This window comes from Dendronephthya gigantea, unplaced genomic scaffold (genome assembly GCF_004324835.1).
Source record: "Dendronephthya gigantea isolate DGI-Jeju-01 unplaced genomic scaffold, DenGig_1.0 000279F, whole genome shotgun sequence".
NCBI lineage: Eukaryota > Metazoa > Cnidaria > Anthozoa > Malacalcyonacea > Nephtheidae > Dendronephthya > Dendronephthya gigantea.
Window position 1 is genome coordinate 9,714 of NW_021163289.1, and position 144,179 is coordinate 153,892.

The 144,179-nt window shown below is 37.7% G+C and overlaps 2 protein-coding genes and 1 pseudogene across 2 annotated transcripts; 2 read left to right on the forward strand and 1 right to left on the reverse strand.

Moving 5' to 3' along the window:
* The first annotated feature begins 24,645 nt into the window (after positions 1-24,645).
* On the forward strand, positions 24,646-67,871 carry LOC114541304 (methylmalonyl-CoA mutase, mitochondrial-like). Its single transcript, XM_028561238.1, has 21 exons — positions 24,646-24,799; positions 36,043-36,159; positions 42,342-42,473; positions 43,504-43,610; positions 52,789-52,867; positions 55,808-55,912; positions 56,008-56,142; positions 56,217-56,334; positions 57,338-57,549; positions 58,760-58,936; positions 59,612-59,695; positions 59,782-59,887; positions 60,002-60,093; positions 61,215-61,259; positions 62,504-62,578; positions 62,994-63,044; positions 63,135-63,236; positions 64,074-64,214; positions 64,818-64,945; positions 65,617-65,705; positions 67,498-67,871. Exons 1-21 carry the CDS (start codon positions 24,749-24,751, stop codon positions 67,575-67,577), a joined length of 2,226 nt encoding a protein of 741 aa, XP_028417039.1. The 5' UTR covers positions 24,646-24,748; the 3' UTR covers positions 67,578-67,871.
* A 10,932-nt stretch (positions 67,872-78,803) lies between these two features.
* On the reverse strand, positions 78,804-113,535 carry LOC114541303 (transmembrane prolyl 4-hydroxylase-like). The gene is made up of 10 exons (XM_028561237.1): positions 113,287-113,535; positions 111,895-111,976; positions 109,275-109,450; positions 101,585-101,643; positions 95,367-95,401; positions 92,330-92,513; positions 91,168-91,225; positions 90,774-90,883; positions 80,173-80,263; positions 78,804-79,634 (listed from the first exon to the last, which is right to left on the reverse strand). Exons 1-10 carry the CDS (start codon positions 113,509-113,511, stop codon positions 79,059-79,061), a joined length of 1,596 nt encoding a protein of 531 aa, XP_028417038.1. The 5' UTR covers positions 113,512-113,535; the 3' UTR covers positions 78,804-79,058.
* A 2,044-nt stretch (positions 113,536-115,579) lies between these two features.
* LOC114541305 lies at positions 115,580-118,292 on the forward strand (annotated as a pseudogene).
* The last annotated feature ends 25,887 nt before the right edge of the window (positions 118,293-144,179 follow it).

Here is a 144,179-nt window from a genome sequence, read left to right on the forward strand (position 1 = left end):
TTTGCACACAAACTCTCCATGACTTTTGGCACAACACATTCCTTTCTTGCAATCTCTATCTTTCCTGCAGCGGGAAAGGAAGTTTCCTTTCCTGACGATCTTTCTACAACTTCCAAAGACGCATTCGGAACCTTTACAGCAAACATGATCGCGTCGACATTTCGCTCCAAACTTCTTGCATTTATGACAAGTGCCGTAGTGGCGATGACAGTAGTTCGCTGTTCCACAATGCCGATCTCTTGTACAACTCTGAGGAAACAAATGCCATATTTTGTACTGTTCTAACTTTTAGCTATCGCATGCTAATACAATATACAATTGTAGACGAACAAAACGAGCATATTTATATTGTAGAACGTTGTAGAATGTTATATACTGTCATTTAATGATATATTATTAACCCATGCTGACGAATCTGCACATGAAATAAAAAAATGTGAAAAACGACGAATAGTAACCTTATTTTAGACTTGCCGCTTCAATCGCTTCCAGCTTTGTCTGCGCTGAAAAAATCGCCTCGAAACAACATGTAACTCAATCTTACCTGTTTTGTGTCGGGTTTAACGTCGTGCTTGAGTTATGTTCGAGAGGATAGACATTCCATAGCCAACTGAACACAACGCCATCAGCTAAGTTGACCAGCAATAAAAGTGGTATCACTGTAGCTGCAAAGATATTCATGTTTCTGTCTGATGCCGTATATCTGAGTAGAAAAAGTTAAGTGTTCTCAGTGCTGTTCTTAAAGTGTGGGCTCTAAGTAAATAATCTTTTCTCTGTGGGAATGAGTATTTAACGTAAGTCGTTATCAGTCAGTAAATAGATTAATGGTTGCAATAGCCAATCAAAATCAATCAACACTTATTATATTTGACACTTAAACATAAGGAGGCGTGCACAATTAATTTCAGGGAGGGATTCCCGCCTACTGTGTTTAGCTATAAGCAAATTTAATTAATATCGAAGTTCGTTTGTTTTACTACGAAAATGTAGGGGTGAAAATGTCTATTAGAGTAAACGTAACAATTCATCAACATCTCTTGTCAACAGTGTACTGAAACATTTACTGACATATCTCTTAGCAGGAATGAAAACACTCAATATTAGATTATTAGGATATATTGTTGCTACTTTCAGATTCAGATATATATTCCTAGCCAGACGCAACAATAGATTACTAGTTTGCCCCGCCTTACCAATCAGCGTCACTTAAGAACTCTCACAGAAATTTGTTTGTCAAAAAAAAATAATCAATTCCGAAGGTTAGTTCCCAGACTACACTATTGCCTGTAGTGTAATATACTCTTAATTTCTATTCTTTGATCCTTTATAACACTTAAAATTTAGAGTAAAATGGGGCTATCGTGATGTGTTGAAACATGAAACATAAATACCCAGTGTCGTCATGCTGTGAAATGCATTAGAGTTCTAAATGTTTTGTCAAAAATAAAATGTTAATATTAACCGAAGAATGCAAACTTGGTAAATGGCAGAGGAAATATCAGATATGCGGTCCGTTCTTATACACTGTGATTAGGCGTCAGTGCATAGTCATCAGTCCAAAAGTCAATCGGAAAATGACCTACTATATATGTTTTATAAGTAAATGGATATTTAAATTGCACTATGATACAATTGAATCAATGATAAGATCAATTAATCAAGTTTGGTTAAACACAACGGCTGCACGAATCTTCTTTGAAAACATGTATAGCGTGTCCTTTAATTACAGCACTACACAACATTTTAACGGAGTTAAATGGTGGCCTTCCACTCAGCAATTGAAAATTTGCAAAGGAACGTTTTTAGATGTTTCAAGTATGTATAGGACATCAATGCTGCGATGGATAATTGGCGCAGGATACGCACACACAAACTACATACTACACACAAAACATTGGTTAAAAACCTTATGTTACAAATTGTCCGAGGATTAGCAAAAACATTTCTGAATCTTTTCAATACGTGGATCGAATTACTCTAATTCCTTGGCAGTAAACATGCCTCATATACGCAATAATGATTTGGACATTTGATATCAGACTTAAACCGTATACGGTATATCGTATGGTCTGCATAATTTGATTTGTGATCAGATGTTTTCGATGGAAGGACACAAAGAAACATTGTTGCATTGACTAGTTAAACCGTAGGCATGCATGTTATGTATAAATAGAAGTCAGAGCTTTATGTTCAGTGTTTTGATGTTTTCATGTACTATTCTGTCTGTTCATTAAACAAGAAAGAGTGAGGCTCACTATCCCGCTGTGTAGCTATTCTGCAGAGGAAGAGACATTCTATAGAGAATGAAAGCTTTCACAAACTGTCTATTAGTATTCACTTTGTTTGGATTAAACACTTTAGCGTTGTTCCAGCACGATGTCATTTAGTACACAGCTTGAACACTAGCAAGCCAACCATTGGTCAAAAAAACGATTGTGGCTGCACGGTGAAAACACAAACTGAAGGCTTTACTGTTAATGGTTTCATTATTTGTGTACTTACCTGTAGTGTTCCATTAGCATGCCGCGTTCTGACTCTACACCTTGAAAAGTTTAATAGAAAAGTTTAACAAGAAGCATGCGCAATCGGTAAATCAGGGGCCAAGGGAGCGAAGGTTAATTTCCAGTAGCAGAGAAATGTTTCTCTGTCGAAATACTCTGCATAATCTATTGAACATGCGACTTGATAAGTAATTAGTTCTACCTCATTGCTTTTAATTCAAAAGAAAAATGTATAGATACTTCTCTAGCGAAACTTACCTCTGCGAGTTACTATATCTTAAGATCATCAGGCGTTGGAGGCAAATTGTCATAAAAATTGAGCTGATCATTATTAGGGCCATTACGGCCATTCATTTGGAGTAAATCAGTCGAGAATATTATAAGTTAACCGAGTCATGGTAATGCATGATAAAAGTAGGGGGCACATTGTCTTGTATATTGTCGGCTTGTAAGATCATTATACTTTTTATCTGGACGTGACGTTAGAATATTACGAGTGAAATAATTTCTTATACACCCCTAACAATCTGTGAATGTGGAGGATTACGTATTATCACGAAGTTCGGTATCCTATGCATTAATTCGCTTACAACAATTTTAAATTTAAATGCACGGAAATTACTCTTGGAGATCAAATAGCAATCATTCGTTGTGCATGCATGGTAGCGGCTGCACACACTTTTATTAATAGAGGTATCATCCCGGTTATAAGAATTTAGTTCCAGAAGTCCTAAGATGAACGTCATGTTTTTGTGCAACGTATGCAGCACAAACTGAACCTCTCTATCAAATTCTTAGAAAGAATACAGACATCATGCATTTGGAAAAATATCAGGCACATTAAGAATTAGTCATTTGGTCGTAAACTTTATTAAAAAAACTTCCAGAATGTATCAATCATATTGGACATGCCTACCCAAGCAAAGTTGGCGATTAAAAAAATTAAGTATAAATTAGAATATATACCATTGTGGTAAATATAGCACAGCGATAATTTATATCGTCGCAGGAGGTAGTTATTTTCGGTGAGAAATAATCCATCATATAAACGAAATGTATAAATGATTATTTAACAAATTTATGAACCTCCAATATTAATAATATAGAGATGAACATGGGGAAATGAATGAGCTAGTTTTTAGCTAACTTGTGTATAGCTATTTAAATATATTTTATAATTTGGACATTTTGTTTTTAAGAAAGCATTTCATTTATTAGGTCATTATATACAGCATGCAGATATTTACACCCACCAGCAACGGATTTTAGGTTTCATCTATAGTGCTTCAAAATCATTATGTATTCAGTTAGATCGACTGCTATTTTATCATACTCGTCACATCTTGATGGCTGGTAGCTACATGAACTGAATTTTTTAATATTTCCCGTTTGTTCGTTAAGGTTTTGTTTTCGTTTAGTCAAAACAAAGAAATCTCATTCTCCGTGGGTTGTCACATGCAATAAATTTATCTCGAGCTCTTGTCAAAATATATTGTGCCACCTTCCGGTGAATACAAAACCAAGTTTCTTGTTTCGAGCTGAAACGAAATCACCCTTGGTGTGCTTTTGGGCATGACAACAACAGCTATTTAATGTTATTATTATTATAATTGGCTTAAAAGTATTTGCCAGAGCTTTTGAGGCGTATTTGCGTAATGCGTGGGACGAATTTGGCTCGACCTAAGCATAAGGCCGGGCTGCTTTCCACTTTCCACAAAATTGGTCAACAAATGCTGATATGGGGTGAATAATGTATTCCGAACGGAATGTTGAGAGAATATCGCTAGAATTTTTTATAAGCATGGTTATTTTGCTAGTATCTGGAAATTATTAAGGGCCCTAACAGACTGCAAAAGCTATCACTTAGGCCGAGCGGGGCGGGGGTGGGCTTTAAAAAAGGCGGGGTTTTGTCCCCACAGTTATATAGTTAAAAAGATAACGCAGTTCGAACGTGAAAAGAGAACAACGTTGTCTTTTGGCAGAAATTACCACGAAGTTATTTTATCGATGGAGGTAAATGAGTCAAAGGATACGTCAGAACCAGCTGAGAAAAAAAGAGACGCCTCTCATTAATTCTATTGGTCGCCGATTGGCTGAAAATCGTCTTTATAGAGCAAGTATGATGCCATGTGAGCGTTATAACAAACACGAGAATGCACTCAACCGCAGTTACCACAACGTCAAATTACATTATCACAACCAACAGCCCCAGACCCAAAACTCCACCCAACAGTAAAAACCGAAAGCAGAAAGTCATTTGGTTCAATCCTCCCTTCAGCAAAGACGTGAAAGCAAACGTGGCCCATGATTTCCTGAAATCGATTGACAAACATTTCCCTGAATATCGCGACTTCACAAAATCTTTAATCGAAACCAGCGATCAAAGTACAGTAAAGGTCAGTTCTATATATAACTCTATATATATGGAAGCCTCGCTCCAGTTCAAAGTGTGAAGCCAAACATGGCGGGTCATGAAGGCTGCTTGGGTACCGATCAAGACCTCCATGAATGAGGTCCTTCACTTTTAGATTACGCAATGTACTAGAGCGAGCCTTCCATATATATCGAATTCACGGCTTCTGCATGAGCAACATCAGAAATATTATCTCAAACCACAACAATCGTGTGTTAGAAAAAAAAAGGAAGAGTCCAAGGAGAATTACTGCAATGGAAAAGATGAGTGTCCGCTAGCTGGAAAGTGTCTGACTAAAAGCCTCGTTTACAAAGCCGAAGTAACATCAACCGTGCATTAACGGAAGACAAGAAGACGAAAGAATATATTGCATAATACGATTTGCAAGAAGTTTCGGAACAATATACATTGTTTGATGGAAACATAACTCTCGAGGTATGCGTAGGAATTGAAACAAAGCTAAAGAGAATTCATAATTAAGTGGTCTCTTCTATTAAGTAGCGTTTAGACCTGGCGGAAAAAGTTGCAATCTTTGCTTGATGAAAAGCTTTTTATATTAAAATCAGACAAGGAGAGAGTGCTGAATAAGCGCTCTGATCTATCTTCCAAGTGTACACACCACTGACCTATATTAGATTCTAATGTAGGTCAGTGGTAGACACCGCTTTAAATAAAGCGCATAAATATTCTACAATTTACAAAAACTACTTAACTAGACTGACTAATGTTCGAGTTCCATTCAGACAAAGTAATGTCATTAGAAAACAGATTCCGTTGCACCCCTCGTGGAACTACATAATTTTCAGATGAATCAATAGATAAAAAGTTACTTTATCAGAATCCATTGTTCCCCAAGCGAAACAGGTGCACAATTGGGAAAACAATCCCTCCAAAGTTTGCTAATTTCGCGTTTCGAAATATTCGAACCGCCATTGTTTTAGTAGCAAATACGCATGCGCTTGTCAGGCAAACTCAAACTGCGCACGCGCATAAGTACGCACATGCTTCGAAGTGGAAACACGCTTAGTTATGCAAAACAATAATGGCTAAAGATATTTATAAAACTCGAATATCCTCATGTTTATAGGGGTAATGGTTCTCCTAGCTGCTTTATATCTGTCAAAAAAAAACGATATTTATGAACACATTAAAATTCCAAATATTTATGCTCAGAAAGAAAATTTCATTCAAGCTTTATTGATAGGGAAGAAAATCGAATATATTTGAGGGATGCGTTCGATTTCCAACGCCCCATCGTTCGAATTTGGGTATCAGAGTGCCCGTGTTCAGCTGCGTGGGAAGTAGCGCCAATTCGAAATGAATGAGGCTTATATTTAGAAGTATCGAGTCCACAGAAGCGGAATGTCTTTCTAAGAAGATTGGTAAACTCATCACACATTCACACGAGACTTACATTACGTAGAAAACTCTTGTTGGATCCGGTAGATCGGACAGGCGATGAGTATAACCAAATGCAGATACATAAGTGTAAAGATGATGTAAAGTCCGTTCTGCGCATATACACCGCGCATAACAATGTTTGTTTACGTTTGTTATATATAAATATTTACTTGACGTATGTGTCGTTTTAATTTTCTTATTTTCTTTTCGTTCTCGCTCAACCGGCTGTGATGAATATGCTTATTTTATATGATATTTTGAAGAAAATATTATTATATTTTGAAGAAGATATAAAGCGAAGCTTGTAAATAAACCGTCACTTAAAACTGTCTTTATATATTTGTAATTGTAGGACAAGCGAGAAAGTAGCGTTTGTAGCGACGTTTTTAGGTCATTTTATAAACAAAACTGTATATATAATTATTGGAACTGGGTATATGTTTAATATCTGCTAAGGAAAAAAGTACACCACTGCAAAAAATTGCTTTAATTAACCCAAATTGTAAATATTACCTCAATCAACTTATTGTAACAATGGAAAAATGTTTGATTTTTATTGTTATGGCATAGATCAAAACTGTCATGAAAGTTAGGTAAAAGTAAAATAGTTGTTATTGCCAAGTAGAATGTTATGTTAGATTGTTTGTTATGTGAAATAGTTGTTATTTCCAAGTGGAATGTTATGTTAAATTTGTTTGTGAAGTAAAAGATTGTTTTTGCCAACATAATGTAGGAACGGACGATGGACCTAACAAGATAACGCAGAAATGCTCCCTTGTGGGCGAAAGAAAACGGAACTGCAAATTGTGCCAAAAGGGAGTCACCAGTTGTTATAAATAGAGAGCTAAATTGTATGAGCGGCAAATTGTGATTGTGAGCAGATTGTGAGTAGATTGTCAATAGATTATGAACTGATCGTGAATAGATTGTTGTTAGAACCGAGAATTGAATGTAATGTGATAGAGAATTAAACGTAAATAAACGAAAATACGAAAGATACAGTCCCTTGAATTAGGAACCAGCGTGTGCGAGCTTCCCTGAACGCGATTGTGGGCAAAGTTCGCGAAACCTGGTCCTTCGAGCCGGATTTAAGATGAGCACAGAGCTGACAAAGAAGCGACAAGTGCGTGGCGGCCATAGGGCGCACGGGAAAAGGCTGCTGACAACAGCAAAAGAGCTAATCATCGGGTAGGACAACCAGAACGGCGACGAGACGATAGCGAAAACACTCGACAAACTCGATGAAGTGATACTAAACCTCGTGAGCGAAGAAAAATCGGATGACACGACAAAGATAGAGACGGAGATCGAAGAAGCAGAAGCCCTAAGATCAGAGGTACAGACAATTATTCTTAAAATTGAACACGCTTTGAATAGGAGTTCTACTGACTCGTCCAGCACCGCAACGGCTAGTCCGAAGGTTTCTAGTAGCGTAGCAGTCACAAAACAAGTATACGATTGCCCAGACTCGAAGTGCCTAAGTTCACGGGTAAAGTGCGTGAATGGTAAGAATTTTGGGATGGGTTTTCGAGTGCTATACATGAAAACGGTAATCTAAGCGAGGTAGATAAGTTTTCGTACTTATACGCGGACTGCTGTTAGAACCTGCGCGCTCCACGATCCAAGGTTTCGCTCTGACGGCAGAAAACTACAGCGCGGCGGTCGAAAAAAACGTTATGGGAAAACAACCCTGATCCAACGTGCCTACGTGAACGAACTTTTAAACATTGAACCACTGTATAGCGAACGAGATGACTGTTACAAAACTGCGAAGATTGTACGATTTTGTAGAGAGCAAATTTAGATCGTTAGAAGCCCTGAAAGTCGATCAGGGTTCGTATACCAAATTTGTTGTGCCTTCGCTGTTAGAGAAATTGCCAGATTCGTTGAGAATAACAATGACGAGGGGGGAAGAACACCACGAATGGGAAATGGAGCAATTTTTAAAGAGACTCGGCGACGAGACTGAGTTAAGAGAGGAGTACCAGCGAAAGCCAGCATGCATGGAAGAACCACGACAACGCAAGAATGAACGATGGAACACAATGTTGGCCGGTAAAGCGTCGAACTGTGCGTTTTGTAACAGCCCTGGGCACCGTCATGAAGACTGCACGAAGATAAAAGATACTAAGGAACGTAAGAAATTATTATTAAAATTTGGTAGATGTTTTAATTGTTTAAGGAAGGGACATTTAGCAAAGGGAGTGTAGATATCCAGCCAAGTGTAGTGCATGTAAGGGCGATCATTACAAGGCATTATGTGATGTCAAACAAGAAGAAAACAGCCCCACAGATGACGACAGTAAGAACCAAATAGTCAATACTCATGTTGTAACAGGCACAACAGTTGTCCTACAGACGGCACAAGGGCATGCTCTAGGTAAATGTAGGCGTAGGGTGTGCGTTTTATTTGACACGGGTAGCCATAAGTCCTTTATTACTGTGCGTGCTGCTGGGTCGCTTGGATTACAAACCCTTCGAAGGGAATGGGTATAGCTATAAACACCTTTGGCCAACAAGCAATAGGATCTAATCTCAGAGATATAGTGCATGTCGATTTAGCTCCTGTGGGGGGGAGGTGAAATTTCAAGTTTGGAGGCAATTGTAGTGCCTCGCACACCCAAAATGAACACATGGAAATTGCCCGAAATGATTACCCACATTTGGCAAATATATGGTTTTCGGACGTTTGTCAGACAGAAGAAAGACTAGAATTAGATATTTTGATATGTACAGATTATTTGTGACGGTTTCAGACAGGCAGATATGTACGAGGTAATGTAGATGAGCCAGTGACTTTAGAGACTGAGTTAGGGTGGGTAGGAAGTGGTCCTTTAAAGTGTAGTCAGACAGTGGATGGCGTCCAAGAGGTAGGTGTGAATTTTGTTGCTAAGTGTGACGTACAGACAGACCAACTAGATGAAAACGTATAAAACGCATGTGGGATTTGGAGACCCTTGGGGTGGTTGAAGCCAACGAAATTCACGAAGAATTTGTTGAAAATATTACTTTTAATGAGTCTCGCTATTCAGTCAAACTCCAGTGGCCAACTGCCACGAAGAACTGCCGAGTAATTACGAACTTAGTTTGGCGCGGTTAAAATCACAAATGCTCAAACTTAGAAAAGAGCCAGAAATACTAGAGGAGTATGATTCGGTTATTACGGAATATACCACCTGGAAAAACTATGACACCTGGAAAAACTACGTCTGACAGGGAGTCAGATACTAACGAACAACTAGACATTCCGCACGAATCCGCACGAAACTGCAAAGATTTCAGAATAGAGCGGCAAGAGTAATCACTGGGGCCACTTACGATATTCCATCAGTTGATCTACTTAGAAGTTTAAATTGGAAACCTCTTGAATCTAGGCGAAACTACCTAAAATCCATCTTTATTTACAAAATTCTTAATGGCCACACCGCTCCCAATCTTAAAGAAGTCTTTCGTCCTGATAGTGATAGAGACATTTCATACAATCTCAGGAATAGAGAAACTGATTTAGCATGAGACCTGATCCTAAGAGAGTCGCTGATTTACTAAACGCACCTCAGCCAAATAATGCGCATGAAACCAGAAGCCTTCTTGGTATGGCTAATTATTCTAGTAAATACATTAGAAATTTTGCAACCCTGACCTCTCCACTGCGTGAACTGACAAGAAAAGACGTTAGATTTGAGTGGACGCAAAAACACCAAACAGCATTTGAAAAGCTAAAGAACACACTCGCGACTGCGCCATGTATGGCATACTTCGACAAAACGAAGGAAACATTTGTAGTCGTTGACGCAAGCCCAGTAGGAGTCTCGGCGATTTTGTCCCAAAAAACAAAAAAAGGTGACATTAACAACCAGCAGATCATTGCGTATGCCAGCCGAGCGTTGACCGACACTGAGAAAAGATATTCTCAAACGGAAAAAGAAGCGTTAGCGATAATTTGGGCAGTTGAACACTTCCATCTATTTTTATTTGGTAGTGAATTCACATTAATAACAGACCATAAACCTTTAGAAATAATATATGGACAGCGTACAGCTAAAACATCCGCACGTATCGAAAGATGGGTACTTCGCCTCCAACCATTTGCGTTCAAGATAATATATAAATCAGGGCAAACAACCCAGCGGATTATCTTTCTCGTCATCCAACCAATGAAAGTAAGCGAAAACAAGAGAAGATGACAGAACCGTACATCAATTTCATAACTCAAAACAGTGTTCCTAAGGCAATGACCTTAAAGCTAGGAAATACTTGATGCAACTAATGCTGACGCGGCATTATTAGAACTGCGTGTTGCAATCAAAACCAAATGGGATTCCCCCGTAGTGAAACCATTCAAAACAGTGAAGAATGAATTGACAATCACCGCAGACGGCATAATATTGAGAGGAACGCGAATAGTTGTCCCTGCAACTTTGCAACAACGGGCAATAGACATTGCGCATGAGACGCACTTAGGCATTGAAAAAACGAAATCACTAATTCGCGAGAAAATATGGTTTCCGCAAATTGATAATCGAGTAAAAGACACAATCGAACAGTGTGTAGCATGCCAGGCTGCAGGTAGACCAAAACACCCAGAGCCTTTACGCATGACAGAAATGCCAGAATTACCATGGAGTGTCGTACACGTAGACTTTTATGGACCACTACCTACGTCTGAATATCTCTTAGTCGTAGTGGATAGATACTCAAGATTCCCAGAAGTGGAGATCGTTCATTCCACACGAGCTTCAACTGTAATTCTGAAACTGGACAAAATTTTCTCTGTCCATGAAATACCTGACACAATCATATGGACAATGGACCTCCGTTCAATGGAGACGAATATGCACGATGTATGAAAACCCTTGGCATTCAAACCAAGTTCTCAACCCCTTATTGGCCTCAAGGGAACGCCACGGTAGAAAGATTCATGCAACCGTTGGGAAAGGCATTAAGAACAGCAAAGGTAGAAGGACGACCATGGAAACAAGAATTATATCGTTTTCTCCTTCAATATCGGACAACCCCGCATTGTACCACAGGTGTACCACCATCAGAACTATTATTTAATCGAATTGTAAAAGGAAAGATCCCAGTGATAACGCGGAAGAAAGTCATTAATAGACACAAAGAAGCTCGAGACAACGAAAGAACAAGGAAGGAAGAAATAAAGAATACGCTGATCATAGAAGAAATGTAAAAAAGAGCGAGATACAAGTTGGTGATTATGTGTTAGTAAGACAGGAAAAGAAAAACAAACTAACAACGAATTTCAAACCAGAACCATACAAAGTCATTTCGAAGAATGATGTAGAAGTAACAGCTCAACAAAAGAATGGTCACAAAGTCACAAGAAATATATCGCATTTCAAGAAAATAATGAAACAAGAAGACGACACAGATGATGAATATATGGATGAGAGAATACCAGCAGAAATCCAACCAAGACCTAATTACCATCCTCATCGGAATGATGATAGTATAAGAAGATCATCTCGGAACAGACGACCGCCAGAGCGATACGGACTACAGTATCCTTCTGATATGATAAGATAATTAGTATGAACAGTATCATGAACAACTATATGATTCGTGATAGATTTATATATATATAGATACAATAATAACAAAGACATAATATTCAAATTGGGGATTTTGTTTAAAACAAGGGAAGTGATATAGTAATGTTAACAAGCATAAATCAAAGGACACGCCCACATGGGAATTAAGATTAGTCTAAATATAGCGATGAAAATAAATATCTAGAATACGATGTAGAAAAGAACATATTAACCACAAACTAAAGGGGCAATTTTTCTCACAAGTATTGACACCATTTTTGCGAACGTGGATTTGACAACGGTCAATTCAACGCCCAATATCTCGGAAAATGCCTGGGATCACCGGGATCATTCCAGCAGATTTGCAGCTTATATGATTGTCTTTCGAATCACCAAGAATGAAGAAAATCGAACCATGGGAATTCTAGATATTTCATTTTAAACATTGTAAACATTTTTACACCTAGGTCGGCCATTCGCGGGGAGTCGACCAAGTTCAAGCCTCAATATAAGATAGAATATAACATTTACCTCTGAGATTTTTGCAGAAACAGCTAGATCTTTACCTCTTCTGTTAGTGCACTTTAAAATTTACTCGAAAATTTAAATATCTATATTTTTTTCTATTTATTTCGCGATGAATGCAAAAATGTTAGCAAAAATTTTTCTGAAACGCGAGGAGAAAATAGAGCGATCTCATTGGTCGAGATCTCACGTGACAACTTGCTAATTGCTTGTCCGGCCTCCTCTGTTTTCATTCTGTCATTATGAAAACGGAGTTTATAAATGAAATTATAATGTCGTTTATCACATAATACATTCAGATTTATAGTGAAATACATTTGAGAATATTAAAGTTGTGTTTACCACAAAAGAATTACCTTTAAAGCTGTGCCGGATGAAATATTATCAAGTGTAAAATCTTCCGACTTCATTATACATGGTGAATTCGGTCGAAAATTTGTTTTTTTTAAACCGTGAAAAGTCCTGACCTCATTCGAGTTTCCCTCTAATATAGTAAAAATACATATATTTCATATTTATGAAGATATAAATTTGTAAATTTTATCAAAATTTTGCTAAATGACAGTTATCATTGACGTTTGAAAATACAAATTTTTGTCTCGACCAATCAAGAGCTTAGTAGTTTACACTGACGCATGCGCATAACGTAGAAGACCGTCCATGGCGTGAGGTCCATTACATAATGGCGGACGACTTTGATTTCGCATTTGCACATCGTGGGTGTAAATATCCGAGCCGAATTAGTACCCTCGCACGGTGCTTCGCACCGGCTCGGGGATAATACACGCAAGCAATAAGCTTAATATTCGCTACGCCAAATAACCCCTCTCCTGGTGTCATAACAAGTGTCATGAAATATTAATCCTTTGATGTTTGCTCATTAATAACAGACACTTCATTATCGGGTTGGGATAAAACGCGGATCCGGAATTGCGGATCCGGAATGCGGAATTGCGGATCCGGAATGCGGAATTGCGGATCCGGAATGCGGAATTGCGGAATGCTAGAATGTTAAATTTAATTTCAACATGTATAACAGAACTAAAGATATATAACAGAACTAAATTTCAATAGTGGAATAAACGTAGTCTTTCCAAATTAAGAAAATTATATGAACATGAGTGTTATATAGAGTTTTACGCCACCGAGAAAAATTGTATTTAAACACACGAAAAATCCGATATTTTTACGATATTTTTACGATATTTTTACGTACAATATCTTTACGTAAAAATCAAACCAATCAAAAAATCTGTTGTAAAAAGCTCCAGTTTTTAAATTTATTTTTATAATTTGTTCATATAATAAACAGAATATTACATGGTTGCTTGGAAATACAGATTTATTTCTACTGTTGAAAAGAATATTTCGCACTCGTTCGCTGCTCTCACTCCCGAGCAACATTCTCTAAATAAATTGCATATTTCCAAGCAACCATATAATATTCTTTATATAGTTACCGACGAAGTAATTGGCAATTCAGGACTACATCCTTAATTAATTCCCGTCTTTATAAAATTGCCGTTGATTCGACACAGCTAATCGGGATTCTATTTTTTTTCTGATACACCCTGTATAGTTTAAATCTGGAAACCAGTATCTCGAAGTATGCGCAGATGCTCCGGTCTAAGGTGTTGGGCAACATTATTGGGTATTTTTGCCATTTGTGGTACAAAATAAGGCTGCTTTTTCCTTACACAATCCAAATTCATATGGAAATAAACATTTCCTTCTCTAACTCTCATTTCCCCATTTGCTGAATCACGAAAACTTCTATTCATTCTTGAGATGACTGTAAGATCGTCATATTATTTCATAGTTCTTTCGTTTCGTCTCCTATGGGAATCTTTTGCACGTGCGGGAATTTGAGAACTTGCACGTGAAGGAATCCTTTAAAGTGCCGATTCCGCTTTCTGACGTCGGCATGTTACAGCAGTCAAGCAATTAATTAATTAAATGGAAATCAGATGTCTTCACAAAAAAAAGAGAGACCTAGCGCTGATATTTAAGGCAACAATGTAATCGCTGCGTTAAACAAAGTTATAGTAAAATAATAATACAAAAATGAAGTTAAGTTTACTAGTTATTAGACCTTAAACGAGAGATATTTGGTTATATAATATTTCATCCCTCAGGTAATTTGATAATAAACTCCAATTGAAAGGCGGTAACCCATGATCTTTTCGACCTTCTTATAAGTGTTGGAACTTTAAAACTCGCCGTTATACCCGACATATTATTTCATAGTTCTTTCGTTTCGTCTCGTATGGGATTGCACGTGCGGGAATTTAAGAATTTGAACGTGTAGGAATCCTTTAAAGTGCCGATTCCGCTTTCTGACGCCGGCATGTTACAGCAGTCAAGCAATTAATTAATTAAATGGAATCAGATGTCTTCGATCAGTCGGGTGCATTGTATTCGCTGAAAAATACCATGGTCGTATGGTATAAAACGAGTCCGGTGATTGCAAAAGTTTATTGTGAGGTATAATGTATTAACTAAAGTTCATGGTTCGCGAAACGCCCGTGATCTGGAGGTTGGGTGTCGCTATCAAGGTGTGTTTACAGGCGCTATTCGCGCAACATATGCTCATTAAACGTCATGTTATGCTAAACAGAGAAACTAATTCACAATACTGTAAGAATTTTCTCTTACAAGACAGTCCGGAACTATTTTACTGACAAGAAATACTGTCAAAAACATTTGCATAATAAGGTCCTGTCAGTGTTAGATATTTGTAAGTAGTCCATCATTGAAAACATGCTTTATCATCTATAACAATACATTCAATATGGAAATCACATAGAAAAGATTAGGTACTTTACACATACAGAGAGCATAAACATAATTACATAAATCAAAGAATATATTCATTTTTAACCGAATATAGCTTAGTGCAGCATTTTTTTGGGGATGTTGTAATAGGTGGAATATCATCACTTTCTACATTAATAACAACTGTAACTTTAGTATGCCTGTACTGATAACATACGGGGAATTACTATATTGCAAGGTAATATTAGAAATGTTTTCCAATCATAATTAAGCGTAGCATACCTTATTGTAATGGAATACGCTATATTTAACTAGGAAATGGTTGAAATGAAAACCAGGCCTCAAACTTAACAAAACACTCCTGCTAGTTAGTTAAATAAAAAGCAAATAAAAATTTGGTCTTGTATATACATGCATATCGTATGTTGTTCAAATATAATCATGTTCTAATATAAGCATGCAGCGATGCCGATCGACTTGTATATAATGAAAATACTACTAAAATCCACAATTAAACTTGACTTTTAAACTAAACTTTTAAAACTCACAACAGCGTATAAGAAAAATGCATTATAATTTGGTTTGGTTTTTAGTGCACAATACAACCATTGCGAGACGAAATTGTAATTTACGATTACTGGTATATACGGTTATGAAATGGTATTTAGGATTACTCACATACTAGTCTAGGACCTGTAAAGGAGTTTGTATGCATTTCATTTAGGACAGATTATCTCAACTGTCTTAGGGTAAAATGACCATGGCGGTCAACATGGCATATGTGCCAAAATGTGAATCCGGGATGAAAGTCCTGAAAATGACCACACCCAGAAACGGCATGGTCGACATAGCTCTAAATCCTGAATTATCCAAGCTACAGTCTTTCTGAATTGTTTATATGGTTCAGAATGGTTGCTTTTAGGGGTGGTCACTGGAGAGTGAAATTAGCCTAAGTTTCATATTTTACAAGAAAATGAATGTTTACTATTCCAGGTCAACTGCTAATTATGCATAAAATTACAGATTCACTTGGCAAAGTCTAATTTTCCCTATTTTCTAAAAATTTTTGCCATATGATGAAAAAACATGCTTTTCTAATATATTTATTATAAATTTCCTAGGAAATAACAATGTTTTGTTGCGATACGACATATTTCATTTCACTTACCCCCGCCATAACACGATTTCAGCCATATTTTGCAAATTTGATCGCCGTTTTTCGCCGTCCGTCGCAAGCACCATCCAAATACTGTACTTTAGCACGATTCTAGTGGACTAAAGAATTATTCAACCAATTTTCGATGGGTTTTGAAGTAGTGCCATGTAATATTTTTTCATTTTTGTGTCGCTTGACATTTCATCATCGTCGCCTTTCTGCACGATAAATGCCAGTTCTTGATCCCCAGCTGTATTTTTTTTCACAGCATCGATAAATAATTGATAGTACAATAGCAGCTATCCAAAATTTAAAAGCATTTGTCCCACTTGAAAGTAAAAAACCACCCCTCGTTTATCGGGAATGAGATTCAAATGCGAAAGATTCAAAATAATTTGAAAGTCTCGCGCAAACTCCACGACAAATGCTCGTGGGCAACATTGCAGGGGGGGGAATTTTCTCACGAATACATTTCTGGTTTATTTTATAAGCTTTGTGAAAGCAAGAACATGAAATTTAAACGCAGAGACTTGTTAATTTTTTTATGAGAAATATAAACAGCAAAAACGGACAAATTTTACTTGGGTTGTTGACTGATTGTGGGTGTGAACAAATGTATGCTTGATTTCGTCCCCCCCCGGAATGCTGTCCACGAGGGCTCGTCGCGGAGTTTGCGCGAGACTTTCAAATTATTTTGAATCTTTCAAACTTGAATTTCATTCCCGATAAACGAGGGGTGGTTTTTTACTTTCAAGTGGGACAAATGCTTTTAAATTTTGGATAGCTGCTATTGTACTATCAATTATTTATCGATGCTGTGAAAAAAAATACAGCTGGGGATCAAGAACTGGCATTTATCGTGTATAAAGGCGACGAGACATGGCAATGGCGACATAATTGATGAAATGTCAAGCGACACAAAAATGAAAAAATATTACATGGCACTACTTCAAAACCCATCGAAAATTGGTTGAATAATTCTTTAGTCCACTAGAATCGTGCTAAAGTACAGTATTTGGATGGTGCTTGCGACGGACGGCGAAAAACGGCGATCAAATTTGCAAAATATGGCTGAAATCGTGTTATGGCGGGGGGTAAGTGAAATGAAATATGTCGTATCGCAACAAAACATTGTTATTTCCTAGGAAATTTATAATAAATATATTAGAATAAGCATGTTTTTCATCATATGGCAAAAATTTTTAGAAAATAGGGAAAATTAGACTTTGCCAAGTGAATCTGTAATTTTATGCATAATTAGCAGTTGACCTGGAATAGTAAACATTCATTTCTTGTAAAATATGAAACTTAGGCTAATTTCACTCTCCAGTGACCACCCCTAAAAGCAACCATTCTGAACCATATAAACAATTCAGAAAGACTGTAGCTTGGATAATTCAGGATTTAGAGCTATGTCGACCATGCCGTTTCTGGGTGTGGTCATTTTCAGGACTTTCGTCCCGGATTCACATTTTGGCACATATGCCATATTGACCGCCATGGTCATTTTACCCTAAAACAGTTGAGATAATCTGTCCTAAATGAAATGCATACAAACTCCTTTACAGGTCCTAGACTATACAATTTCTAGTGCAAGAGCGTCGTTTCTCCGGCAAGCCCTCCATGGCATTATTCTTGCGCTAGAAAACTTACCCGTGACGGGCATATTCAAGCCTAAGAATGTAAATTTGTCCCATTCCCTCACCAGCTCACTCATTACGAGTGCCTAGGCCTGGGGACCCTAGGAGGCGGTTTAAAAGGAGAAAGGAACACACACACACAACCCAAGCCATACATCCATCCAAAGCGTTAATCAGCTTGAATGTGAGAGATCGATTTTATGTATTTATCAGTGCGAACAACTGTGGTGCGAATGCACATTCTCAACATATCAAATGTCCAAGTGCCACACGGGCCTGACTACATCACGGGCGTTCTTTGAGAAACCGCGCCCACGGTAACTTCGTAACGCGGATATGTTTGAATACCAGGGAGAACTTGATATAAAACGGTATTATAAACTAAGGGTTGTTAGGGATACTTGGGTTATTTAAAGCTCTGGGGCCGGTTGTTCAAAAGCAGGTAATCGCTAATCCAGGGTTAAAAGTTTAACCTCAGCTGATTTGCGTTGCACAAGTTAGCCCAGTTAGCGTTAACGCTAACCCTGGGTTAAAATTAATAAAAAAATAACCCTGCTAGCTAGGTGGTTTAACTTTTTAATCCTTGGTTAAGTTCGATTCAAAATGGAAGAATAAGAAGCAAAAACACGTAAACACGTGAATTAAATGTTCTTGATGAATTAAACACTTTTGAAAGGTTTTAGAACTGTTTCGGACAGCAAAGAATTTAAGATTGACTTCGTTCTGTTTCAGCTGATGTATTGATTTATTTTTCTTCGCTTCAATGCAATATATTATGTATACATACAACCGTACAAATTTTCCATCGTAATCGAAATATTTGTTTTGGATGCCATTGCATCAGGTATCTTAGCTGATCACTGTATTTTAATCTTCTGAATCAGTCGATTCTCTTGATTGGCAATGCGGGTAATGGTTTCTGAATTTAATAATCAAACATTGCCCGAAATTCTAAAATCGATTGTTTACAATTTGCTTGATTACTCTGGCGCCAGCGACGGAGTTGAAAATTCGCCTCGGTTTTGTTTTGCCTTTTTGTTTTTTTTTATTTTCGTCGTCGCAAATCTGTAATGGCGCAAAATATACTAGTATTTGAAATGTGTGTGACTGTATTTATCTACGTCCCAGTCTTTTCCCACAAGTTGCGCAATTCCTCCAAGAGGAACAAATAAACCGTTTTTTTGATGCTGTTCGATTAATTGGGGTAAGAATTATTATTAATATTATTTAATATTTAATACATGTAGATTCTGGTCCTATTTCATAATATCGCTGCTATTTCGCCGTTTAACAAGATGTGGTCGTTTACGGCGCGTTGACACTCGCAGTTAATTTGCACATGATTGAAGATTTAATATACAGGGGCGTACCGAGAGGTTTCCATTTGGGGGGTGGGGTGCTCCAAGATTTACCGACGAAATTCACAAAACAACTGCATGCGCATTCGTACGTATATATGGTGCGATACAATAATGGAATTATGCAAGTGGTGTAAAACTTGTCGTTTTTAGAAATCACGATACATGAGTTAAGCGAAGAAGATAGAGTCATGCGCATTTTTATTCCGCAATCTGCATGCTATAAAATAGCTAAGATGGCTGGATTTCCTGGAATGCCAAACATTAAATCTTATGAAAGTTGAATTACTTAAATATAACCACTTTCATTTTTATAATCTGTTAAAGAATAGATACTATTTTATCGGCTCTGCCCCTCGGCTTACGCTTGGATCGCCGATCAGCAAAGACACTGCATGTTATTTATAGTTGTTGTAGATGATCATGAAGGAACGAAGGACGATGCTTGTATGCATGCGACAATGCGGCAAATATTTATATTTTGTTTTATTGTCTTTTTGATTGTATTGTTATTCTTATGATTTTGTCTTTTAGTTTTTTTTCGTCCCGTGAGTATCCGATGGCCGTACGATGTTTGATGCCACGAATTCAAAAATTACCGAGCGCCCTAGTTTAAAAACCGACAACCGTATTAATTCGGGATCAATTTACCGACCATTTTAAAAAAGTGAGGGGGTGTCACCCCACCGCTCGGTACGCCAGTGTTAATATAAGCACGAGTTCCAAAGTGAAAGAAAAAGTGAACGTATCATGCGGTTTATTTAGATTTTTAGGCGTGTAGGCCAGGACTGCCAAGTCGGCGTGTAGGCCAGTAGGCGTGTAGGCCAGTAGGCGAGGACTATGCCAAGTAGGCCAGCAGGTGTGCTGGCCAGTAGGCGTGTAAGCCAGTAGGCGTGTAGGACTGCCAAGTAGGCCAGTAAGCCAAGACTGCCAAGTAGGCCAGTAGGTGCGTAGGCCAAAATGTAGGCTAAAATGTATGTTTAAAAAGGGGCGAAGGCTGTAGGTTCGTTAGATCAAAGGTGTTGCTTTGGTGGCAGGGTGTTCTATAGTTATTCCGAACCGACAAACAATGAAAGCAACGATTGAGCGATAAGCAAGAGACGTCATTAAACTCTAGAAAGAGAAATATGCCTCTGCGCTAAAAACGCACACAGTTCCACTACAACAGGAAACGTCCATCGTTTATGACGCCAAATATGTTGCACAGCGCCGTATTCCTTTACACGTCGAATGCAGTGTTCAATCCTACTCGTACTCGGCTCTCGGTACTAAGTTCTCGTTGAGGATTTCCTGCAACATCAGTCACTCGTCAAGGTGTAACAAAGGGGTATTAGGGAGTTTGAGCAAGGCAACGAAGTACGAAGACGAAGACAAACTTCACAGTTTTTTAACGTCTGCGCATCATTTTGCGCATACTCCGCTTAAGGTCAGCGGTGAGGGTTTAACGTCTTCGTCCTGTTGTCCTGGTTTAGGACGAATATTTTGGCAAAGTTCGTTGTGGTCAGAACGAAGTTTTCAAGGTAAAACATATTCAAGTCAAATCCTGAATCGTTCTTGTTTGAAATATAAATGTTGTTTGAGATTTTTAAACCGTAAAGAAGCATAAAATATTCGACTTCCAAAGCATCTTCTGAAAACATTGCTAAAATAGCCATCTCGTATTCAGCTTTGTTCATGTTTACAAATTTAGTACCGTGTTCGTAGTCGTATAACCTTGACAGAACTGCTCAATTCAAATATCCCGCTGCAGGAAGACTTAAGACGAAGACTACTATTCCCAATCTACCTCGGCCGAAACACGTCATCATCTTCGTACTTCGTTGCCTTGCTCAAACTCGCCATTATAGAGGGTAGCCTTTGTCGGCGAGAATATACAAAGGAGGTGCAACTCTTCCGCTGGTCCAATACGAGGCATTCATTGGGACTGTCCTCTCTCGTTGTGTCCTAGAAAGTCCGACTGAATGGAAACAATGGATCCACGGTTGTCCATAATTATTTCGGTCGAGAAGTTATGATAACGACAGTGCCCGCTATGAAAATGTTGTTGGGGTTCTGTTTCAGTGGGAATTTGGATTGGATGCATAGTTCCATCTATGAAAGCAACAGCCCCTGGCAATAGATTCCAGTTGTTAACCAATGCGAGCCACTGCTCAGGTGTACATTATGGGAAGGAGTGTCCGAATTTCTCTTTGTACTGTTGTTGAAAATACCACTAAGACGGGTAACTCCTGGGTATATCCGTAAGCATTCAATCATCATCACGATCCGGTTTCTCATATCTAACAATTACGGATATATTCATGTTGTCTTTGATTGCATCTCCTTGTTTGCATGTTTAATGCAGGGTCAACATCACGTAGAATTTGCAAAAATGACTCCATACTTTCTCCCGTTAATTAAGCTCCAGAACAGATGCTTACATCTCTCTAATTCGTTAAAGTGCATATGACATGATCACCATTTTTTCACCAAAAATTCGCAAAAATTAGGCAATTCGAATGACATGTATCATTTCCCGATCGGATAAATACTTCTAAAGATATTTTGCAAAATTGCGTTGCAAAATACCAGCTAGATGTGTCGTATACCGTTGTTCCAACACACCAGATGCATAAAATCAAATGTACAATGGAGATTTGCGCCAGTAAGGAGACGAAAGAAATGGATAGACTTCGTTAAATTCAAGCGCGCTGGATGGGAGCCACCACCAGCCATGTTTGCTCCAAGCTTGGGATTTTGCGTGGTTTAGAACAACGCATATATTCCCTCGACTGAAGAGAGACGAAATCCGGGTTAACCTGTATACAACGATACAAATTGCGGTCGAAAAACAGATGAACTTTTCTGCGAGATATGCAAGGGCATTTCGATGCGAAGTGGGAATGTTATAGTTTCTCATGCTTTTATTTATTTATCGAGAAATTATGTCGGTAATTCATTAGAGTTGGACATTCTAAATGCCCTTTTAATTTAGATTACGAAAGAAAGCGCATCCCATAGTGAGGAATCAGAACCATCTGTTACACCAGATTGGGACACTGGCGCAAAGTGCAAATTGATATTGTTTACATTGCTATATAGCTAGGCCTTGGGATTGTTTACATTGCTATATAGCCTTGGGACTTGAGGTTGTTTCCATGAACACTGGTTCTTATATCAGGATACATAGAAGTTGTCAAAAAATGAGACCACTGGGACAAAGTGTTGCCAGACTTGTGTAGGGCAAATTTGGAAAATTAAGAATACATTACCATCCTGTGTCCATAGTTATGATGTCTCACATGTTAGTGTTTTATTAATATTTATGTTGCATGTTTATTGATATAATATATAATAATGTTACATGTTGCTTCTTGATATATATTAATATATCTATTTTTCTACAAAGAGTAATAAAACTTACTGCTTTAACACTTTTTATTCCAGTGGCCTCATTTTTGGACAACTTCTATGTATTCCCCTGATAGGAGAACCAGTGTTCATGGAAACAACACCAAGTTCTAAGGCTATATAGCAATATAACCACATTCACAACCTGGTCAAATATATTGCAAGGTGTTGTTGTATTATCACGCTATATCATCTTAGATGCCTGTGGAAACATAGTATAGAAGCTAGTCAAGCTTGTATCCTCAGTGTTTTGAAAACTAACCTCTCGGTTCACTGCTGTTCGCAATATAGCCCCTTCGTTTCTTCAGGTTTTCTGAGGATATTTGTCGAAGAGCAGAAATTCTGTATTTTGAGTTGATTTTGTACCAAAATATAAAAACGAACTGGCTTTTAGTGGTGTTGATATAAAACGATGTCCAAAACGCGAAGTTGTAAATTCTGTCTTCGCGCCGTTATGAAGCCAAAATATTTCAAATTTTTTGCTCAAATTTCTTCTCGTATGTTTCTATGTTTGTGATTGTAAAATTGGCCTGAGCAGAAACGTGAACAAGGCAAAAAACGCAAAAAACTACGGTTCTGTAATAGAAATCTATATTAAACAAGACGCCTACTCAGGCGATCACTCGGGCTACAGTTATCTCGTAGTAACATGGCATGTTCGTGACACCCGCGCGAGAAACGATCCTAGGACGATTTCGATTGGTTCAAAGACTTCGTGCCGCCCACGCGTGATTTTTGTAAACTCGCGGCGCAAAAGAAAAAACCGAGCCCATTTTACAACTCGGTCTACCTACGGTAGCCCGAGTAATGATACGAGTAATGATACGAGTCTTTGAATCGGGTGGCGACCGAACACATCCGGCTTCACTTTTGCCTTCTGTAGATGCGTTATCCAGTCTTATTTCAGATGGCCTGGCCACTGGCCCTATAGTACGTCAGTTTCAGTCCTGCTATGTGCGCGGTCAACTAAATTCGAATTTTTTAACTTTATTTTTTTCTATTTTTGAGTTTTCAATGAAAGGTATAATACTAATGCTTTGTATTGAGATACTTTTATATTTCAATTAAATTAACAAAGAAACAATCGATATCTTACAAGGAAAGCTAAGGAGTGGCGGATTGTTGGCTTTTCAATGGTTTTGGCAAATCACAACATTTACTCACAGAATATGCTTCCCAAAAAACATTAATAAAACTTTTCTCAGTTTAATTAATCTATATAAGGCTTTCATTCATTTAAAAAATTGATAGGAAAGAAAATTATGCTGAAAAACGTACGAAGTTGAAATAATACTAATATATGATTATGAAATTTATAAACAAGTCTCAATGCACGTATAAAAGAAACCTTAAAAAGAACTCTATAGGAAAGCTGGCCAAAAAATAAAGGACAACTAGTGTTAAAGCATTTCGAAACTAAAAACGAAACAAGAAACACAATACATAAGGTGGCAGTATATGAAAATAGCTCAAAATTAAACAAATCTGAAATGCGTAGTTGAATTTATGGCAAAAAATACATATTTACTCACACGTACAGTCGGAAAATGCGGCACCCACATCAGGTAGATGCAGAGAAACAAATTCTCAATAAAATTAATCATTTTTTTCCATGCTTGTGCTCTCAAAATGATAATGAAACACGAAAATCTGAGGGTTTCGGGAACGTCACTCCCGGTGAAAAACAATGAGAAAATTTTAATGGCCGCCCGAGTTAGGAGACTGAAACTGACGTACTATAGCCACCGTGACTATAGCGCACAGAGATTATAAATAAGTGTTATTTATAATCTCTATGCTATAGCGCTTCAATTTCGCCATCTTTGGCTTCACTTTTGCACCCAAAGTTCTTACTCCAGATATATGTGGAGCCCTGGGTCCTGGGCCCTGTTGGGCCCTGTAGCCTGCAGCTTTGCAGCTTAGTAACCTGGCCGTCCATTGTCGACACAAGAAAATGGCCTCGACCACTGGCTTTGACTCAAAACAATCTTGAAATATGATAAACAAATTTTAATAGCTATACAAGGGTTAACTGGAAAGATGTTCTCATGTACGAAGTCACTTAGACGGTTGATTTCCCGACCACTTCGGGTAAGTTTTAGGAGTAAGTTTAAATAACATTTAGGAGCAATTTATAGCAGTGATCAACTCATTCAATTGTATGTGAACGCTGTACATAATATACATACATGTATAATAGATCATTAGAACAGTTTCAGCTTTAACGCATCAATTGATTATCTCTAGCTACAACTGATCATTAACAACTAACATTAGTCCTAAGGCCTGGTTGGAGTATAAAATCCAGTGTGGTGCCAGTGGTGGGTCTTAATTAGCAGCAGCTATAAAACACAGGTCACAGGTTGCAGGTCATGAATAAAGCCTGGTTCACACGAGTGAAGTAAATACAAGCATACCAGGGCCCGTTCAAATGAAGCCAACATCACACAACATGTTGGTGCAACAATGAGTTCATATGGATGCAACAACAGTATAATATTTATGACCTGCGATTCATGAAGTCCCTGTGTTTTGACCCACTCGGTTTAATATTAATTATTGCAGGGTTTGTTTTATCATTTTAATTAAAGCGATTATCAATTCTTGAAGACTTTAATTCTATTTGTAATAAAACATTACTGAATATTTTAATATAGAGAGTTAGAAACAAAGTTTATGACTTATTCTTCACAAAACAAAACACAGTTATCTTAAACATTAATTCTGGTACATATATTCTGGTTACTGTAGCTCTTTTGCTAACAAATTTCACATAATTACATATACAGTCATTCCCAAAGGGGTGGTCCCTATATATAACACAACTGTTGAGACATACAGTATCCGTCGCCTAGATATAAAATACTAACAACAAGCTACAAATCTCAATATTTAATCAATATAAGTATAAGTCGCCTTCGCAAGTCACATCACATTTTAAGCCCATCTCTCAAAATCACTACCCAAGCCCATGTAAATAATTTTCTACGATTGGTTAAAATTAATTGGATTAGTAATTACCTAACTACATCAAGGTCAAAGGTTAGTTGTATTAGTAACACATTAGTATATAATTCAATGAAAGTTTATATTGCCCCATTAGTTAGGACACACACCCCCCATGCATGTTTTCGCTAATAAGTGTATGTACAAAAAAGGAACTAATGTCTTAACTTTAACGTCCTAATATTCAATTCTCTCAGATGGTCACTCTAAATTAGCTATTTCCGTAATTTTCTCCTCTGCTTTCTTTGCCGCTTCTCGCTGTGGTCGGAATGGTCTGGCTTCAGGGTTGAGATTTTGATCTTCTGTAACCGGTGGTTGGTTACATGACAATTCCAAGGGATGTAGGTGTTGTACAGACCGGTCTAAATGCCTATTCGCTGTCTTCAACTGAACTCCTCTAACCAAGCCATATCTCCCGATAACCAACTCTTGCGTGATTCCAAGAGGCCATCTTCCACGGTTCTTTGTAATGACCACTTCCCCAACTGCTACCTGAAACTTTTTACGCTTGTTATTACGGTCTTCGTTCTCGTAAAGAAGTACCGGTAATGTACTCTTTGGTGCAGCGCTTCTATCATGCATCTTTGCATGCTTTCAGATACTAAGCTCTCTTTCTAAGATTCTCGATATCTTCACGCCAGGGTTCTGGTTCCGGTATAAGGTTGGAATGAAACGGGAAACAGGAATGACGACCAAGTAAAAAGTGGCAATTCGACGTCATCTTCGGGCCTGCGATTAATCTGTACTTTGACATCCAATTAATATGACTTCGCTCAACTCCTCCCAGCCGAGATTAGCTCCTTAACTGCCTAATTGTACATTGCTTGTTTGACGACCCAGATGAGGCGCTCAAACCGACCACCCCACCAGGGAGCTTGTGACAAATTGAACTGCCATTTGATTTCATAACCGTGTAGGTGGCCCTATATTTTCTCATCGGTTCTATTAAAGATAGCGGAGCGATTTTGCAGCTTTGATAAGGGTAGCACCATTATCCAAGTAGATCTTCTTTGGTCTTCCACGCCTGGTTACGAACCGCTTTAGGCTTGGTATGCCAGATTAGCCTTTGCTTGGCGGATAGAGCGCGCTTGTAATAAATTGGTCCCGCAAAGTCAACTATTACTTCAAATGCCGTCTCTCAGATGACTCAGTCTGGTGGTAGATTCCCAGGTGGTGGCACATGAAGAGCCGTTGATTGCATCCTCGGCACTATTTTTTGATCTTCTTGACAACACTTCTTATCTTGGGGACCCAGTAAATTTCCCTTACGGCTATCATGGTCAATCCTACGCCTCCATGCAGCGTTTTGCGATATACCTTCTCGATCAGCTTATGTGTAAACAGCTCATCTGTGGGTAGATATATTGGATATCGACGCTCGATTCTCCATCGACATTCGATTAGTTCTTTGTGATTTGGTTGTAGGTTAATAAGTTCTTTGCGATATTGCGGGGAGATAGGGTTGGGCTTGTTTTACCCGTTGTATCCAAGACGCTTTCGTCTCTTTGATTTCTTCCACTTCAAGTGAACCTTTTCTCTTCATGCGGTGTCTGCAGTTGTGTACGAACCGATGAACGCACGAAGCGATGTACCTTAGAGCTTTTGGTAGGCTGTACTTCTCCAACAGGTTGTTGAACACGTCTACACTAGGTTGGTATTGGGCCACATTGATCACTTCCTTGATGATCTTTCGCTTCCGTTTTGGAGTCAACCGATGGACCTGTCACGAAGTTCTCAGGCTACTTTGATCGGCGAGTCAGTCTGGTCCATCCAACCATTGCGGCATCACGTCTCCTCCACTGCTTGCCAAATCTGCAGGATTCTCTGAAGTTAGGACATGTCTCCACTGGATCCCGGGTTGCTGGTTGATCTTGCTCACCCGGTTGGACAAAAACTGCTAGTATTGTCCGTTTCCTAGAATCCAGTGGAGTGCGACCGTGCTGTCTAACCATGCATAAAGTCCTGGAGTGGGCAAGTAATCTAGAGCACTCTGCACGTTGCACAACAGGTTTGTCGCCAGATGCGCCGATATAAGTTCGAGGTGGGGTATGGCCAATCGATTTTTCGCTGCGACAAGATGCTGTGTGACACCACAAGACGCTGTGTGACACCAGAAGGTTGACAGACAACTGAGTAAACTGCAGCGCTAACACCTTTAGTACTCGCGTCGTCAAAGGCGTGTAACTCTAACTTTGAAACTGGATGAAATTTAGGTTCATTTTATGAATAGTTTGGCATCTTTGTCCGGTTAGCAGACAAAATAACGTGGCTAAATTCAAAGTGAGATATTTTAGAGTAGTCTGCTCTACTGAATCGAAGGTTGTCAAATAGCTAAGCAGTTTATTTACGTCCCAAATTCGAGAATACTTTGGCAAACAGGGTCTCAACTCAAATACACCTTTTAAGAATCTACAAACAAGAGGGTCTTTCCCAAATGAAATCCCTCTATCTGGTATAATAGTTGCTGAAAGTGCTGACCGGGCAGTGTTTATAGCACTGTATCCCGCTCCCGAATTGAAACGTTCAGTAAGGAATTCAATACCTTTGGCTGTCCCAGGGTTACGAAGCGGAAGTTTTTGTTGACTGCAGAATTTGTTCCATCGTAACAAATATGAGCTGTATTGCTTTGTCGTACCTGTACGCCATGAAGCCAAAATAATGTCTTGTGCAGCAAGTTTTGGTATACTAAATTTTCCCTGATAAGAGGCAGACCATCATTGATAACTTTTTGTACAGAGGATGAGTTTCTTCCGGGTGACTTGGTAGTTGTAATAAGGTCTTTGATGCTTTTAGATGTATTGGCGGCTTTTCCAACATCGCAAGTGCCTTTGGGTACCATGGTTGGGTCAGCCAGTTTGGCAGCACACACACACCCCTCGCTTTGTCTTCTCTTATTTTCTTCAGCACACTCCCTATAACGCTGAACGGGGGAAAGGCATAAAACATTTGGTCAGACCATGTAAAACTAAAGGCATCCACAAATGATGCCTGGGGGTCTGGTCGGTAAGAGACGTATTTGTCAAATTGTTTGTTAATCCTTGAGGCAAAGAAGTCAATGGTAGGCGAAAACTCTAGTTCTTTTAGGGAATGTTGCAGGTAATCTCTATTTAGCATCCATTCAGCCGCTTTTTCATTCCGTCTAGATTCAAAATCTGTAATAAAGTTATCTTTCCCAGCTATATGCGCTGAGCTGACCCATTTCCCCCGGGTAATGCACCATTCCCAAAGTTGTTTGACTAGAGTGTTACATTTTTCGGAATGGCTGGTGCCCATATTGTTAATTATACTAACTGAAGAAGTATTGTCTGTCATAATTCGGATGTGTGTATTTTGTTTGAAATTAGCGAACGTTTTTAAACCCAAGAATGCAGCTAGCATTTCCAAATAGTTGATATGCTCCTTGGCCTCAAAGAAAGACCAGAGTCCGCCTGTGCTAATGTTTTGATACTCTGCCCCCCAACCCTGACCGGAGGCATCTGTTGTAATAACAAGGGCTGGCATGTCCATTGAGATTGGTTTAAATGATTTTAAGACATTGTGAGACCATCAGGTCAATTCAGAGATAGCTTGATGGGATAATTTCATTTTGGCATCAAAATTACTATTATTAGAAGTTACAGCTGAACTCTTATCTCTTTCGAGATGGCGATAGTAAAGCGGGCCATACAGTTCCCCTGAAAAACTTGAAACTAATTTTCCCAAAATTTGAGCCACTTCTTTTATGTATTGTAATCTTCTTTGATGATTTTATGATAAGTGCTTCACAGTCTACTTTTAGAGCTGTGGCTTTGTCTCGTGTTAAGGTAACAGTTATTAATACAGAATCAATTTCAAATTTCAGGCACTAATTTTTCACTAATTTTTAAAAGAGTCACTAATTTTTGGCAAGGTAGGAAAATAGACTTTTCAGGATGTACTAGAAGGCCCAGTTTTGTAAACATATCCACTTTATCAACTATGTTAGTTCGGCATGCATCATGCAACGTTTTCCCTTTTAGGTAAAAGTCGTCTAGATGACCTGAAATAATATGCCCTTTTGTGTGCAATAAAGCCAATGGAGGTTTAAAGATTTTTGTAAATTTTCTAGGCCCGCTTGATAGGCCATTGGGTAAACAGGTAAATTGAAAAGTTTACCATTCCATTGGAACTTTAAGTATTTACGATCACTTTTCCTGATAGGTATAGAATAATATGCGTCTTTGAGATCGATACATGCCATGAAACAGTTTCTTTCAACAAGCTTTGTTATGGTAGTTAATGAATCAATTTTGAAATGGAAATATGATACACATTTGTTAAATTCTTTAAGATTTAATATCACTCTATGAGTGCCATCCTTTTTTGATCTAGGAAAAATGTTGGAAATAATTTCATCTGGCTCATGTGCCACTGGTTCTGATAGGATCTCTCTGTCAGAGGTGATACTAGTCCAGGTGGAAAAATAATTTGAAATACGCCCTGCTTTTGCATTGGCACAAAGTCTGGTTAAGCAATCCTTTAAAACAGGAACGAGTGATGCGGCTTCCCGCCTCGGTAAAAATCCGACTCGGAGCCAGCATTGTAATTTGACCCGCCCTGCCCTTGGCGCCAATTCCGTCTGTCGACGTTCTTTCTCGCCTGATATGTACTTTGCGAACGCTGTGACGGGCCTCGAGCTTTGCTGGTTTTGATTACCTGACCTACATTACTGGTCTCTTTGGCGTCTTTTAACCTTTTTGGTAGATCATCCCCAAAAAGGAACTTGCTTTGTTGGCCATGGTCCCCGCAAATGGGGGCATACTCCGGCTTCAAGACCGACTTTATTTTATACCTACGAAGACTTGCTAGCTCATGACAAGCGTGGCCAAGAAAAGCTACCGAATCGACTTGTTGAGTCAGTAGTTCCTTTATGTTAAGCTCGTTTGCCCTAGTGTTACTGAACGCTTGCGCCGTTTGTATGGAAATATGGGCTGCTTTTCTTATTGCCTCCTGTATGTGTGAGGTATTCAAACCCGCCCGTTGCTGGTAGTATGGCAGTTTCGACCATATTTCTGGGTTCACGGTCAGTGTACACACTGCTGGACAATTGGTCTTTTGTACTTGTTCTGAATCTCTTTCAGTTTTTCAGGGCCAAGCTTTTTATTCCATCGTTTCTCGACAATGGCAGCCAACTGTGGCTTGATTTCGTCACACGTTTGCTCTGAGTCGTCGAACAGTTCCCCTAGATTTTTAAGTTTCTCCTCAGTGGAGTCGTCGGCATTACCAGTGTTGTTGTTGTTGTCGACTAGCAACTCAGAAAGATTATCTCCATCATCGTCAGCATGAATGCTTATTTTATCCGTTTCAGGGTCAACCTTATCGCGAACAATTGTTCCCCGGTCGAACTTGCGAGCTTTTGACCTGCGACCGTCGTCGTGGTTATCGCTATCGTCGCTGTATTCCGAACCGGAATTATTTCGACCGTTTATTGCAGCTTTGCTGAGCCTGGGGGTCTTCAACGTCTGATTGTTGAAGAGGACTGTGTTTGCCCTGCGATTGTTGCTAAATGGCTCCCAGCACTTGAGACATTTTGCCCATAGCTTGGTTTATTTCTGCTAAAGTGTGGGCAATAGTGGGTGCTTCAGGTTGTTGTAGGTTCCCTGAAACGACCTCATGTTCATTCAATGGCCGCGAAGGCGAACTCGGCGGGTCGCCGTTTGTCGTCGTCATGATTGCTAAAGAAAACACCTAAAATGCAAATTTCTAAGCACTATACTTACACAACCGTTTTACAATTCTGTAATGTGACCAATTCCTGTGTCAGTACCACTTTTGCTTTGGAATAAAAGGGAATATTCAAGTTTCTTAGCGAAAATAAGATAATATCTGATCAACAATTTTGTGAACACTGATCAGCGAAACACGTGCGCGCTTCTCATGTGACTCCGTAGTGACGTGACTGATGATGTAGTAAAATTGATGACGGCCTTACACCGGCGTGGCATACTTTCTGTTAAGGTGGTAATCTTAACGGTCAAAAGAAATTCATCCTAGGGACAGTCTTTACAGCAACGCATAAATCATGGACGCTTTAAGAATGAATTCCTTTCCTGCACTATCCCCTTGACATTGTCCCACAGATTTTCAATAGGGTTAAGGTGTTTTGACTGTGCAGGCCAATCCATTTCTGTCACCCCCTCTTCCTGAAACCATTGTTTGACTATATCTTGGAAGGGTGGCAGGTTGCATTACATTATTGAAATATTGCTTGGAATTAGATAATTATCCAAAATGCCTATGAAGCTCTATCCTATATTCGCTTCTTTTTTATGAATTTGTATCTAAACAGTTCTTTTTGACCGCTAGTGTACAATAAAAGATTGATTGTTACGATTCCTGTTACATACGATAATAGCAACATTTGAGCAGTTCTTTTTGACCGCCAGTGTATTTCATGGTATTTAGTAATTAAAATAATTTACCATAACACTGACTATAGACGAGTAACTTAACTTCCAGAAAAAGGTAAGAATCTTGTCGTATTTTTGCCATTTTTCACAAAAATATGAGGGTAAACTTTGATTCTTTAAAAATTTACGGCTGTCGCGAGTTGCTATGACTGCAGTGTTTCCACGTGCAAAAAAATATTTCCATACTTTCCTCAAATTCTTTTTCTCACATACCATGTACCCTTCAAAGCCCCCAAACCACATAACATTTCTAACAATCATTAACTAATTTCGTTTAACCGAGGCGAGGGGTTGCTGCATGCATGTATTTCTAGTATGTAGCTACTATAGCGACGAAACAATCCATTCGACAATGACATAAGGAGAGCAGCCGTTATTGAAAAGGAACAGCGTTAATTTAAACGTATCTTTATCACAAATTGTTTTCGATCGACGATCGACAAGCTTTTCAGAGGCCTGTCCTAGACAAATCATGCCCTATTAACGAATCGACACAGTCTGTTTACGGATCGTAAACGAACACTTCATTCCATACCAATGGTACGGATCGACAAGCTTTAGAGTGGCCTGTATAGCTTGGCCCATCTTGTGCTTTTTACCAATGGAAAAAATCTCTTTACGGATGGTACACTAACAGTCTATTCGACACCAATGGTACGGATCGATAAGCTTTTCAGAGCCCTATCCTAGACACATCTTCCCTATTTACGAATCGACACAGTCTGTTTACGGATCGTAAACAAACAGTCCATTCGACACCATTGGTACGGATCGACAACCTTTTCAGAGGCCTTTCCTAGACACATCTCGCCCCATTTACGAATCGACACAGTCTGTTTACGGATCGTAAACTAACAGTCCATTCGATACCAATGGTGCGGATCGACAAGCTTTTCCGAGGCCTATCTTAGACACATCTTCCCTATTTACGAATCGACACAGTCTGTTTACGGATAGTAAACGAACAGTCCATTTGATACCAATGGTACGAATCGACAAGTTTTAGAGGGCCTGTAGCTTGGCACATCCTTTTTACCAATGGACAAAATCTGCTTACGGATCGCAAACCAACGGTCCATTCGACACCAATGGTACGGATCGACAAGCTTTAATGTGGCCTGTAAAGCATGGCACATCTTATCCGAATTACGAATTGACACAGCCTGTTTACAGATCGTAAACGAACAGTCCATTCGATACCAATGGTGCGGATCGACAAGCCTTTCCGAGGCCTATCGTAGACACATCTTCCCTATTTACGAATCGACACCGCCTGTTTACGGATCGTAAACCAACAGTCCATTCGACACCATTGGTACGCATCGACTAGCTTTACTGTGGCCTGTATCTTGGCATATCATGCCCAATTTACGAATCGACACAGTCTGTTTACGGATCGTAAACGAACAGTCCATTTGATACCAATGGTACGAATCGACAAGTTTTAGAGGGGCCTGTTGCTTGGCACTTCTCCTTTTTACCAATGGACAAAATCTGCTTACGGATCGTAAACCAACGGTCCATTCAACACCAATGGTCCGGGTCGACAAGCTTTACTGTGGCCTGTATAGCATGGCACATCTTACCCTAATTACGAATCGACACAGCTTGTTTACGGATGATAAACTAACAGTCCATTTGATACCAATGGTACGGTTCGACAAGTTTTAGAGGGGCCTGAAGCTTGGCCGCACATGTTATCCTTTTTACCAATGGACAAAATCTGTTTACGGATCGTAAACGAACAGTTCATTCGATACCAATGGTACGGATCGACAATCTCTTCATCGCCTTATCACACATCTTGCCCTATTTACAAATGGACACAGTCTGTTTGGGGATACAGCTGCAACCATCACAATCTTCCAGCTCCGCAACATTAGAGCTCCATCTATGGAGCGTAAACTTGGCATCATCAAAAATCTTAATCGCTTTGGTTTTCTTCTCTCTGGCAAGTTCCACTGTCTGTGCTCCACTCAATAGGTCATCAACATACATGCATCGCTTAAGCTCTGCCTCAATCTCTGGCATCTTGCTCTCTCAAGGTGTTGCCCAATCACTCCCCAGTAGAAACGGGGATGACGTCAGGCCGAACAGGTCGCTCGTTAATCTATAAATATGTGTCTCAGCCTCCTGTAAAACCCGAGGGCGTCCCTATCTTGTTGTTTGATCCGAATCTGCAGGAAAGCCTTCTCAATGTCTCAATTCAGGGCTACAGGAAAGGATCGATGACGGACAAGGACGTCCCACAGCTTGTTTTGGAGAGGTGGGCCCGGATAAAGGCATTTATTTAAGGATGGTGCGCTTTCGCCAGCCTGGCAAGGGCATGACTATACGAATCTTTCTACTTTGTCGAATCACTGGTTTATGGGGCAGTTAAAACTCTCGACCAGTTGCTGGATCTGGTGCTAGCTCAAGGATACTTTGATCTTTATGTTCTTCGATTACAACACGATTGTACTCGGTTGTTATCCCTTCACGGTTTAATTTCTTGGTTAGCTTGTTTAAGCGAAGGCTTTCTTCTTTATTAGATGGTAAGGGAGGATGGTTCCCTCGCCAAGGAAGCCCTGTCTCGTACCATCCCTCGGGGCTTCGCACTAGCTGCTCCTTAAACTCATTGTAAACAGATTCTTGATCATGTACCGACGTGTCAGTAAACCCAAGTACGTTAAGGTGACATAACTTCTCATAATCATGCTGTGAAGTCTGTGTCAACAACATTTGGCTGCGATCAAATTCTTTACCAGGGGAAATAATGAACCATCCCGGCTTTGTCAGTGGTCATCAACAGACAACAGTTCGCTCTTATTTACCTTGATTAAGTCTACATGCATTTTGAAATCACCGTCCCCAGATTCAATTCTCCCATATGTCTCAAGGCGTTCAACCTTCGTTTTCATAAGCATATCGATCTGCCTTGTTTTGATGTCAATTGATTTTTGATATGAGATTTTCCAGTCCCAACTTCTGAATCGAACTCCCAACTTCTGAATCCACCAGGATCCACCATCCTTGTAACAGTCATAAGCTGCTTCTCCTCTTTTGGTTGATCACAAATGGACGCATGAATGCCGTAGATCGCTTACAATTCTGACATTATAGTTTTCTCGCCCAGCTCGCTGCCTGGTGGGCTTCACCCATCACAATAGACACACCCACGATAATGAGGTGATTGAGAGTATAACGTAATACTCTCAATCACCTCATTATTTTCGATTTCAATTCTCTCAACTACCCGTTTGGAATTATCGGCAATACTTGCTAGCTCTTTTAATGCCTTTAGATGACACTCCGTTGATGATTGTTTGTCGAGAAAATCTTCTCTGTTTTGTTTTGATTAATCTAGAGTTGCCTCAGTAATTCCGCTTCGAGCGTTTGTTGTTTTTTCTTTAAACTCGCCATAAGATCGCACGTTCATGCTCTTGTTCGAGCGTATTTCGCTACATCCCGTCGGAGGTACCCCGTGTTGAGAAATATCCGTTGCCCAGATATAAACTACTAACAACAAGCTACAAATCTCAATATTTAATCAATATAAGTATAAGTCGCCTCACATTTTAAGCCCCTCTCTCAAAATCACTACCCAAGCGCATGTAAATAATGTTCTACGATTGGTTAGAATTTATTGGATTAGTGATTACGTAACTACATCAAGTTGAAAGGTTAGTCGCATTAGTAATATTGTAGTATGTATTTAACGAAAGTTTATATTAGTTCCGACACAACATTGCCATTCTTGCCATCTTGGTTACCAGAATGTGATCAATGTATTTAATACCGGTGTTCCAAATTGTTATGTACCTTGTGCTAAAGTTTCACTCAGCAACTACTGTGGGCTTGGCAGAGGATTTTCTCTTAACCAATATTTTAATGTGTCATTTTAATTTTTAATATTGGTAGGTTTTATTGCTTCGTCGGCGTCATTCAGCGCCTTTGAATCCAGAATGGATTACTTTGGCTACTAAGCAACTTAAAGGTGCTGACCCAGAGGAGCTGTTGACATGGAAAACTCCAGAGGTATGGAATATGTCAAAGCAAATTGGATTGCCTGCAAATAGTGGCCATTTAGGCATGTAGATATCTCATTTGGACTTCTTTATTACTAATATTAAAAACCACTAGCTAATTAATTGTTTATCTTCCACTTAATTACACCCCTTGTATAATTAACAGTAAATATTAATACCGTACATTTATTTAACTTTTTACTCCGGGCGTGAGCGACGGAGTTGAAAATTCGCCCTGGTTTTGTTTTGTTTTGTTTTTTATTTATTTTTTATTTTTTTTCGTCGTCGCAAGTGTGTTTTGGCGCGAAATATACTAGTATTTGAAATATGTATGTGACCGTATTTATCTACGTCACAGTTTTGTCTTCCAAGAGTTGTGGTGCACAGCCTTGGCTAATTTGATGCGCGATTTGATTTCGCTCGCATGACACGGCAATTACTCCAAGAAAAACAAATAAACCGTTCTTTTGATGCTGTTCGATTAAGTTTAGATTGAGTTGGGATCAGAAAATATTTAATTAATTTTCGCCCTTTAACAAGATGTGGTCGTGTATGGGCCCGTTGACACGTCGCAGTTTTCACAGGATTGAAGATTTGATATAACTATATAAGCACGAATTCCAAAGGCAAAGTGTAAAAACAAAGTTGTTACACGACCCCTATTCTTTGTATCCTTCAGCGGAATCGTCGGGACCGTAGGGGGAATAGCCCAGTAACATACATTACCGAACCGCAACAATGACTTCTTTGCCTTATAGAAATTATTAAAAATAGGTACGCAATGCGTACATGTGGGTAGCCTATAAAACGTTTGCAAAACATTGGCTGCGATAAAGCTATGGTTTGGCAAAAAATTTCAAGTTTGATTCAAACTACAGACTGCTACAGTGGCGAGTAAATATAAACTAATGCTTATAATTTTACTTTCTAATGCCATGCGCAATGGCAAAAATGATAGCTAGTTGAATTCAGTTATAACGAAATCTATTTTATTGCACAATATATGTTATATTTTTTATTGTAATAATTTAAATACATTTTTAGCGACAGAATAATAACATATATAAAAGAAAATTTACAAAAGATAGGAAATGCATAGTTTTTAAAAACATAATAGGTGGAGAAAACAAAAAAGAGAGTAAGGTTCAAGAATGGTGGCACAAATCGTCTGATAACATAAAGCTTAGTTTGGAAAGAGAGAAAGGTTTTAGACGTTTTCAAATTATTTCTTTTTGATGTCCCTTGATTATCAGCTAGCATATCGGTTGTTGTTCCAGTACGATTATAAGGCTTGTTTCCCAAAGTTTTTGTATAAATACATTTATCACCATTATAGCTGGAGATGACAGCATTATTTCATAGATTCAGCAGGAAGGTACAGGTGGTTTGCAATGTTGATTAACAACTTGAAAATAATGTTGCACTTTTTCATAATGATCCTCAACAAAAATGGTGCATTCTGAATAAGATTTATTTTGGATGATGACTATTGTATATACAAAATCGAGATCAGAGTATTTGTTACACACAGTGATTGAATCAATAATGTTTGCCAAAATGTTTGATGATATTGAAACGTGAATTATGAACATTCAACTAGGAAACTAGTTTAAATTATTGAGCCACTTTTTATGACAATACAAAACGTCTTATTTACGTTTACAAAAATTATTACATTTTATTTACAAAACGTATTACATTTTTTACCTAGTTTGAGTTTGAAGATCATCATTATGTTCCATATATAAAAGGCCAGTCCAGTGTTCGTATAACAGTTCCATATATAAAAGGCCAGTCCAGTGTTCGTATAACAATGCGGTTAGTCGAGCACATTTGCTTGATGGTAGTTGTTTTGAGTATCGACAAATCACAAGTGTCCCAACATGTTTAGGTATGCAATGTACCGTACAACAAATTTCCAAGTGAATATGTACGCTCTAATAATCCGATTGTGATCGAAATTCCTCGACCACAGTAGCAAAACGAGCGATTAAAATAGCAAATGTCACAAAAATACACAAACTTTAAAGTACTGACCTTCAAACACCTTCGCTTTAAAATTTGACAAACGTATTATCAACGTAGTTCCGACTGTTCCGTAAACTTCGGTTCGCTCCTCCGAAAACAACGAAATTTACCGGAAGTAGCAGAACGAACGCGTTCGTTATCTTTCGTATATCCGTCGATTGCCGAAGATGTGGCACCACACACACAGCCAGATCCGGACACTTTTTCGACTACATAGTGGTTAGCCGCGCATGCGCAGCGGCTACCCACAAAAACTGTGCCTCCGGCTCGTGCTGTTGCCTCTCACACTAACTTCAACTAATGACTAATCAGTATTCACCGCTTCCGAGTGTCAAGTGTCTAACAATTAAGCATTGTTCATTGTTTCACAATGTTTCCTTGTTTAGTTGTGCAACGCCCGCGTGCATAATTGCTAATAGCTATAACAAAGTGAACGTATCATGCGGTTTATATAACAAAGTGAACGTATCATGCGGTTTATTTAAATTTTTGAACAATTGAACTTCTCTACTTTTTAAAGTGCGATGTGCTTTTGAATGTCGCGATCGAACAACATTTAGGTTCGCAAGGCACCTAAATGAGTATGAACTGTATTGTTTATGGTCAGTGCAGAAGACTGGCACGTGCACGGCACACCGGAGTGAACGCCAGAACAGGCGTCTTGTTTAAGTTAAGTAAGGATTAATTCTACAGTACATGTAAGTGGTAGTTGTTGTTATGAAAGTTAATCCTAATTATGACTGTATTGTCGATACACACACTTTTGACACGGAACACTTTTGACTGGAAATTACGTGTTTCAAAATGCTGTTACACTGCTCCCTGGTTGCTATAGATTTTGTTATAGGTTTTGTATAAATTTTGAAGATAAAAAATATCCAATGGTTATATTAGAAATCTAAAAACCTGGGGCTGTTAGATTATTTTTATTTATATAATGTTTTCTTTGTTCGATCACGAGTTTTAGTCATTTATGTATAATTTTAGATTAATGAATATTTTAGACTGTGTTACCTTTGAATACAACTTTTTAAAATCCAATTGGTTACAATGATAAAAAATCCCCAAAACAGCCCAAATAATGTTTGCTGGTTGAGTCCTAATTCAAAGCATGTCTATATGGAAAACAAATTGTGATTACATCAGTGAGTATACAAACAGTAACTTAATTATCCCACAGATAAGATATTATTATATACTTAATGCATTCATGGAACACATATCATGTAGTAATCAATATTATAATACGAAAATTTAAGCCTTCCATTCAGTAGCCAGTGTCGTAAACATGTCAGGGTGAATGATGTGATAGAATATTTCTATTTGTTTACAGACAGTCAACAATGACTGATTATTCAACACAAATAAAGGCAATTTTATACAACCGGACTATTTCTCATTGGTGAAAATGACTCGTTCACGACAATTACGGTTAAATAGAAACTAGGGAGATTAATGAGCAATTATGATGAAGGGGGGAATACTAGATAGGACTCTGCGGCTCAGATCTTGAATAGCAGAATAATGTTGTTTATGACATGTTTGTCGTAGCGTAACAGGGTCAAACGTTTTTCTCTCGGAAATTGCGGAAAATGTTAAACTGGATGTTTTTTTCTTTAATGAAAAAAAGAAAGATAAGCCAACCTATTACAGTCGCGGCAATAGAAACTTTCCGAAAAATATCAGGGAACTCATTTGCTCAAATTTTTCAGCTGGCTTACGTCAATTATTTGAAACTCTTAACTCCCGGTTTCGAATTGACCAATTATATGCGTCTATTTATTTTATTATCAAATAGGATTAGAGATTCGTCAATTCGAAACCAGAAGTTAGGAGCTTTTCAAGTTTTTCAAATATTAGATGACCTCCGTAAGCCAACTGATAAATTTTAAAAACTGAATTACTCGATATTTTTCGGAACGCTTTCGGAACCTGTAAATTTTATTTAAAGGCAAACGGAAAGGTTTAATTTCAGCTAAACTTCGTAAATGCCCACCTACTGAAACTGAAACTTTTTGGTCAAAGCATGTGTATTTTAAACCATGGAGGCCTAAATCTAACGAGTATAAGACTAATGATAATAATAAAACTAATAAACGTACTATCCCAGGGTCTAGTTGTATAAAAGGCTAGTTAACTTTTAACTGTAGTTAGTGACAGAATTGGCCAATCAGAGTCGTATTTCTTAGTTAACTAGGATTTAACTATGCAGAATGTAGTTAAAGAGCTTTATACAACCCGCCCCCGGAGGGTAATGCCCCAACGATGATAGTGTCATAAATTCCTATCAGAATATCTTCATGGCTACCGATGGCTCGAAGAAAGAAGCGTGTTCCGCAAATTTGAAACCTGTCAATTTGTTTGAGAGAACAGATGGCGCTGAACAATAGCTACAATACTAATTATATTCCTGTTAATATTGCAAAAAACAATAAAAATTATTATTATTATGCTAATGATGATCATGATCATCATAATGATCATCATAGTTGCCATGACAACCATGATTTATTATTATCACAGTCTTTGAGACATTGTGCACAGAATGTGCTATTAGCTATACGAAAAGAAAAAAATTACTTCCGCGAGTAAATAGACCGATGCCGAACGTGCTATTGGTAAATTCCAACTCAATTGCAAATAAATTCAACGAATTAGAGATTCGAATGGCAAGCCATAATATAGCTACCGTATATGTTAGGTCTCAATGTTAGGGTTTTGAACCGGAAATATTGAATGGTGATAAGGAGACGGGAAAAAGGCATGAGATATGATGTATGATATAGGAGAACACAGGTGTGCGCGACTGCGTGTAGACGCTAGTTTTTTGTGAAAAAAAAGCTTTTCTTTGATTGTAAGACGAAGTCTGATATTTTTTAATAATTAAAAGAACTTTGGAGTGCATTTCTATATACCCTGTGCGTTGTATAGCCATTGGCATAAAAGAACAGCGGCAAGGGTAACATATACATTACCTTCGTCACAGAGACATGGTTACCCGAACAGTTGCCAGAAGAGGCTGTTACAGTAATTGTCATTAACAGACTACAACTAGAAGAGATTGACCTACAGTAATTGCCAGCTAGGGAAAGGGGCAATTTATATTAACGATACAGTCAGCCTTTCTCGCGATGACAAGTATGCCGCCATTTTGGGGGTACTTTTTTCAAAACCGTGAGCGCAATACCTCGTAACGGCGACTGTCTTTAATTTTTGGCTGAATTTATTCTTCAAATTGTTTGTTTATTGTAAAAAATTGCTTTTCATGTTGTCATAATTTTTTAAACCTATTTATGAAAATTGAAAGTCGTTGAACAACCAACAATAAGGGAAAATTATAGCTACTTGATTTAAATTTTACAAACATGTTCAACTTATATATATTGCTAACATTCTAAATTCCAAACGTAGCTATATAGCCACTTTTTCGTATACATAACTTGTAATTTCCATTGTAATTTGGCTGCTCCGAAATGGGAAATATCTTCATAATAATAAAAGTATAATAAACGGAAAAATAGCACACCTGGGCTTATTCATCGAAATTTGTCGTCCCCCCTATCAGAAATTTTCCTCCAATAGCTTACTACCATTAATTCTGTGGGCACAATTCCGATTCGGCAAGTCTAATCTTGAAGTTAACTTTAGCTTGTTAAAGGTGTCTTTGATGTTTGCGGTATTACAGTAAAGATATCTCGAATACCGTATTTACTCGAATGAGCGCTGCTTCCGATTGAGCGCTGCCTCCGATTGAGCGCCGCCCCCGAATGAGCGCCGCACTATTTTTTTTTCAAATTCGGCGCTTAATCGATGCACTGTCAGAACGCGACTCGCTGTCAATACGGGGACATTTGGGTACATCTAACTTTCAAATCCTTTTATTTAAAGTTCTTGTTACAATTCACAAATTATATTTTTTAAACAGCGCCGCCCTCGATTAAGCGCGGCATCTGAAGTTCTAAAAATTTAAAGAGCGCTGCGGCGCTCAAACGAGTAAATACGGTAGTAAGAGTATTATGTGATATTACCACGGTCGCTGTTTGTTATTTGTATATAACTAAAACTAGTATTTGTTCATTTTATATTATTGTTTGATAAAAAATTGCAAGTATAAATAGAGATTCTATCAATCTTTGGAACTCGTTGCATATTACATTTTTTTAGGGAATCAATATCAAACCGCTGTACACCAAAGAAGATACTGTTGGACAAAAAGATGAAATCCCTGGTCAATACCCTTACACACGAGGACCATATCCAACCATGTATGCCCAACGACCGTGGACCATCAGACAGGTACAAATGTACATTGTAAGCTGATATCGCACGTTGCAAGATACATCATAATCAGTGATAATTTCCTGTATATTTAGCGAAATTGCTATTTGAAATCAATATTTTTCATCATCCTCTTTTTAAACGAGGTCTTGCAAGCGATCAAAGCTTATTGTCTTACTCGTGCTGAGTTCGAGCATTTAAAAGCGATTGGGACGAGCATTCGTCACGATGTCGCCAGGGGATTAAGATCTAATTAAATTATTTTCTATTCTTGTTGAATTGAAGTCGTGGAATGTTTTACGATTTTATCGTGAGTTGAAATAAAAAATCCGCTTTTCTGAAATGTCTGATGACATTTTAAGTTCGAATAGTCCGAATTTGACCTCCGCATTCTTAATTGTAATGTTTTTCTTATACAGCTACAATCGTTGCAACTGTTTGCTGAGTTCGCACGCTGGCGCGACGCTGACGATCGATAATCCATCGTTTGACAATGCATGTTTATTCTTATTAATGATCTCAAAGATTGTCGAAGCTCTCCCTCCAGCAGAGAAGGTTCATTCGCGCGATACTACAGTGGCGTCTAACTAGATCTTGGCCGCTGCCGATCGGTAGGGATGGAGACGGTAAAGGCTCACACAGACAGACGCGAATTGGCAACGTGGCGCGAATTTTCAACGCTTTTTATTTTTCAAAATCAAATAATTCTGAAACAAATAAATTTTCAAATAAACGCGATCGTGTTAGGTCAGGGGATGCGAATGTTTTTTAAGACTTGCTGATTTTGACAATTTTTTCAGGAACTTCTGGACCTAAACCGTACTTCTCCATCCCGTTGTCACATGCACAGTCACACGCGATTCACTGCGGTGAATCCGCGGAGTGGAGAAAAATATACACGAACAATAATACAATAATACATTTAATGTTTCTGTCCACTAATTAGAATTCGGTCCACCAATTGTACATTGCAGAAAACCATTTTCAAATAAAATTGTTCGATTTTCAAATGAAACTAATATATCGGGTTATACATTTACTTTTGCAGTATTCTGGCTTCAGCACAGTGGAGGAGAGCAACAAATTTTACCGAGACAACCTAAAAGCCGGGCAGCAAGGGCTAAGCGTTGCTTTTGACCTTCCAACACACAGAGGGTGAGTTTAATTTGCATTATAATCATTTTGATATAAAAGTGAGCGATAAAAGATTTACACGACGTTTCGATGTCATCATAACATCATTCTCAAGTGAATTAAAACTAGAATAAACATGTCCTTGCTATGAGCTAAACAATATGCATTTGTCCTGAGCAAGGGCTAATCGACCATGACTGTGTACAATAAAAATGGATTATTAAAATTCTACAATACATCATTAAATACGTTATGAATAAAGGATAAAAGCTATGGTGTAATAATTAAAATAATTTAGATTTAGTAGAATCCGACTGTCTATTTAAGCTATAGCTTAGCTCTTTATGAAAAGCATTTCGAAAACCAGACAGTCAAACTTGTTTCTGCATTTTCGAAGAACCGAGAACCTCTCAAGCAAGTCATCCAAAATCTGTCCATGCGCTTCCTTGGCATGCCTTTCATCAATCGTGGTTTTATGCTCTTCAACGCGTTGATATAAGTGTCGGCACGTGTATCTGACATAACCAACGTCGCACTGGTCACACTTAAAACGATGCACAAAGCATTGTTGAGAAAATAACACCGGTTTTCTTTCACGTATCCTGAGTTGCTCACCAACTTTCTTACTGACGAAGACAGGTCTCAGGAACTTTCCTACTTTGTTAGATAGATCAGACAGCTGCCGCTTGACAACTGTTGCTGACTTCTGATCTTTGAAATTACAAGGTAGGCTAATGTTTATACTGTCACATTTATCAAACTTACCAGAAGGGACGCTGTCTTGTGAACCAGGAGCATTGTGTACAGCATCCGCTGTCATAAATTCCAAAATCACGGATTTTACCAACGCCTCGGGGTATTTCAGCTGTACAAACCGTTAAAAAATTCTGTCACATTCCTCTTAAAAGAATTCAAATGATGATGACAATCTCTTGGCACGATATAGCATGGTTTTGATCAGTCCGGTCTTGTATCGCTTGTCGACATAAATCTGGTAGTGTAGCAAAAGCCCCGTATCTTTAGGCTTTCGATAGACGCTGGTGGAAATGGAAGTATCTTTCTTTGTGATAAGCATACCAAGGAACGGGAGTTGACCATCCTTCTGAACCTCCATGGTAAATGCGATTGATGGGTTAGCGTCATTCAGCGTTTGATGGAATGTATTCCCTGTACCAATGTCGGTAGAATGGTTGAAAGTGTCGTCAAGGTAGCGACTATAATCTTCTGGCATTTTTCCATTTCTCTCTATAATGATCTCAATCCTTGCTCAGATTTGTATAACTGTATATTTTGTTTCTCTCTATATATATTACTTTTCATGTGCTCTGACTCTTCCTCGCTCTCATACACTCTCTATATTATTGTTTTTCATTAACTGTCAATCCGTTCTAATATTCTATTGTCCAAGCTTAATTATCTATAAATAACAGTTATGTATATTACATCACCCTTTTTTTTTTAAAACAATATTAACATTTAACAAAACATAATTGAATCATATACTGAATGTCTAAATCTATCAGGTTTTCCTACGACTCGGCTCGATCTTCGTGTCGATATTTGATCTTGATGTCCAACATTTGTTGCTGCTGGTAGTGTGATGGTATTGTTCCTCTTTTGATGACGTTCTCTCTCATTATCGTCATCACTGTCCGTATCATCCCTTGGCTTTGGTATGCGTTTAAACTGTGACACATTTCGTGTGATAACGTGTCCGTTCTTGCTTCTTGCTTTAACCTGTGAATGCGATCTGTGTGTGACTACGTATGGAACGTTGTTGTAGTTCGCAGTCAATTTGTTCTGCTTGTCCTGACAAACTAAGACATAGTCTCCTATCTTAATTTCACTCTCTTTTACGTTTCTTTTTTCATTCGCATATTCTTTGTTGTATCGCTGTCTCTCCATTTCATTCTTTTTAGCAATATTGTGTTTGTTAACAATGTTCCGCTTTTTAGTGCAAAGTTTCTGTGAAACTTTGCAGTATTGTGGTGAGTGGCGAAAATTCACATCAGACAGTCAGACAGTCAGTCAGTCATAGTGTAAACTCCGGGGGGCGGAGTGTTTTTATGCGTATAGTAGCTTTTTGTATATAATCAGTAATTTAAAGTTTTTAAATCAGTTTAACTTACTTTATTTATTAATTCTCTACATCCCTTTTGCTAAGTTCACCAAAATATTGAGGAATTTTGACGGTTACTGTAAATTTTAAAGCATTGCTTTTCCGCGGTTTGGGTTTTGTTTCAAAGGGATTTGCGCAGATTTACCCCCGGAACACCCGATTTTTTCCTATACGTCGCAACTGCGCATGTGCCGTCGAGCCTTCAACATTATTCACGATGTAAAGAAACGAGGAGCGACGAGCATTGCTTCAAAACATTCCGAGCGTAAAAATCGTGCAATTCTTTGAGAATCTACGCAATTTATCAACTTATGTTATGAATTACGAGCATTCAATTCGACACAAATATAATTTGGAAGGTTTATTCCATAAATAGAGCTAATAGGTTAGGAAGAAACGACGCTGTGTTGTTTATGTATTGATAGATCTCTTACACGAATGACGAATATATATTATGTCGATATATAGCAAGTCGATACCTGGTATTCTGCATACAGTACATAAATGATACTATACAAAACGGACATTTTGTGCAGTAATCAAATCATTTTGGCGGTATACAGTATTGATTATATGTATATTGTTTTGTATCGATTTAGCTACGCGTCGAAGTATCCACATCATAGACATAATATGCACCGCGGTTTATTTACATTATTTACAACGCAACTATTTTGGCTATTCTTATGAAATGACGATAAATTGTTGCCATCATATAAATGTAGTGAATGTATAGTCACAGTTGTTTGACGAAGAAAAGAGACTAAACTGAGAAAATCGCGTCCGGTTTACATGGGCAACTAAAATTATAATTTAATAGTGACAGTATCCGCGGCTAACGTAACTTGAGTACTTTGAATAATTTCCTTTTGATTAATGTTTAACCTAGTTCATTATATTTTTACTGGCATAAGTCAAAATGTTTATGTTGGGAAAACGTGTTGCTTAGGTATTACAGGGCATGAAAACTTTGCACTATCCTTGGATCCCTAGTTCAATTCTGGAAGCTTTCCTTTCACTGTACGGTTAAATAGTAATTCCGCTGGTGGAAATTTCGTGGAAGAGTGTGGTGTTGTCCTGTACTGTAACAAGAAACGATGTAGCTCTTGCTGCCAGGGTCTTCTTTCAATGTGAGCGGTTCTTAGCGTTTTTCCAAGGGGGTGCATGAATCTTTCCGCTTCTGCATTGCCCTGGGGCCATTTAGGTGTTGGATGGATATCTTTGATTCCAAGAGTTGTCAAATAACGATTATATTCTGCACTATTGAAAGGCGGTCCATTGTCTGTCTTGATAGTTGTTGGGATGCCATGACGGGCGAACATTTGATCTAATTTTGGTATGACCGCAGAAGCTTTGTCGAGCGTACTACTTCAACTTCGGGATATCTGGAATAGCGATCAATTGCGACCAGAAGGTATTCTCCTGAAGGAAATGGTCCGTAGAAATCAAATGTATCGTTTCCCATGGTCCCTTTGGCATTGTTGTCGTTGATATTGGCTCTTGTGGTGGTGCTTTACCCACTGCTGACAAGGAATGCACTTCTCGATTGTTGCTTGCACCATTTTATCAATATTCGGAAACCAAATCTTTTCTCGGATTAATGATTTCGTTTGGTAATGCCAAGATGAGTTTCGTGCGCAATGTCAATCGCACGTTGCTGTAGCGATTCTGGTATCACTATACGAGAACCACGAAGAACCACGCCCTTTGTTGTCACAGTAAGTTCGTCTTTTACTTGTTTATAAGGCTTGACTACCTCGTAGTGCCACTTGTTGAGCTTTATAGCTGCCCGAACTCCTCGTAAGGTTTTGTCCTTGTTCGTTGCTTCTTCGATTTCCTCTATCGTCAGTGCTTTCGGAACACTGGAGCGAGCAATAAAGTTTATGTGCTCCTCGTCATTTTCTGCTGTTTGTAGCTTTTTCCTGTTGGGTGGCGCGATAGATAATCAGCCGGATTGTTAGCTCCTGGCTTGTATCTTACTTGAAAAGCATAAGGTTGTAAGCGTAACACCCAACGTTCTATTCTTGCTGATTTTTGGAGTTTCTGTTGCCATAGATTACTTCTAGTGGTTTATGGTCTGTGATTAGAACGAATTCGTTTCCGTACAGGTATAGATGAAAATGTTCCACTCCCCAAATAATAGCCAGCGCCTCTCTCTCGGTTTGGGAGTATCTTTGTTCGACTTCTGTTAATGCTCTACTCGCATATGCCACTACTTTCTCGTCGTCTTTTCCTTTGTTTCTCTGCGAAAGGATTGCTGATATGCCGACTGGACTCGCATCAACCGTTACCAGTGTCTCTTTATTTTTGTCAAAATATGCCATGCACGATGCTGAAGCTAAGGTGGAAGTTAACGTGTTGTATGCGTTCTGATGAATGTCGGTCCACACGAAAGGTGTTTTTTCTTCGTTAATTGGCGCAATGGAGCTGTAATGGTTGCAAATTTCGGAATATACTTGGCACTGTAGTTTGCCATGCCGAGGAGACTTCTTACTTCAGAAATGGTTTTGGGTACCGGCGCGTTCTTTAAAGCTTCTACACGTTTGGGGTCAGGTTTGCTGCCGTCTTTGGAAAATACTTGTCCGAAAAATTCCAGTTTGTCATTCAAGAAGCTACACTTAGCTTGATTCAAGCGTAGTCCTTTGTCGGAGATTCGTTTTAGACATTTATTCAAGTTGTGTTGTGTTGTTCTCTGTGTTTTGCCATATACTAAAATGTCATCAGCTATATTCTTTACTCCGACTAATCCTTGCAATTGGGTTTGTAAAGTGTACTGGAAAATCTCAGCAGCTGCATTGGTGCCATAGTTCAGCCTTTTGTATCTGAAAAGACCGATGTGTGTACTGAATGTAGTAATGTAACGACTGTCCTCGTGTAGTTCTAGCTGATGATAGGCCTGTGTAAGGTCTAATTTGGAAAAACACGTTGCTCCATTTAACTCAAAGCTGATGTCCTCAACTGTTGGAATAGGGTGTCGTACCCGTTTTATAGCTTCGTTGGCAGCGCGCATATCGACGCATATACGAACGTCCCCGTTCTTTTTCGGTACTGCTACAATTGGCGATACCCAAGGTGTAGGTTGGTTTTCTGGTACCCGTTCAATAATATCGTCTTTCTCTAGTTGTTCTATCGCGTTCTGGACCTTCTGACGTATGTGATAGGGAATTCGGCGTTGTGGCTGTGCTCGGGGTGTTGTTGTTTTATCAACGTTTAATTTGATTTTCTCTTGCTTGAGTTTACCCAACCCGTGGAAAACTTTTGAATGTTTGTTTAGAATATTTTGGAGTTCACGATCTTTTGTTTCAGTTACTTTGTTAAGATGAAAACTTACCAGGCCAAGTTCCTCTGCCGTTGTTGCTGATATTAGATTTCCGCTGTCTGTCGTTTCTGCGACGTAAAAAGTTGCCACTGCAACTCGACGGCGAGTCTCAATAGCTTCCTCAAACTTGCCAATGAACTTTACTGGCTTGCTAGCAGTATACGCAAACGCTTTTGTGTTCGTTTTCTTTAATTCTATTCCTGGTATTTTCTCATATGTACCTCGGTCGATGACATTGATCGTTGCGCCTGTGTCTACGGTAGCTTTGAACGATCGTCCGCATACTTTAACATTGACTTTGGGGGTCTTGTCATTAGAAACTGTGTATAAATATTCGTTGTCAGAACTGTCCGTCTCGCTCTGAACTTCATTTAGTGGATTTAGTGGTCGTTTGTATTTCTGTTTCGGTTTCATTTCATGTTGAAAAGCTTTTGTCTGACGTTGCATCTTTCCTCGACACACTCGAGCAAAATGAGTTTGACATTTCCGACATTCTTTACCTTTAGCTGGGCATTGTCCTTCATGAGGATACGTACCACCGCAATTGTGACACGTTTTCGATGTTGTTTTCGATGATACTTTGTTAACACGATCTGTATTTGTGTCTTTTGATTCGATGTCTCGCGCTTGAAATGTACTCATCTCGGCACGGCGACCATCGATGAGTATAGACTTCAGATCGTATGTTGGGTCTCTTAATGCCTTTTTCGAATCCGTGAAGATGACCCAGCCGTAATAATTTGTTGTTCGATTTCAAAATCTGCGTTGTGGAAAGGCAAGTCTGTGCTAATGTCCGTAGTCGTGTATGGAATTGATCAAGGGTTTCGTTCGGTTCTTGTCTCGCTTGTCTAAAGCGGTAAACTGCGTATTGGCGATTTTCTTGCGGTTGGAAGTATTCGTGAAGCTTTGTTTTCGCGGCTTCGTAATCAGTTGCGTCTCCCGTATCAGGTATTTGTCTAAATATCTCGCGAACCCGTTTGCCAGTTTGATATAATAGCAATGCGCGTTTTCTTTTCGCATCCGTAATTCCACTAGCGAGGATGAACATCTCGAAATCTTGGATCCAAATGTTCCAACGCGTGCCTAAGCTTTCGCCAACATCGGCGTCTGGATTAAATTCTGGCAATGGTTGTAGTGAAACCGATTGCGTATTTACTGTGATATTTTCTTGTGGCCCGGCTTGTCCTTCAGCCATTCTCGTCGCCAATATAATGATCTCGCTCCTTGCTCCGATTTGTATAACTGTATGTTTTGTTTCTCTATATATATATATATTACTTTTCATGTGCTCTGACTTTCTCGCTCTCATACACTCTCTTATTATTGTCTTTCCTTAACTGTCAATCCGTTCTAATATTCTATTGTCCAAGCTTAATTATCTATAAATAGCAGTTATGTATATTACACTCTCCAATTTACCTTCGATTTTACACATAGCATTGGCCTGAAGTGGACCCAAGGGTGAGCCCATAGCTACACCATATACCTGCTGATAAAATTGACCATGGAACTGGAAGAGTTAGTCTTTGGTTGTAATGTTGGTTAATTGTTTCTTAATCAAGTTAAGATCGTATGTTTCATTAAACCAGTTGCCTTTAAATGCCTCTTGGACGATGTATTCAATGGTTTCATCTACGGGTACGTTGGTGAACAAGGCTGTTACATCGTACGATACCATGACGTCGGAAGCATGTACTTGCTTTTGATTAATCTGATCAGCAAACTTCAGTTTCTCGTCTAGCCATTTAGCGAGCTTGTAGTTATAGGTATTGGTTGCAGACAGAATAGGACGCATATCCGACACTTATATGAACGCGTTGAGGAGCATATAAAACCACGATTGTTGGAAGGCATGCCAAGGAAGCGCATGGACAGATTTTGGATGACTTGCTTGGGAGGTTCTCGGTTCTTCGAAAATGCAGAAACAAGTTTGACTGTCGAAATACTTGTTTCGAAATACTTTTCATTAAAGAACTAAAACCTGGCTTAAATGGACAGTCGGATTCTATTAAATCTAAATTATTTTGATTAGTCCTATGTTGTACATTATACATTATTACACCATAGCTTTTATCCTTTATTTATAACGTATGTATATATATATATTTAGTGATGTATTGACTATTGTAGAATTTTAATAATCCATTTTTATTGTACATAGTCATGGTCGATTAGCCCTTGCTCAGGACAAATGCATATTGTTTAGATCACAGCGTAAATAATAACATGTTTATTCTAGTTTTAATTCACTTGAGAATGAGGTTATGATGACATCGAAACGTCGTGTAAATCTTTTATCGCTCACTTTTATATTAAAATGTCTGAAAAGAAGTCATTTTATTTGATTATAATAATTAGTTATAATTTTCCATATGGTCCAAAATCTTTTGTTCAAAAGTTGATGGCAGTTTTCTATGTCTTGAAAATCTCCGATTAGGATGATGTTATACCGACTTCCCTATGCCGTTGAAGTTGTTTCTTTTATATTTATTTTAATTGGTATTCTAAAGTGATTGACTCCAAGATTGCCATTCTCGCCGGCTGGTTCACGCCATATAAACTCTTTAAGATACTAGAGCATGATTCGTTTTTAGTATTGTGGTGAGTGGCGAAAATTCACAAACTCCGTGGGGTGCTTTAGATTTGTTTTCCTAATGATTTATTGTACATATTCACAAATTAAAAGGTTATTTAAAGTATTTTAATTTTCGTACTTAAATATTCTTCAGGCTCTTTCCAAGTTCGCAAAAAATATCGAAAAATCTTTGTCGTTACTGGAAATTTTCCTCAAGTATGAGGTTGGGTCCGCTGTTTAAAAATCGAGAATTCACTTTGCTACTATTTCAGTACTACTGTGTTTTCCAGCTGATCTGGGTATAAAAATCAACCAATCAGAAGCCAGATCTTCGACAAAACTGAATTATCATTTCCTTTATTGCATATGACTTCGACACTCGAAAATATCAAGTTATTTTTTATATTTATGTGAAAACACGTTTATATTTTTCCCAACTGCATATTAGAATTTAAATTTTTCACCCTTCATACTATTAGCTCGAAAAATAAGGACAAATAACACCAGGCACATGATAACTCAGTTTTTGTCGAGACGCTTTATGACGTCAGCTGGTTCAGTATGAATATCTGTAATGGGATCAACAAAGGATTGCGAGTGATTGTCCGTTAGGTGCGTTTATACTATTAGCGGTAATGATATTGCTGACGCGATTATATCCTGGCAACTCACCTGAATAAACTGGCGATTCAACATATCGTATTATAGTTAAAACTGTTCAAAACAGACACAACAAATATGTTATAGGAGGGGAGTGGGGGAAGGGAATGTAGGCTCAGTAACATCATATGATGAAATTGTAGGAATTTTGTGTAACTATTAGAAGTGTTGTTTTTGATCCGTTGGCTGATTTCGCCAATTGTGATTGGCTGGAAAATCTTATCAGCACGCGGTCACGTTAAAGTACGATTTTTACGTGTGTTAACACGATATTTTCACCCTGTGTCGAATATGATTTTTCTTTGTGTTGAAGAACTCTATGTACGCCCATGTTTTTATACATATTAAATATAGAGTAAACTTGGTTTAGTGGAGTAATTTTTTTATTTCTTCATTCAATACTGTGCATTAATTATATACGCATATAATAAAAAAATATAAATAAATTTTGTTCGCCTTTTTTTCTTTTCGGCACAAAGTTTTAAAATCTTGGTGTAGACATTTACCTTGTCTTGCAACATTATAGGTATGATTCAGACAATCCCCGCGTATTTGGTGATGTTGGTATGGCGGGCGTTGCCATTGATTCTGTTGAAGACACAAAGGTAGATTTCAATTATTTATGTTAAGGCCCTATTATTATTTAGTATGCACCCGACTATTGTCTATTACAAATCCTACATTCTGATTGGCTATTCAACCATTGTCTATTCGTGATGGTGCACGCTTGGGAAAATTTCGCTCGCGCGACCGTATAAAATTGAATTATTTTTTGGTGTAATTGCGTTGTATCGATTATTTTCTCGAAATTAATATATCTAGGTACAGGGTGTGTACTAAAACAATTAGACAACTCGCCTTCGTTGACTTTTCGCTCATATAGACAACTCGGACTCGTTGTCCAATTGTTAAATGGTGCAATATTTCTTGCAAATTGCAATGCAATTCTACCTTTGAGAGATGCATATTTGGAAACAATGAAACTTTTGTGTTTATTATTCTTCATGCACTATCTATAAGTAGCAGATCTATAAGTTCAATGTTTCCCATTATTTAGTGACAAGATCACCAGATTTTGCATCTTTGCTATAATAACATCACCACTAAGAGAGTTAACAAAGAAAAACGTAGCTTTTAACTGGACATTAGGGAGCTTTAGCAGTACTACAAGTACGACTACGAGTACGAAATCCGTCATTCTCGCGCGTTGTTTGCTTACGCGATCAGCCAAAACTCGTAGTCGCCAAGCTTTTGAGTACGAAAATTTCCGAAAAACTCGTACTCAAAAGCCCGGTGACTACGAGTTTTGGCTGATGGTGTAAGCAAACAACGCGTGAGAATGACGAATCTCGTACTCGTAGTCGTACTCGTAGTCACTGCTAAAGCTCCCTATTGAAGTACCAGAAAGCATTCGAACAGCTTAAAAAACAATTAGCGAGTACACCAGTCATGACGTACTATGATACAAAGAAACGAAGTATTGTTATAGTGGATGGGTCACCACATGGAATAAGTGCAATATTAGCCAAAAAGAAAAGAACAGTCAGCAATACAAAATAATCTCGTATGCAAGCAGAGCTCAGCGGAGAAACGGTACTCACGAACTGACATAGAAGTACTTAGCTTAGTTTGGGGTATCGAACATTTTAGAATATTTTTACTGGGATCCGAATTCATGTCATAACGTCTCTAGCGTCCATAGTTTCCAAATTTTACTTCCAGAATTTACATGCTTCTGAAAACTCAAAATTCGCGTCGCGTTGCCGCATCGCGTCCGGTCTGTGTCGGCCTTAAAGCATTAGAATCAATATTCAACAATGCAAGTTCAAAACCCCCAGCACGGATCGGAAGGTGGATGATGCGTTTACAACCATTTACCCTTAGATTAATTTATCGCAAAGGTTCGCTGAATAAAGCCGATTATTTGAGCCGACACCCAGTTAGATTTAAGACAGAGCCCGCAGAGACTACTTTAGCCGAAAACTGTGTGAATTTCATAACAAACCGATCAGTGCCTAAGTCAATGACACTAGAAGAAATTAAAGAAGCAACAACAGCAGACCCATTACTAAGAAAAGTAAAGCAAAGTCTAAAAGAAGGAAAATAGGACGAGAAAGACGATGAACTGAAACCATTTAGGCTGTACGCAGATGAATTAACTCACAATTCATCAGAGGATATACTGCTGAAGAACACAAGGAATAGTTATTCCTTTTAAGTTACAAAATAAGGCTACTCAACTAGGTCACGTTGGTCATCAGGGAATCAAAAAAACAAAAAGGTTGCTGCGAGAAATGATATGGTATCCAAATATGGATCGCAACGTGAAAGAAATAATAGACAAATGTATTGTCCGTCAAGCGGTTGGAAATAGCAACAAGCCCAATGAAGATTACACTCACAGAAGATAGACCATGGACAACAGTGGCAATTGACTACTGTGGCCCAATACCCAGAACAGGACAATATTTACTGGTAGTAATTGATACATATTCCAAATTCCCCGAAGTGGAAATAGTTAATTCGACCGAAGCGAAAACTTGTATACCCAAGTTAGATAAAATTTTCGCCGCTCATGGAATCCCAAAGAAACTAAAATCTGACAACGGCCCACCATTTAAAGGTAAAGATTTCGGAAACTATACAAAAGCGTTAGGTATAGAATGGACAACCTGTACACCATGGTGGCCTCAAAGAAACGCGGTTGTGGAGAGATTTATGTAACCAATTGAAAAGCTTCTAAAAACAACTGAAGTCGAACTGGAGACAAGAGTTACAACGGTTTCTGTTGCAGTATCGCTCAACTCCTCTTCAGTCCACAGGAATTGCACCGTGCAAATTGCTTTCCAATAGACCAATCAGGTGATATTTACCTGAAATGCCTAATAGGAAAGTAGTTAACAAACATGCAGTAGCGAAGAGAAATTTGGAAAAGAAGAAACAAGAAAAAAAAGAACACTATGATAGGAAGAAAAGAGTGAAAGAGTCATGCATCAAGCAAGGTGACACAGTCATATGCAAGCGAGAAAAGAAACACAAGTTAACACCGACGTTTGATCCACTACATTATACAGTGAAAGAGCGAAAGCACAACACCATAGTTGCAAAACAGGGGAATTACCAATTACCAGGAACGTGTCATATTTCAAGAAAGTTATAACGGATGACAGCGATGACCAATGGAACAACAAAACGAAGTTAATCAAGAAGAAGGGGAACCAAGGAAAGAACAGCAGGAGTTACGAAAGTCATTAAGAACTAGAAAACCGGCAGAACGTTTCCAGCCTGGTTTTATTTCAATAGAAACATTTAACAAAGCAAGGAACTTGAACTCGAATAAGGACTTTTATCAATAGCCTTCATATTGTTATTGTTGACATTTTGTTTGTTTAAAGAAAAAGGAGAATAATGTAGTATATAGAAATCAGGAGATAACGACGTCATATGTAAATATGTAATTTGAAAAATATAACGAGTTTTCCTATTACACCCCTCCAATTTATGTTTGTCAAGGCGTTTAGTCGATTCGTCGTATCGTTTTTCAGGTCCTGTTTGATGGTATTCCTTTGGGAAAAATATCTGTTTCTATGACAATGAACGGCGCTGTACTACCAGTATTAGCTATGTATATCGTGGCTGCTGAGGAACAGGTCAGTGGTCGATCCCTAAATCGTTTAAAGGTATATCAAAACTTCAGGACCACGTAACTGTTTTGAATTTACCTCAGATTTTACAAAAAAATTAGGGAGTGGAGCAAAGTCAGTTGACGGGTACGATACAGAATGACATTTTGAAGGAGTTTATGGTCAGAAATACTTACATCTTTCCACCTGAGTCTTCGATGAAAATAATTGGAGATATATTTAAGTACACGTCGAAGGTACAATTGCCGTTACGTGTTGAACCTTCCTTATTCTCCGATCAAATTTCACTAATAACAACTGTTATTTTAAGAATATGCCTAAGTTCAACAGTATTTCCATTTCTGGTTATCATATGCAAGAAGCCGGGGCGGATGCTGTTCTAGAGATGGCCTTTACTGTTGCTGATGGATTGGAATATTGTCGGACAGGTATTGTGCAATTTGCATTTTAAATGTTTACAAATGAAAATGAATGATATGGGTATCACATCCTTGATCTATGCATTTGGCGCGAAATATACTAGTATTTGAAAAGTGCATGTGACCGTATTTATCTACGTCACAGTTTTGTGCACAGCTCGAAATCTTTGGCCAATTTTCCGATGCGCGATTTGATTTCGCTCGAATGATACCGCAATTCCTCCAAGAGGAACAAATCAGCAGTTTTTTTGATGCTGTTTGATTAAGGTTAGATTTATTTGGGGTAAAAATATATTTAATACAATACTAATACCGCTGCTATTTCGCCATTGATAATGATATCATGATGGTGAACAACATATGGTCGTGTACGGGTGCGTTGACACGTCGCAGTTTGCACAGGATTGAAGATTTAATATAAGCGCGAATTCCAAAGTCTAAGACAAAGTAAACATCATGCGGTTTTTTACATTTTTGAACAATTGAACTTCTATACTTTTTACAGTACGATGTGCTTTTGAATGTCGCGATCGAACAACATTTAGGTTCGCAAGGCACCTAAATGAGTATGAACTGTATTGTTTATGGTCAGTGTTATGGTCAGTGTAGAAGACTGGCACGTGCACGGCACACCGGAGTGAACGCCAGAACAGGCGTCTTGTTTAATTTGCAATGACAGGATGCACAGTATACGATTTACTTATGATTACGGCAGATTGCTGTATTGTCAGAAGACATGTTGTTGGAAAATTGTTTGTCCTCCTTGCTTGCTTTTTTCGGGGGCTTTTTAAGGAATTTTGAGTGGGGACATTGGCAAAAAAGGACCTCCTGCATGGCGCAATAAGGTAGAAATGTTAATCGTGGCCGAAGGGGGTACGCGCGGAAAATTTGAAATTATTTGTCAAGTACGTGTGAAACTCACCTTTACGCACCGTTTCATATTGGGTTTCATATGGCGTCCCCTATACTATAAAAGAACATACTTTTATTTTTATTTTTTTATTTCCTAAAGGGATTAAAGCTGGTCTTGACATTGATAAATTTGCTCCACGTCTATCGTTTTTCTGGGGGATTGGTATGAACTTTTACATGGAGATCGCTAAACTAAGAGCAGCAAGAAAACTCTGGGCACACCTTATCAAAAAACACTTTGATGCTAGGAATCCCAAGTCTTATTTATTGCGATGTCATTGTCAAACGTCAGGATGGTCTCTCACGGAACAAGTACGCACCACGATTGATGTATTTTACGGTTGTCACAATGCACCTCTATCCAACTTATTTGAGTATAAAAATCAACCAATCATATAAGTAAGATCCTCGACAAAACTGAATTATCATTTCCTTAATTTAATATGACTTCGGCACTTTATATTTCGGCATTTTATATTTTTATGCTGAAACACGTTTGCTTTTCCTTAGCCGTAAATTAGAACTTAAAGTCTTAGAATTTTCGCCCTTTATACTCTTGTTGAAGGAACGGTATTACCTCAGGCGCGTCCTATCTTAGTTTTGACGAGATGCCCCCTGACGTCATGATATCAGATATAAGCTATGGTTATAAACCACCAAAAATCGTACGTTGTTCAAATATAATCATGTTCAAATATAAGCAGCGATGCCGATCGACTTGTATAATTATAATGAAAACACTGCGAAAATCCACCATTAAACTTGACTTAACTTTGAAAACTCACAACAGCGAAAGAAGAAATGCATTACAATTAGGTTTGGCTTTTAGTGCACTCTGCAACCTTGCGAGAGGAAATTGTAACATGGTATTTACGATCACTCACGTACAATCCCCAGTGCAAGAGCGTCGAGTGTTCGGGGAAGCCCTCCATGGGTATATTTCGCGAAAAACACACTTGTGACCACAAATTATAACAAAACCGCCTAAAATATAGCCGATTATTCCGCTCCTTCGCTTACGCTGCAGTAAAAATACATTTCTATAGGGTTTCTGGACGCAATCCATATACGTAGTAATTGGAAATTTTAAATTAAAGATGTCTCGGGCACAAGTGATAAAAATAATAAAAACAAAACGTGCGTATTAATAGATTAAAAATGAGGTAAAACAATCACGAAAATTAAAAAAAAATTAAAACCCTGCATGGAGCATTGCTCACTTGATAAACACTGTCAACGTTTCTGACTATATAATTATTTGTTAGCAGTCACCTTGTAGTAGTTATTGAAATTTTTAAAATGCATAGTTTCAATAGTGCGATGTTTATTCTTGCGCTAGAAATCTGGTTGTATAAAGACACACAGTGAATTAACTGCGCTTTTCACCAACGTTTTGAGCCTTTTCAATGCTATATATACCAGAATTCTTTAATGCATCTCATTTAGGAAGTATTTTTATTGTTATCCCTGTTTGTTGTTGTTATATAAGGTTTCTTTTAATTATTGCGTTTTATCGTGACAGGTTCCATACAATAATGTTGTGCGCACAACAGTGGAAGCAATGGCAGCTGTCTTTGGTGGTACACAATCTCTTCATACCAACTCATTTGACGAAGCTCTGGCGCTACCTACACCATTCAGTGCTGGAATTGCACGGAACACCCAACTTATTTTGCAAGAGGAAACTGGCATTCCAAATGTGAGTTTTCAGGGTGCATGTTTAAGGCGATATTTAACAATCAAGCAAGATTCTATATAACTGTTGGAAGCCATCGCAAAGTTATATAGTAAGCTTCCTAAAGAGTCACTTATATTCTTATTTTGTTAACTTTAGAGTTTAGTTCAGGCCCTGTTACACGATGCAATTTTTTTGCAACTTGCAATACAACTCTACTCTTTAGAAATGTAAAATGCCAAAGTACGTGTTTTGCGTTGATATTTTTCCGATCCATATGGCATATCTTCATTGACTTTACTGATTACAAGCAGAATTCCAAGTTGCAAGAAAAATTTCACCTTAACACGCCCTTTGTTAAATTAGTTGCGACGTGATCGTGTGACACATATTTCACAAATTTCAACGCTTTTGTAATATTTTTTTTAACAATTGTACAGTTTTGCCAATCCTGTTCTTATATGATATTTGGTTCAATTTGTTTTTAATGCCCGCAGCAATCCCTACCTTGCAGGTAACCTAGTCTAATCCTATTTTGCATTCCCACAGGGCAAGCGCTTATTCTTTGCTTATTAGCACTTACTCTCAAAATGTTATTTTCTTTGAAAATTAATGATCCTGAGTGTAGCCAGGTAAATAAACGAGGTTGAACTGAAAAGTCATATCTTGCTTTCTATTCCTTTTTTTATCCCACTTCAGGTTATTGATCCATGGGCTGGTTCGTATCTTATGGAATGCTTGACTAATGACCTCTATGACGCTGCCGAAAAAATCATAGAGGAGGTTGGTAGGAACGAGTATTTCAACGTAACGTTTTCTTAGCTGGTCAAAAGTCTTGGTTGTGTGAGATCGTATGGTTTTTATTCAAGGTTGAGGATCTTGGAGGAATGGCAAAGGCTGTTGCAGAAGGAATGCCGAAGTTGAGGATTGAAGAATGCGCTGCTCGGCGACAAGCTCGGATTGACTCGGGAAGCGGTAAGATTCTTGCTTTTTTCAAGGGTAAGACAATGGTAAGACAATTCGGCGAATTTTTTAATTACTGGCATATCGGTATGCTAATTATTACATGTATATGATCTTGTCCCATAGAAACGATTGTTGGAGTCAATAAGTATAAACCAGAGGCAGAGGAAAAGATTGACGTTCTGGTAATTGACAATACGAAAGTTCGTGAAAGCCAGGTAACATGTCAAGCTCATGATTGATAATGATTTACATTGTGAATAATAATCATTAAGTGAATGATATAGTTGCAGAAAAAATATAATTATTTATGTTTAATTATTTCTTAAGACACACCTTATATGGAGCTAGAACCGCGGCAACTTTTTGAGTTTATTTTTTCAAACAGTGCATGACATCATTACACTTTGCATTGTTCTTTCCCTCACTTGTCCCGCTGTGTCATTGTCAAATGTTTTGTGTTTGATGTTTGTTATTAATTATTATTAGTGCTCTTTTTACTCGAGCTATAAAGCGAGAGTTAAAAACTTATCCTCCCACGCGGCCAATCTTCATTTTGGCCAAGCGAAATAAATGTGGTCGCATGTGACATATTTGTGAACATCTTATTGGCGTTCAGCGGCTCATTCAACTTCCTGTTTCTTCGTGCAAACTTGAGCGGCTCATTCGACTTCCAGCTTAACATTAGCTGAGGGTGAGGTCTGTTTTTTGACATACGACACCTTACGTTAACAAAAAGCGTAGTAATAGTGCATTTTATTATGCGTACCCAAGTATTTCTGAATGTACGCTTTCTAAGCGTACTCGATCAAAACTAAACGACACTTCATGCATATTCTGTGTCGTCGATCGAAGCTACACGAACTATTCTGCGCGATCAAAATTAAATCTGTACGCATATTCCGTAAACTCGATCGAAACTAAAAGACTGCGCGCCTATATTATATTTCAAAATATTATATATTATGTTGCTAAAATGGGTGAGCAATCGACGATTCAAAGACTCCCCATTCCTTTTTTAAAGACAGCCCGCGTTTTAAGTTAACTGCGATGTTTTTGCAGTGCCTGCTAATCTTCTGCTTTTATTTTTAAACTTTCTGCGCTAAAAGCAGCTCCTTTAGTTCGGGTAGGTGCTTAGCAAGCGTCTTGTCTGTTTTTGTTTTCGGTTATTTTTTGATTTTCTTTTGGGAAATTGATTTAATTTTTACACCCGTATCAGGTTCCTGAAAAATACATAAATCAGTTAATCAGGGTATTGAAAAGGGTATTGTTGCTCTTTATACAAATCATTTAATAGATGCTTGAATAATAGCACATTGCACCTTGGCATTTCCTACAGATTGCAAAGATTGCAGACGTAAAAGCAAACCGTAATAAAAATGCTGTAAGTATATATGAAGTTTTTTGGTAAACTAACCTAATGGTAGATGAGGTGCCCTGGCTTAATTTTTTGGATAGAGAAAGTGTCAGATACTTTTGATAATTTACATTTCCGCTTCTAACATCCAGAATTCAACGACTCGGTCTTGTTTATATTATGATAAACGTAAGAACCCTGTAAAAGCGGAACCCGAATTAATTGTTTAAAACTTAACAAAGCTAGCGAATACATAATTAATTCGAGCTCCACCTTTACTGGGACACCCTGTATAATATTATATCACGGTTATGTTGATGAGAATTATCCCGTCAATTGAGATCGCGAAGTGCGAATAGAAGCACTACGCATTCACATTCAAGGATATAGGGAGGCTCGCAGCGATAAATACAATAATATCATTTATTATATGTGTATAGAGATTTATGCACAGCAGAATGATGAAATAAAAATCGTATTTCACTGTGCAAATTAATTTCATGCAATTTGATTGGACGTACGATATTTTTCACGTGTGAAAAAATGCCATACACGGCTTTTGATTGGACGTACGATATTCTTCACACACGTGAAAAATTGTCATATGTCATTTTGACGGCAATTTGTTTACATTTTCTTTCAAGATGGAGTCGAGATATAAGAGTGAGATTCAAAACATAATTCTCATATTCAAGATATTTTTACATTCAGCACATTCTCAAATCTTTCGGAAAGAATGTCTAACTTCTATTAAACAAAATTACAAAGAAACTGAACGGTAATAAAGTGCATAAAGTTTCGATTTTGTTGCTCGCGGTGTTTTTGTATGTTAAAAGCGTGTCGTTGTCAAATTGATCTCTATATATACAAATTTAATAAACAAATTACTTCATGGTTAGCTCGTTTGTACGATTTTTATTATGCACTCGTTGCGAAGGATCGCAAACTCACTCGTTCGCTGCGCTCACTCGTTCGTATTGCGATCCTTCACAACTCGTGCGTAAAAATCGTACGCACTCGCCAACCATGAAGTAATCTCTATATAGGCAGCCCAGCCGATGCTACGTCGTACTATGACGTAGCCGCATTGACTGTGATATATTTCAGTAATCGAGGTGAAATCATACTGCAAAGAAGTAACCCCCACTAACGTCCTAATAATTACTGCACTAAATTATGATAAGGCTATTACTGTGATTGTGATAAGCATATATAGCAACATGCCTGTTGTTGCTTTTGCGGTAATAAGTTCGATTATTATTGTTTTGCAGGCAGAAGAAGCAATGGCGGCGATCACTGAGTGTTGTCAAACTGAGAAAGGAAACCTCCTAGATCTTGCTGTCAAGGTTTTTTTATTGATAATATTTGTTCAGTGGGTATCATCGACTTCGCCCCAGATATTTTTTTTCATTATGTTTAACGCCTGTAGTCAGGGGGTAAAGCGACGATAATAATGCATGATGGAAGTTTTTAAAATTGTAATTCAGTCAGTTTACATGCAACTCGATATGATACTCTTTCCTGTATGTAAAAATTGTATACCACAACCTATTGCCTTCTCGACCGCATACCAGCTGGCATAGGGAAAAAAAATTAGCGCATGGGAAATACACTTTCAAAAAAACTAGGGAGACATCGATGAGTGATACATGAAGTCATCTTTGTTCCCAGGGTGTGACACTTATCTTTTAGTTGTGCTCAGAGCGAAGTTTGGACCAGACAACACACTTAACTCTCACAGGCTTTCTAATTTTAATATAGGCTGCAAGAGTTAGATGCACTGTGGGAGAAATAACGTTCGCGATGGAAAAGGTCTGAATTTTTTTTCTAATGTAGTCTAATTATATAATAATTGTATAATATAAACAAAGTGATTAGGTGTTCTACTGAAAAATTTACAAGGTATTTGGAAGACATGTTGCCAGTGATCGCATGGTCAGTGGTGCCTACAAGTCCGAGTATGGGAATTCTGATGAAATCACTCAGTGTTTGAATGAGGTCGCGGTGAGTTACAGACATCACATATAATATTGCTAGACCTGGATGATGGAGATCGAAAAGCATTAAATTCGAAACACTCGGATTCGGAACAGATATAAGTTGTATCTTGTCCATATTTGATTCACGACAATTGACGTGATTAAAAGCACATATATAATTAGCATATAACACGTATACATAAGTATCAAAATGTACCCTTTCCCGATTCAACGACATGCATGTATTTGCGTCATCACCTGAACCGCTTGAACGTAACCGACGGTGATATCAAGAATTATCACTGTGAATTCATAACTATTGAAGTTAAATCAATCTATTATGAACTTTCCATGCTGTGGAAGTAAGCTGATCCCTTCAATTAACATTGTTTTGCTAATTGCTGCCTACGCTATAAATCTTACAGCTAGGCTTTTTATTCTTCGTCAGGAAGAAATTTTGTTGGCTAAGGAACAACACAAGATCTGTTTGCTATTGATATCATACGTTTGGACCCTGTCTTTAATTTAATCATGTGTAAACTATTTTCTTCCTGAATTTGTTAAATTTTAAAGCCGGATTCCGTGGGCGAAATTTTTCAGCGAATCGCGAATTGTGAACAATCAAGTAGAAATGTTTCTAGCGGTTGCAATTCCAAAGAAAAACGCGCCTGTGGAATCATACCTTTAGTTTTATTCGATTTAAAGTCGCAAGAAAACGAACATGTTAAACTCTGGCATATGTGTGAACATGTAAATTCAAAATCAACATCATTCCCGAGTAACCGTTCTATTCGCTTTGTACTGTATGTACAATACCTATAGATACGTAAATTAATTTTTAATGGTACTTCTCCTTTTATAGAAATTTGTTGATGCGGAAGGACGACGCCCTCGGATTCTTGTTGCTAAAATGGGGCAAGATGGGCATGATAGAGGAGCCAAAGTTATTGCAACAGGATTTGCGGATTTGGGATTTGATGTCGACATTGGGCCTCTTTTTCAGGTATGATATTAGTATTTAGGTAGTATACGTAGTTAGTTATTTATAGGCAACTTCACAATACGTAGTTATTTTTAAAGCAACACGTAGTTATTTATCATCAGTATAGTTTGACAGATTATTCATGACGCAGTGAAAAATCATATGGCCGTAAAAGAAGCAATTCGCCTTAATAAAGCAAACAACATTTACTTACCTACTCGTTCACAGCTATTAAAGGACGAAAAACGTACTTAAAATTGCATCAACATTCGCTCGTGTAAACTGAACTGGACAAGCCTTCATTCATGCATGCTATAGGTGTTTGATATCTTCATGCCTAAGTTGGCATATATACCGCTCATATTTTTTTAAATGGCAGCTGACTGTTATAGCTTCTCCAAAAAAGCTAGGAAGTATAAAATTAAGTCTATAAGGAGGAAGTGTAAAATTAAGTATATCCCCCAAATAATAGTAAAATATAATAGCTAAATCTCCTCCCTTCATTTTAACTGTAAATTATCATGATTTGAGAAGTGATCTGACCTGTATGCTGCATCATGTAAAAGTCAAGATGAATATTATACTGTGACAGTGGTATTTTTCGTATCCATAATGATTTTGTAGACTCCAGATGAAGTTGCCCAACAGGCTTGTGATGCAGACGTACACGTAGTTGGAATAAGTACACAGGCTGCTGGACATAAAACCCTTGTACCGCAATTAGTGGAAGCTTTGAAAGCAAAGGACAAAAGGTGTGTCTAATACAACTGAACGATTAGCCAAAAGTCCCTTATCTTGAAGCAGTGTTTCCATTTCTAAGGAAATTCCCTTAGAAAAGTGCTCCATTATGAGGGCAATTGTTTCTCCCTGTTTACCACCAATCCCAGCGCTGTGCGAGAAATTCTATATGCAAGTGAATTACGGAAGCCCTGCCTTGAAGTATAATAAATATGAGCTGATATGAGTGTCAAATATGACCATGCAGCGACATCGCTGTGATATAACGACATTACACCAAAATATGGACATTTCATTTGAATTGTTATAAAGTTTGAAGTGCAGACTGTGCAGTACTTTTTAACTATTACAAGGTATTTAACCCTTCAAAACATCCTTATGGAGTTTCTCTCTGTTAGGGAAAGATTGCTTTCAAACTGCGACTCGCTGAAGGGAAAGAGTGAAAATGTAGCGAGGGCGCCAATCCCTACACAATGTGTGTTCCATTTTTAATGCGAGTCTTCAATGACTTGACTTGCGTGAATCACTAGTCGAATGTTAAATTATATTGTTTCAGCTGAAAATTTGTACTTATAGCATCAATATTTCCAATGACTTGACTTGCGTGAATCACTAGTCGAATGTTAAATTATATTGTTTCAGCTGAAAATTTGTACTTATAGCATCAATATTTGCTTGTTTCCAGCAATATTCTCGTGGTTTGTGGTGGAGTCATTCCCCCGCAGGATTACGAATTTCTCTTTGAAAAAGGCATTGCCGCTGTTTTTGGTCCGGGTATGTGTTCACCATAGATATTTATAAAATCGTTTTGGTGTTCGAAATATACAGGGTCAGTAAAAAAAACTGACACCTTTGAAATTCAAATTAGCGCATAGCAGCTGTAATGTGACAGAAGTTGCCTAAAATATCTCATTGGTATACAAAGCATATCATATTAATTAATTTAAAACATAATATTTGTTCCCTTTGGGAGTTAAAAAGCATTCTAAGCTCTGTAAATACAAAAGAACAGTTTTATCAAATCGTTTTTGTTAACTGTACACATGGATTCCCATGTTGAATTGAATTGTCATATTCCAGCCATAAGTTCGCGGCTAATTTGAATTTCAAAGGTGTCAGTTTTTTTACTCACCCTGTACAGGGTGTCTCAAAAAAACCGAAAACTATTGAAATCACTCATTGTTAAAATTTGAATGCCGTGTTCACGAATTTCAGCCCGTGGGGATTTAACGCAACTTATGAAATGTCGAAGGTCATGGTTCTTGAGATACACATTTAAATATTGTTACCCATATTTGTAAATTGCAAATATTGTTAGTAAATATCATTTTTGCGAACAAGCAAATTTTGGTATGACTTTGGTATAAATTTTGGTAAATATGGTAAACATTTATACACCTGTGGGTCCCAACAGAGTGCTTAGGCATTCAAACTCTAACAATTGCATTGTTATGGGTGATTTCAATAGTTTTCGTTTTTTTTGAGACACCCTGTACAGGAAATCATCCATAACAATGCAATAGTTAAAGTTTGAATGCCTAAGCACCCTGTTGCCAAGCATATTTTTATGCATGATCACGGTAAAATTTGCTTGTACCCACATATTATTTTCACACTTCATACATATGAATAGCAATGTTTAAATTTACAACTCAAGCATCATCGTCTTCGACAAGTCCCTCTTTAATTTAGCATTTTATAGGTTGCGTTAATCCCCACAGGCAAAAATTCGGTAATTTCAATAGTTTTGGTTTTTTGGGACACCCTATCTTTTCTCGATGATTTAAGGTGGATCCCTACAGTTTCTTGAAATTTTTAGATGCACGTTTTAAACATGCTAAGAATCTAATTGTTTGACTAGAAGACTAAAATTTTATATACTTATCAGGCAACATATCTAAAGCCGAAATCTATTCAGAACCATTGATGACAACTTGTGCTTGGCAGGCGTTGCCGTAGCAACGGAGCGTTTTCAAAATGGCTGCCAAATAGATGTAAATCGAGTTTATATCGCAAATAAGTTCGGTGACCGCCAATTGTTTTTCATTAACTAGACAGAATTTTTTTAAAAATTCACTCTCGATAACGCATCTATAGTGTAAAATTTTGATTAAAAAAATGGGAATTTTGATTAAAATCAAATGTGGTATAATTAACAACTGCCTAAAATAGACAAAACACTTCTCAACGTTTCGACCTGATCAGGCTTCCCTCATGGCTATTCTTAGCCCACAATCAGGCGTCTCTGTAACAATGTAATGTATTCCAATTTGTTTTGATTTTTTGTCTTCTATTGGCCCATTTTTATCACGTGTTTTGTCCCCATAAAAAACATGTATTCTCCCCTATTTATTTTCATACTAACTCTCCTGACGAAGGCCCTTCGGTCGAAACGTCGAGAATTGTTTTGTCTATTTTAGGCAGTTTTTATACCACATTTGATGCTAAGTTGTTTGAAGACGCTGCCACACTGCTCCCTGGTTATATTGGAACTTATCCAATACTAAAATTTGCGTGGCAATAGTTATCTCCAAGGACCAAAGTAATTCAACTAATGCGATTTTAGGTACAAGAATCCCGCAAGCAGCAATGCAAGTTTTAAAAGCAATCTCTCCCGATGAACAAAGTAGACAAACGATGGCATAGAACATCCTGGCCCGAATTCCAGAATAAAAAAACGTTAACATTGAACTTCATGTGTTGTATAGAGTGCTAATTATATGATACGCGTGTTTTTTTCTCACGAAACTAGTGATATGGTTACTAGGAAGGCCTGTGCCGGTTTCTTAATTAAGGTGGTCTTATACATTGAGATATTTTTAAGAAGGTGCATAATAAAGACGGTAAGGTATAAGATCCCCTTTAAACATCAAAATTTGTTATTTTTTGTACTACTGATCAAATATACCTCTCAACTATAACTTGTCCAACCACTGAATTTGTTTTATACCACATGACAATGGAATTTTTCAGCGATACCATGACCCGGACAGCTTGTACCCTCGATGGTTTCCCCGCGGCTTAGGCGATTTTGCGTGGAGTTCTCACGAGGTACAAATACTTTAGTATTTTTTCAGTTTTTTCGTAAAAATACTCATTTCAGTGTCACACATTATATTCACACTTTTTATTTCTCATTTTACTCATTTTATTAGTCCGCGTTGCTATATATGGCTTCCTCGCAGAAAGTCTTGAAAGGAAACATGTTTTTGACGGGCTTTTACGAATTTGTTTTTACACGTCCTAGGCCAACAAGGAGAAATTTCGTTTTTGAACAAATTCGCATATTTGTTTACATTTTTAATTCCTAAATTTTGAGTGGCGAATGATGTAACTTTTTACCGGAAGTAGTCGAAATTTGTGCATTCTGATTGGCTTACTGAAAATGTAAACAAATATGCTGCTTGTTCTAAAACGAAATCCCTCCTCGTATCCTAGATCTATGTAGTTAAACGTAAGATAACTTCGTTTTAGTGCAAAGTTTAGAAGAAAAAGATTAAGGATTTTTGAATAATTTCTACTTGTCTTAATTAGCAATTCTTTGGCCCTTTTGCCAAGTTCATACAAAAAGAATCGAGGAACTACTACGGAACCCGATTGACCTTGCACGCGCGCAATTTAAATCAATTTAAATTTACGACATTGCTGCTCTGCCGTAATGGTTTTGTTTAAACGGATTAACCCCCCCCCCGGAACACCCGTTTCTTGGTCAGTCAAGGGGGGTAAACTTTATTTGTGTTTATAGCGATTTTTTTGCATGGTTAATGGTAGATTAAGAGTTTTTTAATCATTTTTACTTGTCTTATTTGACAATTCTTTGTTTGCCAAGTTCATTCAAAAAGAATCGAGGAAGTATGTCGCTTTGTGAATTTTACGACATTGCTGCTCTGTGAAAATGGTTTTGTTTAAACGGAATTTACCCTCGGAACACCCAATTTTTTCTCGAATGCGCATGTGCAATCGGGACAAAATCTTCAACAGGAACGCAGTAAAGATTAACTATAGCTGTATGCCAAATGTCAAAATTATCATTTCCGACCACAAGTCCTCTCAAAAAAGGTACCAACGATTTCCAAGACAACGTACTAACCACAAACGACAACGTGCAACTGCCGGAAAAAAGGACGCTATTACGCAAATGCTTGATCAGCAATGTGGTGTATGAGGCAACAGTAACTATGACAGTTAACGGCGAGATGAAACGGTACATGGAATGACATCAACGACGGAAGGATAGGCGGACGAACGGACAAAAATAATAAAATGGGGATTGCGGACAAAAATAATAAAATGCGGATAAGACATTTCTCCCCCTCCCTACGATTTAACAACCGTTTCAAGAATGCCTAGGAGCTTTCGTCTTCCCTCTGGCGAAATTAGAAATAGAGAAGGAAATGTTTATTTCCATGTAAACAAGAACTGTGTTTGTCTAAAACAGCCGTATTTTGCTTCGAATATGTTGTCGACACCATTATGGGTCATTCCACTGTTGATTCAAGAACATATCATATTTCTACGTCAATTTGTTAATCAAGTGTGTAGTTTCAACTGCATATATTGAGTTTATGTAAAGAAGAACTGTTTTGGTTTAAAACAGTCTTCACTGTTAATTAGATAACATATATTCCTACGTCAAGTGTAAAGTTTCAAGAGAGTTTATATGTCTCTTTAACATAATATTGACATAATATTTAGTTCCAGTTTATGGTGGTCAGTAGGTTCCCCCCACTGAGCTATATAATATTTCCTGGAGGACCGGCTGGTCATTTTCCGGTAACTTCGCCGCAATTTTTGTCGCCAAAAACATGGCGGACTTCGCCCTTCTGCGCAACCGCAGAAGCTCTGCTGACGCCACATGGTTCCTTTTGCCCATGGTAGTTACCACTGACCGGGCTCAATTGTGAGCCCGCTACAGCAGCATTCCCCCTTCTGGATTTAGTAAACAACAGGTTCTCCCCCCTGGTTTTTATGAATTTTTTTGCCGTGAAATTTTTTGTTTGTTTTTTTTTTGATGTATTTTTCGGCCTAGCCTGCAATAAAGTGTTTCTTTTGAAGATAAATGCAAGTCGTAGACGCTGTTTTTGGCAATGCGAGTACAAATATATATTAAAACGTCAAAAAATGTGGACAAAACTAAAGATTTTCATACTGACAATAACTGACAGGTTTATTTTTTATTTTTTTTAATCATATTTTCGTTATTTATGCATTCCTATAGAAAATTTAACAAATTCTTGAACTTTTTGGCACTTTTGTCGGATATTTTGAGGACAACTGGATTTTTATGGACATCAATTAGGCTTTTCTGAACCCTGAACTGCAGAAATATTACCAAAAGTATCAAGTATGCAATTATTAATGATGTTCTCTTGAATGTCTGCAGGACTTTATATCTATGCTGACTAATCTTGCTAACTATGCATAGTCCAAGCAACTGAGGCCAAAGCTGAGGCAAGATGCTGGGCAGCTGACTAATGCTAAGTGCAGCTGTACCTCTCTGGCTCCATAGACCCATTATTCCTAGCTGATTAGACTAATAATTAAACATAGCCCCTTGGAAATTGATACATTAAACAGAAAATTATAAAAGTGGGTGCTGATTGAAGACACACTGCTCATGCAGTCAATGCATGTTTATATTTTTTTTTCATAAATATAACAATTGTTATAAAAACACCAGCCAACAACAAAATCAATTAACATGGTTATTAAGAATAACAATAATGCACATTCATAACAATGTGTATAATGTGCTGTATTCATCTCAGTTCAATGTTCCAGCAATTTGCATGACAAGTCATATCTGGCTTTATTTCATAGCATCTTAACTTCATAGTTCATCCTGAAAAATAAAAATTGAGATCTGATCGAGATTTATTCACAAGGTGCAAAATAAAAATCAATTACGAGCCATAGTAATTGATAAATTGACTTTGGATTTGACAAGGCAAACAAGATAATATATTAACTAGCCTTTAATAGCCACTATCAGAGATTGAAATTTTACATTGTTTGCAGCAAAAATTACTTTTTTATCAGCACCCACTCGGCACCTTTCTCAGTCAGATTATGTTAATTGATGAAGAGATCTTGTAGTCAACTCACTGGGAGAAAGGTTTACCTATTAACATTGATATTTGCTATCATGAAAACAACATAGACCAAACTCAAAAGATTGACACTGCCAGAAATTTAATTCCTTCCCCAGACAAGTCAAGAAAAATGATAAAGTTGGGGTATATAACATTGCACTGTAATGTACCAAAGGTCTAAAATAGTATATTTGCTGTTTGTACCATAAGTTTTGATGGATTCATTGGCTCAGAACCTTTGGTAATCAGTTTATACTAAAGTCCAAAGGCAAAAAAACAAAATTGTTAGAAAAACCGGCTTACCTGGATGCTATAAAATAACTAATAACTAAAATTCACTGTCCCGATAAGTGAATTAAGACATTCACAACGTCAGACGTAGAGCACAAAGTTACGTCGCCTTTCCATTTGTTAAAGAGTGAACATTTTTATCTTTTTTATATGAAATACAAAAAATATATGCCGAAAATATTTCCATAAAAACCAGGAGGGAGATGGACACAGTTTTTCACCTTGTTTCACAATGAAGCGTAAGTACGCATAATAGCGTAAGTACGCACGGTCACATGCATTTGTTCGACAACAATTTCCTCAAATTACACAAATGCCGTTTTATTTATCACACAGTAAGAATTTGCGAAGAATGTATTTTCTTTTACCAGGGTTACACATTTGTATGTCGATATTTAGTACCATTAGACTAATGTTCATTCTAAAGATTCGTTTTCTGTGTATGCTTTCTTTTGTGATACAGTTCAGTTCATACGTTAACCTTGATTTTATCGTCCTCATATCATATGTCAACATGTCATTGACACACGAATCATTTCCATACATCAATTTTCATATTATCGAGTTACTCAAAGACTGAAAAAGAGTCACAGTGTACTTGCGTTGAATATAAGGTGGAATATCGGTTACAAATTTTGTGCGATGAGCAGATGCTCATCTGCTCAATGAGATATTTCATACCCACTTGAAATTTTTGTTGATAAAATGAAAATGTAGCTATGAACTAGCCGCCGGAAAGAAGAACATTTCAGACATGGAATAACGATTTTAACATTCATTTGTCTGCAATTAGTTATACAGCGATAAATAATAATTTCCCCTAAAACGTTTTATTATTTTTCTTTGCTCGTTTGCCATGGTTTCCTTAAGAAAGGTTCGGTAAACCTTTGCTATTGGGTTAAATTTAAAGTCGAATCATCACCATCGTCATATTCTTCACTGTCTTTATTTTCCTCGTCATCTTCAATCTCGTGGTCGCTTAAAAGCCTTTTAATAAGAAACTTTCTCTTATCAACTGCAGCTTCTATTGCTTCTTCTGGGTCAAAATCATCATTTTTGGAATAAACGCATCTTTTGTGTGCATTATTTTCCTATGTACTGAATCTTTCTTTAGTTGTCTTATCCACAAAAGGCGCTCTGATAGATATTTTCTAATTCTTTCTGGAGTCTAGGCATAATATTCAAGTAAGCTTTTTCTTTAGCAGATTGCTCGTCGAAACCTCTGTTTATGAGGCGTTCTTTCATTTCCTCGAAAGCTGTGTTACTTCTTTGTTTTGCTTCCTCTATTAGTGGTATCCAGGGATCCATTTCTTCTCCAGATTCTGAGTCACTCGTCGTCGAACTTCAGACTGCTGAGTAGAAGTTGTTGAGACATCGTCACGGAAATCTCTTTCTTGAGTGTCCGAGTCTGTTTGAGACATGTTTTTTTCTTGTTCTCGTAATGGACAGTATTCCCGTTCGTGTCTACGCTGATTGTAACCACGATTAAAGTGTCTTCCGCAAAATTGGCAGCTCATTCCCTTAGCACTGTGCACTGAGGCGTGAAAATGCCTTGTTATCGAGCAGTAATGTAGTTTTATGAGCAGATGAGCATGTGCTCATGAGCAATTATGAGCATGTGCTCATCTGCTCATCGCATAATATGGCACCCGGTTCATTGAAATTTTTCAGGCCCAATATAATATAATTTATATTGTTTAATTTAAAAAATAATGTCGGTTGAAATTTTTATCGCATAATATGGCACCCGGCTCATTGAAATTTTTCAGGCCCAATATTATATAATTTATATTGTTTAATTTAAAAAATAATGTCGGTTGAAATTTTTATGCGATGAGCAGATGAGCATGTGCTCATGAGCAGTTATGAGCATGTGCTCATCTGCTCATCGCATAAAATTTGTAACCGATATTCCACCTCTAATTTGAAAGCTCCAAGCTTAAGCTCCAAGCAACGAAATATTGGTGTTATGGACGACGCGTTGCTTGGAGCATTATGCCTGGAGCTTTAAGCTTGGAGCTTTCAAATTAGACGTGGAAGATCGGTTACAATTTACAAATTCTATGCGATGAGCAGATGAGCACATGCTCATAACTGCTCATGAGCACATGCTCATCTGCTCATCGCATAAAAATTTCAACCGACATTATTTTTTAAATTGAACAATATAAATTATAATATATAATCCCCGAGCCGGTGCGGAGCACCGTGCGAGGGTACTAATTCCGCGCGGAGATTAGGAATTACACCCGGGAGAACATAGCGGAATCCAAAGTTGCCCAAGTGTCATGGACGTTCAATGGTCATGGTACTTGTGCGCATGCGCGAAATGCGAACGAGTGTAGACTGGTAATCAGCAACTTCCTGATTGGCTAAGACGAAACGTTTGTGTTTCAGTGAAAAACGTCAGCAATTTAACTGTCATTTTGCAAACTATTTTTTAAAAAATATTTCGAAAACAAAATATGAAATGTGGAATCAAAAAACAGATAAAACACTGGGAAGAGTTTAAAATATTATCAGAACTGGAGGAATTAGCGCTGAAAAGGAACAACTCGATTATAATCCTTGAAATGGTAGGAGTCTATTTTGTTTATTTCGAGGTTTATTTCGTGTTTGCTGTACGAATACATTTTATGCCCTTGGTACGGTATGTAGTTTTGCTCGGTTTTGCGAAGACGTGACCGACTATTTAAGGCTTTACATCATCGTTTTAACTTCCAAAAGAGTCCTTAAAAGTGTAATTCGGAGTTTTAATATAACAAATATCACTTTAAAGGTTTATATATAGTCGACTGCAATCACTGCATGAATTTAATAATCGAAAAACAACATTCGACGTTCACTGCTTGGTTATTTATATTATTTGGGCTGTTTTGATGTTTTGAAGCTTTAGCTATAATGAAGTATTAACTCTCACTTAAACTGTGAAAGTCTATAACTTAATGCAACGGAAAGCAGCAGGAAAACGGGTGATTTCACTTCACCTTTACGACTGTGTTTGTTTCCTAAATATTTGAAACATCAGCTATCGGCTTTACATTTAGGACATTTCATAATATTGAAGGTTAGGTCTGGCTAGCTCGGGAAATATTTTGCTTCGTTTGCTTCGAAATGGCGAGGGGTTGCTGCATGCATGTATTTCTAGTTAAATTTATATTTACCCAAACCGGTAAAACAATTTTTCTTGAACCCGTGTGACAAACACGAAATAATTAATTCCGTGGGCCTCCTGAACAACGCTCGAGTAGGTCCTCTGTCACTTGGACAGACTCAGGTGTAACTGTTGTACAAACGCTAATGTTTGCGTGTGACGAGAAGCTTAGCCAGTGCGCGTTAGCTCCTCGAAAACTTGGAAAATGGAAGGCGATTATACAAGAAAAAATACCGCAAAAATTTGTTCCCGGCTGAGTTTATGATCAGATTATCTTGAGATTTGTCTGATTTGAGTTGGGGGGGGGGGGGTAAGTGCCTCTCAAATGCGCAATGGCTAAGCTTTTGGCAACGCGTTACACTTTTTTGGCCGAGTGAGACCTCTGTCCAAGTAGGTCCTCTTTGCCTCCTCACAGTTTAATTTAGTGAGTTTGGCAAAGCCAACGAGAACGGCTACGGCTACGTCTAAACCGCGTAAAAGTCTGACGCGGGATAAATTTCCACTTTGTCATGTCTTGTTGAGGTTCTGCCGCTACGCCATTTTAATAATTAATTATGGATTAATAATAATTAATAATTATTTTAATAATTATAATAAGAAATTAGAAAATCTTTGTCTAGAACGCAATCGGGGACTTAAACCACATCTGAATAAGTATAGTCTTCACCTCAACCTGCGAGGAACCACAATGTTAGCGGGTAACTTCAAACGCTTTTTAAACCATAAAGTAAATTGAAATTCAGCTGCGGTCAGAAATGATTTAAGCAATTTAAATTTTGAGACAATCGTGAGACATTAACACTTAAGATCATAAAGCCGAAAGCCAAACCATTTATAGTTAATAGTTGGTATCGACCACCGAATAGTTCACAAGAATGCCTTAATATCCTGGTTAAATATGAAGTTAATAATAATAATAATAATAATACCTTCCAAAAATTAGTTACCCAAATGGACTCTGAAAATAAGGAAGTTATTTTGATTGGGGATTTCAATTGCGACTGGTCTCTTCTTGCTAATAATGAAGCCAATGTTCACACAAATATGCTACCCGAAATTATGAATACGCTTCAATTCGAGCAATTAATTATTTATACAAAAACAACTGACTTACGTTAACAACTAAAACACTAATCGATTTATATTGCCTCAGGAGTTATACATTTGGGAATCAGTGACCATAGCATGATTTATATCAAAAGAAGTATTTCCATTCCCCGTGGAGAACCTAAGACTGTCAAAACCAGGCAATTTAAGAAGTATAATGCCATAATTTTTAAAGCAGATATTTCCGCACAATTAAACGACGAAATATTTTTGAACAGATCGCTAGACCCTAATGTAATGTGGGAAAAATGGAAAACAATATTTTTAACTATTGCCCATATTCATGCTCCACCGATTACTAAAAGAGTAAGAAGCCAATATGCCCCGTGGATGACAAATAATATTAGACAAGCCATGGGTCAAAGAGATTACTTGAAGAGAAAGGCAGTAAAAACCGGATCGAAACAAACAATTTCATGACGGGTATAGGAGAACTCGAAACAATTTAAATAGGTTAACTAAAAATACAAAAGTTGAATATTTTATGAATGCCTTGAATAAATGCGAGAGTAATCGTAAAGAAATGTGGAAAGCGGTTAATGAACTCAGTGATAAAGCTCAAAAACTACCATAATTTCTCAAATCCATCAAGACGATCAAGTGTTAACAAACAAACTTGAAATTGCAAATGCTTTAAAAACTTATCGGCCCAAAACGTCGGCTAAGTCGGCCCAAAACTGGCTAATGAAATACCAAATAGCGTTAGGACGCCGGAATCTTATTTAACCCACACAAGTACAGAATTTTCTATGCGAAATGTTTCTCAAATAGACGCTTACAAATTACTTTCTGTAATGAAAACATGTAAATCAGCAGGTCATGATAGAATCTCTCCAAAACTGCTCAAAGATGCAGCTGAAGAAATAGCTCCCTCATTATCAGCGATATTCAATGCTTCAATGAACTCGGGCATATTTCCTGACGACTTTACGATCGCTATAATCTCGCCAATACATAGATCTGATAGCAAATTAATATGTGGCAATCATAAACCTATTTCTGTTTTATCATGTATTGCAAACATTTTTGAGAAATTAGTCTCAGAACAACTTTTCACGTACTTAGAGTCGAACGATTTGCTTATTGAACAACAAGCAGGATTTCGGAGGAAACACTCCACTCAAACATCTCTCCTCCGTGCTACAAACCAATGGCTACTAGACATGGATGGAGGGTGCTTGAATGGAGTTATTTTCCTTGACCTTAAAAAAGCCTTTGACTGTGTAGAAATGGACTATTATGGAATAAGAGGCCGTGATCTAGCTTTGTTTAAGTCCTATCTTACCAATATAGGATCTAAATTATGGATAGATCAAACTATGTCTAAGGAAAGACTAGTTAAATGTGGTATACCACAAGGCTCTAACTTAGGCCCCATGCTGTTTCTGCTATATATAAATGATCTTCCGAATTGTCTATCATCATCCTCGGCATATATGTTTGCTGACGAAACAAATATTTCCACTCAAGGTAAAACTGAATTTGAAATACAAGAGCACTTAATTAAATATCGACTTGGAGAATGTGCACTAATGGCTAACTTCTAATAAACTTACCCTTAATAAAAAGAAAACAGAATATATGGTTGTTGGTTCACGACAACGCATTTCAAACATTTTAGCAAACCCTATAATCAATAACTTGGTGACTCAACGATAAGGCGAGTCAACAAAACTAAAACGTTGGGGGTCATCCTAGATAAGCACCTCTCGTGGGACGAGCAAATACAAAATATCGTTTCAAAATGTTCATAAAGTATAGGAATGATTCGACGAATTAAGAAATTTGTTCCCCAATCGACCTTGTTAAAAATGTACAATGCTATTGTGTTGTCACATTTCGATTACGGGCAGAACATATGAAACCAGGACTAAAGATGTTCTAAATTAAAAGAGCTAAATTGGTCTCCATTAAGAAAACGACTATATAAAACGACTATATAAGAGAAACAAATATATTTTTATGCACAAAATCAAAAATAACACCATGCCAAAATCAGTTACACAAATGTTTCAAATCAAGAAGAACCAAGCGTGTCAGTTATACGCAGTAATAATGTGAAATTTTCTCTGGGAAAACCAATAAGAAATTTTATGAAAGAGTATTTGTTACTCGGCTGTATCCTTATGGAACAGCTTACCAGATGAAACTAAGGAACAAAAGAGCCTTGAAAAATTCTAATTCATTCTTGACCACAGCTGATGTTTCTAGGTAATGAATTTCTGAATAGTATATGTAGGCTATAATTGTAGTAAAATAGTTGTGTGCGATATAATTGTTAATTAATTTAATATTTGTATTATAATTGTAGTAAGTAGTTCCCAAACGGCTCCTCGAAAAGCAGGAGCCTATACGTGCCCTGAAGGACTACCGTTTTCAAATATTTTTAAATAATAAAATAATAACAATAATAATCAAATTCGCTCGCGCGACCGTATAATGTATGTATTTTTCGATGTAATTGCGGTGTATCGATTATTTTCTCGGAATTAATATAATTATCTAGGTACAAGATTATTCTAGAGGTTAAAAGGTCTTAATTTCGAGTGGTATTATACACACTTCAAATTCAAGCTAGGAACAGTTGATGGAAAAATGAGTCAACTATAGGTCCTCCGGCAGGAATCGAACCTACGCTTTTGCGATGCCGGTGCAATGCTCTTGCCACTGAGCTACAGATGTAGCCGGAGGACCTATAGTTGACTCATTTTCCATCAACTGTTCCTGGCTTGATTTTGAAGTGCGTACAGGGTGTGTACAAAAACAATTAGACAACTCGCTTCGTTGTCTAATTGAAACACGCTTCTCAACCAATCAGCACGCGTGTACTATAGATGTTATATTACAATTATATTTATTCCCTGAGGGGGAGTATGGAGCATATCCAAACATGGAAAGAACAGTTCATATGAGACCGGGCGGGCTCGCGCTTTTGCTGGCCGCTTGATGTTTTCATATGAACCTGTTTAAGACGAGATCTCGCTTCGTTCAGCTGCTGACTATTTTACAAATATTGCGAAATAATATTTATATAATAACATGCAATTTCATTGTTCAAATCAGGAGGAATTCCTCCACGAGGAATTTAAAAGCACTCGCGAGTTTTTGGCGGGATTCTCAAAACGATATGGTTGTTTCACTGTAGTTGTTTTAGAAAACAATTCACAAATGTTTTTCGTGCAGAATAGCGTGATTTATTCGACTGCGGCTCGTTTTTTTTACACTTTTCAAAAGTCTCGCAACATCCCTCGTGCATGGATCACGTTATCCTGCACGGAAAACCATTGTAATCCTTTGGTGAAGCGAGTTCCGGCACTGCTGAGCTAGTCCGACTAAACCGTGCTGACCCGTCTCATATTAACCCGTCCTTAGTATAATAATAAAGCCATTAGGAAAATAAAAATACCCCTGTTATGGATGCGTTGAGGGTAAATTAAATGTAACTTGTACAGTTGTAATTGATCACTTTGTTAATGCTTGCTGCTATGTATGTGTTTTACAGAAAATCTCCAAAAATCTTCTTGGTGTCATTTCCTTTCTTAACTTGTCAGCAACAATATACAGTTCATCCTGTTTAAGTTCGGCTAAAAGAAGTAGTACTGACTGTAGAATTTTACTATGTCCTAAATTTTTACCCGACCTAGTTTCCTGAAAATCAGTATTCGTTTCAGGTTTTGTGTTCATGACAGGAGAGTATCTTTCCTTAAACTGAGTGTAATTCGAACTTTGCTTCAAGTCAGGATTACCCAAATATGTATAAATTTCAGCATCCTTTTTATTTCCGGGTTTAATCCAATTTGTTCCGCTTTTCCATGACCTTAATTCGTGTTTGCCATCTCCTATGATATCAATCCAAATATTTGCGATCCATTTTTCACCATCGGATACACAATCGCCATGACTGGAAAACGCATCAAGTGCACCCATCCAAGAAGTTTTGGTATTCAATAAGTGATTATACCATAGAAGTGCTTTGCCTTGCTTTGGTTTAACAAGTAGGTTGCATTTGTTACAGCTTTTTGCCAAATTGCATTTCTCAAGATACTCTCTAGGTAAGTCCTAAACGTAAAAATTAATGCATAGTTCACCAGTTATGGATATTCTTGTAAGTTTGAATGGTGAACAGCATTTAATTATGCATTATGAACAGCATTTAATTATGCATTTTGTTCAAAACGCCCCGCCTACTCAACACTTAATTTACCGAAACGGCACGGCTTTGTGCTCGCGCTTTGTATTGGTAGCATGAGCACTAATAAAACTGGGCACGAGTACCAATTTTAGTGTAAACGGGGCTTTATAGTCAGTGGCTTCGACAGGGAAAGGACAAGGGGGGATGTGTGTGTACTCCAAGCTATCTTCATGCACTGACCATTGTCGAGATAATTCTAAACCTGCGAAGAAGATTTAAAAGACTTGCTGATGATGTAATTTTCCACTACCGTTTTAGCTGCACTAATAGCTATGTTTTGCTGTTTCTATATAAGATTATCGTTGTTCTGGTAACTTTACATTATATACAGTATATATGTCCACGTATTCGATATTATCAATATTGATTTCATCGATGATTCGATATCATTACGACATGACTTGCCTTCTGAGAAAATGTCTTGTTGTCAGCCAAGGGGAAACATTTCTCTCCACCTTCGTAGTTGTCAGTCAAGAAAACCATTATTGTTAAATACCTAGAATTTTTATGAGCATAGATTTCACAACTGATGAAGATGTTCTAAACAACATAAAAGATGTTCTAAATCCAACCATAAATGTTTCTATTAGACACCTTCAAAAGCTTCAAATACGCAGCTATATATAATATCTACAAGTTTTCTTCAGATATCCCAAAATAATATTATACTCAATTTTTATTATCACTCGCTTCATTAGTAGCAAATAAAAGCATGTACTTTTCGAGAAGTGTTACTGTGGGCGCATAAACTTTGGTCAGCGGAATCAAATGTGTGGAAATAAATAGCAGTTGCCGTGAAAATTGAATAAACGTGGATGATTACTTTTGATTTTCTATCAAAATATTTTGCCAATATGTATACAAAAGTATTGGAATTTATAGTAGCTTCAGTTGCATTTCTCTGAAAAAAGCCTCCTGCTTCATGCCTTTCGAAAATTGCTAAAAGTTATTAATGGTGGTTGCTGCTGTGTCTGAATTAATAGTTTTTCATATCTTCCGTATCAAATTTGTTCAGTGCACATGCAATCAGCACATTTTTGAAATAATCAACGTGGTGCTAATAAAGGCGTATATGGGAACGCGTGCTTTTTCTGGGAAGTGGGTGTAAATTAAAGAACAGATCGACTTATATCGAGCTAGTTTCCTTCGATTATACTGCGATTAGTGCGTGTTAACGGTATTTGGCTGTTGCATGCGCTAGTTTTGAGAATAATTTAATTGGGAGCTGCATGCAGGCGAGTTCTTTGCCTGGGGTAGATTGTTTCGCACCGGTTTCACATGTTCTAAAACACATGGGTTCTAAATTTTAGAACGTCGCCATTAAGCGTCGCTAGATTATAATCTAAATAAGACGCCTGTTCTGGCGTTAACTTCCGCGTGCCGCGCACGTGCCAGTCTTCAATATAAAGCTTCTGAACATAGACAATACAGTTCATTTAAGAGTTATTCTGCGAACTCGAGTCGTATATGAGCTGATAGCCGACGAGGCGCCGAGTTGGCTATCGGCCATATACGACAAGCGTGAGCAGAATAACTGTTTTATTATATACACACAAACTTTGTCGCCTTTTCGGTGCATTTTGGTGTGCTATTATCAACTAAAGCTTGGATTTCTATTTCACTCAACTCCCAAATCTTTCAGCCATTTTGTTTACTTTCTCTACTAGACAGATATGAGCTAATATCTGTCTAGTAGCCCACCAATGAAATTGCAGCATACCTCATATCTGGCGCTTGTGTATAATTTTTAATAAACTCATTTATATGCCTTGCGAACCTAAATGTTATTCGATCGCGAATTTCAGAAGCACATCGTACTTTTAAAAGTATAGAAGTTCAATTGTTTAAAAAAATGTAAAACAACCGCAAAATACGTTCACTTTGTCTTAAACTTTGGAATTCGTGCTTATATTAAATCTTCAATCCTTTCCAATTAACTGCGACGTTTCAACGCACCCGTAAACGACCACATCTTGTTAAACGGCGAAATAGCAGCGATATTATTAAAATAGGACCAAAATCTACTTGTATTAAATATATTCTTATCCCAATTAAATCTAAACTTAATCAAACAACATCAAAAGAACGGTTTATTTGTTCCTCTTGGAGGAATTGCCGTATCATGCGAGCGAAATCGAATCGCGCATTAGAAAATTAGTCTGAGATTTCGAGCTGTGCACGACAACTCTTGGGAGACAAAACTGTAACGTAGATAAATACGGTCATATACACTATATACTCAAATACTAGTATATTTCGCGCAAAAAACACTTGCGACGACGAAAAATATTGAGAAAAAAATTAAAACGAAAAAAAAACAAACAAAACCGAGGCAAATTTTCAACTCCGTCGCTGACGCCGGAGTAATAATCTAAGCGACGCTTTAGTTAGTTACCAGGACCGCCGAGAATGTAAATAACAACATGGCGGCTCGCCGAAGTGCCATGTCATTCACATCACAGTGTCCAACGCGTTTTGAAGCGGCAAAAATCAGTGTCTTAAGTGTTTCAACGTCGGGAAAAAATCAAGAAAAAGCTTTCTTTAAAAGTTCGTAGAAATACAATTAGTGACAGAAGTGTTCATAGACAATATGGGTAAGGAGAGGCATCAATTGGAATTATTGGAATAATACCATGATCACCTCGGGTTCTTTTGTTCTCACCGGGTGGTTTAATTGCGATATTCCCGGCTTTAGCGGGCAGAACTCTAAATATCCCGGCAAAGCCGGGCAGATTTCTAATTTCTCCCTGATTAAAATTCATGAGCCAAAATTCGAAGACACGACAAAGAGTTTTCTTAATATGTTTTACACAACAAAGAAAATAATTACACAATACTCCTACTATCAATTAATTATGAAAAAACTAGTTTCACCTCGGTGATCATGGTATACAAACTGATACCATGGTTTTTAAGAATATATGATTAACTCTCCTGCAAACCCTGGACTGTTAGTGAAAATCCCTCGGGACGCCTTCGGGCTTCGCCCTCTGGCTTTCCCTCGGGACTTTCACAAACAGTCCTCGGTTTGGGGGAGATTTAATCACTATATTCTTAAAAACCATGGTATTATTTATAATAGTTCTTGATTATTCACAGTTAGTCTATTTATTGTACACCTGTTTGCAAAATAGAAAATACTAATACAGTTTGAAAATACTAAAATATTTCATAATACACCAGGGATAATAAAAATAACACACAAGGGAATACAAAGCAATTGCTTTAGAGAATATTTCATCTCTTATTAAGAGGAGATTTTTTATTATGTCGCGTATTTTGGCCGGAAAACGCTCAAAACCTAAAATCTTTCGGCGTATACCCACTCAAAATCCATTTATATTACCTTTAATCTTTAGATTATGTTGTGAACTAATTTTTAAACTGTATTTTGTGAATGCAAAACACCAAACAAAGGAGTTACTACAAAATATAATGCGGCGGCGCTATCAACAATGTTATAATGTCAACGCCATTATAACTGAGTCTGAAATGAATACAAAAGAAGCTTCGATTCAAGTGTTATTTTTTTCTCGGCGTATCCTGAGAAATATTTTCATTTTCACAACATTTTGAGATTATACAGTAAACATACTTTGTGGATGCTTTTCAGGTTTGCAAAACATTTTTAATGCTGAAAATTTTAGTGTTGCATGAAGATACAACCGAGGTTTTGAGCATATATTACGCGACATTATATAAATTACAGTGATATGGAAGACCAAAGGCAGAATTAATTAAAGCATTTGTGACTCCATATCAAAAAACACATACCTTTTCCGTGTTAAAACATGGTATGATTTTTACCCTGTATATCATTGCGTAAGTTCGATTAAATAATAGCAAATAGATCTTTCTAATATAATCCTAAAACATTCAAGTCTGTTTGTGTGAAATGTCACACAAGGATGATGATGTGATTGCCGGCGTACGCGCCGGGCGCCACCGAGCTCAGTAAATACTAAATTACTGGGATTTTTTTGCATCTTTCTCTGGATTTTTAAGAATATTACGCTGCAGAACCACGAATAAAGGTATCTACGTGGACAATATAAGGTATTTCTACGAATATTCCGAACAGTTACTGAATAATTTGCGCTTTTTCGTTTGCATTTGCAACAAATTTGGAGTTTTCAGTTAATTTTTCCTGAACGCGCAAGCGGACGACCGTTAGCTGACGAGTATACAATCATAAACGCCATTGCACGTGTGAATTAATTTAGCTTGCGCGTCGAAAAGAACGTTGAATTAGGACAAATTAGAAGAATTAAGTGAAATTCAAGATGTTTATACTACCTAAATTCAGTTAAATTTTTATTTTTCTGTGGATTATTTTTCGAAGTAATCAAATACTGGAGAAATACTGAATGCATCTTGTGCAAGATCGATTTCTGTCAATTTGGAATATCCCATGCAGTTTGGTCAACACGTATGATATCAGCAATGTTTTGAATATAACGGACAAAACAGAAATTTTATATTCTTCTCTGCTACGTCGCGTACTGAAAACTAAACGACGCGGTAGACTGAAAGCTCCTTTACATACATCCCAAGTTGACTGGACTAAACATGGACAAATTTATTTGTCGCCTCCAGATTTTCACAAGGACATTAATCTTACTGTGTATATGCATGCAGAGTCTAATCCCGGTCCAGCTGAACCAGATAATAATTTCCAATCAACCAGTAAAGTCGACACTACAAAAACATCGTCTAATGAAGGTAACGTTACGATTGCTTACCTAAATATCCGTTCCTTAAAGAACAAAGAGCACTACTTACTGGTAAAGGATTTTGTCCTGAAACAGAGACTGGACATTTTCACTATCTCAGAAACTTGGTTGGGGCAACTCTATGACTGATACTGAAATTGAATTTCCAGGATATAGTCTATTTAGACTTGATCGTGACGGAAAGAGAGGAGGTGGTGCCTGTGCCTATATCAACCATAGTTTCAAATGTGAGACCGTGAAAGACCTATCTTATATTGCAGACTCTGGCTTACCTCAGTTATGGCTAAAGATACAAGTTAGGAACTTCAGATCATTTTTCGTATGTACAGCTTAGCGTACACCTGGTACTAGTTTACCTTGTTTCGAGAAAGATTTCAGTGAAACCCAAACGTCAGTTTTGTCCTTCAACAAACCTATATCTACATCTTGGGTGATCTCAACCGCAATGTCCTAGATACGAATGACCCAGTACAGCGCTCTCTTTTTGATTTCTGCACTTGCTTCAACCTGACGCAGTTGGTCGATTAGCCTACCAGAGTTACTGAGCATTCCAGTTTATTGATTGACGTAATCCTTACCTCTTCAAAGAAAAACATCAAGCAAACGAAAGTCCTCCCAAATTGAATAAGCGATCATGATGTGGTTATGTCAATTCTGATCTTGAAGAAATGTCGTCCAAGCCCGTCTATGTCTCTGTCCGAAGTTTCAAGAATTACAACAAAGAGGCTTTTTGTGAGGACATATCAAATGATCCATGGTCCGTCATTATATTTACTCGTATATATTGTTAGAGGGACAGTTACGTTCATTTGAGAGCATTTTAACTTGTTTTGAACAGTTCTTTTTGACCGCCAGTGTATATATGAAAAAATCATCATAATCTCAAAAACAGCCCGACGCCGAAGGTCGAGGGACGTTTTTGAGACCGAGGGAAATATTTCCCTACACGGCCCGAATAAACTGGTAAATAATAGATAGAATTTTTTTCTAGTGGTCCGAATTAATATTTTAGCGTTGACTCTGTGCTTTTAAATTTCAACTTTCTAGACGGTTGGCCAATGAATAATGCAATATTTATTTGCAAAATTGCAATATAAGAGGGGACAGAACATCCGGTTTGACTTAATTAGCCGAAGAGAAGCCAAATTTATCATCAGGTTATTTGACTTTGAAAAGAAGAAAAAAGACAGCATATCAGAGAGCGATTATTGAAGGGTGAAAATTAATCGGACTCGTCAACAATAATATCAAATAAATCATCCGTGAAATCAAACATAACCAGTTCCTCAAATGATAAGATCCCAAAGTCAGTGAAAAGAGACTCAATTGTTGAAATCTCGAGAACAAGAAGCGGGGGATGCTAATGAACGACTAGAAAAATAAGAGGAAGAGCAGAGATCTCTAGAGGAAGAAATGCGAAAGAAAGCAGAAGAAGTTGAACTCAATCGATAAAACCAATTTTGAGGCGTGGAACGCGGCGCTCACATCAGTTGTTGAAGGGACCAAAATACCAGTAAAGGAGAAAATGCTACGGCTGCAGAACTGTCTAAAAGGAAAAGTGTTAGAGTCTTAGAGACGGTCAGGGACTTTGGATTCACTCAGCATGCGTACGAGAGAGCGAAAAAAAAGTTACAATGCAAATACGGTGGTAAACGTAGACAGACCCTGACCCATTTGGTAACCTTAAGAGCACTACCCAAAGTACGAAGATATAACCTGGAGGAATTGGAAACCATGTTGTTAACGCTAGACCGTATTCTTATCGCATTAGAAGACGTTGATCGTGGATGATGAAATTAGAAGTCAGCACCTTTGCTTAACAGTGAAGGAAAAACTCTCAGTGGAATACGTCAGAGAGTATAAGTATAGGTTAAATGAACGGGATGAAGATGATGATTTTAAAATGTTGGTCCAGTGGATCGAGAGGCGTGTTTGCATCATGGACGAGGCTTTGGAGAAAACGGGAGAATTCGTCAAAGGGTACCATGGAGGACGACGTCATAATCAGGGCTTTAATACGGATACGAAAGCTAGGAAATGTGTCGTTATGAATTGCGACGTTTATCATCCGCCTTGGGTTTGTCCAGAATTTAGAAAGCTCCCTGTAGCTACACGAAATCAACTAATTGCTAAAACAGGAAGGTGCTTCTCTAGTCTAGCGGCTGGTCACCGAAGTAAGTATTGTGGCAGAAAGAGAAAATGTGGAGTCAGCGGATGTGAAAGTAAAGAACATAGCAACTTGTTGCACGACCTAGCTGAGAGAATAGGAAAACAAAATGAAGATAATGACAACAAACAAGATCAGAACAATCCTGCAATTGGACAACTATCACTGATGGTTCTCCCTACAACTGTCGAAATTGGCGGCAAAAAGCCAAAAATCAATGTTATGCTGGATCCTTGCTCCACTGGATAAAATGTTACCGAAAGCCTAGCGGAAGAGTTGCGCTTAAAAGGAGAAAAACAGGATTTTACCATATAAGGAACTGGCGGGACGGAGATTAAGAAACAGTCGAAACGTGAAAGTGTGTGGTCATATCCATCAATGGAACCTTCTCATCGCCCGTGGAAGCAAATATGTTAACTAACGTAACAGGGAACACGCCAGAAATTAAGTGGAACAAATTAAAGGACAATTGGCTACACTTGGAGACCATCCAGTTTGGAAGAGCTTCAAAGCGAAACCAGATCAGATTTAGGAATTGTTTGTCAGCTTTGTCAATCAACTCTTGCTGAAACTTAGAAGGAAAAAAACAAGACAAATTTCTTACAGAGTTTTATGGAAATTCATTTCCCAACTGGAGAAATACTTTCATCGTTATGGAGAACAGAAAATAGTTTTTTCCATCTTCCACAACACCTGATTGGATTCTAGAGAAAGGTCAAGATGACCAGGGAATATCAAAGGTAAAGCTTATTTTAGATTATTAAAATCACAAGTATTTTGCTAGTCCTGATAACTTTTTTCGATTTAATTGGTAGCCGGTTATGTGATATGATCATTATACCTCTGGAAGCAACTCCGCCCGCAACAAAGAAATTCAAGCTTTGATGTCATCAATGAGACAAGAAAGAGAAAGTTGAATAAACGATGATTTGATACTATATATAATATCGGTGCTAAACTGAATTATTAAGGTTTCTCGGGATCAATATATATATATTATTAGTTCATAAACATTGTGTATATTAAAGATGCGTTTCGGACGTTTCCTCGCATAAGTTGTTGGGGTAACTTACCGCGATAGAAATGTTACGGTCGGGCCTCATATTGACGAGCTGTGTAAAAAACTATCGAGACGCCTGGGTCTTCTAAAGCACATAAGCCCCCACCTGAAGAAGCGACAAAGAGAAACATACTACAATGGAGTTATAAAGCCTATTTTGATGTATAGGGACACGGTATGGGACAATTCTAGCATTGAATGTATTCAAAGGGTTTTAAAGCTTCAGAAGAGGGCGGCACGTATCATTCTGGATGCTGGTAGGTTTGCATCATCAGTTACTATATTTAATGACTTAAATTGGCTTCCATTTACAAAGCAATCTCAAATTAAAAGGAATACGCTAGTTTATAAGCGTATAAATACAAGTTTTAGTACCCTAGTTATATTGAAAAGTTTTTAAGACAAAATTCAGGCATCCACAAGAAAGAAACTCGTTACTCAAGTTCCAACTTTATGTGTCCAAAATACACTAGGAAGACTGAAGGAGGACGCACTTTTACGGCTAGAACGCACTTTTACGGATAGAATGGAACAGTATCGATTTAGGTATTAGGAAGAGAAACTCAGTAGCTAGTTTCAAGTACAATTTATGCAAAACATATTAAAATGATCAGAAATCCACCATGATCTTGAATGTGTAATTTTTAATTATTAAATTGTAAATAGTAACAATTTTAGCTTAGTTTAGTATAGGTGAGGGCCATGAAGTTCTCAGTGTATTTTTACCACTGTAAAATGTTACCCTCTTTAATAAAGCCTATAACAATAATAAAGACACAACTAACGAAGAAGAAGACAAAACATAGCGAAGATTACAAGGCAAGAAGAAGATCCTTAACATGGACTTTATTAATGAACATTAGTTTCAACATTGTAAAGATTGTAAAGATAGTTTCAATATTTTCATCCACCTTCAAATTTTCTGTGATATTTTAAGGTGGTAGATGCGCCCGCCGAATTTCGTGAAGCGTTATACTCTGTCAGCATAATGACTGACTCAACCGTGGAGTATTGAGATCACCCATGACTGCATTAATTAAACCAAGCGCCGTACAAGCCGCACGGAGTGCTAATTTTTGAAGACAATGAATTCAAAACAAGTCAAAGTGTAAGAGTGTTGCATATCACAAAGCTGTTTGGACTTGGATATCAATAGTGATGCAGTCAAGCAGCCTTTGAAGTTTGGCCTAAAATTGAAACGTTATCATCACACGGTCTTTGGCCATACGAATGAACAATCTATTATCTACGTTTAACAATGATGCGCACAACAATGGCAGATAATACAACAGCGAAAAGGAAAACACGCATCATTCATAAGTCAATTATATAAGCTGCATGAGTACCTTTTCTTGGAGCTACTTAATTCATCAGATGTGTTATTTTATATACTTATCGCTATAGAATAAGCAATTTTATGTAATTTCGATTTGAGATAGTGTAGTTATTACATGCATCTATGGAAGAAGAAAATATATAGCTACGCGTTACAACTTGTACTATTGGAAATCCTTTAGTCATCATCAAAACTATAGAGTTCCGATTACAGTTTGTGCATTTCCATGGGCTTAGCTACTGAGATGGTCAATTAATTCAACTGTAAAATAAACACCTTTCGTTGTCTCGTCGAGAGTCGTGCATCGACGGTTTTCGGCAGCCCGGTGTTATTTGTTGAAATGTGTTATTGTTCTAACTGTAATTTAACCATGATTTAGCTTCATATCTTGGTTAATATACAAGACAAGAGTTGGTGCGTTTGTTAGTACTTGCATCAGGGGAATTAAACTATGATCAGGGAAAATACAGTAAATACAAATTGGACTGTGTTTCTTAATTAATCAAGACAGTTGTAGTCAATGGCTTGTAAAAACATTATTTTCATTATAATTTTCAACGGATCATGAGTATTCGTCTTGTATGTTATAGTGATTACATAGTTCTGTGTTTAATCCCAACTGCATATGTCTTCTTTTTCGTGTATATAGGTTAGGGCTAGAACTGAAATGCATGTGCATTTAGCATCATGAGCATATATATCTCCTCGACCGTTATGAAGACGCTTATTAAAAAAAATTAATGTAAAATCATTTGATATTATGTGAAATTCAAAATTCACATGAAATCACATTTCACATGTGAAAGGATTTCACATAGTCACATGTGAAAGGATTTCACATAGAGTCACATATGAGATCTCACATGTGAAAGGATTTTACATGAAATTAAATGCGAAATTTCACATGTCAAAATATTTCACATGAAGCTATACTTCATATAAAATTTACATGTCAAAGGTTTCACTTATAATCACACCTGACAACCACTGTTAAAAACGCAAATAGCTTAATCTTAACTCAGTCGCTGCTTGTTTATAAAGTTTTCTAAAGTAGCCAAATATGTCACGTATGTGGTACGAAAGCGCGAAGTTCGAATAAACAATGCTTCCCGGTTTTTTTCCGAACTTTAGAGTCTTCAAGAACAAGAGTATTATTCATACATCGGTTTTTAAAAAAATTCTGAGGATAAATTCATCAAATATTTTCTTAAAATAATCTCCTGGATATTATAAGGACATTTTATGTCTTGGATATTTCAAGAACATTTCATGTCTTGGAATTTCAAGGCCATTTTGGCCTGGATATTTCAAGGACATTTTTTGATGTTTCATGGACATTTTAACATAAAGGTAAATACTTATGCATTTCTTTTAAGGCGTAAACTCCGGAATTTAGCAATAGATTTTAAAAAATGCACAGTTTTGAGCCAAATAGAATATTGGACTCTAAAACGTGTTTTACGTGTTTGACATTGCATGCACGCATGACGGAAAAGAAACTGAAAAACAGAATCGATACTGTCTCAAGACAACAAACCTGTCGTAGTTATTTGCTCAAAGCATGCAGGTTTGGATATCTAAATCATGTGTTACGCCACATGTGATACGATTTAGACGGTGAAAAGATTTAGCCGGAACTAAACCTTCTTTCGATCGTCTTTACAAAAGTAAAAGGAACTAGCTGACACATCAAAATGATGAATACCTTACCTGCAAAGTCTACAATTTGATGAGCCATACTGACAACATGGTAGCTCATTTGATAGACTTTGCGTATCATGATGGCAATCATAGTGCGCTCCAGTTTCATACTTTACTACCTAAAATTGAATTTGAAAATTTGAAAAATATATTGATTCTAACTCCAGAGTTATTATGATTAATGCGTGCTTTTGAAGCGTCTTTGTGGCATTTTGAACTACAGTTTGCAATGCGAAGACACGACTCTATATGTCGATTTTCAGTTTTGAATTTGGTTTTGAATTTGACAAAACTTGTATCCAACAAAAAATATGTTACTAACTTTTCCAATCATAATTTTTGTTTCAAAATATATATAAATTATATACATATGCACGTGATATAACTAAAGGACACAAATTACCTGAATGGGCTCACTATTTTCTACTATCTTTTTTGGTAACATTGAAACTTTTGCAACTCTATACAATGCAAAAGAAGATATATTTTGGCCGCTACATTTTATTAAACGTCGACGTTTCGATAGTTAACAAAGCACGATGGCCTTCAAGTTATATTTATTTTTTTTCAGTCTTTTAGCAATTTCATGTAAAACAATGCATGTACAAAAACAATTTCTCGCATTCAAAACGACGGTGCAATTTTGTGAAAAAACAATGCAGTAGAAAATATTGTATAGACTTCTTCATACGATTCTCGCGGGGAAATGTTATGAGTATAGCTCAAGTGGATAGATTTCTTTGCTGCATTTTCACCTACTGTTGAAAAAAATTTTTTGCCACAAGTTCATGGTCTTTAGTATAGATTTGGCTCTCTTGTCTCTTAGATGGTACAAGACGATTTATTATTTCCCAAATAGACCTCGGGTTATCTTTGTGTTTCTGTATTTCGTTAGAGTTATATTCATGGCCAGAAATTGCGGACATGGAATATGCAGATTGCGTAACAAATTTGCATATCTGTTCAAACATTATTCGTTTGCAGAGCTATAAATCATATTGCGCATTCTCAGTTAAATTTCTCAACTCTGCATTTTTATTTTATTTGTACGCTATTACGGTTTTCGTTTTATATGGTATTCAACGTGATAAATGACCAAAACTTTGTTTTGAAAATGCAGGACGAATACTGATAAAACATTTTGAAATACTATATAAAAATATTAAGATTAACTTGCTCTGCAACGAGGAATTAAGGCAAATTATAATCGACCTATTTAAAGGTGTATTTTTAGCGTTTAGTACTGTGCACATTACAGTTTACTATAAACTCACGAAGCTTTATTTTGACACCATATGCAAATTTAGGCGGAAGTAGAATGTTAACTATGTCCGAATTTTCTGGCCATGCTTGCACTGCTTTCCTAAAAGCATTTTTGATAATCCCAATCCTTAATGTCAGGCGTAAGAATAAATCTCTGGTGTAATCGGTCTCTCTCTTTCATTTAGTTTTTAAGATCTTGAATAATAAATTGCGAATCGATTGCAAATCGCTATAGTTGTAATCGGTGCGTGTACATTTAGAGCAAATTATTTAAGAATATTTTGATCCCAAAGTTATTTTACCTTTCGTGATAGTTCTCAAACAGGTCTTCATATGCAAGTAATTCGTCTTCATTGTGCCAGAGCCATGTTTGTTGCATAAATACGTTGTCTGGTTTAGATATCTCGGAATCAGCTATGTGTTTCTCGAGCCATTTTGCGGTACGTTCTTTGTCCATATCGCCGAATTCGTTTTTATCAAGCTTTCCTACAGGAGTTAAGAACATTAATTATAAATCATTTTTGAGCAACAGTTTGACTAACATGGCTATCATTATCGAGGTTTTTTATAACCAAATACAAATTAATTAGCGACTGCGTCAACAATATTTGGGAAACACGTCCGATAGAGTGCAATATTACCATTGAGCTATACTATAATCCCAGCAGGGAGTGCTCCTCGAATTTCAGTAACTTCACCGCCATCTTTTTGAAGCCGAAAACATGGTGGACTTCGCCTTCTGCGCAATGCGCAGAAGCTTTGCTGACGTCACGTGGTCCTAAATTGGAATGGCAGTTACCACAGATCAGGCTTAAATCTGAGCACGCTTCGAAATCTTTCCTCCTGGCTTTTGGGAAATTTTTGTTTTGTGCGAAACCTCGTTGTTTTCGAAATTTTCGATTTTTTAATTAACTATAACACAAAAACCATTATTTCAAAATATATACAAGCCGTATACGTTTTTTTTACCAATACCAGGACAAATAAGTATTGTAAGTTCAAAAAATATTTTCCGAGTTTCATTGATTCATTCATCAATTTTTCATCAATTTTATCAACATATTGTAAATAACTTTTATTTAGAATTGTAAATATTATCTATTACTTTTTTTTCCAAATTTTATATAGGCTGTTATTTTACAATCCGCATGAAATCTAACTGATTTTTAAACTTCTAGAGGAAATGTCTAAGAATTTCGTAACTTTTTATATGCCAGAAATTGTTTGCCTCTTTTATAGAGATAAATTGAAATTTTCTAAAGTCAATGCATTTATCAACATTTTATGTGCAGAAAATACAATTCAGCTAAGTCGTATTTGTTTTATAGGATTGCTCATTTAGCATTCCTGACCACCTTCATACAGTATAATGCTTGTGATATTGTCCATTATGAAAATGTTTAGTATATTCTGAGAATTGTATTTCAGAAATTATAGCTGTTATCTCACCAACTGGTGTATGTTTTTTACTGCAGTTACAATGATTTCATGTTTCAAAAAAACTTTCACAATGCTAATTTATTGATTATAAATCGTGAATTATCCCCCATTAACTAATCCTCTTGGAGAATGGTTTAGGAAATTAAGAAAGTTTTTTATCGATTTGAGACACAATGCTTAGTCAATGTTTGTATTCCTTTATTAAACTGTAAGGGAAAAGGTTAAAATCAAGTCAATATGGCATAATCGATAATCAATCAGTCGCTCATGTGTATGATACATTGCATTTTGCTTTAATTCAATATTTCCGAACAAAGGAACGAAATGATGCAAGCCATCTCTTGCTTTTTTCCAATTGGCATATTCCTGCAAAATAAGAGGAATATGATAAGTCTTGCTGTATTCAATTTAGACCACCTTTTTTGATAGTTACAAAAAGAATAAAACGTGCAGGAATTATAACAATTAAAATATGATAAATCTTCTAATTTAGGCTATTTGAAAGAATTGCATTATGAAAATTTACCAAAAAGGCTGACATATAAAACTAGTTCACTGTAACATAGTAATATAACTTTAATTGAATTAATAATTATAATGAAATCAAAATACGTTGTTGGCAAACACTTTTGCTTTTCATAGCTTTAATTTTGAGTCTTATATTAGTTATGTACTAAAGTGCAGCTGTAAAAAAACGATAATAATCAAAAAAGATTACCTGATTCTCTTCCCATGAAACATTTAACACATCACAAGTAGATCAAAAAACCTCATGTTCGCTTAATTTATCTTCGCTTAAAAACAATTTTACTCAATTTTTGTCTTTGGATCGCGGTATGTCAGCGGGCCAGGCCATTTAGGACCATGTGGCGTCAGCAAAGCTCAAAATCCGGCATGTTTTTAGCTTCATTTGATAATGGCGAGCACTTAATTGTCACAACGTATAGGTAAGGATGTCACCTACGTAAAACTCTTTGATTTCACTACTCCATTATATAGTTAACACTTATTTACTGCGAGCGAAGGAAACATACGTCTCGTGAAAACTGGACAGGTCTCCGGTCCATAAAACATGTTTTCTGAGTTCTCGGTAAATATTTTTTTTATTGTACAGGGTGGGTAAAAAAACTAACACCTTTGAAACTCAAATTAGCTGCGAACTTAATTATGGCTGGAATTTGACAATTCCCATGAATACAATCAACAGGAAGTGGTTAATTAATGCAAAAGTTTCAAACCAATTAAACTAATTCAACGTGGCGAGTGGACCAAAAAAACAGAGCTTAGAATGCATTTTAACTCCCAAAGGGAACAAACTTTATGTTTTAGGGATCACAAACCTTGTGTTTTAATTGATGGGTTCACTTATTTGATATGCTTTGTATACCAATGAGATATTTTAGGTAACTTCTGTCACATTACAGTTAATTTGATTTTCGAAGGTTTCAATGTTTTTTACTCACCCTGTATACTATTTGTCAAAAAAAAAACAAACTACAAGGTAGACAACGAAATATCTATTCATAAAAGTCATTTCAAGTGGATAAACAGGCTTTTAGGTCGATCGTAGAGGTGCGCCGCACGTGATTAAAGTTGTTATTTCTCATGGGATAACACGTTATTTCACTCTCTAGGGGGACGAGCGGGCGACATAAAAATTTCGTTATAAGAGGAGCTTTTGTACGTCGACGTCAACATATCAGTGGAACCCTCTGTGAACTTGTGGTAATTTGCAATGGATTGAAAAGGCGGACTAACTATAACTCACGTACAAGTTTCTCCTAATCGAATTCCATGAAAGTTTGCAATCATTAATACTCCCCGTGCCTAGCGCTTGAAACCCTTTCACTCAACATTATGCCACTGTGGAATGCCCTCACACTCGATTTACAATCTTACCATTGTCGTCATTGTCTATTTTGCAATCTTTAAACCTAAAGCAAGGAGACTACATAATTATGGAGATTTTGGTCTTCCTGACGTTTTTGCCAAGAAATTGTTTTTAATCTAAAGTTGTGAAATTTAGTCAACGAAAACCGTAATATATGTACCTATAGATAAAAAAAATTAATTAAAGAAACTTATATATACTATCTAAAGCATCAGGAGTCGTGTTACATTGTGCAATCAGGGCCGTACTGATCGCGTTCCAATTTAGAATTTATCGAGGATGCTAAAAATACAGGGTGTATAAAAAAGGTGATCAAACTTTAACACGCTATTGTACGTGAACTACCCAGTCTATGAACGAATTTTTTTCACATTCAGAAAGATCAAGCTTTTAACTATCGGATGACATGCTTTTAATATCAAATGGTGAAGAAATGAGCACATAGACTAATTGCGAAGCTTAGTAACCGCGCCTTCGCGCAACATGGAAACGAGGCTTATTATGCAAAAAACATTATTTGTATTTTTGCAGTACAAAGCAATTCGCCGTTTTATATCCCCGTTTTTGCCTTTGGTTTACATATTTTTCGATACCTTTAAGCTTGGTTTCATCGTTGTTATCATGGTTTTCAGGTTAGGAAGTCTTGACTTTCAATTGAGGTGTTTTTGTGGTGTTTTCATTAATCTTTTCTGCTGCTTCCGTCGGAGAAATATGGAAAAGGCCGACACAAACTTAACTAAAAATTTAATTTTTTCCAAACTATTTCGTTTTCGTCTCTTATTTCATTTTTCTTCCAATTATTTGTACAAAATTTGGCGATATATATTTGGTGCAAAATTTATGTTTTCGTGACAAAAATTATTGAACAACAATCGGATTATATAATTTTATTGAACAACAATCGGATTATATAACAGTCGGATTATATAATTTTCACACCTGATAACTGAAGTGGTTTTGAAATCGATTCAAATTTATTCACAAATATCACTGAATTTTTTATCTTTATACCACAGTAATACTGTTAAAATGGTAAAAAATAACTGACTGAAATATTTCGTTTTAATAAAGTACACACGATGCATGGCTTGCATGCCCACCTGAAGGCCGAATTTAATTTAAAAGTCGAATTCGAATGCACCTGACGTTCTCTATATTTTGTGTCCCTTCAAAACACTATTCTTTCTATATCTACTACCATGCAATGGATGTTTAATAAGGGTTAACCAGAAATACTTAAAAAGGAAAGGATTTCGTTCACCATCGCAAATATTTTTTTCGCCTTCCGCTTTGCCATCATGTAAAGGTATATCTTAAAAAAACGGGGCTGCTGTAGTATAATATTTTGGGAAAAAGATCTCTTATAGTTTCTGTCAACAGATTTTTTTCCTGAGCTGTAAAATTGCTGTAAAATTACAGCTTATCAATCGATAAAATTGGTATAAAACAATTTAAATGAGAAATGTGAACATGGTGGTTCTTCGACGTGACTTTTCAATACTTCTAATACAAAAACATAGATTTGGGGCCAAAGATTTATCGCCAAATTTTGCCCAAATAAGATGAAGAAAAATAAAATAAATTTTCAAAAACTTGAGACGAGATAGTTTGCAAAAAACTAAATTTTTACCTGAGTTTGTGTCGGCCTTTTAAATATTTCCCAGACAAAAGCAGCGGAAAAGATTAATGAAAACATCACAAAAACGCCTCAAATGAAAGGCAAAACTCTCTCACCTGAAAACTATGATAACAACGATGAAGCTAAGCTTAAAGGCATCGAAAAATATGTGAACCAATAGGGAAAACCGGGATATAAAACGGCGAATAGCTTTGTACTCCGAAAAAAAACAAATATTGTTTTTTGCATAATAAGCCTCGTTTCCATGTTGCGCGAAGGCGCGGTTGCTAAATTTCGCAATTGGTTTATACGAGGCTAATAAAAAAATGTTAGTCACAATCTCATATTTTCACCTTTGAGCCTAATTAAAGCAGTGCATAACAAAAAGAAAAAAAACAATTAATCACGAACATGTCACAGTGTGCACTGGTTTTACAACTTGTTTATTGCAATTATTTACATTTACACTTTTTAAAAAGAGATTATGCGCCGATGCCTTCAAATTGACCACTATCTCTATCGATACAAAGTTGAAATCGCTGCCGCATTGCTTGGAATGTTCACCTGATGTGATTTATTCCTACTTAGTATACTAAATAAGCATATGCGGGTAGTTCATTCAGAAGCAAAATTTTTCAATTAACGAACTTTTTTCACATTCGGAAAGGTTAGGCCTTTAACTATTTCGAATAACATGTTTTTCATACCAAATGGTAAAAAAAATGAACAAATAGGAGACTGATAAAAAGTGTTAGTTAAAATCGTATATTTTCACCTCTCAAATAGAATGAGTATTTCAAGTAGAGGGTTTGCGAAAAAAACTGCAAATACCATAATTTGTATGCACTTATGCAGGGTTATCAAAACAAGCACACAAAGTGAATTAACTCCCTAACCATTGTGTTTTGCTTACCCTTGGGTTATGGATACAAATTATGGTATTTGCAGTTTTTTTACACACCCTGTACAATAGCGCATCAAAGTTTAATAATTTTTTTATACACCCTGTATACGAACAAAGCTAATGAGTTACTCGGTAAATTAATGGTTTTAGATATCATAATTTGTAAAATTTACGTGTCATTAAGAGCACCAGGGGCGCACATTAAGGGGGGTGTGTGGGGTGTGTGACCCTATCTTTGTGAAGTAAGTCTAAAAAGTCAGTCCCAAAATGTGTATGAGTACAGGAAAAGTCGGTCCATTAGGAATAATTTACGATCTCAAAGATACCGTCATTCTTGTCGAAAAAGGGAAGAAAATTGCAATCGAAAATTGAGATTTCACTGCGTAAGTAAAAATGCGTATGTATGCGAGGTGTCAAGTTTCGATCGCTTTGCTGTCACCATAGACAATCCAGAAGACAGTGCCTGGAAACGCCATTGTTTTCGCGTGCGCTCTCCATGATACGGCCGGCATATTTTGCGGGCTCATGTAGAACTCCATTTTTGAGAACAACAATGTAGACACTTCTCAGCAAAAAGTCAATGACAAAAAGAATATGTTGGTAAAAACCATAAGTTAACAGTTTATTGTTTTTTGTTTAAACTATCTTCAAATGGGACTCTAAAACGTGCCTAAAGTAAACTTAACAGGCACATATTTTGGGAAAACAATGGCGACACTCGGTTTAGCAAAACATACAACTTACGCAGTTTTTATGATAATTTCACTTTTTTAAAATAAGACGATGTTGGAAAATGCGATTAGCGCACAGTTAGTTGATTTATTGTGTCAAATATATAAAAATGACCCTCTGAAACTGGGTCGAGGTGATTTTATAGGGTCCCAACTAGGTACATATTCTACGAGAACAAGAAAAGTGACATTTTAACATCTAAACACGACACAATCCATGCAGCTACTGGCGATTCTTAGCTTTTCAAGCGCAAAAAGAGGCTGAAAAAGGTAATAGATGCATACCCTGTATTATTTTGTTTACACAATGTAAGACAAAGTTTCTCAATTAGTCAATTTATCAAAATTGTAGTTACATGGCGGTCCTTTTGTGGTTGAGACTGAAAAAGATTCTTACTGTCGGGCTCACACACTAGTCTGCATGTAATTACAAGTTGCAGTCGCTATCCTAATGCATTCTTTTGTAATATAAGATGCTATTTGTATGTTGTCAAAGCTTTGATTTCATGTTACAGGGTCCCAAAAAACTACCTAATTTTTACGTGCGTATATTTTTGATGCAAACACTTCTGGAACTGGAACTATGAGCACTGTTTACACTCAAAATGAAAAATGAAAACGCACTTACCTTGAAAATATATCTGACTTGAAGGTCAGGTAGAAATATAATATTTATATTTAAAAAATTCTTCAAAATATTCAAACTTTTGCTGGATCTACTTTGCATTATTTTTTCTGAATAAAGAACCCGGTTGCGTAGCAACTTAAAAATTGACGTGATAAAGCCATATCACGGATGGCGCGTCAGCATTATAAGTACTTTAGCTTGCGTTTCCATCCCTGTCTTCTGGATTGTCTATGCTGTCACACGCCACAACCACAGTTTTATCCACTTCCGCATGCAACATCTCATTGATTCATTCTCCGCTAAGGTAATGCGATCAGATTACCCAAGAGGGGTTGTTTGCCTTGTCGACATAGCGACTTGGGCGAACTTTCACTACATGCACTGGCGCTCCGTTCGAATCTTCGAGCCTTTTAATTCGCAAGAAGACATCTCGAACGAGATTTCATACTAGTAAATGTATCTTGTCAGTGATAATCATGCAATCTGACTTTATATAAATTGGTTAATCGTTCGTCTTGTATGTAAATAATTATCTCAAAAGGTTGATTAACATTTATTAGTAGTGGTCAACGGGTACATATCGAACGTAGTATTTAATTTTGAATGGTAATTGTCGATTTTATGTATTTTTCGTATAATTTTCTATAATTTCGAGTGCCTCAAAGGCATTTTTAAAGTAATATTCGTTGCTGAGAACGCAAGAAGTGCCATTAGCGGGCTTCAAATTTCAAAAACTTCCCCTGGACCCCCCTATATTGCGGTTGAATCACAGGCACGGTCGGATATCGGCTGGATCCGCCGTTACAACAATCAATTTGATTGAGCACGAACGCTATACAAAAGTTGGTCCCAGAACACCCCCCCCCATTATTTTTGTTAATGTACGCCCCTAAAGGGCAGTCGAGGAACTTTTACGATACAAATTATCAACTGTAACACGGCGCTTCTCTCGCAATCGCATTGGAACGCAAGACGTGAGAAGATGTTTAGGATTGAGGCGGGGGTCGCAAATATTTGAAATTTGATTGTTTAGACCTCGAAAGTGAGCATTTTAGAACGCAGGTACGTGTGTTACTATTACCTATATAATTATCATGAAATACAGAGAGTGCTCAATACCATAAAGGTGGAGAAAAATTAATATATAAGCATTGCTTACCAAGATGGCATGACGAAATTATGCCCCTTAAGAGTATAGTTTTGGTCGAAATGTGAGTTGGTCGCGTTCAAACAATGCATGCATTCCTAAGGTTTTTTCGTATGAAGTAATCAGACGGAGACATTCTTTGGAGGTGGCTAGAAAACATGGTCTCAGTTCAGTCATAAATAGATTTCGAGTCAAGCTGGTTTAAACATATTTTCGCTCATCCAGGCCGTGTCATGGCGAGTCTCCGTGACAACAGTGCGCAGCAGTTTTGAATTTTTAGCGCATGTGCGAGAAAGTAGTGGGAGAATTAAAAATTCATTAACATTTGCAGGAAATAGTTGTTTATGATGGCCGCTCGTAGTGTACGAAATCATACGGTGGTGTACAGGAAACACAAGGACAAAATCAACAGATCAGGCGCTGGTAATGGCATATATTAGCTAAATTTTGAGAAAGGCGACTTAATTTTGGGTACATATAATTGTCCATCTCAATTGATCTCAGGTATCTACGGTGAGCACATAATGTCAGGTCCCAGATAGGTATACCTCTGAGGCACAGCTTACTGTAGTTCCAGGTAAATTTCAGTCTCTAGTGCAAACACGGCTGGTCTAAATATCCCAATGTAACAACAAAACAAACAAGCGATGTGATTTAACATAAAGAAATGCTTTGTTTATGATTTTGAATTAACTGATATATCAGCTGCATATCTGTTCAAATGTCGCTTCATTATGGCGTGTCGAGGAATGTAAGTAATCTTCAAACAATTGGTCACTGAATTGTTATGAGCCAAAAATTCTGATACCCGACTTGAAAAATTAAAAAAAATTCGGCTGTTTCTTCTGTTATTCGTGATTTTTTCTTAATTCAACTTAATTTGTAGACACATACCCTATCATACATATACAGTACTATACTATTAATAATGGTAATTGCACTAAGTAGAGTGCAATTTGGTGTGAAATCAAACGCGTGATTACAAAATCGCAAATAGTGCGATTTGGGAATTAATCACACTATTTTTGACCAATCAGATTGCAAGAAACACCATTGATTTGAAAATGAATATAATAAAGACTCAAATTTGGTCAACTTTTAAATCCAATCGCACATGAAGGGGAACCAAATTCTCTCCTTATTCACCATATAAATGTATGAGAAATCATATTCCAGGGATATACAAAAATCTACTTACATGTCATAAATATCCTTGTCGTTCACAAATATGCCTGCTTTTCCGTATACATATGATACCTATAATATGTAGAATATGTATGAAACCCCTGTTTACTGCATGATATGAATAAATTAACCTGTATTATATAAAAGACCACATATTCACAAGGTCACTGGCGTACGATATACCTATTAAAGCCGGAGATTTAACGCGAGGACGTGCACGTGGAAAAGGACGGGAAAATGGCGAATGAATGGTTGGTGATGTGTCTATATATGGCGAGTTATCCTATTTGTCACGAATTCACAGCCGGGGAAATGATTTGGAACATGCAGCGGTTTTTACAATTTTTTCAAAAACGTAGGTTATTGGCACTATGTGATACAGAAAAAGGCGCGAAACTGTTCAAATAAAGCTACAGTTATATATATATATATTGTTACGCAACACTTAATTGTGTTATAATTATCATTATAGTAATGATAATAAATAAAAATAGAAAAGTTAAAATCATAAATAGGATTAGGAATGTAATATCGTTTAGCACAACATGGGGCAAGTGATTAATCCTTGCTGCAACACGCCTGAGTAGACATAATTTTTGACCACTCGTAAGCGTTAATTACTTGAGATTTCCTTTCATGCATGACATTCCGTGGTAGGTGATAAAACTTTAAATGACTATCTAGACAAAAACTGTCATTTTTATAGATAACTAATCTCGTGCATTTGGCTTGCAATGTTGAGATAACCAGGATAACCTATTACAATAGGTTGAATCTACTTAAGCTTAAGCTCACCAGTATGATGAATGATCTTGTGTCAATGATTCAAATATATTTCGCGCGGTCGAGCATTCTAAGCATTAATGACGGAGAAATAGCTCGCTAGCGAAATATTTGCATATTTTCTTCTGGGCTAATGTTCGCTCTTCTGTTAAAATTCAAAAAGAAAATATTTAAAAATTTCGCTCGCGAACTATTTTTCTGTAAGTGGAAATCCACCTGTAGGTCACAAAAAGCCTTCGATAAATTTATTAGTGAAGTTAGTTTAGTTTGTAGTTTAGATTCACACAGTTACTGTTTGAATATTTTACTATACAGGGTGTATCAGAAAAAACTAGAAGATTTTAAAATGTCCAGAAAACTATCATTTTATCAAAATATCTCAAAAATATATTTATGTCTAAGTATTTTAGCATCTCCTGGCTTATCTAACAGTAAAAACTAGCAGAAAAATTAACCTCGAAAAGCGGGAGAACGGTTTGTAAAAGCCTCATTTTTAACCGCTTGTGCAAAGAAAATGAGATGTTCAAAATCCAAGTTCATTTAAAGAGTTGAAAGTTTGGACCCTTTTGTGCAATGTATCAAAATTTCAGAAAATTTGATTAACATTAAGTCCGCCGTGAAACGTTTCAAAATTGGACTTTTTCCGTTTACTCCGCTCTCGCGTAAGAATTTTTATGCAAGAATGATTACATGCACGAGTGATGGTTCGAATGACGTAATTAAGACATAACTAACAATGAATACTCTTGTTTCATTGTTTTATTTTATTATTATTATTATTATATTTATTATTATTATACATAAAACATACTCCCAATAGGGCTTTTCAGTATGTACTAACAAGGCTAAAAATAGGTATATTTCTATCTACAATTACGTTATTGACTATGCTATGTTTATAAAATATATTTACAATTAAGAGAAATCCTAGTTGTATAGTTATACTAAGATTTTAATACTTTAACTAAGATAGGTTTCCGTTAACGTTATTTGTTAACATATTTTTCTTTAAGTGCTTCTTAAATGTTTTAAAGGGTAGTTTTTTAAAATCTTTATCTAAAATGTTCCAGATTTTTATTGCTCTATAGCAAAAACTTCTTTGACCTGATGTTGTTTTGCATGGGGGAATGTCAAGGTCGTCTTTATTCCGGGTGTTCTTGTTATGAACTGCATTTCGTTTTAAAAACTGGTCACATAAGTACGGCGGTGCAAGTTCGTTCATGCATTTATAAGCCATTAGTGTATCTCTGTACTGTAAATGTTCCTTGACTGGGAGCCAACCGATCGCCTGTAGTACTGGTGTTATGTGGTCGTATTTCCTTGTATTTGTTATAATCCTACAAGCAAAATTTTGTACTTTTTCGAGTTTTTTTATGTTTGTTGCCGATGTATTCGACCACACCGTAGAGCAGTAATACAATCTGCTCATCACTAGGGCATTGACAATCGTGTGGAGGGTTTCGCTATCGAAGCTGTCCTTTACTCTATTTATTTGGTACAGTTTTGCCATTGAAGATGATATGACGTGTCGTATATGATGATCATAACTTAAATAACTGTCCATGAATAGCCCTAGGTCTTTGGCGTAAGAGGAAGGTGTGATCTCTTTTCCTAGGAACGAGATAACCAGTCCTTCAGTAAGGTTTCCGATTAACTGTCGAGTGCCTATTAGCATTAATTTTGTCTTTTCAGGGTTAATTAACAGCTTATTTGTGAAACACCATGTTGCAATCCTCTTAAGATCCTCTTCTATGTTACTTTTTGCATCGATTATATTCGTGATTGGAAAGGACATGAATATTTTCGAATCATCCACAAATGATTCTAACTTAGCTGTTTTTGGTGCTGTTGGAAGGTCGTTTATATAGATGCAAAATAACAGAGGTGACAATATTGCCCCTTGTGGGACGCCATGAGTGATTGAAAGAGTTTCTGATACTGAAGAGCCAATGCGTACGTATTGCTTTCTGTCTGAAAGGTAGCTTCTAAACCAATTTAGAGCCTTACGAGATACTCCAATATTGCTTAGTTTTTGAAGCAATATTGTGTGGTCGATGCTATCGAAGGCTTTGGACAGATCTAACAGAATAAGGGCAGATAGCTCTTTGTTATCCATTGCGTTCAGGAAAAAATCGTTTACTAATATATTGAGGGTTTCCGTTGAATGGTACTTTCTGTTTCCACTCTGGTGTGCCGTAAGGTGGCCGGTCCGGTTTAAAAAACTCGTGAATTGATTTAAGGCCGCTTTCTCACATACCTTCGAGATTACATTGAGCATTGAGAGGGGACGGTTGTTGGAGGCTATTTCGTGATCCCCTTCTTTTAATATTGGTATGATTTCTGCTATTTTCCAGGCTTCTGGAAACGTATTAGTTGTAAATGAACTGTTGATGATATCCGTCAGGGGGCCTAAGATTACTTGGAGGCAGTCTTTAATAGTTCTCATACTGATTTTGTCGGGACCTGGTGATTTATTTGATGGCATAGATGTTAGTATGCGTTCAATTTCCGCACAGGTAACAGGTATGAAGTGGAATGACTCTTCGATCGGACATTGTAGGTTCTTGATTTCACAGGCAGACATGGAAGATATATTGATGTTATTATCTAAGGCCAGTTGCGTAGCTGTTTCGGCGGCTGTTATCCCTACTGACTGGAAAAAACTGTTAAAATCGTTGGCAACCTCTTCCTGGTTTTTGCTGTATATTGGGGTTGTTTTGTCTCTAGACGGAATGCGGCTATGAATTACTTTCCAAAGTGACCCAGGTTTGTCTTTATGTGTATTAACTTCAGTGCGGACGTAGTCTTTCTCTGCGACTTTTAAGGTGGATTTGATTGATTTTTGGACTGTTTTAAAGTTCTTCCAGTCCTCCATTTCTCGTGTCTGTTTGTATCGACGATGTAGCTGGTCTCTGTAGATCATTTGTTTTTTGATGTCAGCAGTAACAAATGGACAGGATCGACGTCGAATCTTGACCTCTTTAATTGGAGCATGGACAGCCAAAGTAGTAGAGAGGACATCATTAAGTTTTCTGAGTTTTGAATTGACATTGGAATCGAAAAAGATAGAAATGAGTTCTTGTGATCTTGTACCAAGATGGGTAATGAACTTTGAACTATCATAGCTTTTATAGCTTCGCGTCAGGATGCTCTGTACTGATGGCTTAGGAAGTTTCATGTTTAACGCGGTGTATACTGGTAGGTGGTCGCTTATGAGTGTGTCCATAACACCACTTTGATGGACAAGGTTGGGTGATGAAGTTATGATTACGTCGATTAGTGATTCACAAGTGTTTGTGATCCTGGTTGGTGAAGTGATCAATTGCTTTAAGTTCATCTCGTACATGAAGTTTTCCAATGCTGTGGTCTCAGCGGTGACCTTCATGGTGTTGCAATTGAGGTCTCCCAAAATAAATATGGGTTTGTCCTGCATGGCGGCTTGCATATAACTTGCTTTTAGGTTGTTTTCTAGGCAGGACGGCGGGCAGTCTGGTGGTCTATATGATACACAGAGCAGGATAGATCTTAACTTTTTAGTCTGAAGTTTGAGCCAAAGCTGCTGGAAGTAATCGGTGGAAACTGATGATATTTCCTTCAGTACGGTGACCTTAATATCACTCCGAATGTACGCAGCTACCCCTCCTCCTCTTTTGTGGAGGCGGTCTTGGCGGTAAATTTTATAGCCCTCCAAGTTGATCTCGGCATTTGGTATGGTTGTGTTTAACCAAGTCTCTGATAATGTTATTGCCTCAATCCTTGTCTTTGAAACAAATTCGGCGAATTGGATCCAATGGGAGGTATTTCGTAGAGACCTTATATTTAAGTGTACCAGACGGAAATGGGGGGACTTTGAAATGTTATAATTTTGCGGAGTGTCCCGTTCTATACTAAGGTCTTTCAGGGTCGAGTGTTCATTCCAAGACCTGCCTTCAGTGGTAGGAATGTCGATCATATTGGGATTTCGTAAAAGCTTGTTTTGCTTGGTATTTCGTTTGTTAATTAATTTAACATTGTGATTCGTAATCCTCACAGGTATCGGATAGACTTTATCAGGATTTCGTGAGGGATCGACGTGGCATGCATCGTTATCTAGACCCATGTTCCATTCTGGTCTACAGTACGATTGATGGGTTGGTAGGCTTGGCGGAAGTATTGTTTGTAAATGGGTGATTGGGGACGTTGGCTCAGAGTTGACTGCTGTGGGTGGTGTACATGGAAAGGCGGGAATTGGTTCTGGCCCAATGACTGGTAGGTAAGTGGTTTGTTTAGGCAATGTGATTGGTACGATGGTAACTTCCTTAGGTGTTTTACCTGATATGGTGGTGGGCTGTTTACACGTGTCCGATATTTGGCCGGTGTATGGTTTGTCAATCTCCGGTGAAAAGGAGGCCTGTTTCTGCGATCAGATTTCCGGCGGTTAGCGCTGTTATTAGTGTTGGCTTTTGGTGGGAAAGTCCGCCGGTTGTCCTGTCTACTCGAGCCAAAGGAGGACTTTTGGGATTTTGGGTTTTTTGTAGAAATGTGGGGCCGATTGGTTTGAGTATAGTTACTGGATACTTTGGTTTCTTTTGGATATGTGTTCTTATGTATATCTCTGTGTTTCGCTTTATATGAACGTAGCTGTTCGTTCAGATGGTAGTGGGTGTATTCTTTGCTTTGTTGTTGTCTATATGACCTGATTTGCATCTTTTGATCTTTAATCGCTCGAGTATTGCCTTTGTTTTTATATGAAAGAGGGGTGGGTTCTTTGTGCATATGGTCGTTATCATTAGCCTGTTCTAAGAGTTCTGTTAATTACACCTGGATAATGCAAAAGATGTCCTGTTTATGAATTGCTAGCTTATTTTTCATATCAAACATTAAAAACAATGCCAAGGCTGCAGTTTACACCACAGCAAAGAGCTTTTTTGGTAACTGAATACCACCGTAGTCATGGGAGCGTCACAAGAGTGCTCGAAAGGTTTCGGGAGGAGTATCCTGACGTACGCTGTCCATCACATGGTACAGTTTACAACAATGTTGCTAAATATCGTACAAACGGGACAAGCTGTAATCTCAACCGGGGAAGATCAGGACGTCGAAGAACTGCGAGGTCTCAAGAAAACATTGAAGCTGTACAAAATGCGATTGAAAATCAGCAGCCAAATGGAGCGAGAATTAGCGCTCGGCGAAATGGTCTTGGCTTATCTTCGGCCACCTTTAATCGTATAACACGGCTGGACTTACGATTTCACCCATACCAGATGATACGACGACATCAACTGCTTGCAGGAGATTACCAGCGGCGAGAAAGGTTTTGCCAGTGGCTTATAAACAGACCAGCACGATTTCTTGAGGACGTACTCATTGGTGACGAAGCTGGATTTGCCTTAAATGCCTCTGTTAACACCCATAATATCAGAGAGTACTGCGCTCGTGGTGAACGACCGTTGCACTTTCAGTATGAGCGAAATAATGACCGTCACAAGGTTACTGTTTGGGTCGGATTGATTGGTAATGGATCTGTCATTGGTCCTTTTTTCTTTCGCCACAACTTAGACGGCGAAGAATACCTACAAATGATTAATGAGCAAGTCGTTCCAGCTGTAAGCGAAATACGCCGTTTCGCTCCCAACGATGATGGCAGGTTCCAGCGCCTTTGGTGGATACAAGACGGAGAACCACCTCATCGGAGATGCATTGTTTCCGAGCGCTTGGAACAATTATTTGGAAACCGATTTATTGCTTTAAATCGTGCGGTAGAATGGCCACCGCGATCTCCCGATTTGACTCCTTTGGATTTTTTCCTTTGGGGTTACCTAAAGTCGAAGGTTTATGTCACACCACCGGCAAACTTGGAAGACTTGAAGCAAGAATTCAAAATGAGATGGATATCCTAAGGCAGGACAGGCAAATGGTTCGGCGTGCTGTTTTCAGTATGATAAGTAGGGCAGAAATTTGCGTGCAAAGAAATGGAGGACATGTTGAGAACTAACAACAAATTTTGTAAACTCTGCTCTTGTTTGCAATTGTGTACTGTTTGACGTTTTTGTGTAGTTTATTTTTAATAATAGCATTATTAGATACAACATGTAAGGTATGACAATAGCATTGTAAGTACGTCATTCGAACCATCACTCATGCATGTAATCATTCTTGCATGAAAAAAGTTACGCGCGAGCGGGAAAAAGTCCAATTTTGAAACGTTTTACGGCGGACTTAATGTTTATCAAATTTTCTGAAATTTTAATACATTGCACAAAACAGTCCAAACTTTCATCTCTTTAAATGAACTTGGATTTTGAACATCTCATTTTCTTTGCGCAAGCGGTTAAAAATGAGGCTTTTACAAACCGTTCTCCCGCTTTTTTAGGTTAATTTTTCTGATAGTTTTTACTGTTAGATAAGCCAGGAGATGCTAAAATACTTAGACTTAAATATATTTTTGAGATATTTTGATAAAATGATAGTTTTCTGGACATTTTAAAATCTTCTAGTTTTTTCTGATACACCCTGTATAAGTATATTATACATTTTGTAGACTTTGTAAGTTGTGAACATTTTTAAATATTGACCGAAAAGCAGAAGACCAACTCGACCAGTCTGATAACGCCTTAAAAACAACAAAATACGAGAGCTGGATCAAGCTTCTAACGCCATTAACCCACACTTGAAACCTAAAACGTTGATTGGTTAGTTGTGGATCACCCCACTTTGCAGAGGGAGTGTGCAAGACTCCCTCAACTTCCATTATAAAAGGGCGTGCACAACAAATTGCAGACTTAATTAATTTTTACTTCCAAATGTATGTCCGTATATAGTTTCTGTCAACGTGTTTCTGCTGTTGTGCGTGTTCCTGACTCCTGATTTTTGTTCTCCTGGCGTTTCGTTGCGCCGGTGCGTGTTTCACTGTTCTTCGTTTTATATAAATAGCAACTTACCTCATAAGCATCAATAAAATCATCACCATTTAAATTCCACATCTTGAAAGTCTCGTGCATCTCATCCTTAAACATCTTTTCAATATTTTTAAACGGTGGAATTTTTTTCATTCCTTTTGCCTTTGCCAAATCAATGACAAGTTCGCATTCGTCTTTCGTGAAGAAATCTTTAATTTCTAAAAATATAAAAACGTTATCACTAAACAAATTTGACATTTCATGTTGAAAGTGCTACCTACTAATTCCTATTCCACGGATGTTTCCCACCTTTTTCTGTTGACACTTTGAAAATGGAAATGATAAGGCAGTGTTTCAGATAACCTAAACTCAACGAGTTCGAGTGGGAACGAGCTTGTGGAATTCAGGCGTTATAGTCTATACCTACAGCAAATCATGGAGAGTGAAGACTGTTTTTCTACTACAGAATTGTGTCTCCAGGTGAAACAATATGATAAACATAGTGATTCCCGGATTTATGCCTATGTCCAAAATTTACGTTATAATGTACATTTTGAATTTGGTGATAAGCTCCGCTTTGAAAATTTTTACGGAAGAGTGTTATTTATCGTACAGCATACAGCATGTAGCATTATATATAATTTCTGGAAGCCTTGCCGGATTGAACATTAGAAAGTTTGATGAGTCTCATGAACGAAAGGACATAAATGTTCGTTAAAAAGGGGATGTTATAGTTCATTCTGTAGTTTGTCTTCGGTTCTTCAAGATTTTATAAGAGCTGATTGAAGATTGCTGCCCGTGCTAGTTGATTTCCAAAGATTTTCCAAAGTTTGATTGATAAGATGTTTGATTACAAAGATTGTAAGATAATGATTTATTAATGAATAAATTCATTCATAACTTTTTTGATGCCAAATAATCTACATTTGTCAACACGTATGAAAAAATTGTACGGAACAATACAATAGAACAACGACCCAATAGAAGAAGCCAATCGATTCCTTTGTTTGCTCAGGATAAAACCCTAATTAATACATCCTTCCCTTTTAATTCTCGCGTACATTTTATACAGGGTGTTTCAAAAAAAAACGAAAACCATTGAAAATATAATCACCCATAACAATGCAATTGTTAGAGTTTGAATGCCTAAGCACTCTGTTAGGACCCACAGGTGTATAAAATTAATGTTTGCCATACGCATTTTTATGCATGCATATGATGCAGTAAAATTTGCTTGTACGCAAAAATGATATTTATTAACAATATTTACAATTTACAAATATGGATTACAATATCTAAATGTGCATCTGAAGGACCATTACCTTCAACATGTCCCCTTTCTCTAGCATTACAAAGCATAGCATTTTATAAATAGCATTAAATCCCCACGGGCTGAAATTCGTGAACACGGCATTCAAATTTTAACAATGAGTGATTTCAATAGCTAGTTTTCGTTTTTTTTTGGGACACCCTGTATTTCGCAAAGAAAAATCGCAAAGAATATCCTGGATCGATTAAGGAAATTGTTATGATTGTATCCTTTAATTTTTTCAAAACTGCATAGATCGTAATTTTGTTGTAATGGACTACCTTAATTATAATTATAATGATAAAAAACTTAAACAAAAGTTTTTTAAAATATGCATGTTGGGTAGTTTACTCTCAAATCCTGAACCAATCCAAACCTGAAAATGATTAAATCATGTATGCAGATAAGGACTTAAGTGAAGTTGCTGGTGATGTTTTGCTTTAAAATAACGTGTCTTGGTGTCATGGGGAAGTGCAAGGATTTGACAGCAACGGAGAAGCAAGACGTCCTAAAAAGTCTTAAAGAATTATGAAGCATGTCTTGACTTAGTATTTGATAAAGCATTTTTTTCGAATATAAAATTTGAGAAAAGATGCAGAATTTTTCGGCACCAAATCCAGAAAGAATGAAGTTAATAAAAGACGCTATAGCCAGATGGCGGCTGGAATCATGATTTGGCCATTTAAAGTGGATGATAGGGCGAAGCCGACCCGTGAAACGTATTGCAAGTTCATAACAAGTCGATCGTCTAAGACTGAATATTTAAATATGAATGACAATGCTCCGTCGCATGCCCCAAATGCCACTACTCAAATTTTGGCCAAGAGAGGAATATCATTCAGCAATGCAGTGGCCTCCAACGAGCCGAACCTTAATCCTTTAGAGAATTCGAACCTCTGGGCGATCATCAAAAAGAAGATGGTAGTAAGTAATTAAATAGTAAATCATAAGTTTGGGATGCCATCGTTACGATGGAGGGTGACTCCTTTTTCAGGCATGATATAATCTAGGCCTGTGGATATGATTCCGGTAAACAGGTCGTTTTTTTCAGTACAGTTTGATTACTATACTTACGCTTGTAGTCAAAAAGCTCACTCAGGCTCATTGAGTGTCAATCAATAGAAAGATTTAAGATCTAGCTCTTATTCGAGTGGAAATGCCGTCATGGAATTGTTATAAAGAAATTGAGATCCTCCACTCAAGAGTTTGAGTGTGAGTGAGTTTTTAGAATACAGGTGTTAATCTTATTGTGTTTTTTGGTAGATTAAAACTCTACAAATTAATTGTTCTATTAATTCTCCTAACACTACACGCATTATCTTGTAAAAGTGCGTTTTCAATAATATTGCTTACCAAAGATTGGAGGATTTTGACTTAACGTTTTAACGATATTTTCTTTTCCTTCGAATAAATGTATTGTTTCTTGCATACCAACCTGGTGATGACGAAAGTTCATTGTTAGATCAGAATTATCTATACTTTTATAATTGGAATGGAGATTCAAACTGAATGCAACAAAAATGCTTTACTAAATTGATCGAAATTTGTTCGCTGCATACTTATGAATAGAGGAATTGCTCATCGTTTCCCGTTGCTTTGTGCAAAAATAAACAAAAACTGGCAGAGAAGTCGGAGCCACCCGCATAGCGTGTCAATTAGCCAAAAATTAGCCAATTAGCCTTTCCTAGGGCGACATGGCGGAACGCATGTATAATGCGACATGCGCGGCATATTTACATCAAAAGGATTAGAATCAAGTTCGCATAATGCTATGACGAATGCCCGTTTTCAAAAAGTTTATTCACACTCACACTCTGTGAAATGAGAAGTTCTCTCTTAGTCAATGAACAGATTTAAAGTAAAACATTGAAAATCAAAGCTATTGTTTGACTGAAAATACTGCCATCGAAAAGTAACAAGAATTAGGATTGAGATCTCCCACTCAATGAGTTTAAGTGTGAGTGAGCTTTTAGAATACAGGCGTAAATATTCATTCATTTGCGGAACACTTAATCATTAATATTACTCAAAGGCTGTGTTTTCTTATAAATGATTTTTTTCATACCCTCTGTATATCATACATTGTTTTATAAAATTCTATCCCGGGCGACGCATACCATAATAAGATCACTTCGTTTTCCGAAGGGTCATGCGACAAAGATGGCATATAAACAGTCTAAATTCCCCGTAACGCTAACAACTAGTAAAAAATTCAAGCATTTTTGGACTAAATTTTTTACGCTTTAATCAGACCGTCCGCGGTATATCTTTGTTTTGTCCCTTTACCGGGTTGGAAGGTAACTCCCGTCGTATACAATACTGCCAGCTAAACAAAGTTTTTTTTTAATCTCAAAAATCCATAGACATGCAAGCATATCTATATGGAGAAATCATTCGCGGTCATTTGTGTTCACTCGTGTTTACCTTTAGCGAGATAATAAAAGGTTATCGAAATAACTGTTTTAATCAACGCAAGTCTATACTATTCCTTAAAACATCATGTGATAAACATATCGGACGGCTTCAATAGTCTTTTTCCCATCTCTCAATAATATTTGGTTGTATAGCTAGTCATCTGCAAAGTTGTTTGTCCTCGAGAAAGATCATCCAGTTACACGCATGTGTTTGATTTATTGTTAGCATTCAAGCTATGAATTTGCTGCTACGAACGCTTAAAAGATCTCATATACCTAGAAATGTTCTACCACCGTACGAAAACTGTTAAAAATATACCAATCGGCTAACCTTTTCTTTTTGCTTTCGGGTCAAGGACATTTGAAAGGTGTTTGTCATAACTTCTCGTAGACATGATAATTCACCAGATGGGCAGACATTCCCGTAGATCTGTTTGTAAAAGTCCTTTGTACTCAACGGCTGGATATGATCCGCACAAGATAACATTGTACTGTGTAGTATGGATACTAAAACCCAAAACCTGATATCGGGAATGTCTAAAAATTGTTTTGACATAGCGGAGGATTTTGAACCACAGGGCTTTATTTGTTATATAGCTATAGGCAAGACGAGTTGTAGCAAAACAGGTATCTACCAGTGCCACATTGTCATTGTGTGAAGATGCGGCTGGTATTGAACCTCGGATTATAATATTTCGTTCAAATTTTGTAATCTAAATACGTAAAATATGAATGTTCGCGTGGAACTTTCACTTATAGAGTTTAACTTGGCCTTATTGACAGAGTGCTACATTGCCCCATTGTGTGATGCTGCCACTACTAAATAGACATAGCGTACGAACTCACCGCGCTTTTCTACCTCGCAGAAATTTCTTGCAACAAAAAACTAAATGCTAAACATGAATCTGGTCGGTTGAATAAAATGGATTGAAACCTTGGGCCAGTAGTACGAAGGTTGGATAGCGCTATCCACCGCGGATAGTGATTTTTTAGCCGTTTTTAACGATTTGATATGGAATCATCTAAATATACTTCGAGATACTCGACTTCAGTTTAACAATGCATTGTCTTTATTTTCCCTGCTTTTAAATTAAATACAGTGAAGCAAATAACTATAACATAAAGTTCTGGTACTTATGACCATATCACCGCTGGCCTACGTTCCCTCCACGTCTTTTTGCTTCACTCCTACATCTCTGATCTCTGATATGAATCCAGATCCATCCAACTGTAAAGAACAAGAAGAAGGTACGCAAATGAGTTCTAAGGATCTCGCTCAGGCTATCGTGGCCGATCGAGCCTTTATTTCGTCCATCGGTCCATCACGGCAGCTATTTTGGAAAATATGGCGTCGCAAATGAAACACATGAACACAGTAGCTCGCTATAAAACTGTTGGGTTTTCTGCCCAAACAACCATCGAAGAGCCCGGAGTATGTGATGATCAAACGGTTAATGCACAAGAATCCAACCCCGTAGTGTCAATTGATCTAACGGGTTTGCAAATGCAAAATATAGCAAGTCCTGTAGTGTCTGATGACCTGACAGGCCGTACAAACAAACGAAATTCAGAGACGGTGAATAATGTAGAAGATCCTACGCCCGTATCAAAGCGTGCACGTTTCGACGCTTCAAATGAGAGTAGTTTAATTGATATTGACCTGGAACCAACAGAGGGCGATATTATGTCCCCAAATTCTCGTTGGGAAGCTAGCGAGGAACTTTTCGCATTCCTTGAAACAATTACTTCAAGGTATCAACATTCCAGACAAGCCTATCAAAGAGATGCAGGATCACATTTTGGATGTGTTTGGTCCTTTGTCGACATTATTTGAGAATGTATTGTGAATACTGGAGTCAACTAGGAATGGCAATACTGTAGTTTTGGACCAAGAAAGTGTCCTAAACTTCCTCACCTGTGTAAAGTATGCAAGCTCCTTACTCGCGATGCTTCTGCTCGATTATCAGTAAATCGCAGAGAGTTGGTCCTAAAAAAGATCAACCCACTGATGTCATCATTGGCTCAAGAGCATTTCACAAACACGGAACGCCAACTCTTTGGTTCCAGTTTTGAGCAACGCCTTAAAACTCGCTCAGAGACGACGGAGACCATCGGTAAGGCATCAAGAGTCGGGAAACCATTTTTTCGGGGGGGAGCTCCTGAGGGCTTACAAGACCTCGTGGAGGCCGCCAAGGGTTTCAATTTCGTCCCTTCCAATCAAACCAACCTCATTCCTTCCAATCAAGAGGAAGGATGTCGTTCAGGGGCAATGGAATCCGCAGTCGGGGGCAAAGCACAAGATTCCAGAAGTCCCAAAGACAGGACGCTTAAAACATTTTGGGTACTTCAAACTGTCCAGGGCCACCACATAGAACTTATCTCTTTCCCCGCTCAACAAGTTTTTCCAAGAAGGCCACAACTATCCCCCAGACCAAGAGAGAGTGTTAGATCAGGAGATAGGGGACCTGTTAACGAAGGAGGCAATTCACCCAGTTGTAGGCCCATCTCAATTAGACCAGGACTTTATAAGTTCAATGTTTGTAGTTTCGAAGAAGGACGGGGGAAATCATCCAATTATAAATTTGAAACCACTAAACCAGTTTCTCGTTTACGAGCATTTCAAGATGGAGGGCATTCACATGCTGAGAGATCTTTTGAAACAGGACGACTGTCTCGTAAAGATCGATCTCAAGGATGCGTACCTCACGGTGTTAATATGGAGGGACCATCAGAAGTATCTGAGGTTTCTCTGGAAAGGGACTCTGCACGAATTCGCTTGCCTTCCATTCGGTTTCACAAAGTTGATGAAACCTGTCATAGCTGTCCTCCGACAGATGGGTATAAGATTAGTGATATATTTGGACGACATTCTGATAATGGCGGAATCTCAGTCACTAGCACTACACCACGCAGCATCAGCCTTGAATCTCCTGGAAGGTCTAGGCTTCATAGCCAACTACAAAAAGTCTCTCCTTGTTCCTGGTCAGCAAACAGAGTTTTTAGGTTTCCTGATCGACTCCACAAATTTATCTCTTCAACTAGCAAGGGAGAAAATTCGGAAAAAATGTCAAAGCATACTAGATGCAGTAGACATCTCAGTCCGAGAGTCAAAATTCCTGGGCCTCCTAACCTCCTCTATTCAGGCCGTATTCCCAGCCCCACTACAGACACCTTCAAAGGCTGAAGAATGAGCAGAAATCAATCTAACGAGGCTCCAGTGACATTGGATACGGTAGCCAGGGACGAGGTGATGTGGTGGAGAGATCATCTCCAAGCTTGGAATGGCAGAGCGTTGTTCCAACACCCGATAGACTTAATAATCGAAACAGATGCTTCTCGCAAGGATTGGGGGGCACACTGCAAAAGAGTCAGCACAGGGGGCCCATGGTGCTCAGAAGAGAAGAGACTACACATAAATTGCCGCGAACTCCTTGCCGGATCGTTTGCACTCAAAACATTCACGAAGACCAAGACTTGTGTTCATGTAGGACTTCTGATGCACAATTTAACAGCAATGGCATACATAAACAAGATGGGGGGTACACATTCTCAGGTGTTAGCCAACCTAGCCATTGCCTTATGGGAGTGGTGTCTAGAGAATCAGATGGTTGTTTCAGCTCAATATCTCCCAGGAAGATTGAATGTACGAGCAGACAGGGAATCACGAGTTCTGACCGACTCCAGCGATTGGAAACTCAATCCTTCTTTGTTCCAAACAATCTTAGGAATATTGGATCCCTTAGAGATAGACCTATTTGCGTCTCGCCTCACGCACCAACTTCCTAAATTTGTCAGCCGGAAACCAGATCCCCAGGCCATACAAACAGATGCCTTTTCAATGAACTGGAAAACTCTTCTGGGGTATGCTTTTCCGCCATTTGCACTGATTGGTCGATGCCTTCGGCAAGTAGTTGCTTAGAGAGTCGAACAACTAATCCTTGTAGCACCAGTTTGGCCAACTCAAATGTGGTACCCATTACTACTCCAGTTGTGCACGGACTTCCCCTTGCTACTTCCAATGTCAACAGATTTGTTGTCGAAAGACGATCAAACACACCCGTTAACCAACCTCCAACTGGCTGGGTGGAAACTGTCAGCAATGCTTCCAAACAGCAGTTATTTCAGAGGAAACTAGAAACATTTTGCTGGCAGCATGGAGACAAAACACTACCAGTTCTTATGCCTCAGCCTGGAACAAATGGGTTTGCTGGTGTGACCAACGGAAAGTCAATCCCGTTTCAGTTTCTCTGAGTATGATCTTGGAGTTTCTTAAAGATCAGTTTAAGGAAGGGAGAGCATATAGGACTATTAATGTTTATCGCTCTGCTTTATCAGCAGTTTTACCTAAGATTGACTCTAATAAGGTGGGCTCTTATCAGCTCGTATATCTCAATTATTGAAGGGTATGCTTCATTTAAGACCACCTCAACCTAGGTATACACATACATGGAAAGTTTCTCAGGTTTTGGACTATTTTAAATCCTTGGGGCGTAATGAAAAATTCAATCATTAAATCGTTATCATTCAAGTTAGTAACTTTGCTTGCTCTCACAGCTCCGGATAGATCTTCGGATCTTGCTAAGAAAGACTTGCGGTTTCGATCTTATCATCCCGAAGTAGTATCTTTTCAGCTACCTGGTCTATCAAAAACGTCTAGGCCTGGTGACTCCCCTAAGTGTAGCTTCCATGCTACGTTTAAGGATGATAAGGACTTATGTCCAATTGAATGTTTAAAGTGGTACGAAGATCGCACTAGGAATTTCAGATCCAATGACATTAAACAGCCAAACAAGTTGTTTTTGTCATATATTCGCCCACATAATCCCGTCTCATCTTCCACTCTGGCGAGATGGATTAAATATCTGTTGGACTTGTCGGGCGTAGATACAGATATTTTTCTGCTCATTCTATTAGAGGTGCTTCTACTTCTGAGGCTTTTAACAGGGAGTTTCTCTTCCTGAGATTTTAGGTATGGCAGATTGGTCTCGAGAGAGTACGTTCTCAAAGTTTTATTACAGGGCATCATCAATGTTTCACCTGGTAATGCAGTTTTATCAGCATCTAATCTTTGACACGTTTATTTATTTTAGCTTTGAACATGCATTGTTAAATTGAAGTCGAGTATCTCGAAGTATAATTTTAGATTATGCAAGTCTGCGAAGCAGATGCAGTATAATATTAATTATATGAGAGATATGAGACGAGATTTAACAATGCATTCCCGGTAAGGGGTTCCCCCCATGCATTATTACTAGTTTTGTTGTTTTTCTTTATCTCTATAGGTCGTTTCACAAAAAGACGTGGAGGGAACGTAGGCCAGCGGTTATATGGTCATAAGTACCAGAACTTTATGTTATAGTTATTTGCTTCACTGTATTTAATTTAAAAGGAAGGAAAATAAAGACAATGCATTGTTAAATCTCGTCTCATATCTCTCATATAATTAATATTATGCTTCATCTGCTTCGCAGACTTGCATAATCTAAAATTAACCTTCAATAATCTTTTAGCCTTCAACTCCTGATTTAGCCTTCATCCTTCAGATAAACCTTGGATGACCCCGCGTATAAAGCAAGAAATAAAGGCCAGACAAAAAGCGTTTACGTCAGGGAACAGATCAAGATACCAATTATTATGTGACAAAGTTTCTTCACTTATATCTAGTGCTAAGAAAACGTATTATCAATCGAAAGCGGAAGATACACGTGTAACAAGCCCAGCAAAGTGGTATAAAATTATATATGAACTTGTGGCTGCTAATGATTGTAACTTCCAATCTTCAGCAGCCCCCACAGATGACCTAGCTGAACGCTTACAACAAAGTTTCACCAAGCCTTGGCAGAGCACCACTCCTAATGAAAAACCAAAACTAGAGGAAATTGAACATTTACTCAAAGATACCAAGCCGCTGTTACCTTCGATTGGACAAATTAAGGCAATTCTCAAACACCTAAACCCTAAGAAAGCAAGCGGTTCGGACGACATTCCTGCATGGCTACTGAAACGTTACAGTGAAGAGCTTGCCCCTATTATTCATAATATCATCTGCTCTAGCATTTCCCAGTCCAAATACCCGACTCTCTATAAGCACGCATTGGTCACCCCTGTGCTCAAAGTATCCCCCGAATGATATTGACAATGATTTCCGGCAAATCTCTGTATTACCGCAAATGGCAAAAATCTTGGAAACCATACAACTTAAACTGAATAAAAATGACCTTAACATCAAAGATAATCAACATGCATTTACAAAAGGAAGATCAACAGTATCTGCGTTAGCGAGTATTACCCAAAATTGGTACAATAAGACCGAAAATTCACGGGATGGAAGAATGGGAATTCATGCCTTATTTATTGATTTCCGTAAAGCTTTCGATATGGTTGACCATGGTTTGCTCCTAAGAAAATTAGCTGAAATGAATGTATCTAAATGCTTTTGGTTATGGACGAAGAGTTTCTTAGAAGGAAGAAGCCAGCGAGTAAAAATAGGTGCGAGTTTATCATCTATTAGGTCCTGTCCTTCTGGAGTCCCCCAGGGCTCTGTCATCTCACCAACAATGTTTAATGTCTATGTTAACGATCTTGAAGATTGCATTCCCAACCATTTGCAGATTAATACATACAAATATGCAGATGATTGCACTCAGGATGAGGCAATCTCATATTGCTCCACTGGCAACATGCAAACGGTGTTAGATGCAACGAATGACTGGGCACTTAGAAACAAGATGGAACTTAATATAAAAAAGACTAAAGATATGTGGATTTGCTTCAAAGAAGGAATTCCTGCACCACCTTCACTTATGATTGGTAATGATACAATTGAAAGAGTAAAAACGTTCAAGCTGCTGGGCCTTTGGTGTAACGATACCCTTAAATGGAACACACACGTTGAAGAAATTACTAAAAAGGCAAACAAACGTTTATTCCACCTCCGGGAATGCCGCCGAGCAAACCTACCGACGGAAGTAGGTTTAACTTGTTACTTCACGAAAATTAGGCCGGTTTTGGAATATGCAGCCCCAATTTGGAGTGGTTTACCACAATATTTAATAGATGAGGTGGAGAACATTCAAACTCGAAGTCTAAAAATACTTGCTCTGCCGTCTGATTCATTTCAGTCTCTTGAACAGCGTCGTGACATGCTCGCCATACGTGAATACAAGAAAATTATGGATAATGAAACGCACCCTTGCAGGAAATACATACCAGATATTGTGACGACAACATATAATCTAAGAACTCCAAGAACTCTACCGCAGTTCTTCTCTCATACCAATAGGCATAAACTTTCGTTTATTCCAAGGACTAATGCACTATTATAGACATAATTTTAAAATCGTAAATTTATTATATTTGTATATATATATACATTTTAATCATATTTAGTAATTGTAAATCCATTGTAATTTTATACCTAAGATGGATAAATAAATTATTATTATATTGGCCTCATGATAATATTCCTTGTAATGGTGGGGAGGGTAAAACTGTTCAAAAAAGTTGGTGCAAATTGAAAACAAACTGCTTAGTCAATCATATCTGTATAAATTTATTTTTCATTTAAATAACTATGACTAACAAACTCAACATGGTAAAATTAACAGTTTAATGTTCCAGTCAATTTGCAAAAACGCCATCCCCAAATTCCATAGCATCTTCATTCTAAAAAGAGAGATCAACCCAACTTTTACTGTACTCAATAGAGTTCACCCAGAGGACTGAGCCAGAGGGGAGTAAAAATCAATGCAAATTAACCAGCTTGAATCAAGCTTGTATAGCTTGATTAACAAGGTGCAAGATGCCAAGAAGTCTGTAAAGCCATAATTACTGTTGACTTTGAATTTGACAAGGCAAACAAGATAACATACTAGACATTTAACAACCACTGTTGAAATCTAACAGTGAAATATTTTGTATCAGCACCCAGTGATCATGTTTTAAATTCATCAAAAATAGACTAAAAAGGATCAATAGAGAGACGAGTAGATCAACTAAGAGGATTGAGTATTGATTCATCTTAATAGTTTGACTGAAAATACTCATGAATTGGCATTATATATGAGTGAAAGCTTCAGTGCATGACATTTTCAAATCCCATACGAGTTCTATTCATTAGACGTTTAATTCTAATAAAAAACAACATAGCCAAAACTCAAAAGATCAGTTATTGATCCTTTTTCATAAAATAGAGTTTTTCATAGCGTAACTAACATCTACCATTAATCGGGGAGAAATTGGGGGGCAAATTCAAGTCCCGGATGTTCACTCATTCACGATGTCCGCGTATTTCCCTAAAATAGCATTTCAGGATGTCTAAGGTAGTAAAATCAATTCAAAATAGTCACGCTATACGTACATGTGGGTAGCCTGTAAAACATTAACTGCGATGAAGCTATCATGATATTTGGCACTTCACACGTTCTAAAGGGTCTTAATTTCGAGTGGTATTATACACCCTTCAAATACAAGCCAGGAACAGTTGATGGAAAAATAAGTCAACTACAGGTCCCCCGGGCAGGAATCGAACCTACACTTTAGCGGTGCCGTTGCAATGCTCTTGCCACTGAGCTACAGAGTTAGCTGACAAGAGCAAGCGTGGTTAATGTATAAGCGTGGCTAATGCTGGGAATAGGTGAGGGTAAACCAATTAGGATTTTTGGCACTTCACTCGATGCAGGAATATTCTAGAGGTTTAAAAGGGTCTTAAGCCCCGTTTACACTACACTCGATTTATTCGCACGGCACGGCTAAAATGGGTACCCGTGCCCATTTCATCTGTTCTCGGCCTTTGTTTTGGTAGCCTGTACACTTATAAAATTGGGTACGGGTACCAATTTTAGCCGTGCCGTGCCGATAAATTCAGTGTAGTGTAAACGGGGCTTTAATATCGAGTGGTATTATACACACTTCAAATTCAAGCCAGGAACAGTTGATGAAAAATGAGTCAACCATTGTTCCTCCGGCAGGAATCGAGCCTACGCTTTTGCGATGCCGGTGCAACGCCGGTGCAATGCTCTTACCACTGAGTTACAGAGGTAGCTGACAAGACCAAGCGTGGTTAATGTGTGCCGGAGGCCTATAGTTGACTCATTTTTCCATCAACTGTTCCTGGCTTGAATTTGAAGTGTGCATAATACCATGAAATTAAGACTTTTTGAACCACTAGAATATTCCTGCATCGAGTGAAGTGCCAAAATCATAATTGATTTAACCTCACCTATTTCCGGCATTATCATCTATCTATACACATTAACCACGCTGGCTCTTGTCATCTACCTCTGTAGCTCATTGTACCGGCATCGCAAAAGCGTAGGCTCGATTCCTGCCGGAGGACCTATACACGGTGTATCAAAAATATTCGAATCGAAATTTTGCGTGTAATAATGCAAAATATATTTGTCAAATTTGGTTGATTTTTACACCATTGTTAAGTTCATTTATTTCTCTTTCAAATGACACGTTTTACGTGTAATTTAGTTGAAAAATGAAGAAGTATTGGTTCGACAAAAAAAGTTCATAAAAATCACCATTTTCCGCCGATGGGAACTGGACGTTTGTTTTATTGAAAATTAGTCCCAAAGGGCTTTAAAATCTAATCATTACTGAAAACTAAAATGCAAAGTTATCGCAAAAATTCTCCTTATTCAATGCTCAACGATAGAAGTTTGAAGAACACAATGAATTAACACAATTAAATTTGCATTTTCTTTTGTCTGGAGGTCTCATTTCGAATTCCCATCGGCGGAAAAATTTGACTCTGTAGAATATTCCTGCATCGAGTGAAGTGCCAAAAATCGTAATTGAAATACCCTATTCCCGGCATTACCATCATATACACATTAACCACGCTTCCTCTTGTCAGCTAGATCTAGCTGAAGCTCAGTGGCAAAAGCATCGCACCGACATCGCAAAAGCGTAGGTTCGATTCCTGCCGGAGAACCTATAGTTGCCTCATTTTTCCATCAACTGTCCCTGGCTTGAATTTGAAGTGTGTATAATACCACTCGAAATTAAAACCCTTTAAACCTCTAGAATATGCGATGAAGCTATGTTGTATTCAATGTCAAACGACGGGCTGCTATAGTGGCGGGTAAATATCAACTGATGCTTAAGGCCATGTTACACGGTGCCATTTTTCTGGCAATGCAATTCTTCTTTTGAGAGATGTAAATTTGGAAACTACCGAACTTTTGTTTTTATTACACACCATGGCGTTTCTGACACTTACATTTTGAAGCCTCTTCACTAACTTACATCTCTTAAAAGTAGAATTGCATTGCATGTTGTAAGAAAAATGGCACCGTGTAACATGGCCTTTAGCCTAACATTCTAATGTCAAACAAAACGGCAAAAATGCCCTATAGTTGGCTAGTTGAAGACATGTATAACGAAGTCGATTTTATTACACAATCTATATATTATAATATTTTATCATATTAAATATATTTTACGACAGATCAAAACATATATAAAACCATATTTACAAGAGATAGGAAATGCATATTTTTTAAGCAAAATATTTGTAGAAAACAAAAAAGAGACTTAAGAGAGTAAGGTTCCAGGATGGTGGCACACATCCTCTGATAACATAAAGCCGCAAGGTCACCATATATGCACAATGGTTGGTTGGTTGTTGAAAAAGCATATTGTTGCAGACTATCCAACAAACCAGAGTCAACCAGCATCGCAGCATCATGTCGCTTACCTTCTACAAATATTGCAAAAAGACACGAGTACTTGTCAATTAGTGTAATAATGGAGAAGAAAAATTGAGCTGCTAAAAGCATGCAACCAAATGTCTAGACCATTTGTAAACGAGTGAAATTAAAGCACAAATATCTTGCTGTATATTGGTGAGTGGAGACAGATAAGATAAAAGTATATTTACTTACCAACAGGACCAAACAAATTAGCAATTATCCTATTTAGTATTGCGCAACAGATTGAAATTTTAGCGCATGAACCCTCTTATGACCATTGAATACGTCTCTTTGATTGACATTGGGACGACATATAGGGCGTACAGAGCCATCGACAAACCCAAAACAATTATTTAATGCAGCACCTTTTGAGTGAATTGCTTCAGCATAGCATTCTAAGTTATCTTGGTTTAATATCGTATTATACCATCTCATAATTCTGTAACCGTGATTGACATAAATAAAATCGGCGACTTTGGAAGTTATCATAGAAATCTCTGGTACAGGCCTGCCAAATCGTGGGATAAGGTCGCTGTATCGACAAGGATATGCAATTCTTCGTAGAAGCATGCATAAACCCTCCGTTCCGTCACAAACGGTTCGTTGGTCGCACCGAAACTCTTGAGGAATCCCCAAGACTTCTGCCAGTAAAGGCAAGTCGACTTTTTCAAAACGAAATTCAGCCTTACACTCGGCTTCATCAATATTTTGTAGCTGAAATACACCGTAGTTTTCGTAAGAAAATACCGGATTTTTTGAAGTATTTATTTCATATATATAACAATGCAAACTCGTCTTCATCTATTAGCCCGTCATCGTAGCTGTCTAGTAACATCATTCTTGCATCTCTGAATGAACACATTTTTACTCAAATTGTGATTAAATCAGCTCTTGAACAGAAACGAAAGTTGTCTGAATTTCATCTGCTTATTCGTCATCGAAGAAGCAGATGAAATTCACCCAACTTTCGCGTTCCCGTTGTAAAAACAAACCTTGCTTAAGGTTTGTTTACAAATTTCTACGACGGGGAAAACCCTTCCTCGCCTCAGTCTTTTTTGCGGTTTTTCTCCCGACGCCGTTCTAAAACTACGCTTTGCTTAACGCTAATATCTTATCACTGTGGTATTCAGTCCGACTTTGAATGCCATCATAAATCATTCATGTCATTCATCATTGATATATAAACGTGAATTGCTGAGTAGTACTTATCACGAAGGTATGTCCTAGGACATGGATTTTCCTCCACATCCTTTGAAAGTATCAGTAATAATGGCACACAAACATTGTGACAGTATTAATATAATTTGAATATACCACGGTCCACGAGCACAATTAATTCAGTGTTCTTTTGACTCTTAATCAATTAGTTCTTGAGATAAGGCAAGCAATACCTTGCCATTGGGCAGGTATTGAAATGAGACCTTGCCATTGTGTGGGTAATGAAATGAGACCTTGCCATTGTCTAGGTATTGAAATTGAAACCAGTCATTGTGCAGGTATAAATAAAACAACAGCCATTCTGCTGATATGTTAAAAAATATATAAATTTAAGGCTACAAATATGGGCATTATTATTGAATTAAATACTGTTAATGTTTTATATTAATGTATTTTGTCATCTCGCAAGAAACAGTTGATTAAGAGTCAAAAGAACAGTGAATTGTGCTTATGGTATATTCAAATTATATACTATCACAATGTTTATGTGCCATTATCTGAGACTTTCAAAAGATGTGGAGGAAAATCCAGGTCCTAGGACATACCTTCCTGGTAACTACTACTCAGCAGTACATGTTTATATCAATGATGAATGATGGCATTCAATGTTGACTGATTGTGAACTGATTACTACAGTGATAAGATATTGTCAATGAAACTTGCAAACAAGCCTCGCAGTCTTATTGGACCTATAAACTGGTGCTATTATCTCCATGTTAGAGACGGCAGGCTTTACTCTACTGGTGACTTTCGATTTAAATAAACACCTTTTATTGACATATAAAACGCCCTTACAATAGCTTAAAGACGACATTAATACGATCTTTCGACCACGTTGTTCTCGTTGCCTTGGCAACGTCCTAGTCCCCTTTTCGCGACCTCACGCCTAGTCCCGCGCGGGTTAACAAAACAATATATAAAATGTAAACAAAGTAATAAAGTTCAGCTGTTCGCAGCGTTCTCACTTTTAAGGAAATTTCCTTAAACTAAGGAAATTTTGATCTTTTTTCACCTTTTTAAGGAATTGTTTGAGGAATTTTATTTTTTAATGAATTTCTAAGGAATTCTGAATTTTATCGAAATTATTTACTTTCGTTACAAAAGTCATAAAACTGAACAAAACATGGCAAAAATTAAAAATTGTTACTCCATTCTTACAATGTTTTTTTAACTCTTCTCAACTTCTGTGATCAGTTCGTGAACCTGGCCGTCAGTGAGATTACTTTTCACATTTTTAACCATGCGGGCAAAATCTTCATCTAATTTAACTTGGTGCGCATGGAATAACGATAATAATAAAACAGCTTTTTACACTAACTAATATAAAACCAAAACAATTTTCCCGCCTTTTTAGTAAACTACACTAGGTCCCAGGCTTCATATCTGGAAACCCGGAGATTTAAGGAAATTTTACTCAATCTGAGGAATTTTTGTCCTTAGTCTAAGGATTTCTAAACAATAGGATGTGAGAGCCCTGGCTGTTCGAAACACTCCATGCTATAAAAAGTTATTTGTAATCAACATTGCAAACCACCCTTACCTTCCTATTGGATCTATGAAATCACACTATCATCTTCAGTTATAATAGTGATAACGTATTGTCAATAAACTTTGGCAAACAAGCCATATAATCTTACTGGAACAATAACCATTCTAACATTTATCGAAGTGGCTATTCGTACTGGAACAGTACGCCGAGTGTGATTTGCTATTCGTACTGCATTCGAAATGTTTCTTTCAATTGTCGCAATAATAAAGGTTTTTATCGACTCTTGTAATCGTACCTTTATAAAGGGACAGTAAGCGATTGCAACAAACGTTATTTTCGTATCGGAAATCGATGTTTGAATCCTCGGCATACCGTACGGCGTACGGCCGAATGAGACTTGTAAAATTTTTCATATTTTTGTTTTTATTCGTGTGGCCACGCGAATAAAAACAAAAATATGAAAAATTTTACAAGTCTCATTCGGCCGTACGCCGTACGGTATGCCGAGGATTCAAACATCGATTTCCGATACGAAAATAACGTTTGTTGCAATCGCTTACTGTCCCTTTATAACAGTACGATTACAAGAGTCGATAAAAACCTTTATTATTGCGACAATTGAAAGAAACATTTCGAATGCAGTACGAATAGCAAATCACACTCGGCGTACTGTTCCAGTACGAATAGCCCAGTTTGCAGACCTGGGCAATTCTCGACGAGATCTCGCGCGTGCAAAAACAATTTAGTGGCGTGCATCGCGTGCAAACTGCAAACCAGGGCGCTATAGCTATTTTAAATATCTTTATATTGAAATCAAACAAGGGCATGATCAACGAATAACCGAAATTTCGTAACGGACCCCGGTTAGATCTTTGTTTTTGTTCTGTTGAAGTACTTCGTGTAAGATACATCAATACGGAATCTAAGCGCCCACAGTTAGATGCGAAACGCATTTTACTGTACTCAGTGGTCAAAACATTCTTTCGGCGTGACACGTGAAATTTTGGCGTGCTCCGTGACTTATTCAAAAAAAATCTCGCGAGTGCACGTGACACACTCTGCAAACTGGCGAATAGCCACTTCGAACATTTATTAACTATATAACATTCATTGATCAACAAAATAGTCAATGTTTTATGTAACAAAAACATGCTGTTAATCAAGGGACATCAAAACAAAATAATTTGAAAACGTCTAAAATCTTCTTTCTCTCCTTTGAAACTAAGTGCCTATCCACTGCGGGTACATTTGCAGGGACCATACAGGCATGCTATGATGACACCTCAGATGCAAGCCTTCAACACTTCTATGAGTACAGTGAGAACATCAGTGGAATAACTTTTTGGTGATGTTATCAACTATTTTAAGTTCATGGATTTAAAACAAAAATTAAAAATTGGTCTATCATCTGTTGGAAAAATGTATATTGTCTGTGCTCTTCTGAAGATTGCTCTTACCTGTCTCTACAAGAACCAAACTTCCTACTTTTTCAACCTATAGACCCACCAACATTACAAGAATATTTTATATAGAGTGTAACAGAACTGTTAGTAGAACAAATCACAGTTAAATTAAAAATGTGTTCTTAAGTGTAAGTGAAAGATGAACCAAAGGCATTTTATGCTTGAGAATTGAAACAATTTGGTATTGTCAGTCTCTTAAAAGTAGCTTATGCACTGCTCAGACACTGCAGGAACCAAGGGCCCCCCACCTTTTTGTGACATCAGAACTACTATTGCACTTGTATACTGTAATTCAACAACTAATGTTTGGCATTTAGGCATCTTTTTTCACAGCCCAGAAGATGCAGTCACATACAATCCATTAGTCAACCCAACTAAGTTCTGTAATTGTCATATGTCTTTGTTTCACTACACTTGCAAAAAAAAGCTGAAATAGAAATTGCAGAAAACATGTGATTGTTACTAAATTGACAATTAAAAGAATATTGAATAATTAAGAGTTCAACAATTTTATTAAATAATATACATAATTAAAATTTACTTTTTACAATAAATTTGTCTTTAATCTAAAAATAGAATGTAATTAAATTGGCATAATAGAATAATATTTATGAAATAAAATTTATGTACACAACAACATTTTTTTACCAAATTCCATCAAATTCCATCACAACCACAATCTATCTCAAAACTTTCAAAAACTACATTTCTTCTGCATGGCAGAGCACAGTAATCTTCAAAGGTTAAAATATTGAAATATTGTGAGACTTATATCCCTGTATAAAACAATGACAATGATTTAATTACTTTTTTTTACTAATCATACCAAAAAGTTTGAGCATCAGCTCATTCTGTTGTGCCTGCTGGGTTTGTAGTTGCTTTTGCTGTTGCATCATCATCATTTGGAAATTTTCCATTTGCTGTTGAGATTGCCTTTGCATCGTAACCATAATTTCTTCATGCCTCCTGCTTGCCTCTTCCATACTTCGCTCCGGTAACTCTAACTTCTTCTTCTCAACTTCCAACATTTTCTTATTTTTTTCTTTAAGGTACATGTAAATCATAGTCGAACTCCCACTTTGCCTAGTTTTCTTTGCTGGTGCACTGCCACTACTCTCGCCACTTTTCCGATCCTGCGTTTCCTTCAGACTCTCCATTGCCTTTTTTCTCACATCTTCTGCTTTGGTTTTATTTAGCTTATCTGATATTTTTTTGTCCTTCCCCTCTTGCCGTAACTCTTCAGCTGCATCCTCCTTCTCAATTATTGCCTCCAATGCCTATCTCATTTAATTCATCCACAATTCCACTTTGTTTCACTTCCTTCTTCAACTTACGCCTTAGGCCTGTTTCAAACGTCGCATTTTGCATGTGTCGAATACAATTGTTTGAATTATCTGCATGCGAGATACGACGTATGAAACAATTGAATTCGCTGTTTTTAATTGCGGTCGACCGTGATGCTAAATTCGACTGTTCCGGTCGCATTATGCGAGCTCGGTGCGACGTGGTTTCATAGGTCGCATTTTGCATGTGTCGAATTCAATTTGCTTGAAGAAAAAGGCAAAGAACGTCATGCATGTTATGATATTGAAAGGCATAAGTAAGGAAATATGGAGGCCGTAGACAAAAGAAAGGGGTTTTTGTTTTTTTTAGGGTCGAATCTAATTAGAATTGTATTCGACGCATGCAAAATGCGACGTTTGAAACAGGCCTTAGGTTGCATGATAGTAAATTGTATCTATCTCGAACTGCTCTATTATCCACCTTGAAGCGCACAGCCTCCACGTTACTCAGGTTTTCGACCACTGTTGCCCATTTTGCACTCCTTTTGATAGTTCCCTTTTTTGTCCCTGTGAAAACATCAACCCCTATGATCTCCCTGCACAGAAGTTCATCATGTACCTCGGTCCAAACCATGCTCTGACTTGTTTTCTTTGTTCTATTAAAATAGAAAAATAAATACCATTAGGTGTAATTCAGTTATTACCGTGCATTACATAATAAACATACAAAATACTGTTTTATTATAATACAAAAGGTTAATAAAAATAACAAAGTTTTTAATAAAAGGCCCTGTATTTTTGATATATCAATATATACGTTAGCAAAAACACCTGTCGGCATGTACAGTTGACGACCTAAAACTTCAGCGCAAGCATTCTAGCCATTGTGACAAAAACACATACATGAATAGGCTAAATATATCAGCTACAGTCCGAGCAAACCCAAGGCCATGTTGTTTTTTAAACTGTGTACTCACTTCGGAACAGGTAGTGCGTCTTGTTTCGCCACTTCCGTGTTGGATTGCATAATTCAATTTGACCTTGAAATAACCCTAACAATGCGTCAAACCTCTATTAATTGTTGTTTTCATGCTATTCGATTAAGTTTAGATTGAATTGGGGTAAGAATATATTTAATACATGTAGATTCTGGTCCTATTTTAATAATATCGCTGCTATTTCGCCGTTTAACAAGATGATGTGGTCGTGTATGGGCGCGTTGACACGTCGTAGTTTGCACAGGATTGAAGATTTAATATAACTATATAAGCGCGAATTCCAAAGGCAAAGTGTAAGACAAAGCGAATGTATATATCATGCGGTTTATTTACATTTTGAACAATTGAACTTCTATACTTTTTAAGGTACGATGTGCCTTCGAATTTCGCGATCGAACATTAGGTTCGCAAGGCATCTAAATGCGAATATGAACTGTATTGTTTATGTTCAGAAGCTCTATATTGAAGACTGGCACGTGCGCCGGAGTTAACGCCAGAACAGGCGTCTTGTTTAATAAGATTTTAAGACTTACCAGGGTTTTATTAATCTTTTTTCTAAAAATAATCACTTCTAAACTCGCTCATCCGCTACGGCGACAAAAAACATCGACTCCCGTCTTAAAACATTGGCGGGAACGGCAAAAATAAAAAAAAACCTCGCGCCCAGACTCTTTTCACTTCCGGTCGAGCGTCCCCGTCGTAAAAGGTTTGCTTAAGGTCGCTAAAAAAAAATTGTCGATGAAACTTGCAAACAAGCCACGCAGTATTATAGATTTGTACGCTCGTATTATCTGATTGTGATCAAACGCCCTGACTTTTGAAATATGTGAACAAGTGAAGTACACCTGGAAGTGCTAGTATAAAATATTACAAAAATAATTAATATATCTAGGATAATAACAATATTCAGATAACAGTTAACAAGAACTTATCTATTAATGTATAGTCAGCTCTTTCACCGTTCTTTCACCAAACAACCATCCGCTGGGGCATTCTTTAGTATCTGTTCAACTTCCGCTTCGGTTAAAGCCACTTGCTGCAGGATGTCACTCTTTTTCGGAACTTCAAGTACGCTCGTCATAACCCAAATAACGTGTTTGCATGAAATTGAGGTTCTGCGTACGGAGCGTTGATCGAAAAAAGAGCAACTGCAAATGGGCTTGCTATACAAATAGTTACAGTGTATACTGTTCCAGCCCTTCTTTTCAACACAAATTTCATAACCTTTGGGAAGGTCGAAATGACCTCTAAACGAAGCAAAATGCTTTCCATTTTCTTCAGCTTTCTTAAAAGATTTTAAAAAAGCCATGCTCTTGGTTGGTCTATACCTATATAAACAAATGACAAATATTTAAATATATATATATATATATATATATATATATATATATATATATATATATATATATATATATTCTGATCATAATTATTTGAACACCTTCAATTTTTTCATTTCTCAGTACCCCAATAGTCTAACAGTTCCCGAGCTTGAAACATGTTAAAATATGTATATCATGAAATCTACAATCCTTATGGTATTCAGTCATCCGTGTTAAATAGTTCAGGTTTAGATAATTGAGCACATGCACCAGACTTGACTTTAGACTAGCCCTGCTTTTGTGAAGACGCATGGCTAAGTGTAAAGAACTTACTATAGAGTAAAGAGCAAGGATAAAAGCACTTTATGATACAGGTTGGTCATACAAAAAGATTGCTAGGGACTTAAAATGTTCTTTGGGCACCATTAACTACACCTTGAACAAAATCAAGGCCACGAAATCGTGTGCAAATCGCCCTAGAACTGGACGCAAAAGAAAGCTATCAAAAAAGGATGTTCATGCACTTAAGCTGCTTAGTCTCAAAGGTCGTACAAAGTCTTCCAGACAACTCTGTGATGAGATCAATCAAGCATTACCCCAAGAGACCACCATTGCTGCATCAACAACACGGCGATACTTACGTGAACGAGGACTATTTGGCAGGGTAGCCGTTAAGAAGCCATTGCTTAGACCACAGAACCGAATAAAACGCCTAAGATTTGCAAAACAACATAAAGATTGGACCAAAGATGACTGGAATAAGGTATTATGGACAGACGAATCAAAGTTTGAATTGTTCGACACTAATCGAAGGGTTTATGTGCGGAGACGAAAAGGTGAGCGGCTCATAAACGACTGCATTTCCTCCACAGTCAAGCATGGAGGTGGGAATATTATGGTTTGGGGTTCTATGTCTGGAACAGGATTAGGCGGTTTGGTTAAAATAGATGGTATAATGGACAAAAAGGTGTACCATAATATTCTCGTGAAGCATGCAGTACCGTCAGGTCTTCGGCTAATTGGTAATAATTTTGTTTTTCAAGAAGACAACGATCCTAAACATTCGTCAAAATACTGCCGAAACTATTTAAAAAGAAAAGAGGCTGCAGGTGTTTTAACAATCATGAATCGGCCAGCACAAAGCCCAGACCTGAATCCTATTGAGCAAATTTGGGAACTAGTCGACCGTAAACTTGACAAATCGCGTCTAAAAACCAAAGAAACGCTTTGGTTAGAACTTAAACGATGCTGGGAAAGCATTCCTGTTGAGGTTGTTTTAAAAAAAATACATTGACACTATGCCAGAACGTTGCAGAGCAGTCATAAAAGCAAAAGGTGGCCACACCAAATATTAAATTAAGGGTGTTAAGTTGTATTTTAAAGAGTGAAGCAAATTTGTACCGATAAATAAGTCTTTCAATGTCCTTGCGTTTCAAAACTTTGAAATAAATTACTCGATCATTTATGTTTCAGTTCACTTATGAAGAGATGTTAGTACTTCAATTAGTGTTCAAATAATTATGATCAGTACTCTATATATATATATATATATTATATATATTATATATATATATTATATATATAATTATATATATATATTATATATATATATATATTATAATATATAATATATATATATATATATATATATATATATATAAATATATATAACAACATGTGTAAAACCAAAGTCGAAAACTTTGGTCCCCTTTAATGCGTAATCTCCTACGCGTATGCAAATGACGAAACCGTTCCAATATATTCTACAGTCCATACAAAGCAAGTCGTCTTTTGCTTTGGCTATACAGTAAATACAGACGAGTGAAAAACGTCTGAACCTTTAATAATAAGACTTACTCCACGTGATGTTTGCAAGAGTTCCTAGGAAGCAGCTGGATAATAAACGGCTGCAAAACTCGCTACGTGTCCACCTTTTGAAGTGGGTAAGTACTGTGCGAAATTAAGGGGCATCAATATTCTTCGAACGAGAGCCACAACTAACCATGGAAGCATAATCGCGCTGATTTGTGTTTCGATTGTCAACTACAGGTTCGTGATGAAACAAAGGCCCTCGCTTGCCGTGCCGTTTGGAGAGTAGGAGATGACGATATTCACTTGGCCGAAAAACAAATTTGCTCTAAAAGGCTTCAGTTAGACGATAAGCTTGCTGCCGTCGACGGCATACAGTTTTTCATTTCACCGACGGCGATGAAGCAGTCCCAGCTGGCCGAAACCAAACCTATCCGGGCGTCGCGTACTTCATGGTATATCGAGAAACAGCAAAATGCTCGAAGCAAATGCTATTTGCAACACTGCACGAAGCTGACATGGAACCGACGTTCACGGAAATAAAGACTCGTAATAGCGCTGCTTTTACAAACGAAGAATTCGCGAGCAGAAAAGTTGCCCAAGTTGTAAAAGATCACGACCACAAACCTACGAAGGACCTAGTGGAAATGTCCAATCGTTTTTGTCGTGTCGCATGTGGAAATGTAGAGGAGGGAGACCGCAACGAACGACCATCAGCCTACCCCCAAACTCCGTGTCGCCTTGTCGTTGTTCAACAGGCTTCGTTCGCTGCACCGCTAGCCGAGGCACATGCCGCCCTGACTGCAGACGGATTGCGTTGTGATTTCGCAATAGTACCGAGAAATGTTAGACAACAAGGCCTGGTAACTGCGCCAAGCGACATCACGTCCACATTGCGTTACATCGGACTGGTAATGGAACGTTGCGATCACGCGCTACATCGTGGTTTCGTTTATTGCAAACCAGACAGCGCAACGCTCACGTTTGTCAAGATGATGCAGGTGGAGACGTACATGAACAAATTACTTGGCAACAATGCGTTGAGAGAAAGAATCCTGAAGCACATGGGCAGAATCATACAACTATTATCTCACCCCGCTTGCGAAATCATCGCCCAGATCGAATTCCACGCTGATTACATTGAAGTTAGCGGGAGCCATTTCTTTCGCATATCGTCGCGGAGCTTCACGGACGGTGTGCCTGACTTGCCTTTTCGAAAGATCTCACCTCGCGCGTTTATTCCGTACAACCGTACAACGCCACCACAACCTATGTACTTCAAGACTGCTATTGTCAATTCGTTTCCGGAGTTGAAATTGAGAATAGAATTCCTGAACAAGTTTTACCAATGCCTTGCCGGTCGACGAATGCCGCAAAAAGTACGAAAGTTGGTAGCGTGCGGACCTAGTGATTCGGGGAAGACATCATGGGCATGTGTCCTGCACAGAATTGTGTCATCGGGACGTATCGCTTCCATTACGAAAGAAAACCGATTCTCCGCGTCGATGATAAACGATTCGACGGAACTTGTCATTATTGATGACTGGTCGAAGCAGACGATGGAGTCCGACCTTGCGAAGACGCTTTTACAGGGGGGATGGTTTGTCACACCCGTCAAATTCAATCAGCCAAGATGTACTTGGAACAACAGTCCATTTTATATCACTACTAATGCAGTCCCAAACTTCGGAGATGAAAATGAGAATGTCCAGCGTCGAATCGTTGTCTTTGAAACGAAATCTTTGCCCCAACTAACGCCAGGCGTCGACAAATGGATACACGATCACGCGATGGACTGTGTGGTTTGGATGGCAAACGAGATCAACGACAATATCCATCACGTGCCAGAGAACGAGAGGTGGTACGAAAACACCGACGTTCAAGGGTCCGTCATAAATGATGACGACCTCGCACGGTAAGATATTTAAACATTTGAACATAGCGAAATAGACCGCATAAGAAAATATGCATTCATATATATTCATCGGATCAAAGTGTTGGAAGATTAAAGCAAATATGAAAAAAGGGGAGTATATATAGTTTACACGGACTTTGAAATGGAAATTTCGAATATATATTTTAAATATATGAATTAAAACCAAGTAAAATTGATTAACGCATGCGATAGGCTCTCGTGTAGTTTAACATCCCATGATTTCTGTCTAATGACTACATTACAGTTTGAATACTTTCATAAGCAATATTTCTCTTTCGCTTTAGATCCCTATTCGACTCGACAGTTGTGAACAACATAACCGTGGAGGACCTGCAAGAAATGAACGATGCAGAATCACTCGCTCCGCCTGTGCCCTCCTGCGCTGTCCATCGTTCCTTCGTCAGAGAAGAGGAACACCGCCGACTCGAAAATGCTAGACGCCTACGCCGAAGTTTGCCGCTGACCTCATCCGCGTCGTCAGAAGCAGATTTTACATTTGTTGAGAGGAAATCAAACAAAGACGGCGAGAGATCCTCGTTTAAAAGAAAAGGTTGCGACGAAGAGGAACATTCCGATGAAGAGGATGACGAATAAGAGAAACAGGGTGTAGAAGAAGAGGAAGAAGAAGAAGAAGTAGAAGTACAAGTAAAAGAAGAAAATGATGATGATGATGATGATGATGATGATGATGATGATGATGATGATGATGATGATGATGATGATGATGATGATGATGATGATGATGATGATGATGATGAAGAAACAGGTGAAGAAGCAGGCGAAGAAGGCGAAGAAGGAGAAGGAGAAGGAGAAGGAGAAAGAGAAGAGGAGGAAGTAGAAAGCAACGGTTGGATAGACGTACCAGATAATGGATGGGTGCAGAATGATCAAGTATACCTGGCCAAAGTGTACGAGCACATCAAGTGGAGGTTGGTTAGAGATCATCCTGTGCATTTCTAAAACAACATGTAATTTTCGCGCCTTTTCCTTCCTTACGTCCCGCAACTTTTTCCCATTAGGTTTCCAACAGAGCACTTGCCTCAAATACCAACACTCGCATTCGAAGCACGACGCGATGCGGCCAAGAGAAAGGAAAAGGATTTTGACACGAAACCAGATCCGTACATTGATGCGTGGATGTTGATCACCGGTCGCCTTCGCGAGGTATTCGATGTGGAGAAGTTCGTGTTAAAGTTTGTCGACGTGGAATATTACCTATTCAGCGCTCGCAAGTTCCTAGGTTGTCGTATCATGTATGACGGCTGCCCAATTGTACGGACGAAACAAAGACTGGCAGTTATAAAAGACCAAGCTGCCGAAAAATCTCATCATCTCGTTGGGGAGGCAGAAAAGAAAGAAATTCCATCAACGGCGCGCGGTGATCTGATCGTAAAACGCTGTGGACGTCGCCATTAACTTAGCATAATTATTGCGTGAAAACGTAATGAACGTAAATTTGTGGTGAACTACCGATATGATTATTTTACCATGATTTAATATTACCTTACTTACTTTAGCAATAGTAACCCTTAAAAAAAGGTGAAAGGGAAATAGAATCTCGCGTGTAATATCCGATAGAAGCCGGTAATAAAAGCCGGGCTAAATTCAACAGAGACCGGGCTAACCTCCATACAAACTGTGTTAAAAGTTCAATAGAAACCGATATGCCAGAATATATTCCATTTTACTTGATGTTCATTTTCAACATTTCATGTTTATATGCTTATGCTACCTATAGGCACCATGCACTTGCCGAAGTTTGTGTAAACCAGTTCGTGTGCAAGATGTAAATTATTTAAGGCTACAAGAATATCATATTCTTCCTTAGATTATCTGTATTATTAAAAACAGAATAACTTCACGTGTAAATTAAATTAAAATGATATACATCTTGAAATAATTAGGAAACATTTTTTTCTAGCATGCTATATATCTTGCATGAAGTTAGCCGGGAAACTATTGAACTTAGCCGGGTTTATATTAAAGTTAGGCCGACATCCATTGAAGTTATAGCCCAGCTTCTATTGAATTTACCCTTGTATTTATTTTTAGCCTGGCTTATATTTAATTTCCAATTTTAAATATATTAGAAAACCCCGGAAAAAAGCGATATGAAATAAAATAGGATGGAGAGAGGCATCAGAACTATTCAAATTTGATAAAAGCAAGGCTAATTGAAATAGAAGCCGCGGACTGAGTCGTGTAAAAGCCGAGCTAAATTCTATAGAAGCCAGACTAATTTCAACAGAGGCCGGGCTAACTTGAATAGAGGTCGGACAAACTTAAATAGAACGCGGCCTAAATTCAATAGAGGCCGGGCGAACTTCAATGCAGGCCGGGCTAACCTCATGCATTAGAATTCGAGCTAAATTGAATAAAATTAGGCTACTTTCAACATGCAGACGGAACTTTTCCTTGCCAGATTCTGTCCCCCGCTTTTTATGTAATATTCTTTTTTTACAATCAATCATGATGCTAATGCTAGTTAGAAACCAGTGGCAAAATTTGTTAAAATGTACGTTTGCAAGAGAATAGCTTCGCTTATTTGGAAAATGATGCATCTTCAAAGATGGAAATGACTCTTTCTAGGATTGTATTGAACTTAGCCCGGTCGCTGTAGAATTTAGCCCGGCCTCTATAGAATTTAGCCCGGTCTGTATTGAATTTTAGCCCGGTTTCTATAGAATTTAGCCGGGCTTATTCTATATTAAAGTTAGCCATGCAGCCATGCAGACATCGAAGTTAGCCCGTCTTCCGTTGAATTTAGCCCAGCTTTTACTCCACTTATGCTCTAAATTCTATTGAAGCAGGGCTAACTTGAATAGACACGGGGCTAACTTCAATAGAAGCCGGGCTAACTTCAATAGAAGCCGGGCTAATTTCAATAGAAGCCGGGCTAATTTCAATAGAAGCCTAGCTAACGCGAATAAAAGTAATCTGATTTCAACAAACAGAACTGTGCTATGCCTATGCCAGATTCTACTCCGTTTTCTGTAATATTCTTTTTCATATTTAATCGCGATGCTATATAATGCTACTTAGAAACCAGTGGCAAAATTGATTAAACTGTACGTGCATGTGCAAGAGAATCGAACTCAACTAAAGTGCGAAACGATCGATGCATCTTGAAATCATGAAACGATTCTTTCTACCATCCTATTGAAGTTAGCCCGGCCTCTATAGAATTTAGCCCGGCCTCTATAGAATTTAGCCCGGTCTGTATTGAATTTTAGCCCGGCTTCTATAGAATTTAGCCCGGCCTCCGTATAGAATTTAGACCGGTCTGTATTGAATTTTAGCCTGGCTTCTATAGAATTTAGCCGGGCTTATGCTATATTAAAGTTAGCCATGCAGACATGCATCCATTGAAGTTAGCCCGTCTTCCGTTGAATTTAGCCCAGCTTTTACTCCACTTATGGCCTAAATTCTATTGAAGCAGGGCTAACTTGAATAGAGACGGGGCAAACTTCAATAGAGGCAAGGCTAACTTCAATGAAGGCCGGGCTAACTTCAATGAAGGCCGGGCTAACTTCAATAGAAGCCGGGCTAATTTCAATAGAAGCCGGGCTAATTTCAATAGAATCCGAGCTAACGCGAATAAAAGTAATCTGATTTCAACAAACCGAACTGTGCTATGCCTATGCCAGATTCTACTCCGTTTTCTGTAATTTTTTTTTTTATATTTAATCGCGATGCTATAATGCTACTTAGAAACCAGTGGCAAAATTGATTAAACTGTACGTGCATGTGCAACTAAAGTGCGAAACGATCGATGCATGTTGAAATCATGAAACGATTCTCTCTACCATCCTATTGAAGTTAGCCCGGCCTCTATAGAATTTAGCCCGGTCTGTATTGAATTTTAGCCCGGCTTCTATAGGATTTAGCCGGGCTTATTCTATATTAAAGTTAGCCATGCAGCCATGCAGACATCGAAGTTGGCCCGTCTTCCGTTGAATTTAGCCCAGCTTTTACTCCACTTATGCTCTAAATTCTATTGAAGCAGGGCTAACTTGAATAGACACGGGGCTAACTTCAATAGAAGCCGGGCTAATTTCAATAGAAGCCGGGCTAATTTCAATAGAAGCCGAGCTAACGCGAATAAAAGTAATCTGATTTCAACAAAGAGAACTGTGCTATGCCGATGCCATGCAGATTCTACTCCGTTTTCTGTAATATTCTTTTTCATATTTAATCGCGATGCTATATAATGCTACTTAGAAACCAGTGGCAAAATTGATTAAACTGTACGTGCATGTGCAAGAGAATCGAACTCAACTAAAGTGCGAAACGATCGATGCATCTTGAAATCATGAAACGATTCTTTCTACCATCCTATTGAAGTTAGCCCGGCCTCTATAGAATTTAGCCCGGCCTCTATAGAATTTAGCCCGGTCTGTATTGAATTTTAGCCTGGCTTCTATAGAATTTAGCCGGGCTTATGCTATATTAAAGTTAGCCATGCAGACATTGAAGTTAGCCCGTCTTCGATTGAATTTAGCCCGGCTTTTACTCGACTTACGGTCTAAATTCTATTGAAGCAGGGCTAACTTGAATAAAGACCGGGCTAACTTGAATACAGGCCAGGCTAACTTCAATAGACGCCGGGCTAACTTCAATGAAGGCCGGGCTAACTTCAGCGAAGGCCGGGCTAACTTCAATAGAGGCCGGGCTAACTTCAATAGAAGCCGGGCTAAATTCAATAGAAGCCAGGCTAAAATCAATATAACGCTAAAAGAATCGTTTTCATATTTCAAGATGCATCATTTTCCAATTAGGTGAAGTTATTCCCTTGCACACGTACAGTTGAACAAATTTACTCTTCAAGTATATACTAAGTATAAAAAAAATTATTACATTTATTTATCATCAAACTATGTAGCTATGTAAAAAAAGAATATTACAAAAAAAGGAATAGAATCTGGCATAGGACAGTATCCCTTTGTTGAAATCAGCCTACCTTTTATTAAAGTTAGTCTGACTTCTATTAAAGTTAGCCCAGGTTCTAGCTTCATTAGTCGAATAAACGCCACGGCGTTTATTAAATTTCCAGCGCTTAAGATGTGGCGTTTACTCAAGGGAGGCGTTTATTCGAATAATTATAGTACTGAAGTTAGCAAGGCCTGTATTGAAGATGGCTTGGCTTCTATTGAATTTAGCCCGGTCTCTATAGAATTTAGCCCGGCGTCTATTGAATTTAGCCCGGCCTGTATTGAAGTTAGCCTGGCTTCTATTGAATTTAGCCCGGCCTCTATTAAAGTTAGCCCGGCCTCTATTAAAGTTAGCCTGGCTTCTATATATTCAATTTAGCCGGGCTGTATTAATTGTATAACAGTTGAAGCGTCTTCAATAGAAATAATTTCATGTTCTATTTCATGATATTCGACAAAGTTTTCATGCAACATGCAGAAATGGTAAATAACTTGCACTATTAATTTAGGGAGCGTATACTTAAATACTTAACTCTATTCATCATACATATATGCAATCAGGACAGAAATGTATACGTTTTATCGCTGCACATTCAGGGATGCATCACATACATGCATAAGTAATTTCATTAACAGTTATTGTCTGTGGTGCGTATACATAATAAGGAGCTTAACTATATGTGCCCACCTGTTTTCCTTCTGTCGGTGGTCTATGGCACATCAGCAGACAAGCATTGAGTGGAGACGCGTTCCAGGGGCTTTTCGAAAACCCCGAAGACTTCATTTGGAAAGAGATACAGAAGGATTCTTTCATTGCCCAATTCCAAATTGTGATAATAAAGCCTTTTCTAGTCAAAGAGGCTGCCGAAAGCATGTAAAAGTAAAGCATCCATGGTACACGTACTTTGAGAAGAAGCCTATTGTTGGAGGAAGCGATGAAATACCATCTGATCAAAGGCAGCCGTCTTCGACGCCAAGCAAGGCAACACTGCCATGTTGTGCCACAGATTCCGAGCTAGGACGATAATTTTGTGTCTGGCTTCAAAGCACGACCGGCGGGGGAAAACAGCCGAAGCAAGCCGAAATCTCGGTGACCAGAGCATTTAAATTCCTAAAGTACTGTTGCGAACAATCAGGCGAGGATGAACAATCGGTGTTGTCTACGGTCGAACTTGTCGATTACTTTTTATGTTCTTCCAGATATTTAACCGACTTTCTCGATCATTTAGAAAGTGCTTGGCAAATGGGACAATCTGGCCGCCTTAGCTACGTGAACGGTATAGCAGACCTCTTAGATTTTCGTTGATTTCATTCACCTGCGGGACCTGTGCTTCAAAACTTTTCCGTTACAGAAGTATATATAAAGCGAGCAAGACAATGCTTGACAAAACAGATGCGTTCTCACTGGACGAAAGACTTAGACATCGAAACCCTGGAAGCAAGAAGAAGTTGGGCAACGCTTGCTGAACTTCAGACGGTAATTCCCTTTCACGTAGAGCGTTACAAACAAATCCTGGAAGCATGCAAGAAGAAATCATTTCTCACACCAACCGATTTAACATTCGCCACACGGTTTGTTGCAGTTTTCATGTTCGTGAAAGTTAAAGGTTGCCGACCGATGACCTATCAACATTTGACGATAAATATGTTTGAAAATGCAAAAATCAATGATGGAATGGTCGATCAGACCGTTTTCAAAACAGCGCAAAAGTATGGTTTCAATTCCCTATACTTCGACGAGATGAGCTTGGCAATCGTAGATGACTACGTACAATTTATCAGGCCATTGCTTAATCCGCAATGCGATTACTTGCTGTTAAATCGAAACGGCGCGCAATTTCAAAAGCTTACCGAACCGCTCGGCCTGCTAGTTTTCCAAGCTATAGGAAAGTACATTAATCCGACGAGATATAGGCAAATTATCGAAACAGAAAGCGCGAGCAGTTTAGATGTACGAGAACAACGATTTGTCTCGGAGGACCAGAAACACAGCTCAAATGTAGCAAGAGTTCATTATCAGAAGCTGCGATCTCGTGATGTCGCTTTAAAGGGACGATCCTGCATGGAAAAGTTGCGCGGTCCATATGGAAAAGTTATGGACAAGTGCGTGGAGCAACTGACACAAACCGAGTCCAACGTTGCTGATCATGGGGTCGAAGGTATGGAGACAGATATTGAAAACAATGATTCCTTGCCGAACCCCGTGAGTGCATCGCCAAATCGTGCGAAAGAGAAAACAAGTACAGACACGAGGGGAGCTATTCGGTTTACTCAAGAGGAAGATAATTATCTGAGACAAGGAGTGGAAAAGTTTGGCATGCGATGGACTTGCATTCTGAATTGTCCTTTGTACAAATTTCAAGAATGCAGAATACCAAGTACATTAAGAATGAGAGCAATAAGGCTAAAATTACTTTAAAAATCGAATTCATGTATGATAAGTAAAATATACTGCTGTAGAGTGATTAAGCTACATGTTTATAATTATTGTTTTCTTTCAACCGAAACGGCTGGTCCCAAACATTTTGCCTGCAAGGTCATTATAGGAACAGGGGGTTCCCCTTATTGAATTTTGTAATGACAGATCCCCGCGTGCAGTTGAATGCCGAATTATAGTAAATGCCTAAAATTGAACGCATGCATGTATTCTTGTCCGGTCGTTCAATGTAGGATATTGAAACGTTCTTTAGTGCAAGGGAACAATGCATGCATTTGTTCCTATCATAGAGTTCCTAAATTTATGATCGAATGTTTGCTGTCGTTCCTTTACTTAAAAGCAAACTATATAAAAAGTTCCCATTCATGGTTCCTTAGTATATAGGGGAACAAATAGTTCCTAATATAGAGTTGCTAAAAATAAGGAACGAGTTTTTGCAGTTCCTTTACACAAAAGGATCTATATGTTCTCATTGAAAACGTTCCTTAATCCATTCGGAACTTACTGTTCCTATTGAAAGTTCTTTTATGTAAGGGAACAAATGCGTGTAGTTCCTAGACACAATCGGTCCATAAAGTTCCATTTATCACGTTCCTAATAACCAAAACAAACAAAAGCTTATATCATACTGGTCCTTAAAATTGCCTCGATATTTGCTCATTGACACCTTTGTGGTTTGCTTTATAGTGCAGAACACGCCCAACCATATAGTATATACGATCGCGTCGAGCCTTTGGTGCATAAAGAGACAAGTTAGCGACACAAAAACGCCAAATCAATCACAATTGAGAACAGAATATAAGGAAATGTCATTAACAATGTGCCCTCCCGGCTATCACCAGAGCGCAATGGTGACTCCTGCACTTGGGACACAGATATATAGATAGATACCCGAAATCTAATTGGAATTGCATATGTTGTGTAATATGATTGAAATCCCATGCAAATGTATTCATATGCAATTCTAATTAGACTTCGAGTATCTATCTATCTATCTATCTGCGGCCAACGTTTTTGGAAATGGGTGTATATATATATATTATTATATTATATATATATAAGGATTAAGAGATAAAACTTCAACGGACATACTTTTAAAACCATTTATTGAAAGGTTGTTAAAAACTAGCTACCAGACGTTTCGCTATTTACAGCTTCATCAGTGGATTAAAAGATTTTATCACTATCGTCCTCTATTTATACAAGTGAAGCCAATTACAAAATCCATTGATAACTAAATACTGATAATCCTACCTATACAACCGTTCATCAGATGCTGGGAGCATTTTTGAATTTCAATAGCCTCTATTATCTTACGTTCATTATAATGCCTAACGTTATTATGCATAATTTCCCATGTAATATGAACGCCCTCCTGAGGGTTAACATCATGTGATTTTAAATGTAAATATACTGTTTGTTTGTTCATCTTTAAATGTTCCTTTATTCTAGATCCCACTGTACGACCCGTTTCTCCTATGTACTTAAGATCACAATGGCCACAGAAAATCCGATATACAACATTTTTTCTAAGACACTGATTTTCTTTCAATGCCATCCTACATGTCTCGCAATTCTGCTTACAATTTAGACTTTCCCTGGGCGGTGCAAAAACCCTGGCCAATGGCAAACCACCAA

Coding starts and splice junctions, on each gene's coding strand:
- LOC114541304 (XM_028561238.1), top strand. CDS start 24,749: ATGTTCTCATGTACGAAGTCACTTAGACGGTTGATTTCCCGACCACTT. Junction 36,160..42,341: donor TGACATGGAAAACTCCAGAG/GTATGGAATATG, acceptor ACATTTTTTTAG/GGAATCAATATCAAACCGCT. Junction 52,868..55,807: donor ATTCTGTTGAAGACACAAAG/GTAGATTTCAAT, acceptor ATCGTTTTTCAG/GTCCTGTTTGATGGTATTCC.
- LOC114541303 (XM_028561237.1), bottom strand. CDS start 113,511: ATGTCAAAACAATTTTTAGACATTCCCGATATCAGGTTTTGGGTTTTA. Junction 109,451..111,894: donor TCAAAATCCTCCAATCTTTG/GTAAGCAATATT, acceptor TTATATTTTTAG/AAATTAAAGATTTCTTCACG. Junction 90,884..91,167: donor AAAATAGTGAGCCCATTCAG/GTAATTTGTGTC, acceptor ATTCAATTTTAG/GTAGTAAAGTATGAAACTGG.